The sequence below is a fragment of the Adiantum capillus-veneris genome, chromosome 7 (genome assembly GCF_014529385.1).
Source record: "Adiantum capillus-veneris isolate H3 chromosome 7, ASM1452938v2, whole genome shotgun sequence".
Lineage (NCBI taxonomy): Eukaryota > Viridiplantae > Streptophyta > Polypodiopsida > Polypodiales > Pteridaceae > Adiantum > Adiantum capillus-veneris.
The window spans coordinates 6,252,566-6,395,681 of NC_140937.1; the positions used below are offsets into that span (position 1 = coordinate 6,252,566).

The 143,116-nt window shown below is 43.1% G+C and overlaps 1 protein-coding gene across 1 annotated transcript; it reads left to right on the forward strand.

Moving 5' to 3' along the window:
• Window positions 1-30,541: 30,541 nt before the first annotated feature.
• Window positions 30,542-98,150, forward strand: LOC147453387 (inorganic phosphate transporter 2-1, chloroplastic-like). The gene is made up of 3 exons (XM_086515579.1): window positions 30,542-31,749; window positions 96,818-97,009; window positions 97,101-98,150. The coding sequence occupies exons 1-3, from the start codon at window positions 30,943-30,945 to the stop codon at window positions 97,929-97,931; spliced, it is 1,830 nt and encodes a 609-aa protein (XP_086371705.1). The 5' UTR covers window positions 30,542-30,942; the 3' UTR covers window positions 97,932-98,150.
• The last annotated feature ends 44,966 nt before the right edge of the window (window positions 98,151-143,116 follow it).

Sequence of the window (143,116 nt, forward strand, 5' to 3'; positions counted from 1 at the left end):
CATGAGCCAATGCCAGTCAACAAGGTAGGGGATTATTGTGAAGGTGAAGAAGGAAATACTATCCTACCTGTAAAGTACAAGGATGTAAAATCGATAGCGATATTGGATAGTGGAGCCGGAATTGCCATAGCCACCAAAGCAATGTGGAAAAAATAGGGAAAACCTGCTCTAAGGAAGACGAGAATGAAACTTCAACTAGCAGATGGGTACTTGGAGAGACCTATTGGCATCTTGGAGCAGATTGTAGTAACCTCTTGTGGAATTGAATACAAACACACCTTTGCTATCATGAATTTCGATGAGAGCAACAATTTCAACATCATTCTGGGCAGACCATTCATGCATCAGCTCAAAATGTTCCAAGATTGGGGTTACGACTATATCTATCTGAGGAACAAGGATGTCACTACGAAAATTAGTGTCACCGATCATAGCTATAAAGATGTAGACAGAGCCCTAGGAGAAGACCTGCATTCCACAACTAACCAGGAAGGAGGAATACCGGCCTGGCTCCAGAACAAAGCTTACCAATGGACAAGAGAAGCTTCGGATTTGGGAAGTCTAAAAAAGGAAGACTGCATTCTTGATAGGACTGCACAAGATGAAGCATACATACCAGAGCCTTTTCCAGAAAAAAAGTTCGAACCGTTTGGATGGCAACAAATACTAGCTACGCTTGATGTTTGTGTCAACGAAGTGACCCTCACAAAATTTTGTGACGAGGAAGGGTACGATATCATTCCATTCCAGATGATGAATGTTCGCCTAACTCCGAAGACTGAGGAAGACGTACCTGACAAGGAAGGGATGGCCGAGTACCGACGCATAGTGGACGAACTCTCTATAAGGGACCTTGTCCAAACGAATGACGGAGAAGAGTTTCAAGATTCGACTGATAGGGCACTAGAGGATAACGTTGATGATGAGCTATCCAGTGGCTCGGGCCAGAGCATCAAACAGAAGGATCGCCGAGTAATCTACTATGGTTTCCCAAACCCAAACCCTCGAAGACAACGCAAGTATCGAGATAAACGCAGAAACAACCACAACAAGCACCACGAGGACTTGTACCTCTGTTAACTAAAAAAACGTAGTACTTGAGATTAGTCAAAGCGACTGACTGCCTCAAGGACAGGATATCAAGGTGATACATGAAACATGACTCAACCAAAACATCATCAAAACATAAACCAAAAAAGAGAAAAATATACCGAAAAAGAGTCTAAGTAGTCCAAAATGGAACGCAAAGTCAAATACAATGATTTAAAATGGGCATTGAAAGAAGTTTGGACAACCGAAATGGAAACTAACGAGGAATCACATGATGATAAAATCGATGCACCATCCCACTATAAGAAGTATACCATTCAGGATAGGAAGATAGTGGTGCAAAAACCCAAACGAGATCCCAAAGAACCAGGAACTTCATATGATGGGCCTGAAAACACGAAACGCATCAACTTAGCAAAACCTGGAGAGGAGCCTCAACCGGCCTATATTGCCACGGACCTTACTGAAGAGGAAGAGCAACTTCTAGTCGCTATGCTCAGGCAATATAAAGATGTTTTCGCATGGTCTTACAAAGATCTTAAGGGGATAGATCCTGAGATATGTCAGCACACGATTCCCCTTAAGAGAGATTGCAGACCACGTAGACAACGTCCTTACACGTACAATGAAACTTTTGCATAGAAAAACAAGGAGGAAATAGACAAATTAAAGGACGCCGAGTTTATGTACGAGATTGAGCACACAGAGTGGGTGTCCCCGATTGTGGTGGTACCCAAAAAGAATAGCAAACTGCGGGTCTGTGTAAATCTCAAGTAAGTAAATAGCCACCATTAGGGATAACTATCCACTGCCAATAGCTGATCATGTTATTGAGAGGGTAGCAAGGAAAGAGGCCTATAGTTTCTTGGATGGGTTTTGAGGCTACAGCCAATTGATGATTAAGGCGGAAGATCAGCATAAGACAGCTTTTGCGACAAAGTGGGGTATATTTGCATATAGGGTAATGCCCTTTGGCTTGACCAATGCCCAGCCACATTTCAAAGACTAATGACCCACGCATTCAAAGAATATCTAAGACAATTTTTGGAGATCTACATGGATGATCTTTGTGTTTATTCCCAGCAACGAAGTGACCACATCACTCATCTGGGTAAAGTCTTTGAAAAATGCAGAACGTATCGTATTTGCTTAAACCCGGAAAAACGTGCCTTCATGGTGAGACAGGGTAGAATTCTGGGCCACATAGTGTTAAAAAACGGCAGTTCAACTGATCAAGAAAAGGTGAAGACAATTGCTGCACTACCGAGACCAATGAAGATAAAAGAAGTGCAAGCATATATGGGGCATTGCGGATATTACCTACGATTCATATATATGTATGTTGTAATAGCCAAGCCATTGTACGCCCTCATAACTAAGTTTGAGTGGACGGAGGAATGTGAGCAGTCTTGCCAAAAATTGAAGCTCCAATTTTGCAAGCCCCTGACTGGAGCAAAATCTTCCACGTCCATGTGGATGCGTCAACCTATGCCATTGGGTGCATATTAGCCCAGCCAGGGGAGAAGAAAATGGATTTTCCCATTTGCTACTCCAGTCGACAACTAAACAACGCAGAGCAAAATTATACCACTATGAAAAGAGAGGGCCTGGGAATGATCTATGCTGTCAAGAAATTTAGACACTACCTTCTAGCAAACAAGTTTGTCTTCTTCGTGGATCACCAAGCACTGCTATATCTAGTGAACAAACCTTGCAACACTGGAAGAATTGTTTGTTGGTTTATACAGTTGCTTGATTTTGACTTCACAGTGGTTGTAGAAAAGGGGACCACACCCAGAGCAGATCATCTTTCACGACTATTTCATGGGGAAGCACCTGCGGGTGTCAATGATGAACTTCCTTATTCATATCTGTTCAACATAGAAATGGTGCTGCGATGGAGTGAAGAGGTCATGCCACTGATAGAAAGACAACCATCAATGATACACAAAACATAGAATCTCATCCTTTTAGCAGGACGGCTGTACAAACACGATAAGGATGGAATACTGAGACTATGTGTACAACCTGAAGCTACCACCTACTACCTCAAACAAGCTCATATAAAAAACACGGGGTTTCACGCTGGTGAAATACAGACAGGCCAACGGTTACAAAGACTGGGTGTCTACTGGCCAAACATGGAATACAGTGTCCATAAATATGTCAAATCCTGCGATAAATGTATAATACAGCCACCAGTGGAACATGCCACAACATTTCGAGTAGTGCAAGCACCAAAATGGAGTGCTCACATCATTGAGTACTTGAAAAAAAAAACCTTTCCAGAGGAATGGGACAAATCAAGAAGGAAAACTGTTGAGGAAGAGGCCAAACACTATCTTCTCATTGCCAACCAACTGTATAGGCGGGGGAAAGACGAACAATTACGGCTATGTGCTATAGAAAGCGAATATTACGTCATCCTAGATCACGCACACGCGGGACAACCCAGAGGACACTTCTTCGCTGATAAAACGGCAAAGCTAGTGCTAAACTCAGGTATATGGTGGCCGACCCTATTCATGGATGCAACAACATACATCAAACGATGTGACAAATGTCAATGCACGAAACCACCCCTACGGAGAGATGACATGCCACTCAGGCCGATGATGGGAGTTCGCGCTTTTGCCAAATGGGGCATTGACTTCATTGGTCCCATCAACCCTCCAGGATACAGGACACACGCACAATACATTAATGTAGCAACGGATTACATGACGAAGTGGGCGAAAGGCAAAGCAACCCAAGAAAATGATGCAAGGACTACAGCTCAGTTCCTTTTCAAAAACGTCTTTATGTGGTATGGACTACCAATCAAAATAGTAAGTGATAGAGGAGCACACTTTGTGAACGACGTCATTGAGACTCTCCTTGACGAATTCATGGTGGTCCACCGAAAGTCGGTACCCTATCATCTTCAAGCCAACGGATAGGCAGAGAGCACTAACAAAATCCTATGCACCGTGCTCACCAAAATAGTCAGTGACTCAAGAAATGGTTGAGATAAAAAATTACACACCACTTTATGGGCTTACCGTGGAGCTTTTAAAACTTCCATTGGCACGACTCCATTTAACCTGGTCTTCCGAATTAATGCGATACTACCATTGGAATTCCTAGTAAAATCCCTTAGGGTGGCAACACAATTAGGATGGACGGGCCATGAGCTATCGGAGAGACTAGACACTGTAGAACAATTAGATGAAACTAGACTAAAGCGATAGCTGGGATATATGCTAAAAAAAAAGCAAATGAAAGCTTTTCATGATCGACACGTGATTGGTAAGGAGTTCCAGAAAGGGGATTACGTTCTCATGTACACCCTGAAATAGCACTCCAAGAAACTCAAAAAGCGAGGAATGGGGCCTTTTGTGATCCATGATATATCGCAAAGTGGTGCCGTTAAACTTGCAACATTGGCAGGAGAGGAGATGCCTAATTGGACGAGTGGTTGCACGTTAAAGAAATATCTTCTTCCGCTGACACCAGACGAACTCGCAACACTCCATGCAGCAGCTCACCGCGGATGTCAAGCACAGGACATTCGGGAACAAGCACAGCAGGAGGCCAAACTCAGAATATTGAAACGTAGGGAACAATCAAACTTTCAGAGGAAAGAACAATCGGCAATGGCTAATCAGCATGCTCTGATAGCATCCATACAAATGGCGACTACATGGTTAGGAGGAATGGATCTGCGTATTCAATTGCGGCTTGCTGACGGCACCACCGAACGAGCGTTAGTGGATACAAGAGCCAAAGCTAATGTGGTTAACCACTCCACTTTCAAAAAAATCACAGAGGAACCTCTAATGCCAAACACTATGGGGTTCAAGGTCGCCAACAGAGATACTATGGACAGTCCAGACCACATAAATTTGCCAATCAACATTGATGGAACAATGTATCCACATCAATTTCATGTGGACGAAGATCATCATCTCAACGAAGCAGTTATTCTAGGCGTGTCATGGATGTGCACTTATCAGGCAACACCAAACTGGCAAGACAACACATTACGCATCAAACATGAGGGCCAATCTTTAGCCACGCCATTCGTACAAATGGACTATGAATGGGAACCTCTACCTTCGCCACATGCGACAGCTCAGTAATCATCCATAACCAAGGTTACGAAAATATGGGTCAAGAAATCAATCATGGAAACCAAGCTCAGGCAATTATGGATACCTAAACGCCAAATCAATACCCGTAAACCTACATTGCCTACAAAAAATTTAAACCATCACGAATTGCCCACCGCCATTGTCAAATGGCCTAAACCGATGGACCACTCTCTTCGACATCCAACCACACTCAAATGGTTATGGCAACGAAAACAACATCGCCTTCACGATGCCTCTTCTAGTGGATCCCCACCTCGGGAATTTCGATGGCAACCCAAGAAATGCCAACAGCCAACACCATCGGCAACATCAAAACCTTTGCAGTTCACAGTCAAACACAAAGCACGCCTTCTACAATTACTATTGTTTGGGCCACGCAGCTTCCAAGGAACCTCGCCACCAGCAGCCACTGAACATATTGTTCAGCACCTATCTCTTGCACAGTAGTTTTTTTTCCCATGCATATCCTCCATAAGCATCATAGAGCCACACTATACGGCTATGCATAGACACGTGCTTTATTCCCATGCACTCTGACCATGCTCTTCGCAGACGACTCACTTTAAAAAGGGGGGAAAAGCGGTTGGAGTACCACTTGTATATACCATTACTATCATCCTATTTCTTTTCTTTTCTTTTCTTTTCATTTCCTTTCTTTCCCATTTCCTTAAAAACACAAGTTTTCGGAGCCTAACAGACTCTTAGTTGGCATAATCATGAGCCATACCGTCACGATCTAATACCAGAATAAGAGTATGTATATAAGGGAGGTGACACTAATTTTGGCTAATTTTGGCCGACTAATAATCATTGTAAATAATTTTCTTTTACAAAAACGCAAAAAATGACAGGTGATCAACAAAAAATTGATAAGTCAAGCCAGGAAAATCAGAATGGACTTTTGAAATCAAACGCCGAAACTTCAAAGCAAGAACTACAAACATGGCAAATATGGAAAAATTCAACACAAAATGAATTTTGGACCAACTTCTGAAGGATCAAAACTGCAGATCGGACGCCATTTGTAAACCGAGTGTCAAAATGACGAACGGTTCGAACCGCAGGTGATGTACCCAACAAGATATGAGCAATGAAGGTAAGTATAAACGGGGCATTCCGGGTAGACTGGGATCATATTGTCACAAAAGGGAAGCAAGAGCTCATTTGCATTCAGAGAGAGAGAGAGAGAGAGAGAGAGAGAGAGAGAGAGAGAGAGAGAGAGAGAGAGAGAGAGAGAGAGAGAGAGAGAGAGAGAGAGAGAGAGAGAGAGAGCCACAAGAGCATAGGGCGTTCGGATTTGCTTCTGCCTGCTGCGACCACCTCGATGGATCTCACTACACCAGATTTGACAGGTATGATCATTAACCTTGCAAGAGGATGTGTGTGTGACCCATACTGCATCAACAATACCAAAACAACAAATCGAAGCAGTACAAGGTCACAAAATCGGCAAACTCTCAGGGCCAATGTGGGAGTCCAAAACTCATCAAAAACAAGAAAAATTTCATCAGTAGACCCCAAATACCTAGCAGAGTCAGCCAAACTAAGAACAGTGGAAAAAGGTTCTGGAACATGGATCGCTATCCACGTCCCCAAAACCCTAAAATCAAGGAAACCCCTACAGGAGCAACTATAGAGGCCCAGGAACAAAACCCCATGATTGTTTTTGCAAAATGTTTCCCAACATGGATCGCGATCCATTTACCTTTTTGCCAAAATCAGGATAGGTTCACTAGCTAGACAATGTACCAATAGTCCTGGGAGTTGCAAAATGATCACAAACAATGCTCTAAAGCTCATCAGATCCACCTGGATTGCTGCAGTCAATTTGTAAATGGTCTTTTGGTCAAAAATACTGCTAAAGTAATTTGAAAAACTTCAAACTTTCCTCGAAGTCTATCAACAAGCAATGGTAACCTAAGAAGAGTGATGAGATCAAATCCAAGCAATAGTATACTTGCAAAATGGTGAAACTTGCAAGATTCAGTCTGCCTTCCCAAAAGAATTCAAAGTCTGGGGAAACTTGCCAGGGAACCAAGCAAAGCTACGAACTACAGACCTCAACCATCAGAAATCAATGCAAGGAGAGATTTCAGGCAAAGCATGACTCCAAATGTGGTGGCCAGAAACAGATTTGGTCAAAACGGAAAAAATATGGCCAGAAACTAAGAAATGGGGCAAACTATGGAAAAACTTGTCCAAAGTTGAAAAAATTTCACCAGTGTACTAGGAAAACCTATAGGAACCAATGTGCACAAAAATTGTGTTCAAATGCTTCCCAACATGGATCGCGATCCATGTACCTGTTGAGCCAAAAAGTAAAATCCATGCCATTTGATTCAGGATGATCAAGAAAGCCAAGCCATGAAGTGTCAAGCCATTTGAATCTTAAAAATCCACTTCCAAAAGCCAAAATCTCTAAATTTGTACCCGATTTTCAAAATTTAGCCCAAGTGTCAAACCATTGATCCAAATCCCAAATTTTTTGGACCAAGTCATACTCAAGATGAACCTTACCAGATGGTATCAGCAGTTTTCCAAAATCTTGCCCAACATGGATTGCGATCCATGTACCTTTAGCTCTAAATCCAGAGAAAATTGCTCAGTAGCATCCCCTTATGCCCAGGGACAACTTCCCAAAGTTAGAATTTCAAAATGTTTCCCAACGTGGATCGCGATCCATGTTCCTTTTTTCTAAAATCTATCTGTTTCATTACAGTTTTGTGCCTATAGTAATCCTAGGTGCACTAGTGAAATTTGGTCAAATTTGGAGTAGTTTTGATAGAGTTAAGCTTGCTTTTTTATTTTATGGTCAAGTTTACACTTTTTGACAACTTTGATCAATGGCTTAAATATGATTTCACTTGCAAATTGGCAATAGGATGCCTCGAAGGAAAGAACATAAGGAGTGGCATGTGGCACCCTATGAGATAACCGACATCTCATCAAATGAGAAGGCTTATCTCACAGAACAAGTACTTGAAGCAATTCCGGCAAACATTTTCATTGGAAGGTTCCAAGCCACAAATGAAGAAATTGTAAAGGCCACCATCTTTCCCCAGGAAATGTGGACTTTGCACCAGAATCTAGAAGTGCAAGCAGGGGTCAGGTGTTTACATCTCGATAATTTCTTGAGACGTCCTCCTTGGGGAACGGATTTCAGACGGGCTCACGAGCTCATAAGCACACTTCAATACAATGGGGAAGCGACTCTGACAGACAAGGACGGGGCAGCCGTTAAAGTAAAAATTACAGCGGAAATCATAAATGAAGCTCTCCATCTGCTGCAAGGGACGCACAACCTCTTGCAGAAAACAAAGGCAATCGACAATGATAAGGCCTTTTTGAAGCAATGGGGTCACAAGTTGACATATCAGGACCTGATCTACTCAGAAACGGAATTATCGTTGCGTCTTATATCCCAGCATTTCAAGGTACAGAAGCCACCCAGATACACTGAACCCTTGTTGCATATGGCAGTGGTGATGGCGATGGGATTGGCTGAAGGCAGGGTGGTCAGTTGAGACTTTGGCAACTACCTCCTTGACACGATTGTGGAAGAAAACTTAAAGGGCGGCCAACGAAGTAAAGCTTACATGAACGGAGGACCCATGCTCACATGAATAGCCTATCAAGAATTGGGCATGATTGATGATCTACCACCTGCCCAAGAAAAAATTGACCTAATCCACAGTTCTAAAAGAGCCGTGAGACCAGTGGCAGGGCCCTCTACAAGACCGAATCTTGGAGTCAAACAAACCAAGCAAAGTGCACCTTTAAGGGATTTGGACAGTGAGAAAACAGAGTCGGATGCTCACAGCAGCCAAGAGGAGGGATCCAACCCACGGGATACTCCTTCGGAATACCAGTCTTCGGAGGAAGAGAAGGATACCCCTTACACCCTGGGATACACTCGATTAAAGAAAAAGGCTACACATTCGGCAGAAGCTATCCCCATCACTCATGCCAGAAGAACAATGGAAGAGGCACAGGCATTGAGGGAAAAACTTCGCCAACAAAAGAAAGATCATTAGCAAACCTAAGAGACGGAAGCGGATGACGAGAAAGAAGATGATGAAGTCGAGGATGTTCCTCTAATACGCAGGCAGACAGAGGCCTTGGAAAGAATCAAGCAACAAAAGAGAAAGGAAACTGAAGAGAAACGAGAAATTTCCAGTGCCATGCGGCAAAGAATTCACAATGAGCTCAAACGAAAGATGGAACAGAGACAGCAAGAAGAATCAAAGAGGAACACGTCGACGATTTAGAATCATCTGACGAATTTGCAAAAAGCAAAGAGAAGAAAAGTCTCTCGCAAGGTGAGGAACAACACGAGAGACAAGAAGAACAAGACCAAGACCTCAATTCGCCCAAGGATGCTGAGACAATTTCAAAGAGGTCAGAACAAGAAAAAAAGGAAAGTGCAGGACAGTCAGAGCAAAAAGCCGACGAAAAGCAGACGGAACAGCAAGGCAATCAACAAACGGAGTCACGGACGCAGCCTACCACGACCTCTGACGCAAGAGAGGGTTTAAAACAAAAGGAAAAACAAGCTTAAGTGGTCAAGCATTCATATTAGCAGGGGCCAAGAACGCAACACACTCAAGCGGCCATAAAAGAAGGAGCTGAGATGGTTAGCTCCTTTGATATTGACAATCACCTAGAGCATATCAAACTGCAATTTCAATGTCAAAGAGCTCTTTATAACCTCAAGGAGTTGGAATTGGAAGATAACAAAAAGGAGGTAGCTAGAACAACAGCAGAATCCAAGAAATTGACGCAACAAATAGAGGCATTGAAGAACGCGCAAGTCCAGACGCAATCGGAGCTGCAGAGAGAAAGAGAAAATGCAAGCTACTATTATAAAGAAGTGTAGCAATTCAATGAGGTGAACTCGGCTCTACAGATCGAACAACAATGCCTCGAGGAGGAACTAACCAGGGAAAAGGAACAGAATGAGAAGCTACAAGGCTCGTACTCCGTGGTTAGCAGGTCTCTCACTCAACTCTTGGCAATACAGAAAACACCCTCCTCTTCGACTATGCCAGCAGCCTCTACTTCCTTGAGCCAGGAGATCAAGGAGTTAAAAGAAGCCCTAAAACAAGAAAAATATGATAGACAGATCATGACAGCAGGTCATAGGGCCCTGCAAAACAGGCAAAAGATGAGGAAATTGAAGACTTGAAAAAGCAGCTGGCTGAGGCAAGAAAAGAAATAGAGGATCTGAAAGCCAATCAGACATAGGATCAGCCGGACACTGGAGAATTTGAGCAGGGAGAAAGATCAGATCACTTCGAGTTTGAAACTCAACAAACAGAGATAGCAACTACAAGCACTGGAAAAGGCACGTAAGAGTTTGCAGATCCAACCACGACATCCACCTCGGAGTCGGCCAAAGATGAAATTCAGTGTTGGATCTCAAAAGTCAAAGACCCGTCGCACAAGGCATATCTGGAATATGAATTGAAAGTGTTGGAATCAGCTGCCCTCCTCATGATCACTCTAGATGAGGTTGTAAAAAATTTTGGGCACGAAATGATCGCTCTACCGTTGATGCGGAAAGAGGTTCGATTATGGCAGCAAAAGATGCTCCCAAAAATTGAACCAAACAGCAGAGGGGATTACAGAGAGGTCCCAATTACAGGTCTTCAGATTGAAACAGTCCTTGACAATCAACCCCTCTGGAGAAAGAAATGGTTCGATCAGCGACCGACTGATGAAACATATTACAGGAATGCGTCCCAACATTTTAGGATCGACCCCACTTACTGTCCAATCAACAGGCGGCGATCCTGGGATAGTTTTTACAGTTGACAAAGCAAAAGACCGACAGTCTTGAAGTACCCTGTCATAACCAAGCCAATCAATAACAACCCCCCATCAGAGCATTACATGGTGCTAACTCTGAAAGGAGTCATCAATATGATGAAGGAGATCCCAGATCTCACTTGCCAGATGCTGGTAAAGATTGCCAAAATGCTCATCATGTGCATTACAACCTTCAGAGACATTGAAGCGGCAGAGCATCCATGGCAGGTATTTGTCAAGGGCACACGGGGCATCTGCTGGAACATGGAGAGAGAGATCCCCAATAGAAATATCATCATGGGATTATATGCAAGAGTCATGTTTCTGCCATCTCAATACATGCAGACCTTCGAAGAAGCTTTCATGACAGGTTTCTTCGAAGTGGACTCTTCCATATTCAATCCACTAACAAAAGATCTGATAGCTCGTCACATCGCTTATCAGAGCACCATTGCAAATAATCCTTTCAGAGAACTAGCAACCAAAGGCAAGATCGAAGCTAGAGCACAAAAGTTCAGAAATCTCACTGCAACACTAGAAAGAAGGCACTAAAGTGACTTCCCTCAGATGCAGCTTGCACGAGGGCGTGCAAATGAATAGGAAGGGGGGAATGTTTGGTGGATACGAGCGAGCAGGCGTATGCACACCAAACCCGGCGGATAATCTATTTTTTCGACAAAAACCCTGTAATTGTGCCTAAAATGAGTTGTAATCAGAAGAAGATTAGACCATATTCTTTTTTATGTTCTCTGAGTCTACCCCTTGTAAGAGGCCGGTTGGCCATAGGAAAGCCCCCTAACTTTTAAAGTCAAAACCCTTAGTTTTGAAAGGATAATTATCATTAGCTGGGAGAAGAAAATGTGCGCTGCAAAAAGCTTCTTGTGTCTACACTTTGTAATCATCATTTCTCCTGAACGGGTAATCAAAATTCTATTCCGAATAGTACATTGTGTTCCTTGTCTCTTGCTCTTCCATCTAAGTGTAATCATTTCCAATTCTATTGTGGTTCACGACGAGTTGTTTGTGAGCTAAATGCATTGATTTGAGAGTTAAAACGGTTGTTTTTTGATGTTTTGACCTTGGATAAGTGTTTCTATGCTTAAGGAGGATCTTTCCAAGTACTTTTGTTTCAGTTTTCTGCACATTTTTTGTGATGGGTCGTGATTTATGTACCTTCCCAGATGGTGACAAAACTTGGTAGGATTGAGCCCATAAGTGTTGTGATACCTCTCCTTAAGTTTCGTGACATTCCAGATTCGTTTGGATACCAAAACGGCGTGATTATATTGAGTGTTGAGAATGGACGCATACTGATTGTCTGACTAGAAAGTGGTTGATTTGCTTTTGTTGTACGAACGAGTAGTCTTCGAGTTCACTTTGGTGAGATTGACATCCTCATTAAGTCTCCGTGCCCCACCCCGAGTCGCTTCCTTGCATATTGACATTATGTTAGTACAAAAGAGCTATGCTGCAGACGTCCGTCGTCGCGGTGACCCCTTAACACTATCATATGTTGCAGTAATCTCTGTTAGACTACACAGACCACCACAAGATGGTGTCCTATCAGTAGGAAGGGTCCTCCAACATGAGGGAGAGCTAAACGTAGGAGCTTTCTCGTAATCATCCTCCATGATGAAGGAAAGTCAAACAAACGAGTCTACACTATGGTCATCCTCTGAGAAGACTAGTGGATAGACCAAGCTATCTTCACAAGGTTCATCCTTTGAGAAGAAAAAAATCCAAACTAAGTGGTGTGAGTTTTCAAGATCCTTTGAGACAAGGATGTCCGAATGGGTCCCAAACAACATGTCTCAGCTATCATGCATGTATCAATCCTCTAATGTTAACAAAAGCATGAATAATGCCACCAAATTGCACCAACTAATTGTGGCTCTCAATCTGCATGACCTGGGAGAGTCCCTCTTCCCAAGTGGAATGATAAGTCTATTGTGAGGTTACCAAAGGTGAGTGTAAATGATTTTAAGGTAAGAATCCAACCAATCAAGAGGGTAGAAGAGCAATTACAATCCCCAAGGGATTCACTATGTTTTTTTGTACGGTACCACTTGAGTGTACAAGAGGGGAATTTTTTGATTTTTTACATAAGCGTATACAATAGGGGTAGCCCCTCATTATTTCATACTCATACCATATACATAAGGGAAGGGGGGGGGGGGGGGGGGGGGGGGGGGGGGGGGGGGGGGCTACATACAAATACCTGGGCCACCTTAAATACAATGGTTTTATTGAACAAATTGAACTAGTACACCTGTAAATACACTTACTAAACATTTAACACTGTCAAGAACTCTCTTCATCCCCTCCCTATCTTGCCTCCAAACCTCATCCTCTTCCTATCTTATTGTGTTCTTGAGGTTCTCTTGAGCTTGTGTTTTGTAAGTTTTTCTTTGTAAATTCAAATATCATGAATGGTCTTGTTGCTTGGCTACCTTTAGTGGTATCTCCTAATGATAGATCTAAAAAATTTGATCCACTTGTCTCAAAGAATTCCATGCCTTCCAAAGTGGATCTCATGATTTGAGAGTGCTGACAATCCTTTGGCAAGAAAATTCTATTTTTCTACCAATTCTCCTTTAATCCTTTTTAGTTTGAGGTTTATGCATGGATGCAAGTGAGAGCAAGTGAGATGGCTAGGTTGGAGCAAACTCTGAGAGTGGATAAGAAGATGATGATGATGATGTTAACACTTTATACCTTCCTGGTAGGGACCACCAAGCTCCTAGTAACTTAGATGCAAAGGTAGTTTTTGCTAAGCAGCTGCATCCCTACTTGTATAAGATGCTTACAGATCAACTCGAGGGTAATGGCCACATGGCTCCCATCTTCATATTTGTGGTCTTTGGCCACAAAATTGGCATATTTACCGCCTATCTCAATAGCAGCACCCCCTCCTTGTTGAGGATGATATGTATAGATCCACTTAAATGCATTTCCTACTCTTTTGAGGTTAGTCAAAAGATCACCCCTAAGATTTTGACCTCTTGCAAGCAGACAACATTTGGTATGTGCTTAGTGTCCTTGTTGCATATGTAAGGCCTTTGCGGTTGAGGCTGACACCTTTATAAGGGGGACCCTTCATTTTTTAATGTTTTTGGGTGGTTTAGCTAGGGAAATTGAAATTCTTGTAGGGTCTTTTGAGGATTCATTTTTCCTCTTAGGTTCGTTGTAGGTGGAGTGGGAAGCCTTTCCTCCTTTGCCTAGGTCATGACGATATCTATTGACTTAGTGGGATCCTCCAACATTTGAGCTTTAATTTCTTCATCTTGAGCTGCCAACTACTTGGCAAAAGTGTCCCCTTGTATATCCTGGTGGGTTGATAGGTTGAGACATAGGGATGATTTCCACCTCACTGTCAGTTAAGGAGGCCTATAGGGTATCACTCTAAATGTTGTTGGGGCTAGGGGAAGGATCACCCATATTTTCCTTTCCTAAGTGATAGGTTCTTTGGGAAGAGAAATGTATGTACTATTGTGGCAATTGGGCCTCCTTCATTCTTTATCCCTTCTTGCTACAAAGGACTATCATTAAAAAGGGGTCATAAATAGCATCTAACAACTGCCTCATCTAGTTGTGCCCCTTGGCCATGTACACATTGTGGGCAAGGGCTCTTGCCCAATAAGCCTTTGGCACCCATGGCATTACGGGTAGAACAAAGAAAAGAAAACATTAGGGTAGTGAGCAAGTTTTTGCAAGGAAGGAGAATTGCAGGTTTTGCACGTGGAAAACACAGCCACGTGGGCTCATCAGCAGGGGCTCTCAAAAGAATATGGTAGGGTGTAGCCTAAAGGGCTACCTTCATTGCCAGGTTGAGGAGTCTGAGAAACATAGTGCAAGGCATACATGACCTACGTAATAACCAATAGGCACAGATGCACCTAGTAATTTTTCTAAAAATATAGAAAACACACACATATAAGAAAATAGAGTAAAGTGACTTGATTGTAAGTTTTTTACACTTCTCTCTCTCTCTCTCTCTCTCTCTCTCTCTCTCTCTCTCTCTCTCTCTCTCTCTCTGTGTGTGCGTGTGTGTGATTCTCATTGAAGCAGCAGCTTTTGATAACCTCGCTTTCTATCTTGTTTTTAGCACATGCATCGCCACCAAAGCCAACAAGTATCAGACGTAGATGCTAAAGATGAGGAACACTTGGAAGCTGGAGAAGGATCTTTGCAGCACAACAAGCTACAAGAAGGCCTGCACTTCCGGAGTCCTGTCTTGAATCTATCTTTGCTTGCCTTACAATGGGTTTTTTTTGCTTTCGATTAACTTTTTTGTTCCTCTCTTGCGTCTTTTGTAAAGCTGAGTTAGCGCTATTAATATTCTTTCATCAAAATACCGCTCTTTGCCTTTTCAAGAGAAGACACACTACTTTACATCTCCCCGCATTCAAGGTGCGTCAAGGAATCTAACTATGAACCTTCTCTTTTAATCTTTTTTACACCCCCCAAGCGTCAGCAACATGAGGCTCCTGTTTACCTCCTGTTTGTCTAGATTTCTAGAGATGCACCTATGTCGGGGATCATGCTGAATTTCATAAGTACTTAGTTCCGATTGATGCTTACATTGACAATTTCAATAACTTAGATTACATGCATATAGTCCATGTAGTGGATTATTTGAGATTTTCTATAGCTCGTCCATGTTTAATCCAAAACACATGCTCAAAGAAAGTTGGATTTCTCTCTATTGAGCACGTGTGCATGCTTTCTGAGAGGCATCTTAAAGTAGGCTAAGCTAGTCATAGAGGAGTAGCTAATAATGATCAAGTGAGTTGGAGTTTTATGCAAAGTTATGCATCATTTAGCTTCTTTTGCAAAGGTCATGCTTTCAATCGTGCTGAGAAGAGCTCTCATTTCACCTTGGGGGGCCAGGGCCAGTGAGATAGATAGCAGACCAAAAGGGGCACCTGGCTATGGATCATAGAGCAAGCCTAGAACAGACAAAGAAAGATCCTAGTAGGCAGCAAACAGTGTGTTGGAGATGCTTGGCCTCATAGCTCCCATGCTTGTGGTGAGAATTGAAAATTATGACAAATACAATGAAATCATAGTTGCATTAAACATTCCAATGCCCATGCAATTGACTTAAGCTATTCTCAAAATGTGACCCTTCATTTTTACATGTGCAGATGCTCTATTGTATATTGAGCCAGAGTTTAACTTGGATGTACAACCAATTTTGGAAGGTTTTGTTGCAGTTGCATCAATTGTGGGAGGTACTTTAAGTACCACCTTTGTAGGATCAGGAGAAGATTGGTTTGGATGTCTCAGAATGACATGCATTTATGCAATAGTTACTACTTGGGTGCTCTACTCATGTTCTAGTCTCCTAATGTGTTCATGCTAGGGTGCTCTACTCATGTTCTGGTATCCTAATGTGTACATGCTCTTGGTTGCTTTCATTTTAGGTGGTTTTGTGTTGGACTAGCAGAGTGAGAATAGCTCCTCTTTCTATCTCTGAAGTTTCTCTTGCCTTTGACTAACACATGTTGATTGCAAGAGAATTCTTTTAGCTACACTTACAATCCTGGTAATCGATCTTTTGTGATCATCATTTATCTTGAGCTTATAAGTGATGTTCTCTTTGATACAATGTTGATGTTGAATGTTTTTATCTTTGTTACGAGGTTTGGAACCTTTTCCAACATACTTTTGTGCCCCCATAAGATTTAGGGGGTGTTGCACATGAATTTGCCAAGGAGCTATATGGATAACAAATGTCTTGGTGGTGACAGAGCTATTCCCCATACTAGATTCATCACTTGGCATTGCACCAACGTTTGTGTTTTTTGCATTCTTCTGCTTCATAGTATGGATATTTGTGTTTGTTAAATTTCTAGAAACAAAGACATGCCATTGGAGATGATTGTGGAGTTCTTTGGTATGTCTGTTGTCGAGAAGAAACCGGTAGTCGACATTGATGAATTGGGAAATGAAGGTGAAGTTTGAGTGAGTTGATTATCAGCAATGGAAAATTGTCTAAATTTTTGGTGGTGATAAAGCCTTATATTGTTGTTCAAGGGAATGGATTAAAAGATGTAAGCCGAGGGCTTGCCGAGCTTACATCATCCTAGCGGGATTCTTCAATTAATCATTGAGAGATGAGATAACATTGGCTTCAACTTTCTTGATAGGAAGGAGCTTGTGTATGCAGTAATTTTGCTAAGATCTTGTAGCTTGTGGGTATGCTAGGGATAAGAAGAGTAGGGTCCATATGCAAATTGAATGCGACTTCATATTCTTGTAGATCTTTTAGCAATCCTTTTTTGCATGCCATCGGGTACCTTTACATCCTCTACTTGATGCCTAGAATGATATATTTGATGGGGCAATCATCACGTGGGTGTTGTTTTGATTTTTCCTGTCTATGTGAGGAACAAGTTCCATCCACCGATGGGCTTCTAGTGCATGTTGTTTCATCATCACATTCCGTACAAAATTTGTATGAGGGGGGATGGCTCATTGCGAGAACGTACATATCTTGTCCGTATGTAGGGGGTAGGTTAGCAAAAATCGTACATAGGGGGCTTTCTCTAATTTGGATGCATGCATGTGACATCCCCCTATTACTAATAGTGAATCCCCCGTGCTACAATCTCAACCAAGCGGACCTCAAGGGGGCTCTAGAGGTAGCCAAAGAATCCTAGATCTCTTGCATTCACAATTTAACGTTGCAAAGGAGTCAAGAGAGCTGAAGCCACACTTCAATCTAGAAATCCTACGAATGGACCTATCATAGAAGAGATCCAAGATCCTCTCCCTCAATCGTGTGTAGGCTCATCCATAGGCAATGTACCTCTCATACCAAGGTCCATCGACAATTCTAATTCAACCCAAAGTGGTGGTGTCCTCTCTGGGAAAAACATGATACCATATTCCATTAGCATGGCCTATCTCCTATATCCCTTATAAAGAATGCACATATTTGTAAAGAGCAATCCACAAGGTACAACCCCCTTAGGTATACGCAACATCCATTAAGGACTAGAATGAATGAATCTCCCAAAAGTCAATGTCAGGTGGTAGCATCTTCCAATGCACAAAATGTAAGCCAATAAGCCACAGTCCACCCAAAACGCAATTTTGAGGGGCTTAAAATGTGGCTATGATGCTAACCTCAACATGCTTGTATGCTCTCGACATGGTTTAGAGCAATGGCGAAGGTTTGAGGAGGGTAAATCTTTGTGTATGCAATTGTAAAGAGGGCTAAAAACAGAGAAAGAACAACATCGTAATACTTGCAAAAAAAGTGCAAACGTATTGGATTTTGTAATTTTGGCATTGGATGACAACGAAAAGAAGTAGAGGGTAGATCCAACGACCGAAGGTATAACACTATTGCCAGCTATAGAAAACACAAGTTCCACCAAGAAATGTTGTCCATGCAAAAAAATACCAGCAACAAACAAAAAATGCTAGTAGATAGATAGGGTTTCTGGTCAAGAAGGAGCTTTCAAAAGGCTAGTGCTAGCATTTCATGAGCATATTAGATTGTTTTGAACCAAAAACTCCAAGAGGGAGCTAGAAAAATGCTAGGGAGGGAAAACCTATTGCATAGGGGATACACGTCTTGTCCACAATCTTAGAGAGCTTGAAGTGATGATACCATGTGAGAGTGGGTGAGTGTGGAAGGACGAGAGAGAGAGAGAGAGAGAGAGAGAGAGAGAGAGAGAGAGAGGTTCAAAAACACCATAGAATGGGGAAGGGGATAATCCATCATGAGCAATATGCCCTACAGAACACCATATACAAAAGGCCACACAATATGTCCATAGGGTGCCCACAACTCCTGTTATGTCATAGGCTAGGGCACATGGGGACTCTTTGGTTGTCTAAATAGAACTAAAGACTCCTCATGTGCCCCATAATACACCCCTATAGTAGTAGCAACATTTTCTAGCTTTTTAGAAGGCCAAAATTGGCAAGAATATAGCCATAATGGATACTTCCTCTCCCTAAAACTATTCTATCATCTCATTGGTGCATTATAAATAAAAGAATTACCACCTTAATGAGCATCCCTTCGTGATGCATAAACCAATATTCTTTCGTTTTGAATTGTGCCAAAATTGGCAAGGACATAGCCTTTACGTTCAATTGAAAAGGGTTTCTTAGGTACTTCTTCTCCTTAATACGTTTTGTTCATCACATTGCACTTAATATGTTTTGAAAGAATTTTTATTTTTCTGATATTGGGGAGACCCAGTGGCTCACCCTTTATTATATTCATTTAGAGAGGAGATTCCTCCTTCCCATTCCTTAAATTTCAAGGCCAATGTTAGACAATGGAATTCATTCTCTAAAAGTATGAAGGATTCGAACGCGCGGAGTAGCACAGATCATCTCCTTGAGACTATCAGTGTAACCATCGTAGCTTCTGGCTACAACTGATTTGGAACACGAACACACATACAAAAAACTTTGCACTTGCGCCAGCAGAGCAGCCAGCCCCCCTGCGCTTGTTGCTCGCCTATCCTCTGAAGCCTCCGTCCCTCCTCGCCTATCATCTGAAGCCTTCTGCCCCACGCAGCGTGCGTCACCTTGCCTACCCCTTGCGAGCGGATCTCGCTCGATTCCTGTTAATAAAACATTACCAAGAATGGGTACCACCTACTTGCTCAATTTATCAACCAAAAAGGAGTTTTCACCTTAAGGAGCTATGTCCCTTCACAATGCATATATTAATTTTCTTGTCAATTGACTTGTACCATCTTAGCATAGACAATACCATGCTCATCAATCTTGAATGAGAACTTCTCAAATAGAGCAATATACATATGACTTCTCACATAGACCAAGGTCCATCGACAATTCTTCTATGGGAAACATGATCCCATATGCCATTAGCATGGCCATATCTCCTATATCCCCTCATAAAGAATGCACATATTTGTAAAAAGCAATCCACAAGGTACAACCCCCTTGGTGTACACAACGGCCATTAAATACTAGAATTAATGGATCTCCAAAAGTTAAATGTTTGTCGATGCCAGGTGGTAGCATCTTCCAATGCACAAAACGTAAGCCAATAGGCCACAGTCCACCCAAAGCACAACTGAGAGGGGATGAAAATGTGGTTTTAATGCTAATCTCAACATGCTTGTATGCTCTCAGCATGGTTAAGAGGAGTGGAGAGGGTTTGAGGAGGGTAGATCTTTGTGTATGCAATTGTAAGAGGGCTGAAAATAGAGAAAAAACAACACGGTAATACTTGGTAAAAAAGTGCAAACGTATTGGATCTCACAATTTTGACATCGAATGACAAACGGAAGGAAGTAGAGGGGTAGACCCAACAAGATCCAAGGGCCAGAGGTATAGCACTATCGCCAACCATAGAAAACACACGTTCCTCCAATAAATGTTGTCCATGCAAAAAAATATTAGCAACAACAAACAGAAAATGCTAGCAGATGGAGAGTGTTTTTGGTCAAGAAGGGGCCTCAAAAACGCTAGCGCTAGCACTTCATGAGTATATTAGATTGATTTGAACCAAAAACTTCAAGAGCGAGCTAAAAATGCTAGGGAGGGAAAACCGCAGAGGGGATGCATGTCTCGTCCACAATCTTAGAGAGCTTGAAGCACTGATACCATGTGAGAGTGGGCAAGTGTGAAAGGAAGAAAGAAAGAGAGAGAGAGGGAGGGAGGGATTCAAAAACACCAAAGAATGGGAAAGGGGACTATCCATCATGACCAATCAGCCCTATAAAGCACCATATACAAGAGGCTACACATACATCCATAGGGTGGCAAGACACCTACCTATATCATAGGCTAGAGCACATGGGGACTCTTTAGTTGTCTTAAGAGAACTAAAGAGTCCCCATGTGCCCCATAGTACACCCCTATAGTAGTAGTAGCATTTTCTAGCTTTCTAGAAGGCCGAAATTGGCAAGAATATAGCCATAAATGGGTACTTTCTCTCTCTAAAACTTTTCTATCATCGCATTGCTACATTATAAATATAAATAAAAGAATTTCTACCTTAATGAGCCGCATCCCTTCATGATGCATAAACCAATCTTCTTGCCTATTGACTTGGGCCAAAATTGGCAAGGACATAGCCTTTTAGTTCAATCGAAAGGGGGTTTCTTAGGTACTTCTTCTCCCTAATACTTTTTGTCCGTCACATTGCTCAATTTATCTACAAAAAGGGGGTTTTCACCTTAAGGAGCTATGTCCCTTCATTATGCATATATTAATTTTCTTGTCAATTGACTTGTACCATCTTAACAAAGACAACACCGTGCTCATCAATCTTGAATGAAAACTTCTCAAATAGAGCAAGCATGTCCCTCTAATTTTGGGAAGCAAGTGAATTAACTAGAATATGGGTGGATGCTTTGCTGGTTGAAGGAAAAAATGAAAAGGATGTGGGAGGGCCTGTCCCTCTAATTTTGGGAAGCAAGTGAATTAACTAGAATCTCGGTGGATGCTTTGTTGGTTGAAGAAAAAAATGAAAAGGATGTGGGAGGTGTTGGGGCACGTGGAGGGCAAGGAGAGGACTCAAGAGGGAGAGGGAGAAGAAGAAGAAGAGAGTTTTAACGTCGTAGGAAACTGTCCCAAGAGACCTTAAAGATCTTGCCGACGAGGAGACAGTTGCCGCGCGTCTCACACACACACGCACACACGAGAGAGAGAGAGAGAGAGAGAGAGAGAGAGAGAGAGAGAGAGAGAGAGAGAATTTTCTGCTTTAGTGTTGCGACGATCCAGCGAGGTGTTGCGGTTTTGCTGAGGATGGGCTGCTCGAATGAGGATTGAGTGGAGGATCCTCCTATCAATGAGTACAAGCGTATGCGAGGAGGTGCACGGGATGGCAATCTGTGTGTGTCACAGTAGTGCACATCTGACTCTCTTATTCTCACCAAAACAAGTCAGCGACAACCGAGCAGAGGGGTTGCCTACTACGCAGCTAACCAGGTGTGGCATGTTGATGTAGAGCAGAAGGCAAACTTTGTACCAGAAGGCAAATTTTGTTGCTGCAAAGAGAAGTGGCAATGTTCAAAATGCAGCTAAACCGCTTGAATGCTATAGCATGCAGGTTTTCAAGCCTTCTTGGTAGGATCAATATGTGGTCCTCCTTCTGCTTGTTCTCAATGACAGACCCACACCAGTCTCTCTATGTGTCTCTCTTTCTCAGTCTCTCTGTTGCTCTCTGTCTCTGATCATGCCTTGCGGACAAATCATGCAAATATCTAACGGCGTATATCATCGCAGAACGTGGACAGCACCATGCACTGCGTCCACTTGGATTTACCTCCATATGAGATGTCCGTTGTCCAGTGTCTGCAGACATGACAAGGGCGCATGGGACGGGACTCCAGCGATAAGGCACATCACGTGCACACCGTGGGAACCAACGACCAGCAAAGTTTTCCTTTTGTGAAACCCAACCGGAAAGAATCTTCGAGGTTAATTAACTAATGAGATAGTGAATATACACATGAGATCCATACTCATTTGCTCCAAGATTATATTAAATAACAAGCTAGAGCTTCTACTACCTTGAGACATGGTTATTCTAAAAGCCATTTCTGAGCTTGATTCAGAGTAAGTTTGTACTATTGCCTTGTAGATGGTCTATAACTTAGTATTTTGATTTATGGCCTCTTTCATCATCTCTCACGTTGATAGCTCACGTTATGTACCCTATGAGACCTAAGGTTCATCAAATTTCAAGATGCTAAATAAAAACTGACCCTATCTCAACTACATGCAAGTACAGAAATCGTGCTTTTTTGGCCTTAACACTTTTGCACCTTTTGAACTTGTGGCAATGTTCCAACTCTTGTACATGCCTTATATTCAAGTTTTCCTTCCAAAAGGTTATTGTACACATGTGTTAGATCTGGGTCTCACTATGCACTAGTGAGATTAGCAAAATTAACTTCTTATGCTTAAATAATGGTCACACTTCCTTTTCCTCAATTTAAGAAGATGAATGAAGCTACCAAAATCATGTTTTTTCCCTGTATTTGGAGAGTTCAATGAATACTAACTAATGAAAACTCACATCCTTTTTCGACAAGAGTCGATGCACGTTCTCTCCTTTACCTTTGGGGTATGTAGCGTTTTTTCTTTAAAGAGACTTCTATTTTCAATTCTTCTTTGCATATATGAGCGAGAGTGCTACTTTGTGCTTCATCTCACTAATTTTCTTAGTCATAGGGGGACTCGGCTCTTATTTTCTCGTCACAAATGTACCAAAAGTCTCACTTTACCTAGTACAAGACAATTATGAGGTCAAAAAGTGTGCTTCTATGTGAGACTCCAAAAATTGCAAGCTTTAGGTTACCAACAACCTTGACTTTTGATGTACACCTAGCTTTGTGCAAAGTGCTCCAATGATTCTAGAGGAGGATGAGGATTTGGAAGTCAACTTCTGTCACCTTTAGTCCAATTTTCCAAAATCAACAACAATTTTCCACTTTGTGGTCTAGGTTTTGAGTGTCAAGGATCCAAATTATCACCAGCTTACCAAAAATTCCCCAACCCAATGTTGTCCTTTAAAACACCACTGGTAAGGCCTCTCATTTGCATGACAAAAAAGCTAATCCAATGGTCACAAGGGTGCTTAATTTATCATCAAGTATCTAAAAAAATTTGTCACCATGAAGGCACAGACCTCTAAACCAAATGCACAAACTTGAGCCATGCAATCATTACTTGTTCAATTCTTGGGATGCATTAATCTCATTACATATATGAAGCTGCATACCAACCAGTACTATTAGTACTTACTCCTTTCAAACAATCAAAATAGCTTTGTTTATAGTTTGTACTATAGTTTGGTTCCCAATCCTCTGCTTTGATGTTCACATCGTCTCCCCCTTTCCTTAATTTGATCAGATCTATGGTTTTGGTGTATTTTTCAAATGAAGTCCAACAATTTAGCTAGCATTTTTGCACCAAGTGTAAGATGAAAAATTGAATCATGTACATCTTGTTGAAAATGGGGAGCCTCATATTCTCTAGCTACACACCTTTAATGCAACCATAAAGACTTTTGACCACATAGCTAGTAATTTGAAAGCTACTTTCTAAATTTTATATATAATTATACCCTTTTTCTTTCCAGCTTTTTCTAGCTTGTGGTTGCCTTTCCCTTCCTATTTTGGTTCTCCTTTGAACTTTACCTCCTCTCCACATATAAAGTCTGTAGCATGTCTCTCTACCTTTTGTTCCCTATCACTCACTCTATAACTTTGCTTCCTAGCACTAGTTTGTCCTTTTTCAAGCAAAGGATGAAATAGCTCTTTTCTTTAATGCTTTAAATTCAAAAAGTAGTACTCCTTTGTTTGTGTAGTGTACTTTACCTTCTCTCTTTGCTTACTTGCTTGCTTGCTTCTTCAATGCTCATACAGACTCATACTTCTTTCCTTCCAAAAGGAGGAGAGATCTCATGATTTCTACTAATTAATAAGAGAACTTGTAAGGTATCACTTGTTGGATCCATAAGAACAAACTTGGAATAATGCACACACAGGCATATGTGCGCATTTGATTTTGTACTAATAAGAGAGCTTGTAAGTTGGAATAACGGACACATAGGCATATGTGTGCATTATCTTTTATATAGAAAATATCAATGTATGAAGGCATATTATGTTTTATATAAAAAATATCAATGTATGAAGGGACACACACACACGCAGGCGCACGTGTGTGTGTGTACGGTTTTGCACACACATAGAATATCAAGAAGCTTTTTTTTTTTCTTTGCAAAACCCACAATATGTGGGTGGTATATTAGCAAAACCAAGAAATTACATCAACTTCCGTGCTCAACACGAGCCACGGAATCAAACAGACACGACCAACATCACCATAGAATATCAATAAGCTTAAGAAAGAGTGCATTGAGTAGATGTAATAATATATTTGGTTTACTTTTGTCCAACCTATTGGAACAATTGTTGTGCTCCCTTTTGGCTCAAAAAACAAAGTATCTTTAATTGAAATGAGCTTTGATTTCACAATTATATGCACTTGAATTTGAGTCCAACCAAAAAGGTATGTGTTCAAGTCTCATCGCTAACATATGTTATAGAGGGTGGGAGTAGCCAATCCTCAAGGAGCCCAATGTAGTAGGAAGTAACATTTGTCAAAAGGAACTTAACTATTTTTAAAGGGGGCGTGACTTTATGGCTATATGAGCTTGGATTCAAATCCAACACAAAAGGCTATGGATCCAAATCTTTCTGTGTGCTAGCTTGGATCGGAATATGAGGGGTAGCCAATCCTCTAAGGTGCACAATCAAGGTGGAAGTTATAGTTCTTAAAAGGGACTTGACGTTACCAAAATTGGCTTTGCCATTACCTTAAAGATGATACGAACTTAATTTCCATTCATTAACAAGGTGAGAAGACACAAAGGCCTGCTAAGCTAAGGGGAGATGAAGGAGAGCAAGTTTAAATACATGCCCATAATCACATGGAATTTTTGTTGTGATTTACTATAAAATTGTATGATCTATTATACATATATAATCCCAAGTAGTTTATATATTACAAAGAGTCCCACTTAAATACTGTGAAAGGTGCGCATTGCATATCAACAGTTTGACATAAGATAAAATGAAAAGAAGTAAAATAACAACAGTAAAATTTAAACTCAAAACATAAAAAATATTTTAGCGTTTTTTTCATAAGAAAATATAAATTTAATAAACATAATAAAACAAGATAGTAAAATGATTTTTATGAAGTTTTTAAATGAAACAACTTTTATCAATACCTAATATCATGGGATCAAACTCTTATGAATACACTTTTTAGTCCAAAAAGGTGAATGCAACTTTGAAAAATAGCATTTAAAAGAATATCATGTCTTTCTATCCACAAGACTTTCAAGGAGCCTTGGGACGCTTGTCAAGCAATGAAAATTGAACTACCTTCATCCATAGTGCATTAAGGCCTTTAACATGTGAAAAGGCTCAATGATTTTATGGGCATCTATATCTATCTATCTATACTATATATGAAGCAGCTTAAAATTTTCAAGGAAAGAGAGACCCTCCATGTGTCACATTCTGCTTCATTTCAAAAAGAACCTTAAAAAACCATTTAATTGAAAATGCAAAAGTGAAGGGTAAGTACTAGTACTAGGATGGTAGAAAATGAAAAGCGTTTTGAGGGAGTCTTGGCACTGAAAAGTCAAGAAGACCTTAGTACTCTATCTAAATTTATAATACTTACCGGTCCTCAATTTCAGAGCTGACCCACTAGCTACTTTTATTTTTGAAAATCATTTGAAGGGTGGCTTTCCTTTTAATTTGGAAGGCCATAAATAAATTTTCTCCATGTGTTGCTCAATGAACCTCCTTTCGGAGGTTTGCAAGGACCTTCTATGTCGTAAATGATCTTTGACCTCGATGCTCAAAGTTCAAAAGCTAGATGTATGTATTCGTATGTGTGTGTGTGTGTGTGTGTGTGTGAGAGAGAGAGAGAGAGAGAGAGAGAGAGAGATACCTATTCTCTCGATGTATGTGAATATAAGAGACAAAGCGATGTGCCATTCCCCGAGGTGTTGGCACATTGCACAAAAGCTTTTCACATTTGCATTGCAATAATGAAGTACATTAAGCTCGACAATTTAGTGATAGGACTCCAACAGTTTGTTACAGAAGTCCTCCACGCATTATGTGTGTGTGTGTGTGTGTGTGTGTGTGTGTGTGTGAGAGAGAGAGAGAGAGAGAGAGAGAGAGAGAGAGGGAGAGGGTGAGGGCACTCACACCGGCACTAGAGAGAGGGGAGGGAGAATAAGCATTGTTTTTACAATCAACAATTGACAAGGCAATAATCAACAAAATCGACAATCGAGAATCAAAATAAAAAAATCAACATTGACATCTATGAATTTGAGAATTGACAAAATTGAGAGTTGTCGCAATTTACGAAGTTCAATTCGACAAATTTAAGGCAGAAGATGTGCAAGCCCAAGGTAGGAGCAGACCTCAACAAACGGCAAATGTGGATGACAGGAGGGAACTCCAACAATTCTCGGGTATTTTTAAAGGTTTTTACGCTAGATTTCTTTGAGCTTTGTAAGTGCTCTCGCCTTTGGGTTGACTTGGAATTCAAAGGTGAATCTCAAATTTTATAAGTGGAATTGAGGTTTTCTCAAGCATATAAAGACAAATTAGAATTTTTGAAGCAAATCTCAAAATTTTATAAAGGGGGTTACACTAAATCGAGTTGAAGCATAGTGCTTTCTCCTAGAAACTTAGAAAAGTTGCATATGAAAAATTTTAGTACTATGTGGGTTTTCTCACCTTCAAATCTATATTTTAGGGATAAATTTCAAAATCTTCAGGTGAGATAACACTAAATTGAGGATTTTTCAAGCACTTGGCTATACTATATCTTTTCTCAAACATTTTAGAGGTAAATTTACTATATTTGAAGTTTTTTGCACTAAACTTCTCTACACTTTGTAGATTCTCTAAACATTAATTTATGTTCTCTAACCTTTGTATTTTTCTTAAAAATGCTCTTAAGAGCTTGATTTGAATTAACTCAAAATAAATACACACAGACCTTGGCATATTCTTTGCATAGGGGTCTCCAACCAATACAACATATGCACACTGTGACCCAAAATATACTTGAACATTTTTGCAAGTACACTATATTTCTATTAAGGATCTAACTTCTTCTTCTTGCCAAGACGCTTCCTCTTGCTTGATAAAAGCCATTCACAATTAGAGATAAGTCTCAAAAAAAAAAGATGGAATTCTACTAAACTTAAGTTTTTTCCTCCAATTGTTGTGGGTGTCCTAACATTCAAACTAAATCTTACGAGTGTGTGGCCCTTCCTATGGAGAGAGAGAGAGAGAGAGAGAGAGAGAGAGAGAGAGCCCTTTCTTGGCACCCAATCCACTATTTTTCTTTCTTTTCCTTGGTCTCTCCCCCCCTCTTCCAAGCCCTTTCCTTATGTCACATGGAAAGGGCCTCCAAAGTGCATTAGATATAGTTGAGAAAATTTGTAGGTGGGATTATACTAAACCTAGGGTTTTCTTGAGCACTGGGGTACACAATAGTTTTTTTCTATTATTCAATAGTCTATTATCTATACTCTTTATAATGGAGTTTGGAAAATTAGAGGAAGGAGAGGGTCTCCACATGTTGCTTTTTTGTTGATTTGCATAGCCTATTGGATCAACACCACAATTGAGTTGTTGAGTCCCTATTGGGTCCTCCTCTTACCATGGACACATTATAGAGCCTTTGAAAATTGAGTGAAGTAGTTCAAATTCTATGCGATTCCATCCTTTTCAATGACCTACAATAGTCAAACTTGTACGCCTAACAACTTGCTCTGTGTGTGTGTGTGTGTGTGTGTGTGTGTGTGTGTGTGTGTGAGAGTGAGAGAGAGAGAGAGAGAGAGAGAGAGAGAGAGAGAGAGCGCTCTCGCCACTAGCATGTAGACCGAGAAAGAGAAAGACTGAGGTGGGTCATCGGGACCAAGATCAAGACCTTGATTAGGATAGTTACTAATGATCATGTAGAGGTGAACAGGGGACAAGCATTGTCCATCGGTAGGGAGTGCTTGGTAGTAGAAGATGGGTGCTAAACTTGTACGCCTAACAACTTGCTCTGTGTGTGTGTGTGTGTGTGTGTGTGAGAGAGAGAGAGAGAGAGAGAGAGAGAGAGAGAGAGAGAGAGAGAGAGAGAGAGAGAGAGCTCTCGCCACTAGCATGTAGACGGAGAAAGAGAAAGACTGAGGTGGGTCATCGGGACCAAGATCAAGACCTTGATTAGGATAGCTACTAATGATCATGTAGAGGTGAACAGGGGACAAGCATTGTCTATCGGTAGGGAGTGCTTGGTAGTAGAAGATGGGTGCTCAAGGCACTAAGTGTGCATGGGTTTGCTTGAGCTACTAAGAGTTTGTTCTGGTAACAAAAGAGTAAAGAGCTAATGGCTTAGGTGGGAGTAGTTGTAGCCACAACTCGTACAGACTGTGTGTGTGTGTGTGTGTGTGTGTGAGAGAGAGAGAGAGAGAGAGAGAGAGAGAGAGATGTAGGAGCTCATTCCATTGTCCAAACTTAAGGGATGCATTCTTCTCCATGCTCTCTCTCACCTCCCCATCAACGATGGCACTTCCCTGTACATTAGAGTACTATGGGCCCAAGTTGATGTATTGAGAGATATTTATTTGCAGGTTATGATGGTGATGTAGTAATTGAAGCAAAAAGTTAAAATGAGTCCTTTTCTTGCAATGGTGAATAAAAAAAGACCTTCATTGGGGATGTAGAATGCATAGCATCTTAGCATTAGATGCATTTGGGCTTCTTCTATGGCTAGCAATGTTGTTTTAGCTTCTAGGAGCCATTTATGCCGACTACTTTAGCTTCACATATTTGGAGAATTTTTAGATGTTTTACATCTATCCCAAGACATGTGTGTGTGAGAGTGTGTACGTGCATGAAAGATAGAGAGAGAGAACATATTTTAAACAAAATAGGAACAATCCAAAAAGGGACACTGGAGTGTGTGTGTGTGTGTGTGTGTGTGTGTGAGAGAGAGAGAGAGAGAGAGAGAGAGAGAGAGAGAGAGAGAGCCATGTTATCTTCGTAAAGTGATTCCAAGGACTACAATTTCATTCTCCTCACACGTGGACACACAAATACACACACACCTACCTATATATGACTTCGTGTGTGTGTGTGTGTGTGTGTGTGTGAGAGAGAGAGAGAGAGAGAGAGAGAGAGAGAGAGATCCAATAACCATGCTTTTCTTGACCGCAACAACGCGCGGGTCATATACTAGTCCCCTTTCATAGGCCAAAAGCAAATCAAACACATGTGAGAATCTAATGAGATGAGAGAACCAACCTTTCATCGCACTTTGGGTCCCCTTTGTGGTGGCCATTGGACATTATCAATGTGTAGTCACCACAAGGTCATAGGAAAGGGGTACATTTTCAAAGATAATGCGATTTAGATTGACAAGCTCAACCTTGGCCTTATGTGCCAAGCCTACACAATGAAGAGAGCACTCTCCTAGTGCGCAACTAAGCGGTCACAGTCATTGTGATGTAAATCAAGTTGTGGGTTTGAGTTGCCTTGGCTATGCCTCAATTGTACTTAGTCTTAATAACAAGCACCATTGTAAGGTGAGACACACATTTCCCGAACTGTGGTACAAACTTATAAAATTTTACTGTTTTCTTCAAGGGAAGCTCGATATTTTGCAAATTCTGCCGATTAAGGAGACACGAAAGGTCAATTGTCTACAAACATTGGTTCCACATTCTTGGCCTATGAGCAGCTTACACCTTCATGGTGTTGTGTGCTCACCAGGGCTCGATTTTTTTTTTCCAAAAACTTGGCAAACCTACATATGTGAAACAATAGAGGTAAGTTGACAAAATTTGAAGGTTTTTACACCAAACTACACTAATTTTTTCAAAATTTTGTAGGTTTTCTCACCTTCTAATATAAAATTTAGAGGTAAATTTCAAAATTTGTAGGTGGGATTACACTAAACCTAGGTTTTTTTTAGAGCACTGCCGCGGCGGCCACTGCTCAATGCTAGGCCATAGTTGTACGATGCAAAGAAGAAGATAACGCAAAGCCTCAATTTGACATTTGGGTCATGCAATCATTCTTTGTTAGCATTCCAATCCAGTTTCCATTTTCCAGCAGAGTTGTCGTCTTCCGGATAGATAGAGCGAGTGTGGCAGTCCCTCGTCATTATTGAAGGTCCGTCATTGGTTAACATGTGAGGGAGTCTCAGAAGCTGAGACTACCACTTGATGGGTTGCCGATCTGCATGCAGAAAGGCAAGCACTTGCAGAGCTCTCTCCTCTCACGCTTCGGCATCGTCTCCTCAAAGAGAGGGAAACTCTCTCTAACAGCTCAGAGTGGCTTCTCTGCCATCTTGTAGCACCCTTCAGCAGAGAGTTATCTGCGCGATCATCTACTAAGGCATGTCAAGTGGGCTCCTCTCTGGGAAGCTCAGTTTTTCTCCCCCCCGCCCTCAGGGGCATGCGAGTGCAAGACATGACTCAAGAGACGTGCAGAGTTATCAATGCATTGGCAACATCCATGCGCTTGCTAGTATCATTCGCTGCAGTGGGGAGGCACGTGTTGCTGAGAGTCCCATAACGTACATGAGCTTTGCAAGGTCATTTCGTGTCTCCTGGAATCACAATGTTGGCCTGCATTCTGATCGAGTTCTCTTGCGTGCACTCTCTTCCTACACGGACTCAGAAGGAGAAGAGTACACTGGCAGTTCACAAGCAGGGGTACACGCTTCACAGAAAGCTGAAGATTCTCTTTCGAGATCTGATGGCAGTGCTCTATCTGACAGAATGCGAGGCATGGCAGATGCTTTTGGCATCTCTTCTCGAACTGCTTTTAGTATAACAACTCTGATTTCTTTAGCAGCTTTAGTAATGCCCCTCTTCATGCACTCATTAGGGGCTGGAATGCCCTTCAAGACCAAAGCTTTGTCCTATGTAACACTGCTGTTTGGATTTTACATGGCGTGGAACATTGGTGCAAATGATGTTGCTAATGCGATGGGCACTTCAGTTGGGTCGGGGGCCTTGACACTTCGCCAGGCAGTGATGGCAGCAGCTGTGCTAGAGTTTGGAGGTGCTTTTTTGATCGGTTCTCATGTTAGCCACACGATGCAAAAGGGTATTTTGATGGCAAGTGTCTTCGAAGGCAGAAGCTCATTGCTGTTTACAGGCATGTTATCATCTCTTGCAGCTGCCGGTACATGGCTACAGGTAATACTCATTTGCAATTAGTTGCCTCCTATCTCACTTACACAATTCTACACGCTACAAACACGTTAAATTACTGAGCATGGACAGTAGGTTATACATTTTAAACAGCTAATAAAACATGGGTTGGTTAGACTTCAATGACCTTTGTGTCGTGCAACACTTGTGTGAATGGGGATGTGTGAGAGGCAATGAGTTGCTCTTGTGTCAAAAAGTTGTGGAGGGATTGCGCATAGAAGTCTAATTATAAATCTTATTATTTTGATTTCTTTGGTGGTCTATGGTATTGTACTATTGTACGAAAGCCTTGAACTTCATAGTTTATGGCATTTTGCTAATCTTTGTGTGTGGCATTAACATTTTGGAGTGATGGATCTCTTCTACCAACGTTGTTGACGCGGCATGTGCGGACGCTATTGGCACAGCAGGTTGGACATGGTAGAGCTTTGGACATGGGAGAGCTTTTCGGTGTTAGTTATGGAAAGCATTGACTTTCTTAGCTTTTGGGTGCCAGTTTTGATTGCAAGTGCTTTCAGATGCCTTGTGAAAGAAGCAGGTGTAGCATGCATCTCTCTCTCTCTCTCCTTCTCTCCCTCTCCTCTCTCTCTAGGAGGAGCCATCATTTGTGCTAAGTAGCACACATTCAAGCAAGGAAAGAAGCTAAGGTTTGTGGAAGTGTAAAGTTTAGATCTTGTCACCAATTCAATTCCGTTGTACCTAACAGCTTATGGAAGTGGAACTGCGCCACTCTGTGTCTCTTGTTTATAGTGTGATGTTCTCTCTTTCAAGTTCAAGTGCTTGCTGTTTTGGTTTAGTTCGGTGATTGTTCGATTGCCTCACGAGTGGCTTGCCCGTTACTGCGTTCACAAGCCACTTAAAAGCACCTTCCATCAAAACTAGCGTCCAAAAGCTAAGAAAGTCAATGCTTTATAGACAATGAACTTTGAAACACATCCTGTCCATAAGCCGGCCAACAATAATGGTTTGGTGCACTCATCCATAGTGTTTTAGATACGTTTGATCGGTTCCTTGCGAGATGCATGTGCCTTGAAGTGCGACCCACGGGTTCAAACACCGATAACTTGATCTCCAACACAAGCGTCCAAATTATCTGTAGAGAGCTTCATTTTGCCCCTCTTTGCCGCTCACAAGGCTCTCTCTGGCTGAAGCTGGTTGGGGTAACGGCCAACTGACTAGGAATTTGGCGTCGTGGCCATTGTGGCCGCCACCACGTGTGCCATGCCGATCTCCTCTGTCAATTCTTTATCACCGTTATCTCTGTCCAGCTTGCCTTTGCCTTTGTCCTACTGTGAGTTTTTACTTTTGCCTTTGGCTTTGCATTCCCGAGCCAAACAAAGCATCGTGTCACATTTATAACAATGATTGTCGGACCTCGTGGGTATGGAGGCAGCTGAGGACTGGTTTTATCATCCTTGTCAAGCTTGCCTTTGCCTCTGTCCTCTAGCGAACTCATGCATTTGCTTTTGGCTTCAAAATCCCGAGCCAAACAAATTGACGGCTTCCTTGAGAACTTTCCTCGTGTACAAACAGCTAACTAGATGTTGGACGATCTACTTTCCATAGCCATTTGTTCATATTGGTCTTGGTTCATCTTCATTGATGCCATGGCTTCGTGGGAACATCCCCTTTTTATGCCTTTAATGCTAAAAACATTACTCCTTGGGCCTCTCTTGTCCATGCCTTTCAAAATGCCATTGTAAATTCTAGACTGCCAAATCGGTTCTTGTCTTAGCAAGTCAAAAACGCAACTTGGAACTGAAACCGGAAACTTGCTTGTGGCTCAACGTTTAAAAACTCAAGGAGAAAAAATTTCCTTATGGTGGTTGTCTTTTAAGACCTTGAAGCTTGAGCAAGGAGAGTTGGCTGTCGCCAATGCGTCTCAAAACGCTACCCTTGGAACCCGCGTTGTTGGCAAATCAAAACACGACCCTTGCTTCTTGAGGCGTTTCGGAACGCCCTCCGAAAATGCAGGCAATCATCCGATGTATTTCAAAACGCAACAACTCTAGGCCATGTGGGATAGTGTTTTACAACGCTGCTGCCTCCCAAGCCCGCCTGCAGGACACACCTAGACATTTATCCATAGCGTTTTAAAAAGCAAGAGAAAAACGCTAGCAAGAGTTCTTTGATGCCATCTTCTTCAGCTCCTTTAACTCAACGCGTGCTCCTCTCGACAATCAAGGAGCATGAGGCTTTGGTACAATGTCAAAGTCGACGATGCGGAAGCTTAAAACAATGGGGAGAATACACGAGAGAGAGAGAGAGAGAGAGAGAGAGAGAGAGAGAGAGAGAGAGAGAGAGAGAGAGAGAGAGAGAGAGAGAGAGAGAGAGAGAGAGAGAGAGAGAGTTGAACTGTAACAATGTCAGACTTTGTAAATAATTAATTTATTTACAAGAAAATAATTATCTAATTAGTTGTGTGCACATCAGAATAGAACTAGCAATTCTAGGGCCTCAGATGCCCCCAAATTTGGGCCAGAGCACCTCAGGGAGATCCTAGTAGAAAATACCCTGAAGCCCTAGTGGTTGGGAAATCGGTCTTCAATGAAGGGGTAGATAGTAGCCTCAAATTTCAGGCTCAAAAAATGACACGCGCCAGTGCAAGCACAAGAATGAGATGGGGTCCTTAGAACAGTAACCCTAAGATTATTTTACGGCCTTAGGATAAGTCAGTTAAACTATTTTAAAATTGTTTATGCTGGACCAAATGGCCAGGCAAATGTGAATAGGTAATGCCAGAGCGGTGCCGGTACGACATTGTGCTGGGGAGTAGCTACATTTCATTGGTTGCATCCATGTGTGCAGTTGTGGTTCAATTTGCACATTTCATTAATAGTTTATGAACTTTTAAGTGTGAAAGATGAAAGGTTTTTAAGTTATTAAGTGTGCCAAGTGGCACACTTACCAATGAAAACTAGCTCTCTCACTCACTCTCACCCTCTCTCTCTTCGTAGCGTCTCCTTGTCTGGCTGGCTATTTAGGAGCACCCCCTCCCCCTCTTCACAGGTTGGCAGTGCACCTACCCCCCAAAATGTGAGCGTTCTTTACGCATCGGAGCTCTCCGTTGAAGCTAGAGAATCAGCCCTTGTGGTGCGTGTGGAGTCTTGGAGCTCCCATCACCTAGAACAAGGTTTCTCTTGATCATAGGCTCCTGTGGGGGAGAAGATTCATCGCGAAAAAGTAGAAGAAAACTCTCTTTCTTTCATGCCTAGCTGCTTCAAATTCTCTGTTTTCAGCCCCTAATCACCTCCATTAGGGTGAATTTAAGCAAAGCACTCATAAGATCTAGTTCTTCTCTACCTACACTACGCTTACACTAAGTTTGGGCGATTCCATCGCGAAAAAGGTCTCTATTTCGGAATTGGAACATGCTCAGTTAACATTTTGAGGTTATGTGTAGAAAATTACAACAAGCATGTGTGCGTGCATTTTGCGTGTTTCTTCCTTGTTTTTATTGCAGGAACGATTATGCATAAAGGGACACAGTTAGCGGAAGGTAGACTCTCATTTTCGAGAGCTTCTGTTGTGTTTTGTGGAAGATAGACTCGTTTTTGAGAGCTTCTCAAAATCTCATAGAAGAGGGAAAATCCTCGTAATATTCAGAGAGTAGCTTTTGCACTCTCAGTTATATGCAGAAAAGAAAGAATAGAGGACGGGCTTTTGCAACGTTCTTGTGCTTGTAAAGATTCTCCCTTTGTAATAAAGATAATCTCTTTATGGGGGGGACTAGCCCATCTTCTAGTCGCCAATGAAGTGTCAAGCTCTCTCTCTCTCCAATTCTCTTGAGTATTGAAAGCAAACAATTGGTATCCCTATGGGCACCAATTGTGCTGTTTTTCTTGCTAATTTCTATCTTTTTACTTATGAGTTTGATTTTATGGAGCGTCTTGTCCTTGCTAACACTTGCCCAATATTTTTGCACAAGTTATGCAATGTAAGACGCTTTGTAGATGATCTTTTTGTCCCTGGCGTTCCTTCTTTTTAAGATTTTATATACTTGAATTCGAGTTCTGTAGGCGGAGGAATTTATCCCAAGGAGTTTTGTGAACTTACCTGTACCACAAATAGTGATTGTTGTGCCTTTTTAGACCTTAAGATTTTTCAGACTCCCTTGGGATTAGAAGTAGATATCTATGATAAGCGCCTTGAACCAGAATATGTCAATTTAAAAATCATCTGCATGCCTCACTTTTCTTCGAACATTTCTCTTTTAGCTAAGTACGGTGTCATTTGCTCTCAACTATTTAGATTTTCTCGTCTTTGTTCTAGTAAATCTTGTCACAAAGTGATGACGTGGCGGACAGCAGAAACCCTAAAATTCCTACAAACCCTAATTTTTGCCAAAAACCCTAAATTCCGGAAATCGCGAGGCGGATTATTAATTTTTTTTTTTTTTTTTGGAAAATGATGAGCGACGCGAATTTTGCTTTTGTTTTTTTTTATAAAAAAGAAAGAGAAAAGACTCTCTAAGAGAGAGAGAGAACTGATGCTTTTGATTTTAAAAGCTTTTGGGGCTCTGCTTTTGGGCATCCCTTGTAACCTTTAAATTAGTGGTGAGGGCCTCACTTCTCAGAGCATCTGGACGCAGAGTCTGAGAGTGAAACCCTAACCGCTCTCTTGTACTTTGATGATTGATTAATACAAAAAGAAATACCGAAAGGGGCGCCAGTCTTTGGGGCCAATATCTCTAGGTACGGAATTCCGCCGGGCCAGTGCAAATCTATTGTGATCTGTGAATTGTTTTGAAGTGGTTATTTGGTGCTGTCGCGGTTGATTCTTGACTTGGAGTGTCCAAGTCTGTTACAGTGGTATCAGAGCACGGCCGATTTCTCTTCTACGGGAAATCCGATCCCCGAAATTTTTTTTCCGCGGCACCTATGGCTTCAGGCAATGATCAGTCGACTCCCTCTGCATCTGGAGATGCGGGCTGGGATCACAACGAAGATTCAGACAGAGAGTATGGCCCGCCTCGGCCTACTTAGGCGGAGCAAACAGAGATGGAGCGTCGTCAATTGATTGGCGATGCAACAAAGATGATGCTCAATTTTGCCAAGGACCCGAAGATGGTAAAATATATGAACCAGACCTCTTTGAAAGAGGTACAGATGGAGTGGCAGAGAACCACAACACCACTCCCGAAACCCGCTCTCAAGAAACCTTCTACCTCCAAGAAATATACGGAGAAGGAACTGGAGAACGTGGTTGATGCACGGATTGCTCAGCTTTTCGACGTGCAAAAGAAAGGCAAAAAGCACGGCAAAAAGCAGAACAAAGGTACTGACTTCCCGGGATATTTGGGTCGTCAGTCGACATTCGACAAAGCAAAGAAACGGAAGAAGCGTGTTCGATTTGAAGGAGTACCCAGTTCTTCTTCTTCTTCTTCTGACAGTTCTTCTAGCTCCTCGGATTAGAGCGAAGAAGACAGAAAAAAAGCAAAAAGCGAAGCAAGACACAAAGCTTCGGAACGGGCAAGAAAAAGGCAAAGAAGGCTACATCTCGCCCAGAGACTGACAGTTCTACTGAGGACTCGTCTACAGACAGCTCAGATTCCGATGACGGAAAGTTTTATGCGAACAAGAAGAATTTTTACAAAGCCAACCAGTATGACTTTCTCGAAGATAACAGCAAGAAAGTCCGAGAGTTTAAGGAAGGTGGCCACTCAATCAAGTTTGATACTTTTCAGGATACTCAGATGCTTCGAAGGCTTTGTCTCTTATACAGCAGTTTGACATCGCTTTCGCGGGAGGACGCTATTCAGAGCACTCCAAGATTCGGAGAGCTGCCTCTTACTCTGAGGGGAATGCTCGTACTTGGTGGTCCACGCTTCTATTAAGCAAGACTGTGCCAGTTACATGGCTGAAATTCAAGAGGCTTTTTATTTCTTCTTGGTTGACTCAAGAGTTTGAGCGAGATATACGAGCTGCTTGGAACCATCTCCGGATGACCAAGAGCGATACAGTGAATTCTTATTGTGAAAGATTCTGGAGCTCTTTTCTACCCGCCTCTTCATTCAAGAAGATCTCGTTCAGAGAACAAATTGAGCGGTTTACCTTGGGTCTACCTACAGAGATCCGAGATCACTGCTTGGAACAGAAGTCAGCTTCTATTCAGGAGTTGATGAGTCATGCGAAGCGGGGCTTTGCCATTCACTCTGGCAGTCTGACCTACCCCACAGATGAGGCCATGACACAACGAGCCAAACAGACTTCTGGGAATGAAAGTAGAATGAAAAAGAGCAACCCAGAGAAAAAAAAAGGATGCACGACCCAAGCTTACTCCTGAGGAGAGAGCTCGCTTCATCAGAGAGGGGAAGTGCTTTGGATGCGGGAAACATGGACATATTTCCGCAAAGTGCCCTGATAAGGCACAGAAAGAACAGAATGATAAAGACGACGACAGGTCTGAGAGTTCGAGAGCAGCTGAGGAATGTGGCAGAAAAGGCAGATAGAAAAGCAGAACTGGTACCACATGGCGTGGGACTTGCACCGAATCAAATGAATGAAAGTACAAACTTTGGCGTTTTTTTTTTGGGGCAAAGTGAAGGATCAAGAAGCTCTTTTGAAGGAGCCAAGGCCAACTTCTTTTCACTTGGAATTGGCGGCTCGATTTAGAACTGCGCCCGACAGACTGACGCCACTGGCGGAGGTAGTTCGATTGGCACCCGGATGGGATGTTGCCATTACACCGAGCATTGGCAAACTTCGTTTGCAATGACAGGGGTGTTCAGGGCACGTGAGTGACGTTCTACTCGGGATCCCTTGGTACCACAAGAACTACGCCGTGGTTGACTACCGGGCCGAGAAAGCGACTTTGATAAATGAAGGGCTTAGAGATTGTACTTGATGAACTTCAGTTTTCTTACTCATTCTTTTGGGAGAACTGAACCATGGATAAAAGTTGAATATGTTTTGACCTGAAGAAAAGAACGCCAAGATTTTTTTCTCCACGCTCATGCCGATTGCTTTTGAGAGGGCCTGAAGATCATACCATTGATTTGATATCTGGAAGCACACCACCGAATCGGCCACCTTATTGTGTGAGCCGAGTACAGAATGAAAAGATTATGAACTCAGTGAAAGACCTCTTGGAAAAGGGTCTTGTCCAGCTTAGTACTTCACCGTATTGCTCTCCAGTGTTGTTGATTTTGAAGAAAGACAGATCTTGGAGAATGTGCATCGATTATAGCACTCTCAACGAAATCACCATCAAGAACAGATTTCCGATTCCTAGGATCGATGATATACTCGACAGGTTACAGGGATCCTCGTGCTTTAGCAGGATTGACTTGAAGAGTGGATATCATCAGATCAGGATAGCGCCAGGAGATGTCTACAAGACAGCTTTTCGGACGACTTTTGGGTTATTTGAGTTTTTGGTGATGCCTTTTGGCTTAACCAATGCTCCTGCGACATTTAACCGGATGATGGACAGGATTTTTCGAGAGTACAGGCTATTTGTTGGCACTTTCTTTGACGACATCATTGTTTTCTCGAAGAATGAGGCAGAACACAGAGATCATCTGCTTCAAGTCTTTTAGGCATTACGAGATCACACGCTAGTGATTAATGCAAAGAAAAGTGAATTTTTTCCTACCATGGATACACTTTTTGGGACACATTGTGTCAGCAACACAACAGGAGTGCAAATGGACCCGGCCAAGATAGAGACTATCCGTGATTGGCCCGATTTGAGGAATGTCCATGAAGTTAGAAGCTTCTTGGGACTATGTTCATACTACAGGCGGTTCATACGAAAGTTTGCAGAGGTTGCTTCCCCTTTGCATATCTTGACACAGAAAGGAGTACCTTTTTCGTGGGGACCCACAGAGGTGACTGCCTTTCAGACATTAAAAGAGAAATTGACTACGGGACCTATTTTGACTTTGCCGGACTTGCAGAAGTCATTCGAAGTATATTGTGATGCTTGTGGTCGTAGTCTGGGTGCGGTCTTGATGCAAGAAGGCCATGTCATAGCTTACGAGAGCCGTTTGTTCTCTAGGCCGGAGATGACAGCACAGATTTATAAGAAAGAGCTTTTGGCGGTTATCCATGCTCTTACTCAGTGGCGGCATTACCTACTCGGAGCGGATTTTATTGTCTTTACAGACCATCAGAGTTTGCGCTACTTCTTGTCACAGAAGCAGCTTTCGGAAAAGCAGATGCGGTGGGCGAACATCTTGTCACAGTTTCACTTCCAGATTGTCCATGTGCAGGGACAGAAGAATGTGGTGGCAGATGCTTTGTCTCGGAAACCGTTGGTTCTGGCTATTTCCGCGATACATCATAGGAGCTTCGAGGATATGGTCGATCAGTGTGCCACAGATACAGATTTTGCAGATATTTTCACACGGATACGGGATGGGGAGACAGTAGCTGGATACTCCCTTCGGGAAGGCTACTTGATGAAAAAGACTATGTTGTGCGTTACACAGCCGTTGAGGGAAAAGGTTATGACTGATTGCCACTGTCCACCTTTTACGGGTCACCGCAGCATTGCTACCACCATGAAAGGGGTAGAGAGAGATTTCTTTTGGCGGAGACTGAAGAAGGATGTGGAAGAGTTTGTGCGCAGTTGCTTGGTATGCTAGAAGGTCAAGTTTGACAGGCATAAGGCACAGGGATTGTTACAGCCTTTACCCATACCCACCCACCCGCCCCTGGGAAAATATTGAAATGGATTTCATTTTTTTTATCTCCCGAGAATACAGAATGATCACGATGATTTTCCGATTACATGGCACGCCTGAGACGATTGTCTCCGACAGAGACCCCAGATTTATGAGTTTGTTTTGGAAGGCAATTTGGGAGAACATTGGGACGCGGTTGCAGTTCTCGTCATCGTTCCACTTGCAGACTGACGGGCAATTTGAGATTGCCAATTCAGAGATTTTAGATTTATTGAAGTCTTGTATCTCGCATCAGAAGACTCAATGGGAAAAGAACTTACCTTTGGTGGAATTTGCCTACAATAACACGATACACTCTTCGACGGGGAAGACGCCATGAGAGATTGTTGAAACTGCTGCGAAGGTTCCATCCTTCCTGAGCACGAAAGATTAGAAATTTGAAGCGGATGAATATTCGCGAGATTTGGATACGGCTTTTGCCAAGGTTCACGAGACTTTACAGAAGTCTCAAGAACGACAGAAAAAGGCAGCGGATCGCCATCGTCGCGACTGGAAACTGAAGGAGGATGATTGGGTGCTCTTACTTTTGAGAAGGCACGCCTAAGAAAAAAAAAAGAGAAAGGAGAGGCTTTTTCCAAAGTTTAGTATGTGATACTACGGACCTTTCCAGATTACTGACAAGATAAATGATGTCTCCTTCCGATTGGACCTGCCAGATACTTGGAGGATTCATAATGCATTGCATGTGAGTCTCTTGAACCCTGTTAAGGGTGATGTGCCTGATGATGGGGAGCCTGATGAGCAACCCGAAGTGGAAGAAAACGAGGAGATCCTTGTTCCTGAACAGATTTTGGCACATAATGATACGAAGAATAATGGTAAAGTTCGAAGGCGGTTCTTGGTTAAGTTCAAGAATTATCCTGCACTTGATGCGAAGTGGATGGAGGAGGAGGACCTAGCAGATACTCCTCAGATTGTGAAACTTTACCTCGATGCTTTTGGTTTAGCATAGTCTACTCCAAATGGAACCCAGAATTCAGCTTGGCCGAAGATCTGGTGCAGTGGGATGCACAAGAGGGGAGTTACTCCACTCCTTTGTCAACAGATGCCTCGATTTTGATACTAAAGTCACTGATGTCTCTTTGAGCTTCAGGGATACTGAGAGCTGACAGTATTCTGCTGGATGACTTTATGAAATGGAATTCCTGATTATGATACTGATTTGTTCTTGACTTCTTGTGAGTGCAGGAACTGGTAGCCGAAATGACTGCAGCATTTTGGTCTGATTGATCTCGAATAGACATGGTTGCAATAGGGGTTAGTCAATCGGACATCGATGAGGTCCCGATTGGACCTAGATGTGATTGCTAGCTACATTGCCGATAAATCATGGTCTAAGATCCGAATGAATGTTGAATGTCATGTGATGTCCTGTGATGTCTGGTGATGTCCTGTGATGTCGTGTGATGTGACTGTCGATTTTGTACATGTGCTAGATGTGTGTTCCTAGTACGTAGGTACTAACAGTCAGTGTCTGCTAAGACGGTTTATGGCTTTTGTCGGTTTTGCAGGCGTAATCGCGGTCGATTACAATGCTTTCAAGAGGGGGGTATGTCACAAAGTGATGACGTGGCGGACAGCAGAAACCCTAATTTCTGCCAGAAACCCTAAAATTCCTACAAACCCTAATTTTTGCCAAAAACCCTAAATTCCGGAAATCGCGGAGGCGGATTATTAAATTTTTTTTATTTTTTTTTTTGGAAAATGATGAGCGACGCGAATTTTGCTTTTGCTTTTTTTTAATAAAAAAAAAAGAGAAAAGACTCTCTAAGAGAGAGAGAGAACTGATGCTTTTGATTTTAAAAGCTTTTGGGGCTCTGCTTTTGGGCATCCCTTGTAACCTTTAAATTAGTGGTGAGGGCCTCACTTCTCAGAGCATCTGGACGCAGAGTCTGAGAGTGAAACCCTAACCGCTCTCTTGTACTTTGATGATTGATTAATACAAAAAGAAATACCGAAAGGGGCGCCAGTCTTTGGGGCCAATATCTCTAGGCACGGAACTCCGCCGGGCCAGTGCAAATCTATTGTGATCTGTGAATTGTTTTGAAGTGGTTATTTGGTGCTGTCGCGGTTGATTCTTGACTTGGAGTGTCCAAGTCTGTTACAAATCTACTTTTGTTGTTCAATCTTGCCATCTTATTTCTTTACTAGTTGAAAAAGGATACTCATTCAAAAAAAGTTCGTTCATTTTTACATCGTAGTAAGTTTATTTTTAGTGTTTCTTCCTTTGGAATGTTCAAGATAATCAGTAGTAAATTCAATAGAAGTGGGGAGCTAAAAAGCCCACTTATTGTTTGACTTAATAACACCTTATGTTGTTGTTTTGATCTTTAGCGCTTCTAGTATTTTCACTATAGCTTGACAATTGCTAACCTTTATCATGGTTGAGTATGTCCATCACCTCCATAGGGTGATAGAATCTCAGCTCGTTGGTTTTGTAGAGTACGTTCAAAGCATGAATGGCCTCTATATAAACCTGCACCTACTCTTGGGCACTGACGACGTGAGTAGGGATGTCATAGCTGTTGTCCAAGCTATGCATGATAAATGTGATAATCTTATTCTTCCTGTTTGGACAAGTAGTGAAGTTGAGATCACATATTGTCAAGTTTGGTTCTTTGCTCTTCGTAGGTTTGTAGTAGTATTCATTTTTCGATTTCATATTTAGCTTACCTGAGGACTTAAGAATGTGTTCCGTTACAAGGGCGGCTACACATGGCTGTCTCTCATAAGAGAGGGCAGCCCTTTTGGCCTATAGAAGGAGGCCATTTCTACACACATTTTATAGTGTGAAGTTGATGCAACAAGGTGAGTGTGAGGTGGTGAGAGTGAAGCAAGGCGGGAGCTCCATTAAGGGTATAATCCCTTTGTAAACTACTTCTTGTTTTGAAGTACTAAAGCCATTGAGTGGCTGCTTTCCCGTGGACGTAGCCCACATTGGGTGAACCACGTATATCGTGTGTACTCTCTCTCTCTCTTTACTCTATAATCTCGTGTATATAAATCTGTTTCTCTCCATTAAGTAATCTACTCAATTATCTATTTAGCTACGTCTTATTTCCTAACAACTGGTATCAGAGCAAGGTTTGCTCGTAGCTAAATTATCTCAAGGAAAGGATTCCTTGAATTGAGTGGGAGTTATGGCGGAGGAAGGGAAGCTCAAGATTGAGAAGTTCAACGGCAAAAACTACCAACATTGGAAGATGCAGATTGAAGACTATCTCTACCAGAAGGACCTCTATTTGCCACTAGGCGGTCTTGCGAAGAAGCCCGCAACAATGGCAGATGAAGCATGGATTGTCCTTGATCGAAAGGCACTGGGAACAATCCGATTAAGCTTGGCGTCAACGGTGGCCTTCAATGTTTCGGAGATGAAGACCACGGAGGACTTGATGAAGTCACTTGACGACTTCTACGAGAAACCATCGGCATCCAATAAGGTATTTCTTATGAAGCGCTTGTTCAATCTAAAGATGGCAGAGAATGGTTCAGTTGCAGAACACCTAAATGACTTTAACACAAACATAAGTCAACTTCGATCAGTGAAAATCAATTTCGATGACGAAGTGCAAGCTCTCTACCGGATAGTTGGGACAGCCTTGTGATGGCTGTAAGTAATTCTATCTCTGGCACAAATACTGTTAAGTTTGATGATGTTGTGGGTGTTCTCCTAAGCGAGGAAATGCGAAGGAGAAGCACAAGAGAATCATCAAGTGCTGCACTGTCAGTGGAAACAAGAGGAAGGCTTAAGGAGATGTTCAAAAACCAAAAGGGTCATGATCGCTCAAGGCGGAGCAAGTCACGCACAAAGTCAGTTCTTGAATGTTGGAACTGCGGCAAGAAGGGCTACGTCAAGAAGGATTGCTGGTCCAAGAAGAAGAAGGAGACAGAGTCTCAAGACAACAAGCCAACATCGGAGGCCAATGTGGCAGGTAAAGTAGAGCAAGATGCTCTAATTCTCTCATTAGACAATGTGTCTAATTCCTGGATAGTAGATTCCGGGGCTTCATTCCATGCGACACCACACAAGCAACATTTCCAAGACTACACCAAAGGTAATTTTGGGTATGTATACTTGGGAGATGATGAAGCTTGTGAGATTGTCGGCAAAGGTACAGTTTCTGTCAAAACTGCTAACGGAAATGAATGGAAGCTTAAAGATGTTAGGCATGTTCCTTCTCTTCGCAAAAATTTGATCTCTACAGGACAATTGGACGATGAAGGTCACAACATTGCATTCGGAAACAAACGGTGGAAGATCTCAAAGGGATCTTTGGTGGTTGCCAAGGGAGAAAAAGTCGGTACACTTTACTTGTGTATTGTTAGCATGCAACCTTCAGCTTGTGCAGCAACTACAGAAGTTGACAGTGCGGTGTGGCACTACCGACTTGGGCATATGAGTGCCAAAGGAATGCAAATCCTTCAAACAAAGAAGCTTCTACCAGGTTTGAAAGAAGTGGACTTAGAGTTCTGTGAAAATTGTGTTTATGGTAAACAAAAGAGGGTAAAATTTCAAAAATCAGGAAATGAAAGAAAAAATAAAAAACTTGAGTTGGTTCATTCTGATGTTTGGGGTTCTGCAAGTACACCATCACTTGGTGGCTCATTGTACTATGTAACATTCATAGACGATGCGACTAGAAAAACATGGGTTTATGTCATGAAGAATAAATCCGATGTATTTTCCATATTTCAAAGGTGGAAAGCCTTTGTGGAGAATGAAACAGGTACCAAGGTTAAATGCTTCAGATCCGACAATGGAGGCGAATATTGCAGCCAAGCTTTTGAAAGCTTTTGTGCTAGCAATGGCATTCGGAGGCAAAGGACAACCCTAAGGACACCTCAACAAAATGGGATTTCGGAAAGGATGAACAGGACAATCATGGAACGAGCACGAAGCATGCGGCTACATGCAGGCCTACCGCTTGAGCTTTGGGCGGAAGCTGTAAGTACGTCTGTGTACTTAATCAATCGGTCACCCTCAACGGCATTGGATGGGGGAGTTCCAGAAGAGGCATGGACAGGTAAACTGGTGAATTATGCATTTCTCAAAGTGTTTGGGTATGAGGCTTTCATGCACATAGATAGAAGCCTAAGATCAAAGCTAGATGCAAAGTCCAAAAAGTGTTGCTTCATTGGCTATGGAGAAGGAGACTTTGGGTATCGCCTATGGAATCCTGAAGATGGTAAAATCTTAAGAAGTAGGGATGTAATTTTTAACGAACAAAATATGTACAAAGATTACTTGGAAAGAAAACAAACAAAAGAAACAGGTGATGAGTACATGGAGCTTGAGGACGGTGAAGACTCAAGGACTGCAAACGGTGACAATGTGCAACAACGTCAACCAAATGAGGAGCCTCAACCTATTCCCCGAAGATCTACAAGAGCAAGTAGACCTCCAGAAAGGTTTGTTCCTTCCTTCAACCATCTCTTGATCTCAGATTCTGGAGAGCCGGAATCATACGAAGAAGCTATGCAACATGAATCCAAAGAACAATGGATGAAGAGCATGCAAGTGGAGATGGACTCACTACATCGCAACCAAACATGGGAGTTGGTTGAGTTGCCTAAAGGTAAGCGGGCACTTCAAAACAAATGGGTGTACAAGCTGAAGGAAGAAGAAGGTGGGAAGAAAAGGTACAAGTCTAGGCTTGTGGTAAAAGGTTTTTCTCAAAAGAAAGGTATTGACTTCAATGAAATATTTTCTCTTGTTGTAAAAATGAACTCAATTAGGCTTGTCTTAAGCCTTGTGGCTGCTCATGATCTAAATCTCGAGCAAATGGATGTAAATACGGCATTCCCTCACGGTGACTTAGAGGAGGAAATCTACATGCTTCAACCAAAGGGGTATGAAGTAAAAGGTAAGGAGAAAATTGTTTGCAGATTAAAGAAGAGCTTGTATGGTTTAAAGCAAGCATCAAGACAATGGTACTTGAAGTTTGATCGATGGATGTTGGATCATGGATTCACAAGATGCAACTCGGATCACTACGTCTACACGAAGAATTTGGGAGATGGGAAATTCATCATCCTAATGTTGTATGTTGATGACATGTTGATTGCAAGTGCTAACATGCAGGACATCAAAGACCTAAAAGAGGAGCTGTCCAAATCTTTTTCAATGAAAGATTTAGGTGCTGCAAAGAGGATACTTGGTATGAAAATATCAAGGGACAGGACGAAGAAGACAATAAAGCTATCTCAAGAAGATTACATCAAGAAGGTACTAGAAAGGTTTGCAATGCAAAATGCAAAACCAGTTTCTACACCTTTGGCTGGTCATTTTAAACTAACGAAGGATATGTGTCCGAAGACACAAGAGAAGATAGCCTATATGTCTAAAGTTCCATATGCTGCAGCGGTAGGTTCTCTAATGTATGCTATGGTCTGGACAAGGCCAGACATTGCACATGCAGTGGGAGTTGTGAGTAGGTTCATGGACAACCCAGGTAAAGAGCATTGGCAAGCTGTGAAGTGGATACTTAGGTATCTAAAAGGGACAACAACAAATGCTTTGTATTTTGGAGGAACTGATATTTTTCTAGAAGGGTATGCTGATGCAGATATGGCAGGTGACAAAGATACTCGAAGGAGCACTACTGGCTATGTGTTCACGGTTGGAGGCACAGCAGTAAGCTGGGCTTCAAAGCTGCATATAGTGGTTTCACTTTCTACCACGGAAGCAGAGTATGTAGCAATGACGGAGGCAAGCAAAGAAATTCTGTGGCTTCACAGATTCTTAGAAGAGCTTGGATTCAAACAAGACAATTGTGTCTTGTATAGTGATAGCCAAAGCGCTATCCATCTTGCGAAGAACTCAGCCTTTCATTCAAGAACAAAGTACATTGAGGTGAGATATCACTTCATACGCACTCTTTTGGAAGAGGGACAGCTAAAGCTAGGAAAGGTGTATACAAGTGAAAATCTTGCAGACATGTTTACAAAGGTGGTCAACAAGGAGAAGTTGAGCTTTTGCTCATCTTCAATCGGCATTCAAGGATAAGAAGCCAGAATGGAAAGCAGTCACAGGTTTGGTTTGGAGATCAGTCTCCAAGTGGGAGATTATTAAGTATGGAGCCTGATTTACCCTTGTAATTTTCTGTGGTAAAAGCGCACATTTGTAAGGCCCCCATTATGAGGAGAAGCTATCGTGCGTGAAGGAAAATCACTCACCGGAAACCAAAATTTTCACGGACAAGAATCAGGGGCAACTTTAACTTTTTTTTTCGCCGGAATATTCTCTTTCGCCGGAATATTATGGCCGGAAAGTGGTCGGTGGTCGGTGTCCGAATTCAAAAGCGGACTTGTCTTCTCAAGGGCGGCCACACATGGGCAGATTGGAGGGTTTGATTTGGACTTATTCGCACAAGGACGGCTACACATGGTTGTCTCTCATAAGAGAGGGCAGCCCTTTTGGCCTATAAAAGGAGGCCATTTCTACACACATTTTATAGTGTGAAGTTGATGCAACAAGGTGAGTGAGAGGTGGTGAGAGTGAAGCAAGGCGGGAGCTCCATTAAGGGTATAATCCCTTTGTAAACTACTTCTTGTTTTGAAGTACTAAAGCCCACATTGGGTGAACCACGTATACCGTGTGTACTCTCTCTCTCTCTCTCTCTCTCTACTCTATAATCTTGTGTATATAAATCTGTCTCTCTCCATTAAGTAATCTACTCAATTATCTATTTAGCTACGTCTTATTTCCTAACAGTTTTATGAGTGCTTTATTCCCTCTTATAATTCGTGAGTTCAGACTATTCTGAACTTATGAAGGTATATAATTAAAAGTCAGTTTACGCTTCCGTGTTTTTGTGACAGTGGTATCAGAGCAAGGTCCTCTCTCCCTTTCTTAAGGGATCGACGACTCTTGGCAGACTGTAGAAATGGAAGGATGTGAGATAGAGTTCTCTATCCTTCAACAACAGGTGGTAGAGTTACAAAAAGCTCTCCCCCATCCAGAAGTCTAGAAGAAGCAGATCGGGTCGGGAGAAATCCCGCAGAACCCAAAGACGCAAGAACCAAAAAAAGATCCTTCAATTAGGACCTGCTGCATGCACGAGAGACAAGAACGTCATGTGCGGTTTAATCCAAAGGTTCAAGAGCAGGATCCTCCTGATTCTCCTCAGTTTTCTTTCATGAAGGATCTGGATGACATAGTCGCTCCAGAAGACACGTTTCTTGATGATCCGACGCAGCAAGAAGTGCATTCAAGGGAAAGGACTCATGTCCACAAGGAGTTTAAGCATAGAAAGAAGGAGCACCGTAAGAGGGAACACCACAAGCAGAAAACATTCAAGTCAGGTGACAAAGATGTAAAATTTGACACCTACAACGGACGGTGTGATAATGACAGCTTTGGATTTCATCCGCCAATTTGAAGTTGCATTTGCAGAAGGGGACTTTAAAGAAAGGTCCAAGCTTCGCCATGTCAGCATGTTCCTTAAAGGCACCGCCAGCAGTTAGTGGTTAACTCTGATCCTAGAAAAACGCAAACCCCAAGATTGGACTGCTTTCAAGAAGGAATTCTACGCGTAGTTCCTTCCTCCAACTATGAGGAAGAAGTAAAGAAAGAATAGGATCGACTCTCACAGTCAGAGAACGAAACTGTTCCACGCTATGTGGATAGGTTTTGGGACGTTCTCTTGAAAGTTACTCCATTCAAGAAAACTGAAGATTCGGAGAAGATGCGCAAGTTTGAAGCAGGATTGCATGAAGCCTTGCAAAAGGCTATGAAGCTTTACCCTCAAGGTAATTTGCAGATACTTATGGAATCAGCTCGCATAGCTGATGGAATACATGACAAGGGTACTCCCAAGAAGATGGAGCAAAGCACCTATCATGCCAAGCAGAAGGCTCTCCATGAACAACCTACCTCTACTTTTTCTTCTCAAAAGAAGAAAAGAACCGTCTCCGATACAGAAGCAAAGCCAAATCAGCCCAAGAAAGGGAAATATCTCTCGCTGAATTGAGAACCTACATCAGCGAAGAAAGATGCTTTTAAGTGTCGACAAATTGGACGTATGAAGGGTGATTGCCCTACCAAAACCCCGCAACCACCTTCTAATGCAGTCCCAGATGTACAGGGAAATACAACCAAGGATGGAAAAGAAAGAGCTCTTCTCAAAGCATGGGGTAGCATCCACAACCAACGGGCTCTTTATTTTGTTTGATCCTGGCAGTACAGACAATTTCATATCTACAAAGCTAGCCAATGACCTGAATTTACAGCCCAACCGTTTTGGAGTTTCTATTCAAGCACAATCTGCTTTCAAAGGGCAGAACTCCATTTCTACTCCAATCATATGGAAGCTGAATTTAAAGGTCGACAACTACAAAGATCAAGAGTCTTTCTTACTAGCTTCACTTGAAGGGTGTGATGTCATCTTGGGAATGCCTTGGCACTACAAGATGTATCCCATTCCTGACTATGTTCAAAAAACTTTATCCTTCGATCGTAAAGGAAAGCAATATCTTGTACTTGCGGATACAAGTGATTGGCGTATCCCCATTGCCAATCACATTGCAATCAAGAAAATAATGAAAAAGTGTGTTTCAACGTACTTAATTTTTGCAAGAGAGAGAGATGTGTCTGCTTCACAACTTTCTTCCTCTCTAAAGCAAAAAAGAATTAAGTTATTAGAAAGTTTTGAAGATTGTTTTGCAGATGAACTTCCAAATGAACTCCCACCTTCTCGACCTGAGGATCATACAATTGATTTGATCCCATGAAGTTCTCCTCCAAATCAATCCGCTTATCGAGTTAGTCTAATTGCAGCAAGAGGAAATCCTCAAGCAGATTAACGAACTTTTGGAGAAGGGCTTAATAAGGCCTAATACTTCTCCATATTGTTCGCCTGTCTTGCTAGTACAGAAAAAGGATGACACATTCCGTATGTGCATAGACTATAGATCTTTAAACAAGATCACAATCAAGAATCGATTCCGAATCCCTCGGATTGATGACATTCTTGATAAGTTACAAGGAGCAAGTGTCTTTAGTCGTATAGACTTGAAGAGCGGGTATCACCGAATCCGCATAGCTCCTCAGGATGTGCATAAGACTTCATTTAGAACAACCTTCGGGTTGTATGAATTCTTAGTGATGCCTTTTGGACTCACTAATGCACTAGTCACATTCAATAGAATGATGGATAGAATCTTTCACTCATATAGAAATTTACAGGAGTTTTCTTCGATGATGTCTTAATCTTCTGAGAGACGGAAGAAGAACACTATAAGCATCTCGCATTAGTGTTTGAAGAATTATGCAAACACAAATTGTTTGTGAATGCTAAGAAGAGTGAGTTCTTTCTAAAAGAAATTCTCTACTTGGGCCATATAGTATCTCACAATCAGGTGAGAATGGACCCTGATAAGATTCAAGCAGTTGTAGAATGGCCTACTGTCATGTGACACATCCAACTCTATGTGTCCGTGGACAAACAGCATAACAGGGTTCAGTCAGTCCAGTGGTCTAGATTAGAAGTGATCTGGCACTTTTGTGAGTCTATTCATAGACCGTGCATGCCCAATCGCTTAGCATAGATGCATATCCTCTGGTTGCACACAACATGATCATCAAAATTCCCATCAGAATCCATTAGATTCAATCAGGGGAATTTTCCAATGCATTTAGCCTATTTTCCCTATTTTTGACATTTTTCACTTATTATTTTTAAGTGACTTTCCAACAAAAGTAGGGAGGGCAATTTTGCTAAGTTAATATATAAGCAAACCCAAGTTAGCACTTTTTGGCAGAAGAGGCAGCAGGAGCTTCCCGCTCAACATGCACCTTCTCAACAGGAACCCCTATCAGCACCCTTGGCGTTTTTGGTCTCCATCCTCGCCACAAATACCCCAACGTTTTTGCATATCCTCAGCATCTCCCACAGTGCCCTAGCGTTTTTAGCTTGCATCACTGCCACAGTCCCAGAATTGACCAGCGTTTTACTAACGCTACCACAGTCATCAGCGTTTTTGTTTTTCAGCCCTTACCGCATCAGATGGTCAACGTTTTCAAGCCTATTGGACAGTAGCAGATTCAGCCCTAGTTGGTTGCAGAAGATCTCCATTTTCAGCCCATAAAAACGCAGCCAAAACAGTCATTTTCAGCCACCCAAAACAGCCCAAAGATTTGCGCAGATTTTCAGCAGAGCTAGAAGACCACAGACTTCAGCCCTAAAGTCATCGTCGTCACCGACATAGTCACAGGTTGCATCAGTCCATTGCATCGTCATTGTACCACTTTGTGCAATCATAAGTAGACCACTCTCACGGACGAGAGTGGGGCCTTCGGAGGAGGGTTTTACGTCTCTGGTGTCGTATCTCTCTTCTCTCTCTATCTCTTAGTCTCATACACTTGCACGCACATTGTCCATTCACTTTGTTCGTGATCATAGCACTTTCCATTAAGAAACGGAAGGCTCTCCCTTCTATAAGAACTAAAAGGAACCTTGAGTACAGTTCGGAGCACTCATCTTGAGCAAAGCGCAAACAATCATTCCGCTGCACCTAACATTGGTATCAGAGCTTTGGCAGTGTTCTGTATCACTCAAGGAAAGAACCACAAGAACCACAATTTTTTTTAAAAAAATACTTGTTGAGGTTGCACGAACCCAAGTTCGCTTGGGCGTGTCGATTCCTAATCGTGTTTTGTTGAAGAGTCACAGGAATCCCAAGAAAGAAGGGCTTGTCCAGCCTCCCCTTGTGTCTCTTTTTCACTCATTGAGAGCGGACCGTGCACTTAGCGGCCGGCCAATCGACGTGAGGTGGGAAAAAGCAACCTTGGTGTGAGCGCAAGGCCGCCAAGGGGTGTGCCCGCAGAAAGGAGTAGAACTCGGGTGAAGAGAAGATCCTTCTCAAACGCGATTTGCAAGCGAAAGACAACCTCAAGGACCCCAAGAACCCACAAGAACCCACGACTTCAGAATGGTCATCACTCGAAGCGGAATGGATACTTCGCTTGGAGGTGATGAGCATGAGAGAGGCGAAGAAGAATTTTCCCCACCAGAAGGTTTTTCCGACCCTCCCCCTTCACCATCTACGACAAGGATTGCACTAACTCCCATGGAGGCTTTCGACAAGAGGATGATGGACAGGAAGTTAGAAAGGGAAGAAAGAATCGCAGCCATAGAGCGTAAGTACCAAGAAAGAATGGCAGCCATAGCGCGTGAGAGCGAGCAAGTATGCTTGGAAGCCAAAGCAAGAGAAGCAGAATTTGTTCGCGAGAACAAAGCAAGAATGCAAGAGATGTTGCGACTCTTTTCTCAACTGCAGGCACCGATGCAAGAGATTCATGAAAAGGAGACTCTCTCAGTCTCTTCTTCTCCCATGCATGATACACAGGATTTGAATGACAATGATTTGCATGATGATAAGCATGATGTTTTGGATGATTATAAGAAGAATGATGATGATTTGATCGATAATGATGAGCATGATGATTTGGATGACACTGACAAGCATGATGATTTGCATGATCAAGATGTGATTTCTCACAAGCATAATGATTTGCATGAAGATAATGTGATTGTTCACAAGGATGATGTGTTAGTGGATGCTTTTCCTAGCGAAGCTAACCTCGTTGTAGATTCAGCCAATCACGAAGAACCGATCTTGGCTTTCGAGTCGAGGTCCAAAGAACCCCCACAGGACGATTCGATCATTCAGGAAGAAGCGATGTTGGCTCTCGAGCCTAGATCCAAAGAACCCTCATAGGAAGTATTATGTGTTCGCATGATTGATACGCACGCATTGTTCGAGTGTTTCATTCGTGATCATTTCCTGTATTTTAGTCAGCGTCTTTATGTGATCCCTTTTACTAGGCATGACATATTGTACGTTGAGCACGTTTCACTCATGAATGAGCACAAATGTATGCGGATTTTTCATGAAAAGCTGAAAAGTATGTATATAAGGAAGTCACATTCTCTGTCTCTTCCTTGGCATGACACAGTTTCCGAACGAGCACATGGAAGTATGAGCACCAAGCATGGGCATTTCCATTGTGAATTGCCACAGTTGATTGCTCTAGATCATAAGAGAGAGATTCGATCTCATTGTTTGCGTGTATGTGGTGAACTGTTTGGCACTCCGTCTATTTGTTCATCCATATTGCATGTACAGTCTTTGAGAAAGCCAAGATTTTTTCCACTCACTTTACATGGAATAGGTATGTTCATGGTTTTGTGTTGGAAATGGTTTCAGGAATTTTCAGCCATGGAGATTCTTGAAGACGAAAGAAGCAGGTCTCTCGACGAAGTTGAAGCATCGAAGGAGCCATAGAAGACTTTGTGTCGTTTCAGCGTGGCCCACAGAAGAAAGCGTTGCAGACCTTTATGAAGTTCAAGTACCGCACGACCCACACATCAGAGTGGACTGGCGAAGAGTCCCTTTTTGGATTCCGGATGCTATTGACGATCTCCCTCGACGCCATACAGTTTGGTATCAGTACCTCACTTGGAAAAGGAGGGGATGTCATGTGACACATTCAGCCCTATGTGTTCATGGACAAGCTACAACATAACATGGTTCAGTCAGTCCAGTCGGTCTAGATTAGAAGTGATCTGGCACTTTTGTGAGTCTATTCGTAGACCGTGCATGCCCAGTCACTTAGCATAGATGCATATTCTTTGGTTGCACACAACATGATCATCATAATTCCCATCAGAATCCATTAGATTCAGTCAGGGGAATTTTCTAGTGCATTTAGCCATTTTCCCTATTTTTGACATTTTTCACTTATTATTTTTAAGTGACTTTCCAACAAAAGTAGGTAGGGCAATTTTGCTAAGTTAATATATAAGCCCAAGCTAGCATTTTCTGGCAGAAGAGGCAGCAGGAGCTTCCCGCTCAACAAGCACCTTCTCAGCAGGAACCTCCATTAGCACCCTTGGCGTTTTTGGTCTCCATCCTTACCACATATACCCCAGTGTTTTTGCATATCCTGAGCATCTCCCACAGTGCCCTAGCGTTTTCAGCTTGCATCACCGCCACAGTCCCTGAATTGACCAGCTGTTTTACTAACGCTACCACAGCCATCAACGTTTTTGGTTTTCAGCCCTTACCGCATCAGATGGTCAGCGTTTTCAAGCCTATTGGACAGCAGCAGATTCAGCCCTAGTTGGTTGCAAAAGATCTCCATTTTCAGCCCATAAAAACGCAGCCAAAACAGTCATTTTCAGCCACCCAAAACAGCCCAAAGATTTAGAGATTTTCAGTAGCTAGAAGACCACAGACTTCAGCCCTAAAGTCGTCGTCGTCATCACCGTCGTCGTCACCGACATAGTCACAGGTTGCATCAGTCCATTGCATCGTCATTGTACCACTTTGTGCAATCATAAGTAGACCACTCTCGCCGACGAGAGTGGGGCCTTCGGAGGAGGGTTTTACAATGTCTCTAGTGTCGTATCTCTCTTCTCTCTCTATCTCTCAGTCTCATACACTTGCACGCACATTGTCCATTCACTTTGTTCGTGATTATAGCACTTTCCATTGAGAAATGGAAGGCTCTCCCTTCCATAAGAACTAAAAGGAACCTTGAGCACAGTTCGGAGCACTCATCTTGAGCAAAGCGCAAACAATCATTCCGCTACACCTAACACCTACGCCAACTACAGTACATGATGTACGAAGTTTTATCGGCCTCTGTTCCTATTATCGGGGTTTCATTCGAGCCTTTGCCGCCATAGCGGGTCCTCTCCATGATCTGACAAAGAAGCGGATTCCCATCTATTGGAGGCCTGGACAAAAACAAGCTTTTGAAAAGCTTAAGTATCTACTAAGTCATGGACTTGTTCTCACCGTCCCTGATCTTCGCAAACCTTTCGAGGTGTACTGCGATGCATCTGGAAATTGTGTAGGAGCAGTTTTGAACCAAGAGGGTCACGCCATAGCCTACGAAAGTCGACACCTTAAAGATGCAGAGTTGCATGCTTCCATTATGAGAAAGAGCTAATGGCTATAATTCATGCTCTTTCCATCTAGAAACATTATCTCTTAGGAGCTGATTTTATAATCAAGACAGATCATCAGAGCCTTCGCTACTTTCTCACACAGAGAAAGTTATCAGAAAAGCAGATGAGATGGGCAAACTTTCTTTCAATGTTCCATTTTCAGACTTTACACACTTCAGGAACAAAGAATGCGGTTGCAGATGCTCTCTCCAGGTGTCCAAAGATCAATGCAATGAGAACAATTTATCATGAGGAACTAGAATCTGTGAGTGAGATGTATCCTCAAGATACAGACTTCGCTACAGTTTGGGTAGATGTTCAAGCTGGTCACTCAAGGCCACCTTACTCCATTAGGGATAGTGCACTATATCGTCAACTAGCAATATGCATAGCTCAACCCTTACGACAGAAGGTGATGGATGAAGCAGATAATTCTCCTTATGCCGGGCATTGGGGAATTGCTGCTACCACTAGTACCCTTGAAAATATGTCTTTTGGCCATCACTCCGTGCGGACATTGAAAAATATGTACGCGAGTGTGTCAAAAAGTGAAATACGAGGGACATAAAGTTTATGGCAAACTTTAGCCACTCCCTGTGCCTAACACGCCATGGGAAAGTATTGCCATGGATTTTATTACGGATCTTCCTAGATCCAAGAATGGAAATGATGCAATCCGGACTATAGTAGACAGATTCAGTAAGCAAGCACATTTCCTTCTAGTTAAGAAGACAATCAAGGCTGATCACATGGCTATAATATTTCTAGCCCAGATTTTTAAACACCATGGATTGCCAAAGACTATTGTCAGCGATAGAGATCCTCCCATGACTAGTCTATTTTGGTAGGCATTGTTCGTGAACTTGGGAACTAAGCTTGAATTTTCATCATATTTTATGATCCTCAAACAGATGGTCAAAGCGAAATTGTCAATGCCACTTTTTTAGACCTCCTCAGTGCTATGTTTCGGAAAGACAATCCGAATGGTAACAGTACTTACCATTAGTTGAGTTTGCGTATAATAATACCATACATTCCTCAACTCGTAAAGTGCCCTTCGAAATTATTTATGGGAAGCCACTCTTACTTCCTATTATGGTTAGCAAAGAAAACATCTTTGCCGCAGATGAATTTGTGCGCAATATTGATACTGTCCACCAACAAGTAAAGCAAGCGATTCTTCGTACTCAATAGCAACAGAAGAGAAAAGCAGACAAGCACAGAAGGAATCTCAATCTTGAGAAAGGACAATATGTCCTACTTAAGTTTGAGAAAGCTAGATTGAAAAAGCGGGTCGAAAAAGGGAAAGTTGTTAAATTTTCCCATAGATTTTACGGCCCTTTCAAGATTACAGATAAAGTCAATGAAGTGACTTTTCAATTGGATTTGCCTTCTCATTGGCACATCCATAATGCTTTTCATGTAAGTCTCCTCCGACCATATGTTGATACACCACTCTGAGAGACAACTAAAGTCCGGGAGCCTACATCGAAAGTATTTAGTCAAGTTCAAGAATTACACCCTTTAGAGCAGAGTGGATGACCGAGTCCGATCTCAAGGACTACCCAGACATATTGCACAGTTATGTTGAGGCTCTACAGTTGAGGTCAACTGTTTAGAACCAAGCGGGATATAACAATGTCAAACTTTGTAAATAATTAATTTATTTACGAGAAAATAAGTATCTAATTAGTTGTGTGCACATAAGAATAGAACTAGCAGTTCTAGGGCCTCAGGTGCACCCAAATCTAGGCCAGGGCATCTCAGGAAGATCCTAGCAGAAAATACCCTGAAGCCCTAGTGATTAAGAAATCGGGTCTTCAATGAAGGGGTAGATAGTAGCCTTAGATTTCAGGCTTAGAAAATGACGCGCTCCGGTGCAAGCGGTTAGCCTAGGAAGTGTTTTGGCACCCTTGTGAGTGTGTGTGTGTGCAGGCCGTGCATGTCCAGGCACTTAAAGTAGTTGCATACCCTCTGATTGCACAACCCAATAGTACCCAACACTAGCATTTTCCACTTCATGAACCCAATTGAGCAGTGCAAACTTGCCTGGCATTTTTATTTAATTTATTAAAGCTTTCATCAAAATCGTGGGGCTGTTGGGAGCCTTGCTCGACCTAGTGGTTGGGACCTATATAAGTAGCAGAGGGGCGCCACCTACAAGCATAAGAGGCAGTAGAAGAAGTTCTCCAACTTGCAGATTCTCTTCTTGGCAGACCGACAGGCGACCTAGCGTTTTCAGCCAGCAGTTCTCCCAGTGTTTTTTTTGGCATCATCCAGATTAGCCAGCGTTTTCCAGATTTCCCTTAGCACCTGGCGTTTCTTGCAACATCTAGATCAGCCTTGCGTTTTCAGTCCTCAGCACTTTCCGCTATCCAGTCAGATCATCGTTTCCAGTTTTCAGCCTTCAGCCCTTGCAGATCAGCTTTTAGCCTCGCAGACCTCACATCCCATATAGCAGATCCTCTCCGTCTCAATCAGATAAGGTAGCGTTTTCAGATTCAGCCCACAGTTTTCAGTTTTCAGCATCATCGTTTAGTGGAGTTGGAGAAGAAGAAGTTTCTACACCAGGAGGATTGTTCCCCGATCCTCCCCCATCTTTATCTACGCCATGGATTGCACCAAATCCTATGGAGGCTTTGGTCAAGTCGATGATGGAGATGATGCTACAACAGGAGGTGCAACATGCCGCCTTTGAAGACAGAAGGGAAGCCATGGAGCGTGAGCTTGAGCAAGCGCGCTTGGCGGTCGAAGACCTAAGGGCAACTATGAAGCTCGAGCGCGAGTGCGAGCACGGGCACAAAGCTCAATGGATAGTGGTCGAAGAAAAGCGAGCAACTATGGAGTTAGAGTGTGAGACGCAGAGAGAGAACGCATGTAAGAGTTGGTCCTACAGATACTCACCTCGAAATCCGAGCCAATCAAGGACGTTGGCACTTCATCAGGTAGCACAGGTAGAGATGCAGATTCCAACAACCTAAGCACTGAGAAGTTGACGTTCAGTAAGTATGACGGTAAGATGGATGCTAATGTTATTCATTCTTGGTTGCATCAATTTAATGCTTACTTTGCGACAACTAAGAAATTAGGTAATAGCAAAGTTTTGACGGGAGCCATGTATCTTGCCGGTGATGCCATTAATTTGTATCACGCATGGCAAGAGGCACAATTGGCCACGCACCTAGAGGAAGCCGAGGAAGGCGTGCCCCTTTCTTTCAATTGGGCCGACTTCCAAGACAACCTCAAGACGCGGTTCATGCCGCCTTAGTACCTAGCCCGGTTAAAAGAAGGTTGGCGTAACCTTAAGCAAAATGGTACTCCAGTTATGTCTTTTTCTAATCGTGTTATGCAACTCGGCACCCAATTACGCAAATCTGATGCGGAACGCAAAGAGGCCTTTCTATTCGGGTTGGACGAATATATCAAGTTCGACGTCGAAGTCCTCTGCCCAATAGATCTCAACAAGGCGGTAGCGATTGCTCTCACGTAGGAGATGAAGCACAACAATGTTAGGTGCAGCGGAATGAATGTTGTATTTTCTCAAGATTAGTGATCCATATTTGCTCAAGGTGGAGAGTGCTATGATCACGAACAAAATGAGTGGATATTATGCGTGCAAGTGTATGAGAGTGAGAGGAAGAGAGAAGAGAGATACGACACCAGAGACGTAAAACCCTCCTCCGAAGGCCCCACTCTCGTCGGCGAGAGTGGTCTACTTATGTTTGCATAAAGAGGTACAAATGGTATGCATGGACTGATGCAAGTCTAGGGACTATGTCGGTGGCGACGACGGGGACGACGACTTAAGGGCTGAAATCTGCGGTCTTCTATCTGCTGTCCTTAAAAACGCTATGGCTGAAAATCTGGGACTGTTTTGGGGTGGCTGAAAACTTTGTTTTGGCTGCGTTTTTGAAGGCTGAAAATGGGGATCTTCTGCAAGGTCTAAGGCTGAATTTGCAGGTTTTCCTAATGGCTGAAAATGCTGGTTCATCTGCTTCCCATTCGGCTGAAAATGAAAAACGCTGCTGTTCCTTGTAGCGTTAGTGAAAACGCTAGGCCTCTGGGGAGGTTGGAAAATGCCAATGCTTGAAGGTCTTGATGGCTCTTGCTGAGAAGATGCCTGATCAGCGGGGAGCTCCTGCTGCATCTTCTGCCATTTTGTGCTAACTTGGGCTTGCTTATATACAAACTTAGCAAAATTGCCCGCATACGAATCCTGGAAGGGACTCTTCGCCGGCCCACTCTGATGTGTGGGACGTGCGGTACTTGAACTTCATAAAGGTCTGCAACGCTTGGTTCTTTGGGCTGCGCCGAAAGCGACACACAGTCTTCTGTGGCTCCTTCGATGCTTCAACTTCGTCGGGAGTCATGCTTCTTTCTTCTTCAAGAATCTCCATGGCTGAAAATTCTTGAAACCATTTCCAACACAAAACCATGAACATACCTATGCCATGTAAAGTGAGTGGAAAAAATCTTATCTTCCTCAAAGACTGTGCATGCAATGTAGATGAACAAATAGACGGAGTGCCAAATGGTTCACCACACACACGCAAACAATGAGATCGAATCTTTCTCTTATGATCTAGAGCAATCAACTGTGGCAATTCACAACGGAAATGCCCATGCTTGGTGCTCATACTTTCATGTGCTCGTTCGGAAACTGTGTCATGCCAAGGAAGAGACATGGAATGTGACTTCCTTGGATGCATACTTTTCAGCTTTTCATGAACAATCCACATACATTGGTGCTCATCCGTGAATGAAACGTGTTCAACGTACAATATGTCATGCCGAATAAAAGGGATCACATAAAGACGCTGACTAAAATACAGGAAATGATCACGAATCAAACACTTGAACAATGCGTGCCTATCAATCATGCGAACACATAATACTTCCTGTGAGGGTTCTTTGGACCTAGGCTCGAGAGCCAAGATCGATCCTTCGTGATTGATTGAATCTGCAACGAGGTTAGCTTTGCTAGAAAAAGCATCCACTAACACATCATCCTTGTGAACAATCACATCTTCTTTATTCTAATCATCATGCTTGTGAGAAATCACATCTTGATCATGAGAAATCACATCTTGATCATGCAAATCATCATGCTTTTCATCATGCTCATCATTATCATCCAAATCATCATGCTGATCACAATCATGCAAATCCTGTGTGTCATGCTTTGGGGAAAAAGAGACTGAGAGAGTCTCCTTCTCCTGAATCCTTCCAATATTGTCCTGTATATTAGCATTGAGAGATGGAGAATGAACAATGTCTTCCCCATGAATGACAATGGGAGAATCACTCTTGGCATTGAGAGTGAAGGTATTAGCCTCCCAATCAATGAGAGGGTAATTATCACGAAACCATCGAATGCCCAAAATCATATCACATCCTGAGAGAGAAGAAACAACAAATCTTCTAGTGAAGGCAGCTTGTTGAATTGCAAACAACACATCAAGGCACTCCTCCGTGATGAGAGCGTCCATACCGGGAAGAAAGCCAGAGACCTCCATAGGAGATCTCGAACTAACTTCGAGGCGGGCTCTCTCAACAAGAGAGGGACTGATCATATCATGCATACTACGTGGGTCAAACAATATGACAAAACGCTGCCCCGTCATACGACCATAACATTTAATAAGAGAATCATCAATGGGAGGGTCATGAGAAACTTGGGGCACACTCGTGTTATCTGTAATTGCATTGATAGAGGAAGTGGGTTCTGTGGATTCTTTAGATTCATTCGATTCAAGCTTAGGACATGTTCTTTTTATGTGACCCTTAATGTGACAATGAAAACAACGACCTTCCTTAGAATAAGTGCTTTGCTCTTCCGACGTGATGTATCCTCCTACAATTCCTTGTGCTACCTTTTCATCTGGAGTAAGCTTAGGTTTAGCAATTGTGTTAGCCTTACCCTTAGATTCATTGGAAGAATTCTTTTGTGAGAACTGTTGGAAGACTGGCTAGAAGAGTTACCATTCTTACCGTTCTTACCGTTCTGATGGTTCTGAGAAGTCTGCGAGGTACTTGTGGAAGTCTTGTTCTCCTTAGGCTTTCCCTTGTTGTGCTTCATTTCCTGTGGGAGAGCAATCGCTACCGCCTTGTTGAGATCGATTGGGTCGAAGACTTCTACATCAAACTTGATATAGTCGTCTAATCCGAAAAGGAATGCCTCTTTGCGTTCATCATCCGACTTGCGTAATTGGGTACCTAGCTGCAAAACACGATTACAAAAAGACATAACCGGCATACCATTTTGCTTGAGAGCGCGCCAATCGTCCTTCAATCGTGCGAGGTACTGAGGTGGCATAAACCGCGCCTTGAGCTTGTCTTGGAAATCAGTCCAAGTGAAGGAAAGGGGCGTGAATTCGTCGGCTTCCTCTAGGTGCGCGGCTAGCTGTGCCTCTTGCGATGCGTGGTACCAATTAATGGCATCACCGGCAAGGTACATGGCTGCCTCAAAACTTTGCTATTTCCTGTCTTCTTAGTTGTCGCAAAATAAACATTAAATTGATGCAACCAAGAATGAATAACCGTAGCATCCATCTTACCATCATTCTTACTGAAAGTCAACTTCTCTGTGACTAGGTTGTTGGAATCCGCATCGTGGCTTGCGCCACTTAAGTAACTTCCACGATCTTTGGGTGGTTCGGATTTCGAGGCAAGTACTTGTCGAATCAATTGTTGAGTGCGTAGTTCTTGTTGAGCCTCACGCTCGATCTCCAAGGCCACTCTTTGAGCTGCACGCTCGGCCTCAAAGGCCGCGCTTCGTGCTGCCTCTTCCGCCTTTCTTTGTTGTTTTCTTTCTTTGCGTTCGTCGTGCTCGCGTTCTAAAGCAAGGCGATTGTCTTCTTGTTGTGCGGCAAGTCTAGCGTTTCTTTCGTCGCGCTCACGGTCCTTAGTTGTGCCAATGCCTCCATAGACGTGGGTGCAACTTGTAGCGTAGATGGGGAAGGGGGAGGGTTGGAAAAATCTCCTGGTGGGGAGAATCCTTCGTCGCCCCTCTCATGCTCATCACCTGTATGTGAAGTATCCATTCCGCTTCGGGTGACGACCATGCACTATGATCTTTGGTTCTTAAGTTCACGAGGAACTTGGGTTCTTGAGAGTCTTGGGTGCTTGGGTTCTTGAGGATCTTGAGGTTCTTGAGGTTTTCCTTTTGCTTGCAAATCGCGTTTGAGAAGGATCTTCTCTTCACTCGAGTTCTACTCTTTTCCGCGGGTGCACCCCTTGGCGGCCTTGCGCTCACACCAAGGTTGCTTTTTCCCACCTCACGTCGATTTGCCGGCCGCTAAGTGCACGGTCCGCTCTCAATGAGTGAAAAGACACACAAGGGGAGGCTGGACAAGCCCTTCTTTCTTGGGATTCCAGTCACTCTTCAAAAACACGATTAGGAATCGACGCGCCCAAGCGAACCTGGGTACGTGCGACCGCAACAAGCAAAAAAAATAAAAAATTCTTGTGATTTTTTGTGGTTCTTTCCTTGAGTGATACAGAACACTGCCAAAGCTCTGATACCAATGTTAGGTGCAGCGGAATGAATGTTGTATTTTCTCAAGATTAGTGATCCATATTTGCTCAAGGTTCCTTTTAGTTCTTATGGAAGGGAGAGCCTTCCGTTCTTTCTGGATAGTGCTGATCACGAACAAAGTGAGTGGATATTATGCGTGCAAGTGTATGAGACTGAGAGGAAGAAAGAAGAGAGATACGACACCAGAGACGTTGTAAAACCCTCCTCTGAAGGCCCCACTCTCGTCGGCGAGAGTGGTCTACTTATGATTGCACAAAGAGGTACAAATGGTATGCATGGACTGATGCAAGTCTAGGGACTATGTCGGTGGCGACGACGACGACTACTTAAGGGCTGAAATCTGTGGTCTTCTATCTGGTGCCCATAAAAACGCTATGGCTGAAAATCTGGGACTGTTTCGGGGTGGCTGAAAACTCTGTTTTGGTTGCGTTTTTGAAGGCTGAAAATGGGGATCTTCTGCAATGTCTAAGGCTGAATTTGCAGGTTTTCCTAATGGCTGAAAACGTTGGTTCATCTGCTTCTCATTCGGCTGAAAATGAAAAACGTTGCTGTTTCTTGTAGCGTTAGTGAAAACGCTAGGGCTCTGGGGAGGTTGGAAAACGCCAATGCTTGAAGGTCTTGATGGTTCTTGCTGAGAAGATACCTGATGAGCGGGGAGCTCCTGTTGCCTCTTCTGCCATTTAGTGCTAACTTAGGTTTGCTTATATACAAACTTAGCAAAATTGCCCTACCTACTTTTGTTGGGAAGTCACTTAAATTAATAAGTGAAAAATGTCAAAAATAGGGAAAATAGGCTAAAATCACTGAAAAAATCCCCTAACTGATTCTAATGGATTTTGATGGGAATACTGATGATCATGCTGTGTGCAACGAGAGGATATGCAGCTAAGTGACTGGGCATGCACGGTCTACGAATAGACTCACAAAAGTGCTAGATCGCTTCTAATCTAGACGACTGGACTGACTGAACTCCGATCATGTTGTAGCTTGTCCACGGACACATAGGGTTGGATGTCTCACGTGACTGTAGCCTGTCCACGGACACATAGGGTTAGATGTGTAACGTGACAAACAAAGGGGAAAGCCTAAGGAGAACAAGTCTTCTCTCAGTACCTCTCAGATTCCTCAGATTCCATAGAACGGTAAGAATGGCAATTCTTCTGCCCCATCTTCCTCTAATCCTACAAAAAAGAACTCAAAATGAATCTAAGGGTAAGGCAAAAATACCTGCTAAACCTAAGCTAACCCCAGATGAAAAAGTTGCACAAGGCATTATAGGAGGATATAGGACACCCAAAGAACAAATCATTTATGTGAAGGAAGGTCGATGTTTTCAGTGTCACATTAAGGGTAATATGAAAAAGGCATGTCCTAAGATAGCACCACCTAGAGAGCCCAAAGCACCCACAGCTACGACAAGCACTTTAGTGAAACACAAAGATTCTCGAATCTCCACATGTCTCTGACACACATATTGATGAGTCTCTCTTTAAATGTTATGATCATGACTCATGTGAAGGGTCAGTGTCTTGTCAACTTGTTTGATTTAGGCAGTATGCATGATGTGATTAGTGACTCTCTTGTAGAAAGAATCCGCTTGGAGGTTAGCCCGACAACTCCTCTCGAGGTGTCTGGCTTCGCTCCCGGTATGGACTCTCTAATTACACAAGAGTGCCTTGATGTGTTATTTACTGTTCAACAAGCTTCCTTCCGTAGAAGATTTGTTGTGTCTCTCCTCTCAGGATGTGATATGATTTTGGGCATTCGATGGTTTCATGAACATAACCCTCTCATTGATTGGGCAGACAATACGCTCACTCTAAATGCCAAAAGTGACTCCATCCTTGCCTCTTGGGACAACCCCTTTGAGGTATGGACGGATGCGAGCAATGTCGCCATAGGTGCTGTGCTTTAGCAGCATGGCCGTCCAATTGCATTTCTCAATCGGAAGGTAAATCGTGTCGAAAAGAACTATTCAGTTTATGACAAAGAACTTCTGTCTGTTATTCACTCTCTTAAGCATTGGAATTTTTTTGTATGGTAGAGAGTTCCAATCGCACAGATCATCAAGACCTCAAGTGGCTCTAGTCTATGCCTAGTGCACATTGGAGTGATCGCCAAGCACGGTGGGTCACAGTTTTTTGAGCAATTTGGTGATTTGATCGAGTATGTGCGTAGTAAAGATAACCTTGTTGCAGATGCGTTAAGTCGCAAAGGAGAGATCTTGGCTCTTGAGTCAAGATCCACAGTTTCTATTCAGGGTGTCTCTTTCGACAGCATGAAGAATCAGTATGCAGATTTTGAGTTTGGTAAGCAATGGTTGCAGGCTCTTGCTTCCGAAGGGCAACAACTATCTCATTCGTGAAGGTTTGTTGTATTTTCGTCACCGTCTATGTGTGTTGCCCTCTCTCAAGACAACCATATTGCACGATGTCATGACTCTCTCGGGCGGGCATAGGGAAATGAACACCACTTTGGAAAAAAATAGAAAGATTCTTTTATTGGCTTAAAATGCAAAAAGACGAGTTTCGTTATGTTACACAATGCACCATTTGTCAAAAAGTAAAAGTCCTTAGGGGTAGGCAGCAGGGTTCCTTGATACTGTTGCCTATTCTTGAAGGACCTTTTCAAGATATCTCTATGGATTTTGTGACTAATCTTCCACTTAGTTTTCATGCAAGGAACACACAATGCTTGACAATCATTGATCGTTTCAACAAATTTTGCATGTTAATTCCTTGTAAGGTCACAATCACTACACAAGATGTAGCACGGTTGTTCATTAAGCTTTGGTACCTCCTCTGTGGTTTGCCAAAGTCAATTGTTTCAGATAGGAATGTTAAGTTTACGTCAAATTTTTGGCGAGCTCTCTTTGAAATTTTTTGCATAGAGTTAAATTTTTCATATGCTTTTCATCCACAGTCAGATGGTCAAAGAGAAATTTACAATCAGTTAGCTTTTGATTTTTTAAAGTCTTATGTGCATGATCAATAGTCTCATTGGGAGCTCTATATCCCATTGGTCCAAGCAATTTTGAACGTCTCTTATTGCTCTGTCATTGGTAGAACTTCGTATGAGGCAACATTTGGCTGTCCGTTCCAATCTCTTTTGACTCGTTTGGTCAGTCAATTGCTTGATGCCAATGCGTCATTGGATGAGATTATTGAGAGTGTGAAGCTTCGGCTAAGCAAGGCTAAGGAGTTTTATTCATGGCAGGCTAATAAGCATCGTCAGGGTGATACTATCAAGGAAGGGGATTGGGTCTATTTGAGAATCATGAAGCAACGTCTTAAGCAAGTCGAGAAGAAGTGTCCTAAGTTGTCTTTCAGAATGCATGGTCCATTTCCTGTCATTAAAAAGATCAATGAGGTTTCTATGAAATTGTAGTTGCCTAACTCATGGTCCATACACAACGTTTTTTATGTTTCTTGGTTGAAAGTGTTTCAAGATACACCTCCATAGGACATCTCTGAAGAAGAGGAACCAGACATCATAGATGAAGCCAAACTCCAAAGTTATGGAGCCGGAGCAAGTCTTGTTGCATCGATTTCGCCATGGCTCAAAGAAACAAGTGCCACAATATTTTTGGAAGTTCAAGGATCGAGGAACCCACGAAGCCGTGTAGGGTGGATGAAGACTTTTTCAAAGATTACCCGGAGTTGTTGGCAGACTACAAGGAAATCATGCAGCTCGGTACCAGTACCTCACCTTAAAAAGGAGGGGATGTCACGTGCACATCTAACCCTGTGTGCATGTGGACAAGCTATCCCAGTTCTAGGGTTCAGGTTAGCCTAGGAAGTGTTCTGGCACCCTTATGCAGGCCGTGCATGTCCAGGCACTTAGAGTAGTTGCATACCCTCTGATTGCACAACCCAGTAGTACCCAACACTAGCATTTTCCACTTCATGAACCCAATTGAGCAATGCAAACTTGCAATGCAAACTTGCCTGGCATTTTTATTAATTCACTAAAGCTTTTATCAGAATCGTGGGACTGTTGGGAGCCTTGCTCGACCCCAGTGGTTGGGACCTATATAAGCAGAAGGGGGGCGCCACCTACAAGCAAAAGGGGCAGCAGAAGAAGTTCTCCAACTTGCAGAGTCTCTCCTCAGCAGACTGGCAGGCCACCTAGCGTTTCAAGCTAGCAGCTCTCCTAGCGTTTTTGGCATCATCCAAATCAGCCAGGTTTTCCAGATTTCCATTAGCACCTCGCGTTTCTTGCAACATCCAGACCAGCCTTGCCTTTTCAGTCCGCAGCACTTTCCGCCAGCCAGTCAGATCAACGTTTCCAGTTTTCAGCCTTCAGCCCTTGCAGATCAGCCCTTAGCTGCCTCACTAGACTCACAAGCCTCTCTCTGGCTGAAGCTAGTGATGACACCGATCTGCATGTGGCTAGAAGGCGGGAGTCCGTGTGTTAGGTGCAGCGGAATGCGCTTTGCTCAAGATGAGTGCTCCAAACTGTGCTCAAGGTTCCTTTTGTTCTTATCGAAGGTAGAGCCTTCCGTTCTTAATGAGAGAATGCTATGATCACAAACAAAGTGAATGGACATTGTGCGTGCAAGTGTATGAGACTGAGAGAAGAGAGATATGACACCAGAGACGTTGTAAAACCGTCCTCCGAAGGCCCCACTCTCGTCGGTGAGAGTGGTCTACTTATGATTGCACAATCTGGTACAAATGGTATGCATGAGACTGATGCAAGTCTAGGCTATGTCGACGATGATGACGAGGTCGACCTAAGGGCTGAAATCTGCAATCTTTTTACTGCTGTCCAAAAACACTATGGGCTGAAATCTGCTGTGGGTCCAAAAACGCTGATTTTTGGGGCTGTTTCTGTGGGTCTTTGGCGCTGAAATTCTGCAGGTTTAGGGCTGAAAACTGAGGTTCTTACCGGCTGAATTTGCTACTCTTCTATTGCTGAAAATCGGCGAAGGCTGAAATCTGCAAATGCGGAGATCTTAAAAAACGCTAGGGTTGCTGATGTCAAAAGCGCTAGCTTGTCTGCTTCTTCTGGCGATGGATGATGATGCAAAACGCTAGTGGCTGGGAGGTCTGGCGATGATTGCTGATGCACAAAACGCAAGGCAATGGGTCTTCAAAAACGCTAGGGGAGGTTCTGCTTCTTGCTTGGAGGGAATCCACCAAGTGGTCTTGTTGAGGAGTTGCCTGCTGACTTGGCTCCTGTTGCCTCTTTTGCCATTTAGTGCTAGCTCTAGTTTGCTTATATACAAACTTACTCAATTTTCCGTACCTACTTTCCAACAAAAGTCACTTAAAAATAATAAGTGAAAAATGTCAAAAATAGGTAAAATAGGCTAAATGCACTGGAAAATTCCCCTGAAGGATTCTGATGGGAATGCTTATGATCATGCTGTGTGCAACGAGAGGATATGCATCTACACTAAGTGACTGGGTATGCACGGTCTACGAATAGACTCACAAAAGTGCCAGATCACTTCTAATCTAGATTGACTGGATTGACTGAACCCTGATCATGCTGTAGCTTGTCCACGGACACATAGGGCTGGATGTGTCACGTGACACCGTGCCAGTGTGGTTGTCACCACATCAGCAGCCTCTCTGCTGTCCTTCCTTGAGTCATTGTCACTGCTGTCCTCATGTCGCTTGCTTTTACCTTTGTCCTTTGCAGAAACTTTGTCTTTGCCTTTGGATCTGCAATCCTTGGCCAAATGACCTCGCTTTCGCACTTGTAACAACGGTACTTTGTCCTTTTTCTGGAATCCGAAGCACCATGTGCCTCGCCATGTGTGTGCACCGTCTCAGAAATCCGAATTTTGCCTTGAGTAACCAACACGGCTTCCTCCTCAATGAGAAAAGAGCTGAGATCATCAAATTCCAGCTTTTCCTTTGTGACTTGTAGCCGTAGGGTTCTAGCCACCGTTTCATACTTTGTAAGCAACTTCGTAAGGACCAAAGCAGCTAATTGGGTACTGGTAAGTGCACTCTTTATTGTTGTTAGTTAATCATGCACAACTTTAATCTTCATAACAAATGATTGTATGGAACTTCCTCGGGGGAAATGGATTTCAAATAACTGTCCAAGAAGGGTGATTGCTCGCATCGTGTAATCTCAATCAAACATTCCGACAAGCTTGAACCACATTTCGCTGGCAGTCTTCAAGATTTGAATGACTGGAGATAAGTCCTTCGTAAGAGATTCCGCAATGGCCGACATCGCCTTCGCATTGGACGCATCCCAATCGACACACAATTTGGTGTGCTCGTCATCCTAAAGGCGGGTGTACCTGTTGTGGGGATCCGTCGTGGGACGAGGCTCCGAGCCGTCGACAATATCCCATAACCCTTTGCAAGTAAACCAAAGCCGCATAATCAAATTCCAATGAGCGTAGTTGCTGTCGTTCAATTTGTCGTTGGCGCTTAAGCAAGGGGGAGCCATCGTGAAGCTGCGAACTTCTGGTGTGTTCCGTCTCGCTCTTCAAAATCTGGCCGCACAAATCCCAAGCCGCACAAGTTCTTCCCTTCTTTGCTGCTCCCACGCCGCTCTAGCAGATCCCTCTTTGCCGCACCAAAACTGCCGCAAAAGGGCCACGCCATGAACCCTTACCGATCCCCACAGGCCAGAACCGGGCCACCTCTCTCAAAAGGCAGGGCAGCAAGGTGAGCAGGCGGGCAGAACAGGCCAAAAAACTTGCCAAATGGGGCTGCAGGTTGCCTCTCAAAACGCTGGACAGCAGGTTGGTGAACTGGGCGAACAGGTTGCGTTTTCAAAACATTGGACTGCAAGCATTTCCACGCAGGGAATAGGGCAGGGCAGGGCGGGCTGTTTGGCGGCAGGTGGAAAAACGCGAGGGCCAGCAGGGTGTGTAGGCGGGCTTGTTTTTTTTTTTTTTTTGCTCTGAGAAGAGGGCAGGTGAAAACTCCAGGCACTGTTGGCTAGAAATCAGCGTTGGGCAGCATATGGAAAAAAAAAACGCCAGGTGATAAAAAACGCAGGCAGCCAACAGGGCATGAATCTGTGGGCGAGTACTTCTTCGTCTTCTCCTTTGGGACGTCTCGTTCCGCCAATGTCTATGCCGTATGACGCTCTGATACCATGTCAAAGTCGGCGATGCGGAAGCGTGTAGACCAAGGGGAGAGAGAGAGAGAGAGAGAGAGAGAGAGAGAGAGAGAGAGAGAGAGAGAGAGAGAGAGAGAGAGAGAGAGAGAGATGCATTGAACCAATCAACCAAGGCAATGAGATAACAAATGATAATACAATGGGGGTTGAGGGTTTCTTATATAGAAACCTCAGTAAATTGCCCTACCTAGACTTTGACAAATAAGTGAAATAAATCCCTAAAAGCCAAAATAAATACTGGGTTCACACTGGCAATTCACTTGAGATCCCTAAACTTTAACATCCCCACGACCTGGGAAATGGGAGAAAAATAGGAAAATGACATTAGAGGCCTGGTGGGTTGTAGAAAAAAATACTGGCAAGGTTGGGAAAAATACCCCCAGCCTGCAGGAGCCTAATGGCCATGGAGCTGAGCCAAAACCCAAGGCTTAACATGGCTAGACACGACCCGACATGAGAAACCTACCTCACATTGGCCGGGCGCAGCCACAAAACAACCCTCACTCCCTAGCACTTGTCCCTAGGAGAAACTGGGACCGACTGGACGAATCCGGAGAGATGCGTGAATTCTAACACCCCCTCTCAACTCCTGGGAAGGAAGTCGGACCAGGGAGCTGGAGTGAGCAATTTGCAACTGTAAAGAGAGGGTTTCGTGGACGAGGATATCTGCTACAAACTCCGCAGTGGGAAAGTATCCTGCAGTAAATACAATCCAACTGCTACCTCTGAAAGACGTTTGGGAAGCATAATGCTATCCGCTGAAAGTAAATCTAGCTCTATCATGAATCTCCTCAAGCCAACCGACTCACAAGTCGCACAACCAAGATCTGTAGAAGGTGCTCACAAGTCGCATTTGTAGAAGGTACTACTGCTGACCGCTCCAAGAGTATGCATCCAAATTGAGGGTAAAGGCATGAAAGATTCGTATCCGGATCATTTCCCAACTCTAAAATATCCACCTTCGAGGAAAGAGTCAGAAATGTGCACCTCCGGTCATATACCACACGCCAAAAACTTCAAGCTGCTACGGAAGTCCAAGGAAAGGGACAACCGAGGCTACTAAGGAACTATATGTCCGATGACGAAGAACCAAACAATCACCATATAGAATGATGAACTACAAACTGTATCTAAAGGAAGAGCATCATACCTGAGAGTGAAACTGCAACTGATTTCATCTGTCTGGAACACCACCCGAGAGAATATCACCCCACTCTCAAAGTGAATCGGGAATAAACATCTAGCAGAAATAAACACACACCATTATTGAGACTACAGCTAACACTTTAAGATCAAGAGACCCTGCACCCAAGCTCTGCAAGAGAAGAACAAGGTGGTGTAGAAAGCCACCAACTAGACTATCAATCCTGTCCGCTGCACATGGAGCCACAAGAACGGCATGGAAGTAGTTTGCGCAAATTGACTCCCAAGCTGGCTCCACATCCCCCACTCAAGAGAGAACACCTGAACCATGGATAACTGTCATAACTCTCCAACAATCTCTACGTGTGTAACTGGATTACCAAAGGGAGGTGAATCGTAAAGGAAAATAATAATGTACCTGTGGAGCCTGGAACCAAATTTGGGAGAACCAAGAAGACTGTCTCCCCACTGAGAAGAATGCTCGAACTAACTGTAACTGGTTCCTAGTCCAAGAAGGACCACTATCCACCTGTACGAATAACATGCGTGTCTAAGGATAAGGGAAGTAGGTGTGCCCTGAGTGGCACAGCCACCAGGGGCCAATCTGGAAGACAAAACATAGGAATGATTGCTCGGATGGATTGGGAAGAGCAACCGTCACACAACGAATCGAAAAGACGAAGCAAGCACCATCGTAATGGAAAAAAGAAGAACATCCGCGTGGATATGAATTGCACTGTGAGCTCAAGTACACCATCCAAAGCCGCAAGAATGGGCAAGGGAAACCAAAGACTGAAAGACACCATGCATGGTACTCCGCTGAATGGAGCACCGGAAGTTGACCGAAGATAACAACCTGAAAGCCTCCTCTAAAAGAGAAGTATCCTCAAAAGTACGCTGTGAGGTAACAACTGACTCAACCCACGTCGGGACTCGGAACAGATCAAACACTGTCCTTGAAAGCTCTAGAGCTAAAGCTGAGAACTCCCCCAAAGATAGGAAGTCCCCCTCTCGCTCAATCATAGGAAAAGAGAATAAGTACCAACAGAAAGAAATCTGAGACAACTTGGAGTAAAACTGCTTCCTCTGTAGCTGAATAGCAAAGCCTGAATCTCATGGAACTTGAGACTCAAAGAGAATCACACCATCGGTAAACTCGGACTGCTAAGAATAGAAAGACTTGAAAAGTCGTCACCTGAGGATCATGTTTACCAAAGAAGTCGTCGGGGTCCAAAGAGAACCTAGCTACTCAAGCAAAACTCCCTGAACCAAATGTCCGCCACTTCTCTGCGTCTGCCAAGATCAAACCTGTAGTAGGTACAATCCATTACAATATGCCAAACTGCATACAGGCTCGGAAGAGCACATATACTCCCACTATTGTAACTTGCTTCCAGAAACTCTTCATCAAAATTGTCCTTTGTACTCGTGCTGAGGAGAACATATCCACTACTGAGCTGTGCAATCAATATCCTACACCCAACATAACTCCAATACTCAATGGGAGAGCAAAGGAACCGACTCGAGGAACAAGCCCATGAGGAACGTTGGGGCTGATTTGTAGCATGCCAGAAAACTGGGCAAAAGACTGCAAGAGAAGAACCTGCTATACTAGCCAGCCGTGGCCAAATTCAGCCTTGAGTCAATAGCGTTCTCAGTTTCAAGCTTTGGCCTCACAGTACCAAGCATCTACTGCCAGTTCCCATTAGCATCTCAGCATCTAGGATCATTATAACACCATTGTGCAAGTAAATAAAGCAAGTACTTGCTCTAGCAATAGAGCAAGGGGGCCCTTGAGGGTGGTTGGGACCCGCGTTAGACTTATACCACTGTGCTGCTTCACAGGTCTAGGGCATGCATATACAGCTAGTGTGCCTCCAGGCTGGCTACCACCCCTGCATATGCATTTAGATTGCATTGTCCGTTCGCCCATTTTGGGGTCGGCCGCCCACCTTGGGGGGATTTTATCTGGCATTGCCCTATCTCCCCTTGGGCACCTATTTATGGGGCCAGGAGGGTACCCACTTCCATCATCTGATCATTGTGTATTGGGTCTTCATCTCATGGTAGTCATGGGGGGCTGATCGCCCCCTCTTCACCATATCTTGCGTTTGTGGTCTACTGTCTCTCCCTCTCTCCTCGCTCATGCTTCCGCACACGCGCTCTCACAACCGGACATGCAGTATCGTCTCTCTTTTCTCCTCTCTCTCTCTCTCTCCTCGCTCATGCTTCCGCACACGCGCTCTCACAACCGGACATGCAGTATCGTCTCTCTTTTCTCCTCTCTCTCTCTCTCTCTCTCTCTCTCTCTCTCTCTCTCTCTCTCTCTCTCTCTCGTTCAGTGTGTTCAGTTCAGTTTCTCTTTTCAAGTAAAGTTAAGTAACGTTGTGTTTGTGTGGAGTACTAGATCCGAGCTAAATTCTCAATCACTTCCGTTGCACTTGACACTCTTGGGGTGGAATTTCGCCATTGTGTGTCGTGTGTTGTGCATCTCTTTCAGTTCAATTGTTATTGAAGTCCTTAAAAGTTTGTTCCGTCTGTGGCGTTCATGAATTCATCATTGTATGGAGTATTTGCAGTTTCTTCTCGACGAGCTTCGCGACGTACGTTTGCGGCATCCTCAGTAAAATCTCCCAATGCTGCAAAGTTTTCAACAGTTTCTAAACTACATGTTACCCCCTCGGATGCCCTAGGTGGTATCCCCTCCTCCGGCACGAGAAAGTGCAAGAGCCTCTAACCGGCAACCTTGTCAACCGTCTGTTCCGATTGGGAGAGATTTTAGGAACATGGTGCAACCATCTGATCCAGTGTAACCGCCTTTGCCACCACCTCCCCCACCACCACCGCCACTTGGGTACAATGGTTAGAGCCCCTATGGATATCCCTACTATCCATATCTAGGGTTTGTGCCTAACCAACCAAAGGGTCTCAAAGGATTGCGGCATGACAGTCAATTTTTTTTCCTTTTCTGGAGTGAAAGATTGGAAGAAAGCTTCAGTTCCTCTAACAATTCGACAACATCTATGGTTTGAAAAACTATACAGAAGAATCAAAGTTTTTTCGAGCTGTGGGATTTCTCAAGGATAATGCTATGCAATGGTGGAGTTCAATTGCGACCCAACCGCATACTTCAAGGACTTTGTCACAAACTGGTGACGTGGCTGTCCAGTACACACACACACACACACACACACACACACACACACACACACACACACACACACACCCCTTTGGCATGGAGAATACTTGGCAGAAATGTTGACGTGGCAGCAACGTACGGAAAAGTTGGGAAGATTTTGGGCCAGCTTTTTGGCTACGCAATTTGCAAGAGAAAGAGAGCTTTTGCTTTATTTTCCTAAGAGGCCTTGTGAGAAGAATGGCTATGCTTTATTTTTGGGATAGCTTTTGATTTTTAAAGTTTTTGGGCTCTGCTTTTAGCATCCCTTGTAAACCTTTAAATAAGTGGGCAGGCTTCTCACTTGTCAGAGCATCTGGACGCAGAGTCTGAGAGTGAGAGCCTCCCACTCACTTGTACTTTTGCAACAGATTAATTCAAAATGAAATATGGAAAGGGGCGCCAGTCTTTGGGGCCAATATCTCTAGGAACGGAACTCCATCTGTCGAATCATTTGTGAACTGTGAATTGTTTTGAAGTGAATTCTTGAGGTGTCGCTGTAGAATATCGACTTGGAGTGTCCAAGTCTGTTACAGTGGTATTAGAGCATGGCCTATTTCTCTTCTACGGGAAATCCGATCCTTTTTACGCGGCACCTATGGCTTTAGACAGAGATCAGTCTACTTTCTCTGCATCCGGAGATGCGGGAAGAGATCACAACGAGGATTCACGCAAGGAGTACGGCCCACCTCGGCCTACTCAGGCGGAGATCGAAGAGATGGAGCGTCGACGATTGTTTCCTCTGCATCCGGAGATGCGGGAAGAGATCACAAAGGATTCAGGCGAGGAGTACGGCCCGCCTCGGCCTACTCAGGCGGAGATCGAAGAGATGGAGCGTCGACGATTGATCTGCGATGCAACAAAGATGATGCTAAATTTTGCGAAGGACCCGAAATTTGCAAAATTTATGAGCTAGACCTCTTTTGATGAGGTGCATGCACAGTGGCGGCAGACCACAAAACCACCCCTCAAACCGGCACTGAAGAAACCTCCTACTCCAAGGATGTATACAGAGCAAGAATTAGAAGAGGTGGTTGATGCACGAATTGCTTAGCTTTTTGACGCGCAGAACAAAGTAGAAAAGCACGACTAAAAGCAGAAGAAAGGTGTTGACTTCCCGGGTTATTTGGGTCGTCAGTCTACATTTGCATCGGCAAGAAAGCAGAAGAAGCGTGTTCGATTTGAAGGAGTACCCAGTTCTCTTCTTCTTCTGAGAGTTCTTCTAGCTCCTCTGACTCGAGCGAAGAAGACAAAAAGGGCAAAAAGCGGTTCTTAGTTAAATTCAAGAACTATTTTGCATTGGATGCGAAGTGGATGGAGGACGAGAACCTAGCAGATACTCCTCAGATTGTGAAACTTTACCTTGAAGCTTTTGGTTTAGCATAGTCTATTTTAAATGGAACCCCGAATTCAGCTTGGCCGGATATCTGGTGCAGTGCGTATGCACAAGAGGGGAGTTACTTTGCTTCTTTGTCAACAGATGCCTCGATTTTTTTTTGGTACTAGTCATTGATGTCTCTTTGGCTGTCTAGTACACAAACACACACACCCCACCCCCCTTTGGCATGGAGAAAACCTGGCAGAAATGGTGACGTGGCAGCAATGTACGGAAAAGCAGGGCAGATTTTGGGCCAGCTTTTTGGCTACGCAATTTGCAAGAGAAAGAGAGCTTTTGCTTTATTTCCTAAGTGATCTTGTGAGAAGAATGGCTATGCTTTATTTTTGGGATAGCTTTTGATTTTTAAAGCTTTTGGGCTCTACTTTTAGCATCCCTTGTAAACCTTTAAATAAGTGGGCAGGCTTCCCACCTCTTAGAGCATCTGGATGCAGAGTCTGAGAGTGAGCCTCCCACTCACTTGTACTTTTGCAACAGATTAATACAAAAAGAAATACCAAAAGGAGCGCCAGTCTTTGGGGCCAATATCTCTAGGCACGGAACTCCGTCGGGCCAGTGTCGAATCATTTGTGAACTATGAATTGTTTTGAAGTGAATTCTTGAGGTGTCGCAGTAGAATCTCGACTTGGAGTGTCCAAGTCGTTACAGACTTGGCAAGCTTTCAAGACAATTCTTGTACAAAGTTATATGACCTTATTGTTTGAAGTCTATATTTTGTGAGAATGGGGCAACTTAAGGATGCTTGTCACAGAGACCATGGAAGACTACAACCAAAGGTTTCTCGATGTCTACCTTCAGGTGGCTTTCTTCAAGTTGATTACCTTGGAGGACCAATGCGACCGATACACCATTGCACTGTCATCGCCTTTACATGTATACTGGTTGTCTAAACAAGTATCGATAATGCAAGAGCTTATGGACCATACCGCGGTCGACTACAACCTTATGAAAGGGAAGCTCAACTTTACTGCAGAACAAACTCCAACAAACAATCAAAATTCTTGGTAGCAATGAACAAATCTCCGAGAATCTCATAAAAGTCAACCTCAAAGACCTCATTTGACACAGTGTCAACGCGAAACCCTGTTACAAGAAGGCCGGTGCTTTGAATGTTTTCGGACAAGGCATACTTGCAATTCTTGTCCTCAACGAGCCAAGACATCCTCAGAGCAACGTCCAGCTCCAAGATCAGATAGATCTGGGAGGCCACCTCCGGTTAAGAGAGCAGACTTGCCATTGGACTTGTACTTGATATTTATGGCATTAATCTTGAAAGTTCAAATGAATTGTGTAGAGCTTGGATTGTGCGGCTTGGATTTGCAACCGCCGAGTCGCACTAATGCTGAAATGCAAAAACGATGGTTGATCTGGCTGAATTCTGAAAACATTGGCCCATCTGCTGAATTCTGAAAACGCTAGGCTGATTTGGTACTAGATGGGGAATCTGGCGAGGATCTGCAACCAGAGGATGCTTCTTGCGAGGCTAAGGTTGAAAACTGAAAACGCCAGGCTGATCAGAGCCTTCTTCTTCTTAAGAAAAACGCTAGGGCTCCTACTTAGGTTTTGCCCGTCTCCTTGTGTCCCTGCTTCTTCTGCTTCTACTAAGTGCCTAATGGGTTTCTTTTATAGATCTTTAGCAAATTGCCCTACTTACTTTTCCAACAAAAGTCACTTATTAATAAATAAGTGAAAAATGTGTACTTTGGCAAAAAGGGTTCTATGCTCTGGAAAATGCTCAGGCTGAAATTGTGAGAGTTAGCAGCGGAAAGAGTGTGAGCCACGTGCGCCGAAAACGTTGGAGAGAGAGAGAGACCGTGCACTTAGCGGCCGGCCAATTGACATGAGGTGGGGAAAAGCAACCTTGGTGTGAGCGCAAGGCCGCCAAGGGGTGAAGGGAAGATCCTTCTCTAACTTAGATTGCAAGCGAAAGAAGAACCGCAAGAACCTCAAGATCCTCAAGAACCGCAAGAACCTCAAGAACCCCAAGAACCAAGACCCCCAAGAACCCAAGTTCCTTGTGAACTTAAGAACTCAAGACCACAAGAACCTCCAAGACCCCACGACTTCAGTGGATGGCCATTACTCGAAGCGACATGGATACTTCGCTTGGAGGTGATGAGCATGAGAGAGGCGAAGAAAAATTTCCTCACCATGGAGGTTTTCTTGACCCTCCCCCTTCGCTATCTACGCCACGGATTGCACGGAATCCTATGGAGGCTTTGGTCAAGACGATGATGGACATGATGACAACGTGGCACGAAGCAAGAATGACAACCATGGAGCGTGAGCGCGAGCAATTACGCTTGGAGGCCAAAGAATTTGATCGCAAGTACTCAAAAAGAAAAACAGAATTGGATCGCAAGAACGTTGTTCATTCTTCCTCTCTCATTTCTAATGTGCAGGCGAAGATTGAAGAGATTCGGGAGAAGGAGACTCTCTCAGTCTCTTCTTCTGCAAAGCATGACACACATGATTTGCATGATAGTTTGAATGACACACATGATGAATTGAATGACAAGCATGATGATCAAGATGTGATTTCTTACGAGCATGATGATTTGCATGAAGATGATGTGATTGTTCACAAGAATGATGGTTTAGTTGATACTTCCTCTAGCGAAGCTTACCTCGTTGCAGATTCGATCAATCACGAAGAATCGATCTTGGCTTTCGAGTCGAGATCCACAGCACCCCCCCCAAGCAGATTCGATCAAACACGATGAACCGATCTTAGCTCTCGAGTCTAGGTCCAAAGAACCCTTACTGGAAGTATTATGTGTTTGAATGATTCGTCAGCACGCATTGTTCGAGTGTTTCATTCGTGATCGTTTCCTGTATTTTAGTCAGCGTCTTTATGTGATCCCTTTTTCTAGGCATGACATATTGTACGTTGAGCACGTTTCACTCATGAATGAGCACGGATGTATTCATGAAAAGCTGAAAAGTATGCATTCAAGGAAGTCACATTCCCTGTCTCTTCCTTTGTACGACACATTCGTAGAAAGAGCACAAGAAAGTATGAGCACCAAGCATGGGCATTTCCGTTGTGAATTGCCACAATTGATTGATTTAGATCAGGAAGACAAGATTCGATCTCATTGTTTGCGTGTGTGTGGTGAACGGTTTGACACTCCGTCTATTTGTTCATCTACATTGCATGCACAGTCTTTTAAGAAGACGAGATTTTTTTCAGTCACTTTACATGGAATAGGTATATTCATGTTTTTGTGTTGGAAGTGGTTTCAGGAATTTTCAGCTTTGGAGATTCTTGAAGAAGATGGACCTCCGTCCATAGACAAAGTTGAAGCATTGAAGGAGCTATAGAAGCCTTTGTGTCGCTTTCGGCGCGGCCCAAAGAAGCAAGCGTTACAGACCTTTATGAAGTTCAAGTATCGCATGACCCACGCATCAGAGTGGGTCAGCGAAGAGTCCTTTCGAGGATTCCGGATGTTGTTGGCGATCACCCTCGACGCCATACAGTTTGGTACCAGTACCTCACTTTGAAAAGGAGGGGATGTCACGTGACACATCCAACCCTATGTGTCTGTGGACAAGCTACAGCATGACCAGGATTCGGTTCAGTCAAGTCAGTCTAGAATAGGAAGTGAGCTGGCACTTTTGTGAGTCTGTTCGCAGACCATGCATGTCCAGACACTTAGAGTAGATGCATATCCTCTGGTTGCACACAGCAGGATCATCAGCATTAGCATCAGAATCCATCGAAATCCATCAGGAGCATTTTCCAGTGCATTAAACCTATTTTTGACATTTTTCACTTATTATTTTTAAGTGACTTTTGTTGGGAACTAGGTAGGGCAATTTTGCTAAGATAATATATAAACAAAACCTAGCGCTACCACTTTCTAGCAGAAGAGGCAGCAAGAGTACTTGCTCAATAGGCAACTTCTCAGCAGAACCCCCAAGATATCCTAGCGTTTTTGTATCACAGCAAAAGGCTAGCGTTTTTGGACCAGATCAGCCAGCGTTTTTGCTCTTGTAGATTCCTGGCGACAGCAGACCAAGCAGAAGCCCCAACATTAGCAGATTCTCCACAGCTAGACCATTTTCAGCCCTAGCGTTTTTGCATCTGCAAGACACTTCAACGTTTTTGTAGATCTTTCGCGACAGGACCGATACAAGCATCAGCGTTTTCAGTTTTCAGCATCAAGACTCCACAGAAGAAACCCAAACCTCACAGATCTCACCTTCCCGCAACAGATCCTCGCCGCACGGTCAGATCCTGCGTAGTTTGCAGATTCAGCCTGGAAAACGCAGATTTCAGCATCAGCGTTTTCAGGGCGTCGTCGTCGCATCGTCGCCACCGACATCGTCACCATCATAGAGTCAGAATTCAGCAGATAAAGATTTGCAGATTTCAGCCATTAGCGTTTTCAGATTTCAGCCCGTCTTGTCGTCGTCCTCATCGTCGGCAAGTCCAAAGCATTGTAGAGATTTATGCAATCAATAGTAGACCGCTGTCGCCATAGAGAGTGGGGCCTTCGGAGGAGGATTTGACAACATTCTGGTGTCGTATTCTTCTCTCTCTATCTCTCAGTCTCATGCACCTTCATTCACAATGTCCATTCACTTTGTTTGTATCCATTGCACTCTCTCACTAAAGGCACGGAAGGCTCTCCCTTCCGTAAGTAAAAGGAACCTTGAGCAAAGTTCAACATTCATTCCGCTGCACCTTACAACTAGATGGGGAATTTGGCGAGGATACGAGATAGTGCTGACTCTGCTTGTTGTAGCAAGAGTTGTTACCCGAACACTGACTCTGGTGAAAACATTACCGGTGCTGATGGACTATGGTTTGGTTTTGGAGTCCTTTCCAAAGGTTCAATGACGAGAGAAATTGATGCATGCAAATGCGAACGCAGAAGAGGTTAGGGATCGCGTCTGCCAACTCCTGTCATATCCGCATACAAGGCTAGGAGATCTTGGTACTCAAGATATAGAAATACGGGATTGGGGGAGGCGGCCCTAAACTGCCAGGACGTGACGAGGGATGCCGGGACGGGGACGTGACGCGTTACAAGGCAGTATGGGATGCGGGCAAGGGACAGGACAGACGTGGGCGGCAGAGTTTGAATTTCAAACTCAAATTTCAAACAGCAGTTTTTTGAAGGGGAGGGGGGACTTCCTATTTAAGGGCACCCAAGCCTTGGCACCCACTCAAGTGGCTTTGTGGCAACTTGGGGAGTCTTGGGTCTTGGAAGTTGGCAAGCCTACCCTTCTCCCATGGGCCATCTCTCTCTCTCTCTCTCTCTCTCTCTCTCTCTCTCTCTCTCTCTCTCTCTCTCCTCCACCAGGCTCATCCGTCAAGACTTGACTCAGCTAGACACGAGGAGGACATGGATACAGCCAGCACATGAGTTGGGCACAAAGATGGCTTTCTACAAAGAGCATCTTCTCCAGCTTACAGAGGATGGTTTTGTGATGATGCCCAGATACATGGACACCCGCCTGTCTCATGGGATACGATGTGCTATTGCACCAGCTACGGATTGAGACTGAGAGATACAACGGAGTACCAATAGAAGCCAGGACATGCCCCTTGTGTGGTATGGAGCTTGAGACAGAGTTGCACTACACATGCCGCTTCCCCGTCTACTACGAGATACGAGGCCGCTTCCATTGCTTGTTTAAAGAAGGTTTTGGACCACTCTCCAAAGTCATGGGGTACGAGGATCAGAGATGCTTGGGTTTGTTCTTGCTCGAGCTGCGCAGACACAGAGATAGCCTGACGAGAGGAGAGGCCAGCCAGTCTCAGAGACAGATCACAGATTTCTTTAGAGCAAACACTGGGCAGCCGGAGGAGCCACTCCCACAGCAGAGCTCACATTTGTTTCGCACCAGAGGCACATTGATCGACCGAACGATTGAGTTGGGGAGATCCAAACGCCCTCGATTGCGGAAGACTACATAGCATCGACGGAGGCTGCATCAGAAGATTCGGATCACTTTGGCCAGATATGCACGACGCCCGGTCAGACTACTGACCATGGAGGAGATTGATGAGATTTGCCAGCGATCGATGCCGGATGTCACGTGATACATCCAACCCTATGTGTCCGTGGACAATTTACAGTATGACAAGGGTTCATTCAGTCCAGTCAGTCTAGATTTAGAAGTGATCTGGCACTTTTGTGAGTCTATTCGTAGACCGTGTATGCCCAGTCACTTGGTATAGATGCATATTCTCTGGTTGCACACAGCATGATTATCAGTATTTCCATCAGAATCCATTAGAATCAGTTAAGGGATTTTTCCAGTGCATTTAGCTTATTTTCCCTATTTTTGACATTTTTCACTTATTAATTTAAGTGACTTTCCAACAAAAGTAGGTAGGGCAATTTTGCTAAGTTTGTATGTAAGCAAACCCAAGTTAGCACTCAATGGCAGAAGAGGCAGCAGAGGCTCCCCGCTCAATAGGCACATTCTCAGCAAGAACCCCTCAGCACCCACAAGCACTTGGCGTTTTCAGCTTTGCCGTCCTCGCCAACATCAAGACTAGCGTTTTGTCATCGCCATAGTTCCCTAGCCCTGGCGTTTTCAGTTCCTTCATCGCCAACATACCCACAGACCCAGCGTTTTTACTAACGCTACCGCCAGCCAGCGTTTTCTATTTTCAGCCCATTTCTGCAGCAAATAGTCAGTGTTTTCAGCATTCATGGATAGCAGCAGATTCAACCCTAGACATTGCAGAAGATCGCCATTTTCAGCCTTCAAAAACACAGCCAAAACCAGCGTTTTCAGCAGCCCGAATCAGTCCCATATTTTCAGCCATAGCGTTTTTATGGACAACAGATAGAAGGTCGCAGATTTCAGCCCTTAAGTCGTCGTCGCCGACATAGCCTAGACTTGCATCAGTCACATGCATTCAGTTTGTACCAGTTTGTGCAATCAATAGTACACCACTCTCGCCGACGAGAGTGGGGCCTTTGGAGGAGGGTTTTACAACGTCTCTGGTGTCGTATCTCTCTTCTCTATCTATCTCTCAGTCTCCTTCACTTGCACGCGCAGTGTCCATTCACTTTGTTTGTGATCATAGCACTTTCCATTAAGGACGGAAGGCTCTCCCTTCCAAAAGAACTAAAAGGAACCTTGAGCACAGTTCGGAGCACTCATCTTGAACAAAGCGCAAACATTCATTCCGCGGCACCTAACATTGGTATCAGAGCTTTGGCAGTGTTCTGTATCACTCAAGGAAAGAACCACAAGAATCACAAGAATTTTTTTTGCTTGTTGCAGTCGCACGACCCAAGTTTGCTTGGGCGTGTCGATTCCTAATCGTGTTTTTGAAGAGTGAGACAGGAATCCCAGGAAAGAAAAGCTTGTCCAGTCTCCCCTTGTGTCTCTTTTCACTCATTGAGAGTGGACCGTGCACTTAGCGGCCGGCCAATCGACCTGAGGTGGGGAAAAGCAACCTTGGTGTAAGCGCAAGGCCGCCAAGGGGTGCGCCTGTAGAAAGGAGTAGAACTCGGGTGACGAGAAGATCCTTCTCAAACACGGTTTGCAAGCGAAAGAAAACCTCACGAACCTCAAGAACCTCAAGACCCCCAAGACCCCCAAGAACCCAAGTTCCTCGTGAACTTAAGAACCCAAGACCACAAGAACCCACACGAACCCATGACTTCAGTGGATGGTCATTACTCGAAGCGGAATGGATACTTCGCTTGGAGGTGATGAGCATGAGAGATGCGAAGGAGAATTTTCCCCACTAGGAGGTTTTTCCGACTCTCCCCCTTTCCCATCTACGACAAGGATTGCATTAACTCCTATGGAGGCCCTAGAGTTGATGTTTATGGAAAGGAATTTAGAATGCAAAGCAAGGAATGCCGAAAGAACGACAGAAATGGAACGCAGACACGCAGAAAGAAAAGCAGAAATGGATCGCAGGCATGCAGAAGACAAAGCAGAAAGGGAAGCAGAAAGAAAGGCACAAGTAGTAGAAAGAGAAGCAAAAAGAAAGCAAGCCAAGAACAGAGAGACCGACACATGCAGGAGTTCTTGCGACTCTTGTCTCACGTGCCGGCACAGATGCAAGAGATTTAGGAGACGGAGACTTTCTCAGTCTCTTCTTTTCCCAAGCATGACACACAGGATTTGCATGATTATGAGAAGCATGATGAATTGAATGACACTAATTTGCATGATGATTTGAATGATAATGATGAGTGTGATGATTTGGATGACACTGACAAGCATGATGATTTGCATGATCAAGATGTGATTTCTCACAAGCATGATGATTTGCATGATCAAGATGTGATTTCTCACAAGCATGATGAGTTGCATGAAGATGATGTGATTGTTCACAAGGATGATGTGCTCGTGGATGCTTTTTCTAGCGAAGCTAACCTCGTTGTAGATTCGATCAATCACGAAGAACCGATCTTGGCTTTCGAGTCGAGGTCCAAAGAACCCCCACAGGACGATTGGATCATTCAGAAAGAACCGATCTTGGCTCTCGAGCCTAGGTCCAAAGAACCATCACAAGAAGTATTATGTGTTCGCATGATTGATACGCACGCATTGTTCGAATGTTTCATTCGTAACCGTTTTCTGTATTTTAGTTAGCGTCGTTATGTGATCCCTTTTCCTAGGCATGACATATTGTATGTTGAGCACGTTTCACTCATGAATGAGCACGAATGTATGCGGATTTTTCATGAAAAGCTGAAAACTATATATGTAAGAAGTCACATTCCATGTCTCTTCCTTGGCATGACACATTCATAGAACGAGCACATGAAAGTATGAGCACCAAGCATGGGTATTGCTGTTGTGAATTGCCATAGTTGATTGCTCTAGATCGTAAGAGAAAGATTCGATCTCATTGTTTGCGTGTATGTGGTGAACGGTTTAGCACTCTGTCTATTGGTTCATCTACATTGCATGCACAGTCTTTGAGGAAGACACGATTTTTTTCAGTCACTTTACATGGAATGGGTATGTTCATGGTTTTGTGTTGGAAATGGTTTCAGGAATTTTCAGCCGTGGAGATTCTTGAAGAAGAAAGATACACGACTCTCGACGAAGTTGAAGCATTGAAGGAGCCACACAAGACTTTGTGTCGCTTTCGGCGCGGCCAAAAGAAGCAAGCGTTGCAGACCTTTATGAAGTTCAAGTACCGCATGACCCACACATCAGAGTGGGCCGGCGAAGAGTCCCTTTTTGGATTCCGGATGCTATTGGCGATCTCCCTCGACGCCATACAGTTCGGTACCAGTACCTCACTTTGAAAAGGAGGGGATGTCACGTGACACATCCAACTCTATGTGTCCGTGGACAAGCTACAGCATGATAAGGGTTCACTCAGTCCAGTCAGTCTAGATTTAGAAGTGATATGGCACTTTTGTGAGTCTATTCGTAGACCATGCATGCCCAGTCGCTTGGTATAGATGCATATCCTTTGGTTGCACACAACACGATCATCATTATTTCCATCAGAATCCATTAGAATCAGTTAAGGGATTTTTCCAGTGCATTTAGCCTATTTTCCCTATTTTTGCATTTTTCACTTATTATTTTTAAGTGACTCCCCAACAAAAGTAGGTAGAGCAATTTTGCTAAGTTTGTATATAAGCAAACCCAAGTTAGCACTCAATGGCAGAAGAGGCAGCAGGAGCTCCCCGCTCAACAGGCACCTTCTCAGTAAGAACCCTTCAGCACCCACAAGCACTTGGCGTTTTCAGCTTTGCCATCCTCGCCAACATCAAGCCTAGCTTTTTGTCACCGCCACAGTTCCCTAGCTCTGGCGTTTTCAGTTCCTTCATCGCCAGCATACCCACAGACCCAGCGTTTTTACTAACGCTACCAGCCAGCCAACGTTTTCTATTGTGAGCCCATTTTTGCAGCAGATAGTCAGCTTTTTTAGCATTCATGGATAGCAGCAAATTCAGCCCTAGACATTGCAGAAGATCCTCATTTTCAGCCTTCAAAAACGCAGCCAAAACCAGCGTTTTCAGCAGCCCGAATCAGTCCCAGATTTTCAGCCATAGCGTTTTTATGGACAGCAGATAGAAGGTCGCAGATTTCAGCCCTTAAGTCGTCATCGCCATCCCCGTTGTCGTCGCCGACATAGGCTAGAGTTGCATCAGTCACATGCATTCAGTTTGTACCAGTTTGTGCAATCAATAGTAGACCACTCTCGCTGTAACAGACTTGGACACTCCAAGTCAAGAATCAATCGTGACAACACCAAATAACCACTTCAAAACAATTCACAGATCACAATAGATTTGCACTGGCCCGACGAAGTTCCGTGCCTAGAGATATTGGCCCCAAAGACTGGCGCTCCTTTCGGTATTTCTTTTTGTATTAATCAATTCAAAGTACAAGAGAGTGGCTCGGGATTCACTCTCAGACTCTGCGTCGAGATGCTCTGAGAAGTGAGGCCCTCACCACTAATTTAAAGGTTACAAGGGATACCCGAAAGTAGAGCCCCAAAAGCTTCAAATCAAAAGCAATTGCTCTCTCTCTCTCTCACAGAGAGTCAAAACTCGAAAGCAAAAGCATTCTCTCTCTCGTTTCAAGAGACTCACATGCAATGCATTGTGAATCCTCCAAGTATCTGGCAGTTCAATCGGAAGGAGACATCATTTATCTTTTCAGTAATCTGGAAAGGTCCGTAGTATCGCATACTAAGCTTTGGAAAAAGCCTCTCCTTTCCCTTTTTCTTTCTTAGACGTGCATTCTCAAAACGTAAGAGCACCCAATCATCTTCCTTCAATATCAAGTCGCTACGATGGCGATCCGCTGCCTTTTTCTGTCGTTCTTGAGACTTCTGCAAAGTCTCACGAACCTTGGCGAAAGCCGTATCCAAATCTCGCGAATATTCATCCGCTTCAAATATCTAATCTTTCGTGCTCAGGAAGGATGGAACCTTCGTAGCACTTTCAACAATCTCAAATGGCGTCTTCCCCGACGAAGAGTGTATCTTGTTGTTGTGGGCAAATTCCACCAAAGGTAAGTTCTTTTCCCATTGAGTCTTCTGATCCGAGATACAAGACTTCAATAAATCTAAAACCACTGAATTGGCAATCTCAGATTGCCTGTCAGTCTGCAAGTGGAACGATGACAGGAACTGCAACCGCGTGCCAATGTTCTCTCAAATTGCCTTCCAAAACAAACTCATAAATCTGGGGTCTCTGTCAGAGACAATCGTCTCAGACGTGCCATGTAATCGGAAAATCATCGTGATCATTCTGTGTTCTCGGGAGATCAAAAATGAAATCCGTTCCAATATTTTCCCAGGGGCGGGTGGGTATGGGTAAAGGCTGTAACAATTCCTGTGCCTTATGCCTGTCAAACTTGACCTTCTGGCATGCTGCGCACAAACTCTTCCACATTCTTTTTGAGTCTTGACCAAAAGAAGTATCTCTCTACCCCTTCATGGTGGTAGCAATGCCGCGGTGACTTGTAAAAGGTGGACATTGTTATTCAGTCATAACCTTTTCTTGCAACGGGTGTGTAACGCACAACATAGTCTTTCTCATCAAGTAGCCTTCCCAAAGGGAGTATCCAGCTACTATCTCCCCATCCCGTATCCGTGTGAAAATATCTGCAAAATCTGTATCTGTGGCATACTAATCGACCATATCCTCGAAGCTCCTATGATGTATCGCGGAAATAGCCAGAACCAACGGCTTCCGAGACAAAGCATCTGCCACCACATTCTTTTGTCCCTGCACATGGACAATCTGGAAGTGAAACTGTGACAAGATGTTCGCCCATCGCATCTGCTTTTCCAAAAGCTGCTTCTATGGCAAGAAGTAGCGCAAACTCTGATGGTCTGTAAAGACAGTAAAATCCGCTCCGAGTAGGTAATGCCGCCACTTAGTAAGAGCATGGATAACCACCAAAAGCTCTTTCTCATAAATCTGTGTTGTCATCTCCGGCCCAGAGAACAATCGGCTCTCGTAAGCAACGACATGGCCTTCTTGCATCAAGGCCGCACCCAGACTACGACCATAAGCATCACAAAATACTTCAAATGACTTCTGCAAGTCCGACAAAGTCAAATCTGGTCCTGTAGTCAATTTCTCTTTCAATGTATGAAAGGTAGTCACCTCTGTGGATCCCCACAGAAAGGGACTCCTTTCTGTATCAAGATATGCAAAGGGGAAGCAACCTTTGCAAACTTTCGAATGAACCGTCTGTAGTACGAACACTGTCCCAAGAAGCTTTCAACTTCATGGACATTCTTCAAATCGGGCCAATCACGGATAGTCTCTAGCTTGGCCGGGTCCATTTGCACTCCTGTTGCAGAGACAAAGTGTCCCAAAAAAATGTATCTCTGAAGTATATGATCTCTGTGTTCTGCCTCATTCTTGGAGAAACAATGATATCATCAAAGAAAGTGCCAACAAATAGCCTGTACTCTCGAAAAATCCTGTCCATCATCCGGTTAAATGTCGCAGGAGCATTGGTTAAGCCAAAAGGCATCACCAAAAACTCAAATAACCCAAAAGTCATCCGAAAGGCTGTCTTGTAGACGTCTCCCATTGCGATTCGGATCTGATGATATCCACTCTTCAAGTCAATCCTGCTAAAGCACGAGGATCCTTGTAACCTGTCGAGTATATCATCGATCCTAGGAATTGAAAATCTGTTCTTGATGGTGATTTCGTTGAGAGCGCTATAATCGATACACATTCTCCAAGATCTGTCTTTCTTCAAATCCAACAAAGTGGAGAGCAATACGGTGAAGTACTACGCTGGAGAATACTCTTTTCCAAGAGGTCTTTCACTGGGTTCATAATCTCTTCATTCTGTGCTCGACTCACACGGTAAGGTGGCCAGTTCGATGACGTGCTTCCAAGTATCAGATCAATGGTTTGATCTTCAGGCCCTCTAAAAAGCAATCTGCATGAGTGTGGAGAAAAATCTTGGCGTTCTTTTGTTCAGGTCAAAACATATTCAACCTTTAGCCATCGTTCAGTGTTCTCCCAAATGAGGTAAGAAACTGAAGTTCATCAAGTACAATCTCTGAGCCCTTCATTTGTCAAAGTCGCTTTCTCGGCCCGGTAGTCAACCACGGCGTAGTTCTTGTGGTACCAAGGGATCCCGAGTAGAACGTCACTCGCGTGCCCTTAACACTCTTGTCATTGCAAACGAAGTTTGCTAATGCTCGGTGTTATGGCAACATCCCATCCGGGTGCCAGTCGAACTACCTCCGCCCGTGGCATCAGTCTGTCGGGCGTAATTCTAAATCGTACCGCCAATTCCAAGTGAAAAGAAGTTGGCCTTGGCTCCTTCAAAAGAGCTTCCCGATCCTTCACTTTGCTCCAAAAGCGGCAAAGTTTGTACCTTCATTCATTAGATTCCGTGCAGGTCCCACGCCATGTGGTACCAATTCTGCTTTTCTATCTGCCTTTTCTGCCACGTTCCTCAGCTGCTCTCGAACTCTCAGGCCTGTCGTCGTCTTTATCATTTTGTTCTTTCTGTGCCTTTTTAGGGCACTTCGCGGAGATATGTCCATGTTCCCCGCATCCAAAGCACTTCCCCTCTCTGATGAAGCGAGCTCTCTCCTCAGGAGTAAGCTTGGGTCGTGCATCCTTTTTCTCTGGGTTGCTCTTTTTCTTTCTACTTTCATTCCCAGAAGTCTGTTCAGCTTGTTGTGTCATGTTCTCATCTGTGGGGTAAGTCAGACTATAACTGGCCTCTACAACGTAGAGGGCGGTACTATTTCAATTACCTGTTAACTTTACACAGAGCACTGAGAAGGGAAGAGAACACAGTTGCGTCCAACGACTAGAATGTCACTGCGCACACGAGACCGACACCCTGTAGGCCCCAAAGACTGGCACCCCTTTCGGTATTTCTTTATTCAAATTAAGGTAGACGATCCAACCACTTTGCACAAGCTTTCACAAAGCTGTCCAAACCTGGCGAGGGCTGAAAACGCAGGTTTTCGACCTGATTTTGGCAGCATAACGGCGCAAAAACCCCTGTAGGTCAAAAGCACCTGTCTAGGACGGATTCCCTCGCTATCTGGAAGCTTTCTGGTGAGCTGTCACAGAAATTCAGTGGGCTGTAATTCCCTGTTTTTCACTGCCGGGTGCCCAAAAGCTTGTACACACATCCCAAGGCTCTCACGAGGCTCCCCCGGTGTTCCCTTGTAGTTTAGGTGCGAAACCCTAAACCTGCAGAAAAACACAGCAGGCTGTAATTCGCTGTTTCGGATCGTTTTTAGCAGAGCGAACACGCCTATGCGTGTCCCAAGGCCTCCCGCACGCAATGGGACAGTTCCCCTGTGAATTGGACGAGTTTACACGCGAGAAAACTCTCCGAACTCGCAATCTTTCGCGATGGAACTGTGCGTACCTGTGGGTATTAGCAATTAGCTAATCCGGTTCCTGTTCAGAAGGCTCTTGCCTTGGCAAATGCGCATAAACCCCCAGAACTGTACATGTTCAATTGAGTAGCCCAACTAGTGGGGCATTACCATATGTGCCAAAGGGGGGAGAGATGCACAAGAGCAAACCATCGCGCTACATGAGACAGAGGAGAAGGCAAGCTTTCCATTAAAGCTGTAGACCTGCACCCACTACTCACACACACACACACACACACACTGTAGGTCACTTATGAGTCAAATCAGCCTCCTCTCTCAAATTGGGCGTCCCCTCTTCAGCTGGAAGTAGCAAACTCCCCAGAAGCTGCCATGTGTCCAGTTTACACTTTTGAGTTAATTTTCTAGTTCCCACTGACTTATAAAGTTATAAGTGACTTTCCGAGTGGCCCAGACTTCATTTGGCGCACTCAGGCTTCCATACTCATCAGAATTCAGTGCTAACTGGCCCGACCAGTCCCAGACTGACCGACCCAGACTCCCACTGTGAGAAACCTATTCGGCCACAGCCGTTTCACACTGGCCATGCAATGTCCACTTACACCTTTTCAAGGGTTCCGGGGAAAACAAGTAAAAATAAAAATAAATAAAAATATATAGTACTTATTTACGGAAGGCAACAGGAAAAATACACCTCCTGGTGACACAGACTGCCAGAGTGAAAGGCAAAGCCCCGCATCGCATGACTCATCAACTCCTGAATAGAAGCTGACTTTTGTTCCAAGCAGTGATCTCGGATCTCTGTAGGTAGACCCAAGGTGAAAATACAAGTTCACGACGGTGACGATCAGCAGCTTTAACCTGGCCTTTCAAAGCGCAAAAGCACCCAATCACCAAGTGAAAATACAAGTTCACGACGGTGACGATCAGCAGCTTTCTTTTGCTTAGCCTGAGTCTTCTCAAGAGTAATCTTTATCTTCATGTTTGTTTCATCCATATCTTGCACATACTTGTCTGCCTCAAAAATCTTGTCCTTAGTCTGCAAAATGGGCGGGACCTTCTTTCCTCCTTCCACTATCTCAAATGGTGCCTTACCTGTTGACGTATGCACAGTGTTATTGTAAGCATATTCAACCAACGGAAGGTGGTGTTCCCAAGTTGCCTTATGCTCTGACACATAACATTTGAGCAGGTCCAGGACAATAGAATTTGCCTCTTCTGACTGCCCATCAGTTTGCGGATGAAACGAAGAAGAGAACTTTAGCATAGTGCCCATGTTCTCAAACAATGCCTTCCAGAAAAGACTCGTCATACGTGGATCCCTGTCATTGACAATTGACTGAGGCATCCCGTGATATTTAAAGATATTGCTCATGAATATCTTGACCATGTGTTCTGGCTTTATCTTCTTCCTCACAGGAATGAAATGGGCCTGCTTACTGAACCTACAAATGATAGTCCAAATCCCATCATTGCTTCTTTGCGTCCTAGGAAGATCAAAGATAAAGCCCATTGCTATGCTTTCCCATGGCCTATCAGGGATAGGCAATGGCTGCAACAATCTCGGTTGCTTTTGTCTGTCAAATTTGACTTTTTGGCATACTAAGCATGATCTTACAAATGTGTCAACATCTTGACGCAAAGCTGGCCAATAGAAGAATGCCTCAACCCCTTTTACTGTTGCATCAATTCCACGATGCCCAGCATAAGGTGGAGCGTGACTTTCCATCAAAATCTTTGGCCGTAACTGTTTAGTAACGCATAACTTTCCATGCATCATGAGAAAGTCATTCTTAAGCATATAGTGCTCATGATGTTGCCCATCAACAAGCTGGTCATAGATCCTTGCAAAATCTGAATCTTCAGCATATTGTGTCTTCATTTCGTCTAGTTCACAATGGTACGGAATTGACACTGCTGAAATTTGGGGCTTTCGTGACAACGCATCAGCCACCACATTCTTTTTCCCTTGCACAGGCACAATCTGAAAATGGAACATTGACAAGATGTTTGCCCATCGCATGTGCTTCTCAGACAACTTCGTCTGTGTGAGAAAATATCTCAAGGTTTGATGATCCGTTTGGACAACAAAATCAGCCCCTAGCAGATAGTGTTTCCAACTAGTGAGAGCATGAATTACTGCCAGCAATTCTTTCTCATAGACTTGCAAGTTCCTTTCAGTCTTCAAAAGAATTCTGCTCTCATATGCGACTACTCAGCCATCCTGCATTAGAACTGCACCAAGACTATGGCCACACGCATCACACTGAACCACAAAAGGTTTTGAAAGATCTGGCAAAATGATTACCGGATCTGAAGTCAGCTTCTCTTTCAAGTGTTTGAACGCTAAAATTTCCTTGGCTGTCCACTTGAAAGTAACTCCTTTTCCTTGTAGTGCATGGAGTGGAGAAGCAATCTCAGCAAAATTTCGGATGAACCTTCTGTAGTAGGAACATAAGCCTAGAAAGCTTCGAATGTCATGTACGGACTTCAAGTCTGGCCATGACCTAATTGCTTCCACTTTAGCGAGATCCATGCGTACCCTATCCTTTGAAACAATGTGCCCAAGGAAGTGAATCTCTTGCAAAAAGAATTCACTCTTCTTCGCATTAATGAGTAGCCTGTTCTTACGTAACTCATTGAAAACTGCACTCAAGTGATCCCTATGCTCCTCTTCAGACTTCGAATAGACAATCATGTCATCAAAGAAGGTACCCACAAAGTTTCTATGTGGTCTAAAAATTCTGTCCATCATTCTATTAAACGTGGGAGGAGCATTTGTGAGACCAAATGGCATGACAAGAAACTCATAGAGACCAAATGTTATCCTGAACGCAGTCTTATGGACATCTTTTTGCCTAATGCGTATCTGATGGTAGCCACTCTTTAGGTCTATCCTTGTAAACAATGACGCTTCCTCAAGCCGATCAAGAATGTCATCTATCCTCGGTATGAGGATGAATCTGTTCTTGATGGTATTCTTATTCAAGGCGCGATAGTCAATGCACATGCGCCATGAACCATCCTTGTTCTGTACTAAGAGTACAGGCGAAGGAAAAGGGGATGAACTGGGCTGAATCAGCCCCTTCTCTAAAAGCTCATTGACCTGACTCATAATCTCTTTCTGCTGGGCTGCACTGACCCTGTATGGTGGTCTATTCGGTGGACTAGAACCTGGCACAAGATCTATGGTATGATCCTCGGGTCTCTCAGGAGGTAACTCCCCTGGTAAAGAGTCCGAAAAACAATCACTAAAACCACTCAAAAAAGTTGACGTGTCTTTATCTAAGGTAGACAAATTAGATACAACTTGAGGTACTTCTTTGCCAAAGATCAAGTACGCAGATAGATGATTCTTTATTACAGATGAAATAGCAGAAGCAAAAACAATTGCAACAGACTCGCCTTTAAGCTTTACATCAAGGACATGAGTCTTTCCTCTATGTACAAGGGTAATCTTTTTGTTGTAAGTATCCATTGTAGCATGCAACCTGTAACACCATGGGATACCCAGTAACACATCACAGCTCTCAAGTGGCATAATATGAAACTCTTCCGCATCCACATAACTCTGAATGTGCATACGAAGCTTCCCCAAAATGGGAGTAACGGGCTCCTAACGACCTGGGCATGCCAATCCTGCTTCCCCTGTCATATTTCTCCTTTGCACGAATGCCCAACTCTGATGCCAATTTTGGTGATACGGGCTCCTGGATCAAAGAAAACCAGCACTGTCTGGTCTCTAACTTTGCCCCAAGCTCTGCACAGCTCCGTGGCATCTGTGTTTGGCTGGTCTCCAACCAAATGTGAAACAAGTCCTGCACTTGGCTTTGGCTTCTTCCCTTTATGGTCTGACTTATCATCCTTATCCTGTGACTTCTTCTGTGGGCATTCATTTGCAAAATGTACTTCCTGTTCACAAATGTAGCATTTCTTGGCCTCCCTAAGAGCTTTCCTTTCTTCAAAAGTTTTGCCTGAAAAATGCCTTTTTTGTCCTTGTCCTCGTCTCGAAGAAGACTTAGACTGCTTCTTGGACGTATCACCTTATTCAGTGGAGGGCTTCTTTGTGGGAGGCTCAGAAGGCTTTGCTGCAACATTGCCCTTGGCTGAAAACTGTTTGCCCTGGGACCCTTTCTTGTGGCTATTAAATCCATCGGAATCTCCCTTCGACAGATTGCTGGCCACTCTTGCATTCTCTATCAACTGAAACATATTCATGACAGTAGTCTTTGTGCAGTAGTCCCTGATTTTCTTGGGCAATCCGCAACAATACTTCTCAATCTGTTCTGACAATGGCACAAACCTGTAAGAGGTGATTGGCAACAGTGCGGCCCAAAATTGTTTATTGTACTCTTCCAGATTCGCACACTGTTTATCATTCAACTCGTGCCATTCTGTCATCACATCCACTTCAAAAGTGTTTGTCAACCATGCAGGCGCAAAAAGCTGTTTGAATTGGACCCACGTTGTTGGGGCTTGACCCTAGTTCAACAATGCGGTCCACCAATGAAGCGCATTCCCTTTCAAGAAAGTGGCAGCCTTGCGTATCTTTGAAGATTCCGTGAAGTTTCCTCTAGCATAAGCTGCATCGAACTGTTGTATGAAGGTCAAAGCCTTCAATTCATCCTCAGTTCCTCTGAAAGTTTCAAACTTCACTCCCTGCCCACCTTCCTTGTAATCCTTAAGCTGACTCAAAGGAGCCACATTATCATAAACAGGTGCCTGTAACAGTGGTGCTCCATGATTGTTCATTCCAGCACTTGCATCAACTGTTTTACTTGTTATATCTGCATTTTGTACGTATGGCTGCGAAAAACCAGCCATACCAAATTGTGTTCCAGGCACTTGAAATTAGCCGTAGGCACCCTGAAAACCTGGTTGGACACCCATGTTCGCATACATACGGTTACCCATGCCTGTTTGCATTGTCCCGAACACATTCCCTGGCATATAACCTATGGAAGGTCCAGCCATAGCTTGAAACACTGAACCACCTCCAAAATAACGAGGATAAGTATTAGGTAATGGAAGGGTCTGACGCATAGCGTGTTCATTACTCCCTTGACCATTCACAAACGGTTCTTGTCCAGCTAAAGCAAGTTGCTTTGGATCATTGGACACGGCTAGTTGCTCAACCACATGGGCTTTCCCTCGAGCATCATGAGTCCTCTGCGCATTGGAAATCTCCTTTTCCTGCAACGGCTCAGTCATGCCCTGTGTAGGAGGGTGAAAACCTTGTGTCGGAGCTTGTAAGAACTCCTGCATCCTTGGGTTGTTAGCGAACTGCTGAAACATGTCCATGCAACAACGCACTTGAGTTCTAAACAACCTGTCCTCTTCTTGAAGAGTTGAAGGAACTTTCTCCTTGCCATGTGAGGAAGATCCCTCTTCAGGAACTTGGTCTCTCTTCTCTGCCATATCGACAAGCTCTGTGTTGCTTTCACCCACAACAATCCACGCTGCACTTTTTGAAGAAAAAGTGACTGTCCCGTCGATGGAACCATATAACCGGCCTCTACAACGTAGAGGGCGGTACTATTTCAATTACCTGTTAACTTTACACAGAGCACTGAGAAGGGAAGAGAACACAGTTGCGTCCAGCGACTAGAATGTCACTGCGCACACGAGACCGACACCCTGTAGGCCCCAAAGACTGGCGCCCCTTTCGGTATTTCTTTATTCAAATTAAGGTAGATGATCCGACCACTTCGCACAAGATTTCACAAAGGTGTCCAAACCTGGCGAGGGCTGAAAACGCAGGTTTTCAACCTGATTTTGGCAGCATAACGGCGCAAAAACCCCTGTAGGTCAAAAGCACCTTTCTAGGACGGATTCCCTCGCTATCTGGAAGCTATCTGGAAGCTTTCTGGTGAGCTGTCACAGAAATTCAGCGGGCTGTAATTCCCTGTTTTTCACTGAAGGGTGCCCAAAAGCTTGTTCACGCATCCCAAGGCTCTCACGAGGCTCCCCCGGTGTTCCCTTGCAGTTTAGGTGCAAAACCCTAAACCTGCAGAAAAACACAGCAGGCTGTAATTCGCTGTTTCGGATCGCTTTTAGCGAAGCGAACACGCCTACGCGTGTCCCAAGGGCTCCCACACGCAATGGGACAGTTCCCCTGTGAATTGGACGAGTTTTCACGCGAGAAAACTCTCCGAACTCGCAATCTTTCGCGATGGAACTGTGCGTACCTATGGGGGATTAGCAATTAGCTAATCCGGTTCCTGTTCAGAAGGCTCTTTTAGGTTCCTTATGCAGCTTTTTTTTTTTTGAACCTGTAGATGTGTGTTGTGGTTGAATGGGCCGTTGTGTACTTTGTCAATTCTTGTAAAATAGCTTGCCAGCAGCTTGCAACCTTTGTTTCAAGTCCATTTGATGTAGGCAGGGGTTTTATAATTTAGCTTAACTCTTTACACTTTAAAGTCCTTGCATTGTAAATGCTGTCTAAAAGCTTGTTCTCCCCCAAAGCTCTTTTGAAAAGTTGGAATTAATAATATTGGAAGATTTTTCTGATGTCTAGTACATTGGAAAACATATGTTTCGCATGTATGGCGCAAGAGCAAGCCTACTATTCTGGCATATGTCAATCCTGGTTAAAGGCTCCTGTTGGTAGCAACCTCCTTCAAGTTGTTGGATTGTGACTGTCTGTATTGGCATTGTAGGGATTGCAATGTAGTTCGGGACTTGTTTGTAAGGTTTATGAGTGTTCAGACTCAGGTTCAGAATTTGGACTCATCTTAACATTATCATTATGTCCAGGTGGCTTCATATTATGGTTGGCCTGTCTCCACGACGCACTGTATAATTGGGGCAATGGTTGGTTTTGGCCTGGTATTTGGCGGTGTCGAGGCGGTGTTTTGGAAGTCACTGGCTAGGGTGGTTTCGTCATGGGTAATATCGCCCTTTATTGGAGCAGCAGTGGCATTCGTGGTTTACAAGTGCATCAGGGTGGTAAGATCATAAATAAACGTTACCTTCATTCCAGATGCTGCTTTGCATGCAAAAAAATAGAAAGCAGAAGTGAATATTCTTCATTTTGCAGTTTGTTTACAGTGCTGCAAATCCTGGACGTGCGGCCGCTACTGCAGCACCTATATTAGTACTACTGGGATTCACGAGTTTCACCTATGCAGCCTTTCCATTGAGCAGCAGTCCCTTCTTAGCGATGGTGGAGGCACTTGGATGTGGCATCGTTGCAGCAGTTTCGGTGAATATCATTATTCAGAGGCAACTCGGCAAACTTCTGAAAGACTCAACTGCTTGCTCCTCTCCAATGCCATCAGAGGGCGGCAGGCCTCGCCTGTTGGGGTTCAATCTGATGTCAAACGTTGAGGGGCCTAGGGGTGCAAACTTAACAATTGTCTACAGCGTCTTCGGCTACTTGCAAGTCCTGTCAGCTTGCTTCATGTCCTTCGCGCACGGTGCCAATGATGTGGCAAATGCTATCGGACCCATATCAGCTGCTCTGGCCATTCTTCAAGGAGTAGGCCTGAGTGGTGATGTGGCCATGCCTGTGGATGTTCTTGCTTGGGGAGGCTTTGGCATTGTTGCTGGCTTGCTTGTATGGGGTTACAGAGTGATTGCGACGATTGGCAAGAAGATCACAGAATTAACGCCAACAAGAGGTTTTGCGGCAGAGTTTGCAGCTGCAACTGTGGTGATTCTTGCTTCAAGATTAGGCCTGCCAATATCTGCAACTCACACACTGGTTGGTGCTGTGATGGGAGTCGGATTTGCGCGAGGTCTGAATAGTGTGCGCGTGGATACGGTCAAAGAAATTGTGGCATCATGGATAGTGACAATTCCTGTAGGGGCTCTTTTGTCTGTTATATATACGGCAATTTTGAGTTTCCTCATCCCATCGATAACTTGAGTGCACAGCATCTTGAAGCTCTCCATATCTGAAACTTTCTCAGGAGCGGGTGGAATGGGATGATTTCAGAGCAAATGAAGATAACCGCATTGGTGCAGCCCACATGTATTTTTAGGCTACCTTCCTTGTCTTTGTACAGCATTGAGCAGCCAGTCATTGCCTTGGCCCAGCGCTGTCTTTTTATGCTGTCCATGCTAATGAGGATCACTCTTTTTCTTTTGTGCTTTTCCAATTTTTTATAGTTTTGTTTGGTTGAAAACAACTGTAGCGTGCTGAGAAAATTGACATCTGGAACAATGTTAATCTTGGTTTACTTCTTGTAAACACCACTGTAATAATAGCATTAAGTCATGCTAGAAAGATTGATTGCTGACTTCTCAAGAAAATGCTTTGTCTGATAATCGGGAAGGGCAGGCTTGTCCATTAATCAAGCAGGCCTTTGCCTTCTTATTCTTCTTTACTTGTGCTTCTACAATGGGATCATCCTATTTATTATGGGACCAATCCACTCATATATTGCACCAGAAAATTGGGTAATCCTAGGTTCCTATTACTCTGTAAAGGGATATTTCTGTTTTTTGCATGGTGTGAAAATTCATAGGTTGTCAAGTTCCACAGGTAGACTTAATTGCCCATGAAAGGGGACTTGCTTGGCAACGGACATGCAGCCTGGTCGAATCTAGTAAAGGGAACCCCTGTACTTTGTGGAATTTCCCAAGCTCAAATTTCCAAAAATTGCAAAATTCCCTTGTACCAATTTTTGATGCCTTATCCTTTTCTGATGCTCCAATATTCACATGCCTTATCCTTCTCTGATAATACATATCTATTTTAAGTGACTCATTAAAGAATTTTCACTGATAAGCTGGCAAATAGTGTCATTTTTGTCTAAAAATAGTGAACTATTTGATCTCCGATGATCACAAATCATACTTACATTATCTAACGATGGAGAATCAATATTCCTATGAAAAGTTCCAAAACTTAATGTCTTGAGAGATGCTTGTTGATTAAGGAGGGGTATTTTGGGAATTTTGACAATTTTCAGGGGGCATTTTGGTAACTTTCCCTAAACTATATTGTGACAGTAATCATTTATTCTTGTGATGGAGAAGTTCCTTCACCAGTTAAGAGGGTGTGAAATGGATTCGTATTGAAGAGATTTTTCCATCTCTTTCTTTGTTAGACTTACATCACTTTGCTGCTTCATAGGTTTAGGGCATGCATGTACGGCTAGTTTGCCTCTAGGTTGGCCACCCTTTGCATATGCATTTAGATTGCACCGTTCGGCCACTCACTTTTGGGCCGGCCGCCCACTTTGTATGGGTACACTCATATTTCATTTATTTCTTGTTAGGTTGTTGGGGATTTTTCGTGGCTTTGCCCTACCTCCCCTTGGGAACCTATTTATGGGGGCAGGGGGGTACCCACTTCTATCATTTGATCATTGTACGGGTCTTTTGCTCTGATAGTCAGTGGGGGATGATTGCCCCCTCTGCACCATATCTTGCGTTTGTGGTCTCTCTCTCTCTCTCTCTCTCTCTCTCTCTCTCTCTCTTCCGCACACGTGCACTCTCCAATGGTATCAAAGCATCAGGTGCTGATAGGAGATGTTAAGACTCACACCACTCTATTGCTTCACAAGTCTAGGGCATGCATGTACGGCTAGTGTGCCTCCGGGCTGGCCACCCTTTGCATATGCATTTAGACTACACCGCCTGGCCGCCCACTTTTGGGCTAGTCGCCTACTTTGTTCGGGCGCCCTCATATTTCATTTATTTCTTGTTGGGTCTTGGGGGATTTTTCCAAGCTTTGCCCTACCTCCCCTTGGGCACATATTTATGGGGGTACCCAATTCTATCATCTGATCATTGCACGGGTCTTCTGCTCTTGTAGTCAGTGGGGGGCTGATCGTCCCCCTCTTCACCATATCTTGTGTTTGTGGCCTACTCTCTCTCTCTCTCTCTCTCTCTCTCTCTCTCTTCCACACACGAGCACTCTCACATTCTTGTTAGTTCCCAGGTTCCTTTTGTCTTATCCTCTTTTTTCAAGTGTAGCCTAATCTCTTTGTTTATTCTCATACACATCAATCTTGCTTAAATGGAAGCACTAACTAGCATGTCATGTCCCCCAAAAGAATCCCAAACCTCGAGCAAGATTTTTCGAGTGATATATTAACCGAGCAGACAGATGCAAGATAAAAATCTCAAGCAGAACAACAAGATGGATGTTCTAGTAGCGATCAAGGGAGAGTGCAAGAAACATTTATAGTGTGCGGGTGGTGAGGGATTGCTAGAACAAAGGAGACATTCTGGTCCTTTGTGATGTGTGCATTCTTATTACACTCTTTGTCAAGGTTGGGAGTTGGGGGGATGAGTATCTCAGCCGTCCATCCCCACCCCATTCCCTGCCGTAATAATCATGAGCATTGTTGGATGCACACCAGATCAGTAGTCGTAATTCAGCTGTGATTATCCAATCACAACAGCTTGCAAATTCACGCGGCTTCTGACAGGTCAGCATATGGAATAACCACACAAAATTCAGGTGCTGACAAGTCAGCGCTCCGAATGGTTGAGAGCGATTTTTGCATGAGTGACAAGCCTCCACAATAACCCTTGGAATGGTTGATGGCGACCTTTGGATGAGGAGAAGACCTCCACGCAGCCTGCAATCACGATACAATGCAGCTATCAGTTGAACGATTGCAGACCCCTCCTCTAGTGCACAGGCCTCGTCTGCGAGTCATCTGCTCTCAATGGACTTGGGTTTCACTGCAGTTCCCCCTTACACTCGACGATCGGGAATGGTCTGTTAGTGACCATTCCCTCCTTAATTTGTGCTCCCCCCCATTGGCTCCCAGCCTCCGCTGTGGTCGCCAAGGGGTCGCACGAATTATGAGGAATGGTCACTAACGGACCATTCCCTACCCCGTAATACCCAAGGCGAATATATGTGTGGAGTTACAATGGTGGTCGTAGTACATTGTGTTGATGCATGTGAAAAATCTTATTGCGATATAATTTCTAGCTCAAGAGAAATTTGTACCTACAAGAACCGTATACAAAGAAGAATAGGGAAAACATCGAGCTAGATACACCATCTTCAAAATTGGAGCAAGATTGATAGACCTAGATAGATCATTCTCAAAGTTGTAGGATAATACTTTGCATTCGCTCTATATTAAACTCCTTTAGATAAATCAAGACCAGGTCATCGCACAGGTCCGTTGCCACGTTAACATTATTGTTAGCATGATGCCCAACCAACTCCAGCAGCTGCTACAACCGAGGGCTCGAAAAACGTAGGCTCACTTTATTCAAAAGATGTGTAAGTTAGAATTTGGCCGCCTCAAATGTTTGAGACAATGGCTTAATTTTCAACATTTTTAGTTGAAAGTTCAATTCTATATAGTGTGGTTCGAATGGAGCAATGGAAGGAAGAAAAATATGATGGGATGCAACATGGCTTGCCATGAGTGGAGGCAGAACCTCTACTCGCCCCAACTTCTTCATGACCACCCCCTTGGAAATTACAAGGCTTCGTTCAAAAAGCTTACTGTAACTTGTCAACAGGGATTCGAACGCTCCCCCGCCCATAGCTGCAAATATATAGTCTGTGTGACCATATGAGCGCGTTAAAGCTTCTTATACCGTGATGTGTGAACCTCACAAGTTGCCGATAAAAAATTGGAGCCTATTTTCCTTTGCCATATGTGAACCTGGATAGAGAAATTTCCTTTTCAAATGTGGTTCTCATCTTCTCAAAACGGGGTGAAAGGGATCTAAATCCGGGTTAATTGGTGACCAACACATGTATGTGGTAGCAATGTGGTTCCTGATTCGTCCCTCATGCAGGCTATGGCTCAAACAAAGAATGTGGATGTGGAGGAGTTGAAGGAACAGGAGTGACGTTCCAAGAACATTGTTATTCGTGGAATTTCCGAAGAGAAGTTAGAGACATCTCCTTCTCTTGCCATTGTTATTGAAGATTTCTTCAAGACCCACTTTGACATGTCCAGAGTTATGGTCTATGGAACACATAGAGTGGGTAATCAAGGAACTCCTCGCTCAGGAGAATGGCTAATTGTATGCACCATGTCAGATGACACCAAACGAAAGATTATCCTTGATAATAGTTGGATCTATTTGAGGGATACAAAATGTTTTGTATGTGAAGATCGCACTATCAAGCAACAAAATTTGCGTCGCAAGGCATATGAGGAAAAGAATAAGAAAAACAAGGAGATCTCTCACGAAGAAAATGTGTCCAAGGAGAAGGCTAGACCCTCGAGCAAATAGGGATGCGTGACCTATGAGGTCAAGTTACAATTGAAAATATTCTTTTGAAATTGCAATGGATACCGATGGAATACGGGGGTTGGCATTGATGAACTAATAAGCAAAGCCGATGTTGTACTTCTTGTTGAAACTCGGGAGCATGATACACAAAAGATTAACAGCTTGGAGGATTACAATGTACATTCATTGATGTGGTCAAAGAATCTCAAGCAATGAAGAGGGCAAGGAGAGGTAGCATGTATGTTTAAAAAAGGATTGGAAGATTTTGTATCAACTGCGAAAGATGACAAGTACAAGCATTATGTATGGTTGAAAATTATGACACCAAAAAGAGCACCTATTTTTGTAGTTGATTGCTACATTCCTCATCATGATTCTCCCTTTTAGGATTGCATGGATAGAGATCATCCATTTTTTGATTTAGAAGAGGACATTGCTTATTTCAAAGACGAAGGTGATGTTATTGTATTTGGAGATATAAATGCTCGCACAAAAACATTGCAACATGATACTCAACCATTTGATATGCCATACATTTCAAGGGAGTTGGAGGAAGTTCAGTTGTATGATAGTACTTCAATGGATAAGAAAGAGCCAGATCACTATGCAAAGTTACTTTTACACATGTGTAATAGTAAGGGTATGCTTATTGCTAATGGTGTATCTTTGTGGAGTGAAACCAATGGACTTACATGTAAAAAACATAATGGGGATAGTGTGATTGACTATATAGTACTCTCCGAAGCCATCATGTGTTACATAAAGAGATGTTTGGCCAATGGACCCCGGAATCAGACCATCGGACTTTATGTATTGACCTTGCATGTGGAGAAGCAATTAAGCATGATAATCTCAGCCAAAGAGAAGAGAAGTTATCACTATGTATGGATTTCAAACGGGCACCAATGTACATTGAAATGGTTGAGCAAAAGTTATAGATGACAAAGTTCAATAAAGTCTTGTTTCCGTTGAACAAATGGCTGATCAAAACATGCAAGTTACATTACGTGAAAAGTTGCTTGGAAGAGGCAAGAAAGTTGGTTGGTTGTGTACGCCAAATGTACGTAATCTTCTAATGAAAATATGTATATAAGGGCTGCACATAATGATGAGAATGTGGAGTTATGGCATAAGAGAATGGGGTATGTAAACTTAAGAAAGTTGGAAATGATGTAAAAGCATTAGATTGTAAGAGGATTGTCATGTTTTGGCCACTTGGATTTTAACCATGTATGTGAAGCATGTTACCATATACATATGGTAGTAATGTGTGTGAACACACTAGGACCGCCGGGGCATTTTTTCCCTCTTTAGGAGGTTTTTTCTCTTGTGTATTGTACATACGCCCATCACTCTAGGGCTATCTATCTTCCATTGCACACTAAGTAACACACTCTCTATTGTGTGCCTTGAGCTTCCTTCGTCTTCTCCAAGCTGTGTTTGTTTCTCTGCAACCCTAATTCCAACAATTGGTATCAGAGCAGGTCACGTCGTCCCGGGCTTAGTCGCCAGCTGCTCCAATACACGCCTGCTCACTTTCTCCGATTTCAGTGAGCTTTGGAAAGCGTTCGCAGGTTGACAAATATTTTGGGCTAGCTCATAGAGCTTGGTCTACTCAGAATTTTGATTTGGGCTCATTTCGGCCTTCGTTTCCACCACAGGCAGTACTGCACAAGCTATTTCGTCATTTTGTGCAAAATTTCTGTCAGTGCCGTTTTTTGCATAACAGGTGCCTTATAGTCTTCTACGGTTTGTGCTATATAGCACAGGTTGTTCCTGCTCCGTTTCTCCTATTTTCGGGTAGTTTTCACATCAGGTGCAGCATTTACCATGGCTGACAACAACAACAGAGATGTGTTCAAGATGTTTGCTGCTGAGGACAAGTTGGATGGGGACAACTACCCTATGTGGGCTTATATGATGTAACATGTTCTTGTGTCAAAGGGTGTCTGGAATGTTAACCCTCACGGCTCACGGACACCCTATTACCTACAACGGACATTGTAACCTACGACAGACATTGTATTATTTATTTGGTAGAGTTAGGTACCGGGCTTGTCGGTCCAATAGGAAAAGGGTAAGAGTGATCGCCAATGAGAGGCGCACTCTAACTGGAACATTCAAGGGATTAGTTGGCTAAGCATGGGCGCCCAAGTGTGAATGGGGTGAGCTCATATAAAAGTCAACTAAACCTAAAATTCACTCATTCTCTCATTTGTGCAATTGAAGAGTGCTCTTGCTCCATCTCCTTCTTCTTCTTCTTCATCTCTTTGTGTGTGTGTGAGAGAGAGAGAGTGAGAGAGGGAGAGAGAGGGAGTGTGTGGGCGATCGAGCATTACAAAGGCACGACGGCGGTGAAGCGGTTGAGCGTGGCGTAGCGGCGTCTCCTTTTTCTTCGCGGCGAGGAATCCTCCACGAAGCAAGCGTAGAGCGGTGAGTGACACACCATCGCCTTCTTTGAGCTTACTAGTTTAGGTTTGTTGTGTGCTTGGAGCCATTTGTGGCTCGCACACGGTGTATTGGCAAGTTCCTTGCATTGACACGTGCGACATACGCGCACATTTTTGGCGCCGCTGCCGGGGAGTGCCATACATGAAGCTCGAGTAGCACTCTGTGCTTCTCCGTGGTGCAATTTCTATTGTAGGAAAGGTAAGGAAGGAGTGTGTGTGTGTGTGTGTTGAGAAGAGGGATTTGGTGTTATACTGTGTGTTTTTTTAATTAATGGAGTTTTCAAAGGTTCTGTGTTTATTCTCTGTGTATTAAGGTAGTTAGTTTTCTTTGTTAATAGAGATTTCAAAGGTTCTGTGTTTATTCTCTGTGTATTAAGGTAGTTAGTTTTCTGTGTACAGTAAGTAGGAAGGAGATTAGTGAGAGTTAATAGAGTGTGTTAGTGTGTAAGAGTAGGTGTATTAGTTAGAAGTAGGTAGAGAGAGTGTGTGTGTGCTCTCGCGCAGGCCGCGGCGGCCTTATCCTTATAAAAATTTAAAAAAATAAAAAAAATAAAAAAATTTAAAGGTAGGACCAAGATCGGGAATATCTCCCAGATCCAAGCCCAGACCTAAGCCTAAGCTCACGCTCAAGCCTCGGCCTCAGTCGCCTTTTAAAAAAAACGAATTTTATCTTCACACGTAGCTAAAAATTGATTTTTGAGGACCAACGGAACGTCAGATGCCCGAAAATTGTGTTGTAAAGCACACAACGACCCTTTAAGTGATACGCTCGTTTCGAGCTATCACACACTTCAATTAAAAAAAAAATCAAACGTTAAAAAAACATCAAAAACAAGAAAAAATCAAGTAGAAAACGGGGTTCAAAACACCCACAAAACAAAGCAAGTAACCTTTGAGGGTACCTGCCGACACTTGTAGGGCACCCAAAGCACACGTATCTACGCTCTGGTTGTTTTCTAGAGTCCGAACAACTAGCTAGTGCTTCGATTTACGGGGGTACTCACTCTCCTTCCACGCTAGGGTCTACGCCCTCGACGGGGACCCAAGGTAGTGCAACCCAAGACCCAAATATAGCGGCTAGTGACTCTTCCTCTGACTACGATATTATGGAAGAGCATCTTACACAAAGCCCCGAGGGAACAAATGAAACCGTACCTAGATGGGCCCAGCAACCTGGAACTAGTGTTTTTAGCCGTTTGATGGAAACTTTTAGAAGAGCTACGCGCTCTGAACCTACTGCTAGTGAAGTAAACGAAGGGGGTGGGGAAGTAGAATCACCATTCACATCTCCTATAGACCCCACACTCCCTCAGAGTGTCCACGTGGACATTCTACCTACCTCATTTAATGAGGGCCCTACCGAGCTACCACCTTCCAAAGTCGCCTCTAAGGTAGCGATGACTAAAAGTCAAAACACGGGAAGCAACAATGCATCCACCTCACGGCAACCCTCTAGTACACCAAGTTTGGACGGGGTATTTCTCAATGAAAATTGGGAATATGACCTACACACGGAGACTTTGACCGACCTATACATGGGCTACACATACCATGTGGGTTGGTTAGAAGTTGTACAATCCACATCTAGTGCCAGTAGTCTGGAGGAACAACAACACATGATCTGCAATGTCATCCATAGGATTATCCAGTCCGAGAGGCAAAATCGAGGAATAAACATACCTTCGACGGGTCCTATGCAATTTTTAGACACGGGCAAAGGGAAACAACCCACTCTATCACAAATGGAGACTCCCCCAGTGAGTCCCATCGATCCCCCATATGTTGTTTCGCCAAGGGTCTCAATGCAATCTGAGCCCACAAGTGATAGCTTCACCTTTCTAAGTCTAGATCATCTTTCCCTTGATGACACCACGGCTACCATGCCTACCCCAATGATGGGCATGCTAAGAAACACACCATGGACCTCGTTTGTTAGTAAAGCACCGCTACATGGTAGCTCAATGCCTGCAATAGTACCTACAAGTGCGTACCAATCGAATGCACCTATGGGTCATCACACTCATGTAGTCCCTACCCCTCCCATTGTTTCAACTACCTATGCTCCACAACCACAACACCCAAGTTCTTATTTCCATGGGGCTATACCGGCTAGCATTAGCATGTCACATACATCGTAGGGCCACCACATGAACTATGGACCACCACATGGCACAACATCGTACCCAACGTGGAACCCAAGGGCTTCCTATGCGCCAAGCCCAATGCCAATACCTACTCCACATGTAGTCTCTGGAGCGCCTTCACCCATAGTACCTGCTCACTTAGGTGACTTGGCAACATTTGCTCAAGCTATTGGTCGATCTATTGCTGAGAATATGCGTAACACGCCTGATAGAGAGCTTAGAAGTAAGGCAGTACAAATAGCCAAGCTTCCACAAAAATTTAGTGGAGACGGGGATGTGCGAAAGCATATCGAAGTGTTTGAACAAATATGCAATTCTCTAGGAGAACACAATGACCTACATAAGAGCAATGCTTTAAGCCTAACCTTAAGTGGAAAGGCAGGGGATTGGTATAGAACCCTAAGGGTGGAAGAAAAAACGATTTACCCTACTCTTAGGAGACTGTTCTTAAAAGAATACATACAAGAGGGAGTGCTTTGGGGTGTAGCCTCTCAGCTCCAGAAAGCCCAACGAGAGGAAGGAGAGTCGGTGAGAGAATTTATAAGTCGCTTGAAGCATTTGAACTCTCGTTGTAATCCAAATGAGCGCTTCAACAATAACCAATTGCTTGATAGATTCATTAGGGGATTACAACATGAGGATATCTACAATGGCCTAGTCATTAGAGGTATCACCACTTGGGAAGCAGTCACCACCAATGCGATCCAATTGGAGGATAATTTAATGATTCAAGGAGAAAGAGTGTCTATTGAGCCTAAATCTATTAGCTCGCAAGCAGCAGCGCATCAGCCAATGACCCTAAAGCCTATTGCTAAGGAGCCAAAGATATCTGAGATGACTTTAGCAGATCTCACCAAGGCTATTCAAGAGAGTCTTAGAGACAATCGTGCTCCGCAAAACAATCATATGTATCCAAGAAGGGAGCAGCAATGGTGCTCAGTATGCTATGGACCGCATAGTACCAGTGAATGCCCTACTTTTAGAGTAAAATTCAATGGGAATGCAATGCATGTCGAAGGTATGGTCATCAAGGTAAGGATTGCATAGTATTTAAGCGCGCGATGGCCAATAGACCAACCTTAGCATGGACAGACACACCTCGAGTGCCTGCATTGATGTCGGTCCCACCTCTTGAACAAACAGCACAACACATGGTCCCTAGGGCCCAAAATGTTGTTCAAACAACACCCTTACCACCTCCAGTGCTAGGACCGCAACCACCACATCCGAGAGTCACTTCTGTGAATCAAGTGGGTTGTGAGTCATCTATTTCTTGTTTGGAAGGCTATGAGGAAGATATAGATCCTAATATCGTCTATGGGATGGATGTGCTTGAAGAAAGTCCACAATACTACATGGAGGACTATTGGGGACAAGTCAAACCTGTATATCAAGTAGCTGCTCTTGCGGCAAGAGGCCAAAATATCAACTACACTGCTAACAGACCACCTCTTCAATGCTATGAGTGTGGAGGTCCACATCCTGTAGCCGAGTGTCCTATTAGGCTACAAAAGAACGCCACACTTATGCAAACCAATCAAGCGAGCACGTCTACAATGCCGATACTCATGTGTAATCGATGTGGCATAGATCATTTGATTGCCCAATGTCCAAATAATCCAAATGCACCGAAGATCATGCCATTAAACTTGATTGAAGTTACCGAGGAGCCATCACCAAGTACACCCGTGGTACCAGTAAACGTACTCACACGATCGATGCTCCAAAAACAAAATTATATTCTTGAGGAAAGAGACACGGCATCAATTGCCCAATCTCAGAAAAAGAAGAAAACACGAAGAAAGAGATCGCAAAAAGCAGCGAAGTCAGACCCCAGTTCAAAGACCAACATAGGGACTGGTGATGACCCCGTATATATGAACGACGCTGAAGAAGATTCTGATTCAGGTGAAGCCATGGAGACCAAAACGACCACTAACATAGAAACCAACAAGGAAGATGTTCATGAGCCACAATGGCCAGGATCCAAAAAGAAGATAGGAACTTACCCAAACCCTACAGAGGAGATTGAGCGAGTCAAGCAATTAAGGAGTTTGGTAGAAGATACCCAAAGGGATCTAGAACCAGCACCTAGGAAGATCCAGATTACAGACACCGTGTTCCCTACGCAACAACAACCTCACCAAGTCCATAGACCCTTGGACATACCTAGTGTCATCCAAGAAGAAAGTGATTTAAAGTCATGGGAAAGTGGGTGTACTCACTTCTTGATGGAAAGAATGTTTACAGAGGGACTACCTGATCCTATCGAAGAAATGGAGATCCCATCTTCCCCACGTCAAGGGACTCAAGGCCGAAAGGTGCCGTTAAACAATACCAATTTGATGGATTTTATGTCTTCAGAAGTTAGAACCACCATCATGTCCAAACTATATAAAGACCCCGAGCTAGTCTTAGCCCTTCGAGCCTTCCTCAATGGAGAACTGAAGTTTGGGCTACCACAATTTGCACAGATGGATGGAGCTGGGGAGATGCCAATAGAGGAGGAATACATAGATCCACAACCGAACCTAGATGAGAACCTTGTTATAGAAATACCTGTTAACAAGTTGGGACAATACTTTGAGGGTGATGAATCTAATGCGACTATACCAATCACTACTAAGGGATTAACTGTGAAGGGAATCCTTGATGGTGGTGTTGGGGTTAGCATTGTGACTAAAAATTGCTGGGAAACTATGGGAAGACCTCACCTTGCGACCACAACCATAGTAGTGAAGATGGCCAATGGGTCTATTGTTAAACCTATTGGGATGCTAGAAGATCTCAAGATCAAGGTCTTTGGACATAAAATAAGGATTACCTTTATTGTTATGGATTTCTCCAAACACACTATGGCATCGGAGATGATCTTAGGACGTCCTTTTATGAGGGAAGCAAAAATGGTGCATGACTGGTCTAAAAACCATGTCTACTTGCAGTTCGAAGATTCTGTCATTTGAGTGGATCTTGTGACGGGTCGAGCGCATCCTCTAGGAAAAAGGTTTATAATTGATCATAGATCTGACACCCCAGTTCACTCGGCCCCATTGCAATATTGTTACACATGTAAAGCGGACACTGATGTTGGGGAAGATTCTCCTTATATGGATGTACTACCTGGGATGACTGAGTCGTACAATGTGGATTGGGTCCACCTAGCAACAACCATAGACACTTGGGGAAATAGGGGGACGACCTGGGTAACACCTGAGGGGGATGAAATACCACCACTTGTATCCTTAAACATGCTAGAAGCAATGCATATAGCTTCTGATGATCTACAAGATGAAAGTTTGACTGGCATTGAAACCAGTAGCGCCTCACAAGACTATAGCCCCCACGATTTGGGTTCAGAATCATCAGTTGAAATTGACTCTGAGGACAAAGAATCTGAGTTAAATCTTAGTGCAAATGTGGGGACAAACCATTCAGGACCCAGTGGTAACCTAGATGATAATCTATCCAAGGGAGCAGAAGACACAAGTAGTGATTCATCTAGTGAGTCTTCACTAGAAATTGACCGTAATTGAGAATTAAACAAGAAGAGTAAGAGATATAAGAGGCGACGATATCGAGCAAATGTGCGTGCTAGAATAAATGAAAAGAAATCTACCGCAGAATGGCTTAATTATATAGGGGCATGTGATGCTCATCGAAAGTTGGTAGATAACTGGGGTGAATACCTTCAAAGCATTATGTGGTGTAGTCCACAACCCATTGACATCGCACAACTAGAGGCTACAGAGAAGCCAAAGTTGAGCCGTACCGTAAGGAGACGACAAAATCGAGAGTTAGCTCAACAACAAAAGGAATCAGAAGTTAAATCACAGTCCACAGAACAACAGGACCCCACAGACTTACACCCTGCACCTGAACATTTCAAATCCTATACCACAGAGGAACGTAAGGTTGTGTATACAAAGGCTCAAAGAAAACCTATCGATGGGAGAAATGGAGTCTATGATGGTCCAGCGATAGTTAAGGAAATAGAGTTAGCAGACCCAGAAGAAGAGTCTAAACCTATTTTCACTGCCCAAGATCTGACCGAGACTGAGGAGTGTGTACTTAAAGAACTTCTCAAGGAATTCAAGGATATATTTGGGTGGACTTATCATGATATGAAAGGTGTTCCACCTTCCGTGGTGCAGCACACAATCCCCATGAATAGCATGGCTAGACCAGTTCAGCAACGACCCTACCCAATGAATCCTAAATATGCAAAGATCGTTCAAGAAGAGATTGAAAAGCTTGTGGAATGCGGATTCGTATACCCTATTGAGCACTCAGAATGGGTGTCTCCAATAGTGATTGTGCCAAAAAAGAATGAGAAACTCAGAGTGTGCGTGGATCTCAAGAAGGTCAATGCCGCCACTAGGAGGGACCATTATCCCTTGCCATATTCAGAACATGTGCTTGAAAGAGTTGCAGGGAAGGAAGCTTATAGCTTTTTGGATGGGTACTCTGGCTACAATCAAATCACAATTGCGCTGGAGGACCAAGCTAAAACAACCTTTATAACCGAATTTGGAGTGTTCACATTTCGTGTTATGGCTTTTGGCTTAACCAATGCCCCGGCTACCTTTCAAAGATTAATAAACACTGCTTTTAGAGAATATTTGAGGGAGTTTTGTGAAGCTTTCTTAGATGACCTTTGTGTTTATTCCTCTTGGACAGAACATCTATCATGCTTACGAAAAGTGTTTGAGAAGTGTAGATTGTATCGCATCTCCTTAAACCCTTTCAAATGCCAATTTTGGATTAAACATGGAGTCATTTTAGGGCATATAGTGTCCAAAAATGGGATTTCCACAGATGAGAGCAAAATTAAAGCCATTGCAGAATTGCCACCACCTACAAACTATAAAGGAGTTCAAAGGTTCATGGGCCATGTTGGTTATTACCGACGGTTTATTTTAAACTTTGCCGAGATAGCTCGTCCTTTGTACAAGCTTCTTATTGAGTTCCAATGGACTACGGAGTGTGACCATGCTTATGAGTCATTGAAAAAGACCTTGACTAGCGCTCCTATTCTACGAGTGCCCGATTGGAATATAATTTTTCATGTGCATATTGATGCATCAAACTTTGCTATTGGGTGTGTTCTAGCTCAACCAGGAGAACATAAACTGGACTACCCCATTAGCTTTGCAAGTCGTCAGTTGAATGATGCCGAAAGAAACTACGCCACTACAGAGCGAGAAGGTTTAGGTATGATTTATGCAGTGAAGAAATTTCGCTACTACCTTCTGGCCAACAAGTTTGTGTTCTATGTTGATCATCAAGCCTTGTTGTATCTAGTAAATAAACCTTGTTCCACGGGAAGAATTACAAGATGGTTGTTAATTCTCCTTGAGTTTGATTTTACCATTGTGGTGAGACCTGGTAAAAGACATGTCATGGCTGATCATTTGTCTCGCATACCCAATGGTGAAGCCCCGACTGGAGTCGATGATGAATTGCCTGATACTTCTCTATTTCTAGTCGAAACCATACCTGAATGGAGTGAGAAGATTGTGAACTTTCTAGTTAATGGTTTTCCACCCAAAGAGCTTCGTAAAGACAGAGCTCGAAAACTGTTAAAAGAATGTGAACCTTACTCTCTCATTGCGGGAACTCTCTACAGGCTAGGGAAGGACGATATTCTGAGACGTTGTGCCCGTGAGGATGAGTATTTGTACATACTGCAAGAAGCCCACATGGGTATAGCCGGAGGACATTTCTCAGGGGAACTAACAGCTAGAAAGGTGTTGCAATCAGGCTATTGGTGGCCAACCTTATTTAAGGATGCATCACTTTTTGCAAAAGGATGTGATGAATGCCAGAGTTACAAGATCACACAACAAAAGGATAGGATGCCCTTACATCCGGTTAAAGTGACTCAACCATTTGAAAAATGGGGTTTGGACTTTGTAGGCCCAGTTAGTCCGGCAGCTCGTAGCACTCAATCTCGATATATTATCGTTGCCACTGACTATGTGACAAAGTGGGCGGAAGCCAGGGCGACACGTAAGGCCGATGCAAGGTCAACTGCCAAGTTTCTCTTTGAGAACATTGTTACAAGATTTGGTTGTCCCTTTGAGATTGTGAGTGACAATGGTACTCATTTTATAAATGGAGTAAGAAAAGAACTCACTACCAACTTTATGATAGCTCACCATAAATCCACACCTTATTATCCACAAGCAAATGGCCAAGCTGAGAGCACCAATAAGACCTTAATCTCTATCTTAACCAAAACGGTGGAAGCTCATCGCACAGATTGGGATTTAAAGCTTACATAAGCTCTATGGGCTTATCGTACTGTGTATAAAGTTGCCATTAACTGCACACCATTCAAGATGGTGTATGGCCAAGAAGCGGTTATGCCATGGGAGTTTGTCATTCCTAGTCTTCGAGTAGCTTCTCAAGAAGGTTGGGATGGTAACCCCTTAGTTGAGCGATTATATATCCTTGAAAGGCTAGATGAAGAGAGGCAATTAGCTATGCAAAATGCACTTGTGGAGAAAGATAGGAGGAAGAAATGGTTTGACCGTCATCTAAAGAACAAAGATATCAATGTTGGTGATAAAGTCCTTATCTATGGAGTGCGTAACGAAAAGAAAAAGTTGAAATATGCAGGAAAAGGATCATATAGAGTATGTGAGATCACCCCACAAGGAACCATTCATGTGGAGACTCTTGATGGAGTTGAAACCATTGGATTCTTCAATGGGAGCAAATTTAAAAGATACTATGATCCTTTAAGCCAAGAGGAGTTGCGTGCCATCCATACAAAAAAGGCAGCCAAGACACAAATAGAATTGAAGAAGATACAAGCTAAAGCTGAGGCTAAGGAGCGACAACAACGTATAAGACAACAACGAGAGGCTAACCTTGGAGTCACACATGCATTCCACGTTGAAATCAACGAGGATTGGTTGGACTCTGACACACCTCTACGATACCCTATTGAGCTAAATAACACCTATGGAAAAGTGATATATAACGCCTTATTGGACACGGGTGCTAAATATAATCTGCTATCATATGGGGTGTGGTGTCAGTTAGGGAAGCCACCTCTATCTGAGAGTATTATCCAAGTCAAGGGTGTCAACAAGAAAAAAACTACGATTTTTGGAATCTGACACACTTCTGTCAGTTATGACAATGAGGTTGTAGCTCAAGACTTTTTGGTCATGCCTGTTGGAACTATGGAGGGTAATATAAACCTAGGACGCACGTGGATGATAGCCACCAAATGCACTATTGATTGGGGGACTGGGGGTGTCACAATGCAAAAACCAACTCTTATCCCTACCACTCAATCCATAGTCCCTGAGATATTGCCTAAGGAAATAAAACCCAAGACATTGCATATCCAAGAGATTGAACCATACGTCCCCATAGCCTAACTCTCTAGAGTTTCAACTGATGTAGTTGAAAGAAAGCTTGAGACACACAAGAACCATCCTAATATAACAAAGAAAACATACAAGTGGGTCCCTAAAGCTTCTTTGGCGACCATAGCTAGTGCTAGAAAACAGAAGCCTTGTAAGAAACGTCCCACTCGCTCCAAGAAATGTAAGGAAACGTGGCGGTGGATTCCTAAAAAACTATTGAAAGCCCAAGGCTACTATAAAGGAAATGATCAAATCTGGGTGCCAAAACATAAATTGTGCTCTTACTTGTCACCGGGCCCATGTGAGCTCAATCCTGTGGCTCCAAAACAAATTGAAGATCGTGGAAAGGAAAAAATCACAAAATGCGACACACCTGCTCCAGAGTTAGTTTGGGTACCAAAGAAAGAACGATTTGTTCCACATAGCTCAGGAACAGGGAAAGCAAATGAAGCTTCTTGCTCTTCATGTAGTTCCTATACGAAAATAGAAGCTTCGATACAACCTCCACCTACCATTGTACATATCCATACAAGCGAGAAAGAGTTTACACCTCCCGTTATAAGTTCACCGCCTACAACGATGTTGCAAATAAAATCATGGGAGAGTACCTTACCACCCTTGCAACTAGATGAAACGCATAGAGCGATCGAAAACTATTGGTTAAAGCCTTCACCTCTAACAACTTGGAACAACTGGTTTCAAAGGGTGACGACATCATTTCAAACGGTATGATCTACCCAAGGAAGGGGGGAGTGTTTGTTGACATCCATCATTCACTTGCTTCCCTCTCAACCTTTCTCCCTGACCTCTTAATCTCCAATCTTAGGGAATATATATATAAAGCCTTATACTCACAAAAACAAGATAAAAAAGTAAAAGAGCAAGAGCGACTAGCAACGAGAGAGCACCCTATCAGATCCTACACATAAGTCTAAATTCACCATGTCACATCAAGCAACACACAAAAACAACTCATGTTTTAAAGACCTAACCAAATCTATTTGTATTATCAGAGATGGCTAGTTCACCAGAGGCATGCGCTTCTATTTTTTATGAAAGGTACCCGTTTTCTTTTTCTCGAGTGTTTCACATCTGCTACCCTGTACTTTCTTGCGAATGGGATTTGGTAGAGAGACTTGCACGTGAGAGAAATTTTGAGGAGTTAGAATGGCTGATAAGTCTATGGATAACTAGTGATCCCTACCCAGTAGTGAATGTTTCTCCGGTGGCACATGCTTATTCTTTTGCACAGGATGAGTATCCACGCATCGCGAGGTTCTTGATTAACACACTTGCGCAAGAGGATGATGAAGAAGAAATAATAGAGACCGAGGAAGACTATGGCCTCAGGATAAATGATTTCGTTTATCTAGATGATGAGGATAGAGGCCTAGCCTTAGAGTGGCCACCCGGTTTATATAATATCCTCTTTCCTTGATTCTAAAAGGGATGACAGATAGGTAGGTTAGGGGTCTGGATTGTGTTTTGAGTTTGTTTTCTAGGAGTTTTAATTTTTTCACACTGACATGCCTCCTAGAGGTATAGTGCTTGTTTTTTGGATGTGTTAGGTAGGACTTATATGGATCTCCATCCACATGGCTGAGGACATTTGCTTCAACGAAATGAGAAACTCCATACCTCCAGGTATACTACTTTCCATGATTCATGTTGGGGGATATGTATAATTGCTAATAATGATTTTTCATGGTTTGTTTGAGTGCAATAGTTATGTTTGTTATCTGCCATTATAGATGTATAAATATGTCTTTGCTTAAGTTGATGGAACTAGAGTTTAATCTTATGGATGAGCCTTGAGATTAGGAGACTGTGACTTTAGGTTAACTCATTTACTTGACCACTAGGCCTAGCTGATAAAATTATATGAGTATTTGAGACCTTAGGAATGTTTAAGGCATAGAGAAGCTTGCTCACTTAAACAACAAAAACACTAGTGAGAATACAAAGGAAATGGAAGCAAAAAACATAAGTGCCACAAATGAAAAATCTAATGCTGGAAGAGAAATCCTGGCTTGATTTGGTACTTCACTCACATGTATTGTCTATGGTACTAGAGCCCTAGAGGTTCCTAGTGTGGGCGCTTTTCCTTGAGAAGCAAAAAGCCCCGGACATACAAAATAAGCACACACGTCAAATGATTGTGAACCAAAGAAAAAAAGAGAAAAAGAAAAAAATGACTGACATTTAAAAGACTTCCATCGAGTTTACAGTTAACATTTCAAGCTTTTGTTTGCAGTTGTGAGAGCTAGTTGGCTAATCAAAGCTGAAAAGCACAATTAGGGAATCTTGCATTTAGATAATCTTCTTAGCTTAGCTAGTACTAGAGTAGTTGTTTTAACCTTAGTCATAGCTAACTAATTGATAGACTCATCCATAAGCCCAAAACTCTTGATTAATTAATTTACTCAAAGTGAGATTTATTTGTCCTTAATGGCAGTCTAACATTTCATAAATCTTGCATTTACTCATTTCCACATGTACTTTACATTCCCCTCATGATTTATGGAAATATAATTCCGCTTGCTGAAACAGTGACTTTGCCTTGCAGATTCAAATCTAGATGCTCTACAAGATGGACATAACAAGCTTCAACTCAATAGCTTCCGAGGACGGAATCTACATGAGGAAGGGGGGGATGTTAACCCTCACAGCTCACAGACACCCTATTACCTACGACGGACGTTGTAACCTACGGCTGACATTGTATTATTTATTTGGTAGAGTCAGGTACCGGGCTTGTCGATCCAATAGGAAAAGGGTAAGAGTGATCGCCGATGAGAGACGCACTCTAACTGGAACATTCAAGGGATTAGTTGGCTAAGCATGGACGCCCAAGTGTGAATGGGGCGAGCTCATATAAAAGTCAACTAAACCTAAAATTCACTCATTCTCTCATTTGTGCAATTGAAGAGTGCTCTTGCTCCATCTCCTTCTTCTTCTTCTTCATCTCTTTGTGTGTGTGTGAGAGAGAGAGAGAGTGAGAGAGGGAGAGAGAGGGAGTGTGTGGGCGATCAAGCATTAGGAAGGCACGACGGCGGTGAAGCGGTTAAGCGCGGCGTAGCGGCGTCTCCTTCTTCTTCGCAGCGAGGAATCCTCCACGAAGCAAGCGTAGAGCGGTGAGTGACACACAATCGCCTTCTTTGAGCTTACTAGTTTAGGCTTGTTGTGTGCTTGGAGCCATTTGTGGCTCGCACACGGTGTATCGAAAAGTTCCTTGTATTGACACATGCGACATATGCGCACATGGAACATTGTGCAGGGCATTGATGTACGTCCTGGTTCTGAGGATGTAGGCGATGTTGAGGATAATGCAGGTCTTGCTGCAAGGATTGCCGCTATTAGAGTTGTTTTGCCTACGGCAGAACAAGCTCGTTGGGATGTTAAGGATGCGCAGGCTCATGCATTGATTGTGTTGTCTGTGAAGCGACCATTGTTCCTCACATCCGTTCAGCAAAATCTGCAAAACAGGCTTGGGATATTCTAGTAGGTCTTTATGCAAGCCGCAATGAGGCTAAAATTGCTTTGCTGCATAAAGAGCTGGAGTTGAAGATTATGCATGAGGAAGATGATATGGACACTTTCCTTGCTAGTGTCAAGGATATCAATGAGAAACTTATTTCTGCAGGTGAAGTCATTTCAAACAGTTCCCTTGTGCAGACTCTTCTTGATGCCTTACCAGATTCCTACCAGACTTTTGCTAGTACTTGGAGACTGATGACCCAAGGAAATCCTGAAGTTGTCAAGTTTGATGCATTATGCACATTGCTGTTGCAAGAGTCACTTTCTAGAAAAAACAAGACTAGGCAGCGTGCAGTTGAATAGGCTTTTATTGCTTCTCAAAGAAAGGGTGGTAACAGTAATGCAGCCACTTCTTATGGTTCTGCTGCGAGTGGCAAAAATTCTGTTCCTAATGCTTTTGCTGGTAGCACTTCGTCTAGCAATTCTGGTGATAAGGGCAAAAAGAAGATGTGTTTCCATTATTGTAAAGCCAATGATCACTTGATCAAGTCATGTCCTAAGTTGAAGGCCAAAGAGGCTAAGAAGAAAGAGGGTGGTTCCACTGCAAATGCTGGTCCCACTACAAATGCAGCCATTGTTGAGTCTTCTGTGAAAGGAGACTGTGTTGCTGATGTTCATGCAGAATGGGCTTTTAGTGCAGAGTGCACTTACAATCCTGCTGACCATGATGCATGCTTGTCAGTTGCTGCAGTTTCCCATGTGTGGTATTTCAACAGTGGTGCTACAAAGCACATTACCTCACATCGTGAATTGTTTACCTCTCTCGAGTCTGTCCCTCGTGGGAATTCAGTCACTTGTGCCAACAATGCCTATTATCCAGTTCAGGGAGTTGGAAAGATTGTGCTCACTGCTGCTAATGCAAGTTCCTTCACACTTGTTGATGCACTTTATGTACCTGGGATCAAGAAGAATCTCTTGTATGTATCCGCACTTGCTAGACTTGGACTTGTAGTCAAATTTGTGGATGACAGATGTACAGTTCATGATCACAGTTTTGGTGATGAAATTGTTGCATCTGGGCTTTTGTGCCGTGGGCTGTATAAGCTCACTTTGTATGACAAGTGTGGACAAAATTTTACAAATGCTGTTGTAGATTCAGAGGCTATTTCAGATGCAAAACTTTGGCATGCACTTTTTATTCATCTGAATTTTGCCAGTTTGCTGCGTTTGCAAAAATCTGATATGGTTGCTTCTTTGCCGCCTCTTGAAGCACCTGTCAAACATGTTTGTGAAGGCTCTATTTTGGGTAAGATGCAGCGTTTTAAATTTCCAAAGGATGGTTCAGTTCGGGCCACATGCACGTTGCAGCTTGTGCATAGTGATGTTTGAGGGCCCATGCAAACTCCGTCCTTGGGCAATTACCTGTACTTCGTGACTTTCATTGATGATTACTCCAGGCATGCATGGGTATTTTCGCTTAAAGCGAAGTCTGAAGTTTTTATGTGCTTCAAACAATTTCTGGCTATGGCTGAAAATGTCTCGAAATGTACTATGGGCACCCTCCCTTCAGATCGAGGGGGGGAGTATATGTCTCATGAATTTAATGCATTTCTGGCTAGTCGTGGGATAAGACACCAATGTACAATGCCTTATACACCTCAGCAAAATGGTGGTGCTAAGAGGAAAAACAAGTCACTTACGGAAATGGCACGATGTACGGTCAAAATTCAAGCTTTGCCGCATTCTTTTTGGCTTGAGGCCATCATGTGTGCCACTTATGTACTTAACATGTATCCTACAAAAGCTTTGCAGTCTATTACTCCATATGAAGCATGGCATGATAGAAAGCCTTCTATTGAGCACATGCGTGTTTATGGCTGTTTGGCATATGCTTTGGTGACACAAGTGCAGCGCAGAAAATTGGATGATAAGGCTATCAAATGTATTTTTGTTGGTTATAGTGCTGAAAGCAAAGGTTACAGGTTGTATCATCCGCAAACAAAACGTATTCTGGTTTCACGGGATGTAGTGTTTGTGGAAGATTGTGTCCAGCCCTTGCTGTTATGTACTAGAGACAGTAATGTAAGCTCACAAGACATTTATGACACTTTGTTGCCTCTTTTCAGTGGTGGAAATACGGATGTAAGTTCCAATGAGGCAAATGTATAGCCTATGGGGGTTTTTGAAAATGTTTAAGATCAGCCTATTAATGATGCAGATGTACATGATGTACTTGATGAGGAAAGGGTTGAAAATGAGCAGGCTAGAGGTATGCCAAAATGGCTGGTGCACACTTTACGTGACATTAAATTGGATGCACCTTTGTCTAGTCGTACTTGTTCAGACTCTCGCCATGCATCTTATGCACCAGATTATTATGCTTTGGCTGTGTCTAGTTTACATGATGTTGATTAGCCTCTGTCTTTTGATAAAGCACAGAATTCAGAAAATTGGATGACTGCCATGCAATCAGAGTATGATGCACTTATAAAGAATGACACATGGACTTTATGTGATTTGCCTCCTGGCAAAAAGGCCATTGGTACGAAGTGGGTTTACAAGTTGAAACGCAAGCTGGATGGTGAGATCGATCGTCATAAGGCTCGACTTGTTGCAAAGGGTTATGCACAGCAAAAAAGCATAGATTATGAAGAGACTTTTGCTCCCACTTGTTGTATGACTACTGTGCATTTTCTATGTGCATTGGCAACTCATTTTGGTTGGGATGTACATCAATCAGACATTGTTACTGCTTTCGGAATGGTGACATATTTGAGGAAGTTTATGTAACGCAGCCTTGCGGTTTTGTCATAAAAGGACAAGAGGACAAAGTATGCAGATGTAAGAAAACTTTGTATGGGTTGAAGCAATCTCCTCGTGCTTGGTATGAGAAAGCTGACACTCATTTGGTTAAACGAGGATTTCGTAACAGTCCAAGAGAAAGCACATTGTATGTAAAGCGTGAGGGTGATGTACTTCTCATTGTGGTTCTTTATGTTGATGATTTGCTGATCACTGGACCAAATGAGAGACATATTGTTAAATTTAAGGCTGATTTGAATGCTACTTTCAAGATGAAAGATTTGGGGCTGTTGCATCATTACTTGGGTATACAATTTAAGCAGTGTGATGGTGGTATTGCCTTGTGTCAGAAAAGTTACATAGAGACATTGCTATGTAAGTTTGGACTTGAGGATTGCAAACCTATTGCCACTCCCATGGAAATAGGTTTGAAGTTGAGTCTACATGATGCTGGTGATCCTGCTGATGTCACTCTTTACCAAACTGTTGTTGGTTGCCTCATTTATGTATGCAACATGAGGCCGGATATTCAGTTTGCAGTTTCACAGGTCAGCAGATTTATGCATAGATCAGGGTCTAAGCATTGGCAGGCTGTCAAGAGGATTTTCCGCTACCTTAGTAACACTTTACACTTGGCTTGTTTTATCCCAAGGGGGGATCATTGCCGCCAGACTTACATGCTTTTTCGGACTCAGATTGGGCAGGTTGTTCTGACAGGCGAGTGTCCACAAGTGGTTTTTGTTTCATGCTTGGCAGTTCATGTATATCATGGTTGAGCAAGAAGCAACCTACTGTGGCCACTTCGAGTTGTGAGGCTGAGTACAGGGCAGTCTTCACAGCTACGGTTGAGTGTGTATGGCTGAGACGCCTTATGGTTGATTTGGGTGTTGGATAGGACATTGCCAACACTATCTACACTGACAGTCAGAGCGCATTGGCAGTTGCGAGGAACCCAGTTTTTCATGCTCGCACAAAGCACATTGAGGTGCATTACCATTATGTCAAGGAGAGGCTCTCAGTAGGAGAGATCAGCTTGGCTTATGTGCCAACACATGACAACCTTGCAGATCTTTTCACAAAGGCATTGTCTCGTGAGAAGCTTGAAGCTTTCCGCAAAGCTTTGGGCTTACTCCCCTTTGTGGACCAATCCTGTCCTGAGGGCATGGCACTTCCCTTTACTCATGTGCCAGCTCTCGTTCACAGCATCACTCCAGGGGGGATTTGTTACCATATACATGTGGTAATGATGTGTGTGAACACACTAGGACCGTCGGGGCATTTTTTCCCTCTTTAGGAGGTTTTTCCGCCCGTGCATTGTGCATACGCCCATCACTCTAGGGCTATCTATCTTTCCATTGCACACTAAGTAACACAATCTCTATTGTGTGCCTTGAGCTTTCTTCGTCTTCTCCAAGCTGTGTTTGTTTCTCTGCAACCCTAATTCCAACAAAGCATGCCAATTTGGAAAGCAAATAAGATTGCCATCTTGTGTAGAGAGCAAGTTAGTGCGCATCCATTTGACTTGATTCATAGCAATGTATGGGGTTCTTGCGATCATACTTCACTTAGAAATATATCTTATTCTCTAATTTTCATTGATGTATACTTGGATTTACTTTATGATGCATAAACATCAAGTGTTCGATAAGTTTGTAGAGTTTAATAATATGGCTAAAAAGCAAGTTGGAAGATATATTAAATGATGGAGGTCCGATGGTGGTGGTGAGTATATCTCACGACTTTGATATATACCTACATAAGCATTGTATTTGAAGGCAAGGTACATGTCGGTATACCCCGCAACAATATGGTGTGGTCATGTCATAAAATCTAATATCTAACTAATCCAAACAATTTTTTCATATTAAACTGATCATTTAATGTGGGAGAATAAATGGGAACAAGAGTTAGAATATAGACATGTGCTTATGGATGTAGCTCAACACGATGCCAAAGTCAGTGGGTTCAAATGAGAGATGGTCTGTCAAAGAGCAATGCTAGCTAATGGATCTTGAAAGACCTTAGGGTTAGCTTCATTAAAGACCGCCAAAGGTTAGTCTTAAAAGTCCCTAGACCTAAGACCTTAGGCAAACTAGGGTTGTGCTTGAGGTGGGAACCGGCCCAAACTTGAGGTGCTTGTCATGCTTGTTGACTAAGGTGCTTGTCGTACTTGCTCTGACTAAGGTACTTGAGGTGCTTAATGACTAAGGTGCTTCATGACTAAGGTGCTTGAGGGGCTTACGGTGTTTCAAAATTCAACAAGCATCTCTGCACATGGGGGGGTGAGCCCTGCTTGTAGGAGCATGAGAGAGAACACACACACCCTCACTCAAGGCAAGCCTAGTCTAAAGAGGCAACAAGGACACATGTCAAGCTCCTCTCCATGTTGCCCTCATAAGGTGCCTAAAGCCTATTGGTTGACCTCTAGAGGGCTCCAATGAGAATTTCGTTATTTAATGAATTCTTTATGTATTTGTCAAGTCCTCTCTCTCAAAGGGGGAATGAGGACTCTTGTCCTAATGTTAGTATGGTTGCTTGATATGCACTATGCATGTGATTGGCTAGGCTTGTAGGGGTCCAATCAAATGCAAGCATGAACTACAAGGAGGGTCGACTAAAGCAAGCTGGGGGTGTGCTTGGGGGGTATACTCTCTCACACACACACACTCACATGTGTATTCTCACTTGGTGAAAGTGCAAGAATTCCATCTCCTTCTTCAAGCTTGTTGAGAAGTTGAGAGCCTACACCAACACTCTTGGCTATGGAATGCAAATCCAACCAAGAGCCATGCTTCAATGCTTAAGCTTGCCATCTTCTCCATCTTTAGTACTATGCTATCATGCTATGCCAAGCAAGAAGAGTGATGATAAGTGAGAAACTATTTCTTTCTCATATGAATGTTTCTTCTTCCTCTTCCCTACCCTCATTCCGTGCTAGCTCTCTCCACCTTCAAAGGTGTTTGAGGTCTTGGGACTCAGACCGGGGATAAGTTAATGCTTTCAATTAGCTAAGTTACAGGCATAATTGGGGTGCATGAAGCTCTCTATCTTCATTGCACCATCAAGGTCTTAAGGAACATAAAGATTGTATTGTATCAAGTCTCTCTTCATGGGAGAAATTATAATACAAAAGCGTTTAGAGGGGCGACTGATTCCACATAAATCTAGTCCTCAACTATTGTCAAGTTCTCTAATTCTCTCTCTTGCAAAATTATTATTCATGCCAAGTTAATTAAGTATAATGGTTATGTTGCTACCGCTAATTAAGTTCAACCTCTATGTTCTCAAAGTAGTCTCAAGAAAATGCTCTCTTGACCACCCAACCGTGCTATCTTATAGCCTCCCCCTAGCGTACACACTGTTCGACCGTGCTGGTGGCCTTGCCCATAGGACCCACCTTCAAAGGTGTTTGAGGTCTTGGGACTCAGACCGGGGATAAGTTAATGCTTTCAATTAGCTAAGTTACAGGCATAATTGGGGTGCATGAAGCTCTCTATCTTCATTGCACCATCAAGGTCTTAAGGAACATAAAGATTGTATTGTATCGAGTCTCTCTTTATGGGAGAAATTATAATACAAAAGCGTTTAGAGGGGCGACTGATTCCACATAAATCTGGTCCTCAACTATTGTCAAGTTCTCTAATTCTCTCTCTTGCAAAATTATTATTCATGCCAAGTTAATTAAGTATAATGGTTATGTTGCTACCGCTAATTAAGTTCAACCTCTATGTTCTCAAAGTAGTCTCAAGAAAATGCTCTCTTGACCACCCAACCGTGCTATCTTATAGCCTCCCCCTAGCGTACACACTATTCGACCGTGCTGGTGGCCTTGCCCATAGGACCCATGTCATTACATTACCCCCCCCCCCCCCCCTTGGAGAATCGTTTTCATTCTCGAAAACGAACGTAGGAAAACGTTTCTTAAGTGCAGAGACATTCTCCCATGTAGAACCTTCTTCATGTCTATCTAGCCATTTTACCAACACCTGTCGTCTGACATGATGTCTGGTGCGAAGCTGAGAATCCAAAATCTTTTTGGGCTCATGAGGAATGCTTGGCGGTTCGATAAGGTCAACTAACACACCTGTGTCAATGACATTATCATTTTGTCCTAGCTGTTTTCGTAAACGACTAACATGAAAAACAAGATGAACTCGTGAGTGCTCTGGGAGAGCTAACTTATAGGCCACTTGACCTATACGTTTGAGAATGTAAACGGTCCACAATAGCGTGGTGAAAGTTTAGCAACTTTTCCCGTCTTTAGACCCCTTCTTCGAAAGTAGCAAGACGATGATGCTCATCTGCGTACTTCTTATATCGATCTTGAGCTTGCTTAACATTCTGTGGAGCAACTCGAAGCATATCCTCTAGAACTTGATTCACCCTTTCTGTTTGACCATCCGTTTTTGGATGATCAGCCGTACTTAGATTAAGTTTAGTTTCCAACTTTTGGAACACAGCTCTCCAGAAGTGATTATTGAACTTTCAATCTCTGTCACTAATGATACTAGCTGGAAGACCGTAGAGTTTATATATGTGCTCTACAAATAGACGTACTAATTCCGGTGTCTTAATCGTAGTCTTAATGGAAATGAATCGACCCATCTTTGTGAGACGGTCTACAATTACCCAAATCGTATCATGGCCACGATTTGTAGTAGATAGTCCTACTACAAAATCCATAGAGATACTCTCCCACTTACCTTGTGGAATCTCTAAAGGATGTAGAAGGCCACCTACCTTGAGGCGCTCTGTCTTATTAACTTGGCACTGTTGGCAGTTTAGTACGTACTCTTGAACATCATGATGTAAGCCCCGGCCAATAAAATTACCGTCGAACTAAGGCATACGTCTTACGAATACCTGGATGATCACACTTGGACTATCGTGACACTCACATAAGATTCGGCGTCTAGTGTCTGAGTCCTTTGGAACACATACTCTACCTTTGTGGAGTAAGTAGCCATCATCAATGGAAAAAATCTTCCATCGCTTAAGCTCTTCTTGAGTAGGGGTGGAGCTCTGTGTGTTGGAGTTTCTATCTGCGCGTGCAGAGACATGTTGATCTAGTTGTTCAAAGACATGTGAGTGTGAGGGATTCCTTTTTAAAACTGCACTCCACACTTTAGCATATGATTGATTGTGTGCTCACTTGCCACGTAATGACCTCAAAAATCCAGTCTTTAGTTCCGTGGAAGCAAGTGAATTAATCTGAGGCATCCGACTTAGTGCATCCGCTACTACATTATATCTACATTATATCGCCCCTTGCGGTATCGTAGCTTACAATCATAATCTTGAAGGATTTCTGCCCATCTTGCTTTACAGTCCTTCAAGTTTGTTTGAGTAGTAAACCATTTGATACTCTCATGGTCAAAAACTACTTCAAACTCAGTACCATATAAATAGTGTCGCCACTTTCGTAAAGCGTGAATTATGGCATAGAGCTTTCTCTCATAAACAGAATAATTCTGTTGAGCTCTATCTAACTTTTTACTTTCAAAGGCTATAGGTCTTCCCTCCTGGAAAAGTACCGCACCAATGGCTTTATCACTAGCATCAATCTCTACCACAAACGGCTTAAGTGGGTCGACGATTGCTAGGATGAGACCAGTGGCTATAGCTATCTTGAGCTGTTCGAAACTGCGTTTTTGGGCTTCTTCCCAAGAAAAGGTCTTACCTTTTGCTTTAAGTTATAAGTAGTGCTTTTGGCATAGTCACGGATATACTTGATAAAATCCAGCCTTCCTAAAAATATTTGAAGCTCCTCAACCGTGTTGGGATGTGGCCATCGAAGAATGGCAGCGACCTTGTTAGTGTCCATCTTGATGCCAGAATAAGAGATCACATGACCGAGGTAATGTATCTCTGTTTTAAAGAAATTGCACTTGCTTTGCTTAGCATACAGCGCGTGAGCTTGTAGCTATTCAAACACTAATCGTAAGTGTTCTATGTGTTGTGTTCATCTTCAGTCTTACTGTAAATGAGAATTTCATCAAGGAAAACCACAACAAATTTTCCAAGATAGGGACGTAAGACACTATCCATATGTGTCATAAATGTAGTTGGAGCATTGGTTAGACCAAAAGGCATAACCAAAGATTCAAAATGCCCGAACCGTGTTCTAAAGGCAGTTTTGGAGATATCTTGCAGTAGGATACGTACTTGGTGGTATCCTGAACGAAGATCTATCTTTGTATAGTATCTTGTCTCGTGGAGTTGATCAAACAAGTCATCCACCCGAGGCAGAGGATACTTGTTCTTGATGGTTATCGCATTTAATCTGTGATAATCTACGCACATGCGCATAGCAACATCTTTCTTTTTTACCAATAGAATTGGTGATGCCCAAGGCAAAGTGCTAGGTCTAATGAAACCACGAGCGAGGTAGTCAGCCAACTGACTCTCAACCTCCTTGGCTTCTTTAGCAAGACATCTATGCCATGCTGCATATCATGTGTAGGGGGTAAACCCGGTGGTAAATCACTTGAGAACATATCACTATATCCGTGAGTAAGTGAGTCAGCTTTTGCCGTGCAAAAGGAGAAAGTAAACTAGAGTTATGTTGGGATGGAGAATCTTGTAATTCATGTAATGTTTGTTTTACAACAGTTGCACGTTGCTCTATAGAATTAAGATTGCGAGCACTTTGCTCATTAAATTTGTTAGCACTTTGTTTATCAGTAGAATTCATTGCACTTTGCATACCATTAAAATTCATTGCACTTTGCTCTTGAGAATTCACAAGACTTGGAGACAAGCAGTAACACAAAAAGACTTCATCTATTAAATCTGCTTTCTGCAAAATAGAAAGCTCGGCTGTACATATAAGAGGTGCAGATGGTATATTTTTCTCACCAAGCAAAAGCACATGTTTACCATTGGCCATAAAGGATAAGGAGTTGTGTTCATAACTCGTATGCAATGTGTCTCCTGAACCATGCAGCCACTCCCGCCCTAAAACTATATCAGCACGGTCCATGTTCATAACTTGGAAGTCAAGGGTCATCGTATGATCTTGAACAATAAGCTCAACCCCTTGAACTACCGTGTCCCATACTTCTTTATCATTCCCAGACATCTCCTCCACCACATACTTGTGAGAGGAGGTAGTCCGTGCAAGCTTCAATTTCTTGACTAGCTTAAAGTTCAAGAAGTTATGAGTTGCACCATCATCCACTAAAATACGAACACTTTGTCCGTTAATAGTGCCATGCATGTGAATCAAATCATGGGGGCCAAAGGTGGGTTGCCACATTGAAGCAAGCACATAACACTTGTGCTTTTCTTCCATATGAAGAACCTCTACAGCACAATATTTAGGAGATGAATCTAATGTGAGGCGTTGCATCATGTGCATGGCCTTTTCTTTGCCTTGCAAAAGAGGAAAATATTTCTTGTTATGTTGGTCCGAAAGACATCTAAAAGACAAATTGTGTTTCTTTGCACGCTCAAAATCAGCAGTGTTGAGAGACCCACGTGGAGTATCTCGTGATTGCTTAGGCTTCTTAGCCTCTTGTGGGCGTGGAGAGGTAGATTGTCTCTTATTCCTCTTGGAACGTGTGGGAGATCTACCTTGCCATTGGCTCTTAGCCACATTGCTCTTAGCAAAAGTATTCTTAGGACAGGGAACATTTCCTTTCCTCTCTTGGTCATCATCATATCTTTGCGCATGACTGATGGCTTCTTCCAAAGTTTTTGGATGTCGGATCGTGACATAAAGACGATAGTCTTTGTCAAGACCCCTATTAAAACCCCGTATCTTTTGGAATTCATCTAGAACTTCTAGTTTTAATATGATTTCCCGATACTTTGAAAGGTACTGTGTGAGAGAGAGGCCAGACATGCGGCATGCATCCCATGCTAACCAATTCTTATCTTCTTCATTAAAGTCCAAAAACTCTTTGAAGAAAGAAGCTTGAAACGCAGCCCAAGACGGAGGACGAGCATCTATTGAAAATGCCATCCACCACTTATAGGCCTTGCCTTTAAGAGATAGACTTGTTTCCACAACCCTCTTTATATCCGGGGTGTGTCTCAATCTATGAATATCACTCCATTTGTGTAAGAACGTATTGACCGCATCCTTGTTGCGATCACGCTCTTCCCCGTGAAACTCAGGAATGGTGATATTCTTAAGTAATGCATTACTACCTTCTGCATCTTCTACAACACTTGTCTCTTGGACTCCTTGAGTCGTGCGAGCTTGGTTCCCTTGAACTGTGCCACTTGTGGCTCCTTGAGTCGTCTGTGAATTCATGAATTTCACAAGTAACTCCGTAAGATTGGTAACATTTGCATTGAGTGCAGAGAGGTTACTTTCAAGTACGCTTTGGTGATGTTCCAAAATCTTGAAAGAAGCCATATCTACAAGCCCATGATTTCCTAGATCATCATCATCATGCATTTTAGTGTCAGTAGTACCCGTGGTGCCTTGATTTTGATCTACGTGCTCAAAATCAAACGTGTGTGTAGATGGGATATCCTCACTGGGCATGGTAAACACACACTAATGCAAAGAGAGAGAAAAAAACGACAACCCGTACCTTGAGAAATTGAAGTCTTTGTGTTTTGTATGCTCTGCGATTTGCGTTGCATACAAACCTCGCCTTGCGAGAACTTGAGCGCTTCACTTGTTGTTCGTTGTAAGAACACCTTTGTTGATTCTTCACAAAAACCCGTCGTTTTTTTGAAGGCTTTTGTTCACTTTGAAGCTACCTCCTTGAGGAAAAAGAATTTCTGGAGGAAAACTTGACTTCCTCCAAGAAGTGAAAAGGAAGGGTGAAGCTACTTCCTTGAAGTTTGAAGCTTTCCCTTTCCTTTTAGTTTTCCTTTCAACACAAGTAGGCTATCTTTCCTTGTTATACACAACAAAGGTCAATAGCTTAATTGTAAAGTGTTGGCCTCTTACTCTCATGGGGTCGGTTCAACCCTCCTTCATGCAAGGGTTAAGTGGGCCTTCCTACGCGCACAGCCAACGGCGCCAATAGAAGCCTTCGGAGCCTCGGTGTCGGTCGCGTTTGCCTCAGTCGCCTACCTTAAGTCGTGCACTGTGGGGGACGTAGATGGGGCTGTCACTGTCTGTCCACGCATTGCGCATAGGAAAGTGCGTTTATCTTCTTTTGCTGCACAACGGAGACGTCGCTATCTGTGGAACGTGGGAGGGAAGCAGCACGTCACATGCACATGCAACCCACTTTTCCTCTGCTCCAAAAATAGCTCGGATACCAGTGAAAGGGTGGTGGTAATGCGTGTGCTAGTCTACACCCAACCGTGCTATCTTATAGCCTCCCCCTAGCGTACACACTGTGCGGCTATGCCAGTGGCCTTGCCCATAGGAGTCATGTCCGTACAGCTCTATAGTTCTCTTAATTTCTCTATCCTCAAAGTTCATAGGCCATTTCCATTACAAGTTAAGGGGAAGAATAGAGTGATTGAGGAGGTTGCATGGGCTATGATGAAGGAACAACATATGTCATTGTATTATTGGTCCGAAGCATGTCATATGATTGTGCATATTCTTAATAGAACACCTACGATAAATGTTTATGATGTATCTTCTTATGAGAGACTTTGGGGGAGAAAGCCTACTGTAACATATTTTTGTGTATTTGGAAGCATTTTCCATGTACATGTACCCCATGAGGTGAGAAGTAAAATGGATGCAAGATCAATCAAATTTATGTTTCTTGGCTATTTGGATGAGAAGAAAGGATATAAGTGCTATGATCCAACAACAAGAAAGGTGTATGTAAGTAAACATGTAGTCTTTTGTGAGGATGATTCTTGGTACCAAAGAATGTTTAGGTTGTTGATGAATATAAAATGGTGATCATAATATACATAGAAATCATATGGAAGAGAAACATATAAGTAGAAGTATGTCTAGAACACAAGAGTCACATGATGTAGTACATTGGAGAACCCATGGATTGGTAGATTGCATTACACAACTCAAGAGAAGGGTAAATAAAAGATAGATGAGCATGATGTATATGGACATGTTTCGGATAGTAGATAGTGAGAATGCTTTTTCAAAAAGGGGCAAACTCCAAGTGTCTTGAGAAGTAGTGGATGGTATGTACCACCGCATGAAATGCAAGTGCAAAGTGAGTCAGTCTTGTGAAGATGACAAAGAGTGAAATACCTTATTAATAGATTGACATATAATAGCTATATGAGGATGCATTATGCTTATATGATGGAAAAAGTTCAACATGTAGAGCCTACTTGCTATGAATAAGCAATCCAAAGTCAAGAATGGAAAGATGATTTGTATGAGGAGATGGAAGCTCTTGAGAAGAACAAGACATGGGATTTGGTACCAATACCTCGAGGGAAAAAAGCTTTTGATTGTAAATGGGTTTATAAAGTCAGATACAAGGATGATGGAAAGGAAGAAAGATATAAAGCAAGGATATTTGCAAAGTCATATGCACAAACTTATGGCTTGTACTATGATGAAACATTTAATCCAATTACAAAAATGTCTATCATGTGGAGTGTGATAGCATTGGCAGCAATGAATGGCTGAAAATTGAAAAAAAAAGATGTAAAAAATGCATTTTTGAATGGAGATTTATATGAGGAGGTGTACATATGTCAACCTCAAGGGTTTGTGTATCCAAAGTATTGAAACTATGTATATAGATTGAGGAAATCTCTCTATGGTTTGAAACAAGCATCACAAGCATGGTGTGAGAAGTTTAGCAAGTTTTTAAAGAGACTTGGATCCATGCAATCAAAGATGGATTACTCACTTTATGTATTGCATGACAATGATGGTAATCATTGCCTGTCATTATGGTGATTTATGTAGATGACTTGATCATTTCGATGCTGATTGGACTGGAAATGTAAGTGATAGAAGGTCTACAAGTGGTTATGCATTCACATTTGGAAGTGTCGTTGCTAGTTGAAGTAGTAAGAAACAACCTACAATCGCATTATCGAGCACGGAAGCTGAGTATAGAGGAGCAACCATAGCTACATATGAAGTAATAGGGTTGAAGCATTTGTTTATGACTTGGGAGTTGAAGTGAATGGGAAGGTGGTGATTTATTGTGATAATATCAATAACATTATGGGATAATATGAGTAGCATTATGTTGGAAAGAAATACGGTTTATCATGTAGAAACTATTATGTCTTTTTCTCTTATGTGTGATTCTTATCATGATGGAGTCAAATTTTCATTTTTTTTCTTGGGTTGTATATATGCCCATACCTATAGAGCATCAATTATCGTTGTACTTATATGTCAAGGAGTACTACTTCATTTGTTAAGCACTCTTGAACTTCTTCATCTTCTCCAAGCTTTATGTGTGAATTCTTGCAACCCTAAATCCAACACCTCCGTGGAAATAAATTTGTTAGAACAAGGGTCTTGTGGGACAAGGTCGTAGGCAAGAGACAAGGCCAAAGCTAAAATAATGCTAGAGTCAAGGGCTCTTGAATATAAACTCTAGGGACTCTTATAAATGGAGATGGTTGGGTGGAGAGTAGCACGTTTTGGATTATAGCCTTACATTAGTATCATAGAATTAACAATTCTCTCTGACCTTCTTCTATGTGGGACATGCTATGGTGCTTTATGGGGGCACCAATGCCATATCGCCTACACTCACAATGAAGTAGGATATTGCCCTTGCGAGTATGTTAAGGTGGAGTTGACCCTCATTGTTTGTAGCATGTCATGTTTCAAACCTGGTCACCCCAAGATGATGAGGATTTCTTGATTTACATCAAGGGCCAAAAGTGCATAGTAGTGTATCGCTCTCACTTTGTGTTGCCTACTCACTACCACTTACATGTGAAGCTTGGACTTCATACTTTTAGTAGTGGGCCTTTAATTTGGGCATCTCCCCCAACATAAGAGGGCTTTCTCATGTATTTTAGGGAAAAACTACTCCCCTGTTCATGCTCACAAGCACGACACAGACAACATACTTATCATCCGATGACACGACTAACCCGTAGCTGCACGTAGGCAATCTCGTTAGCTTGTCAGGCTGAGACCAATCTACACATACACACTTTTATGATGCATCAATCACTAACCCTGGTAGAATGCAACCCACTCTATCCCTAAACGCTCACAACACCGTTTACACTTCCAATGAACTCGGAATCGCATCAAACTTACTAGGCACCATCCTCTCACTAGGATATACTTACCTATAAGTCTAATCTCACCAGATTTGAACCCTAGTTATCTCGAATACAGTCGTGATAGACTAACAGGTCATAATCCAAAAGTGGGCGAAACTTAAGTTTATGAGTATCTATGTGTAGCTAATCTCTTTCTCATTCCATAAAGCACTTGATTGTTGAAAACAAACACTGTTTGTGCTACTTACAAACAAAACAAGCTCAAGGAAGGATCGATCGCGAATAGCTCAAAAATGTGAATGCGTGGCGTGGGCGCCTAGCTCCCAGAGAGACTGTCGCGATGGTGTAGTCACGTCGTGAATCCGGTGAGGGAGAAGCGCGTAGCGAAGAGGATAAGACTCTCTCTCTCTCTCTCTCTCTCTCTCTCTCTCTCTCTCTCTCTCTCTCTCTCTCAGACTCGTACGACACATGATTAATGTTCAAAAATAATGTTTTTTTAAAAATGGTTCTAAGGTGACTTTTATACTTTAGTCACCTTAGCTCAAAAATGTACATGGGGTTCTCTTACTCATTATTACAAAGTGGGAACAAATCTGAGTCCTGACTAACTGATTAATCTTTACATAACCCAGATGAATGGATAAATGATAAGACGTCTTTGACATAAATGGGACTTTGATATGCTTTACAAGATGGGCTCATTACAACAGTTGGACAAATGGGGCTCCAACATCATGGCAACATTTTTTTTTGGGATATTGCTTTAGTGAGTTGTTAACATCTACTCACATCCTTTAAAAAGGATTCTTTTGAAGGGCACATACTCATAGTTTGCAGTATTTTTGTATACAAAGTTCTTGAATTTTTGGCATTGGAGATTTTACATGTCTTGGGTTTACAAAGCCAATGATTGTTGGAATTAGGGTTGCAGAGAAACACACACAGCTTGGAGAAGACGAAGGAAGCTCAAGGCACACAATAGAGAGTGTATTCCTTAGTGTGCAATGGAAAGATAGATAGCCCTAGAGTGATGGGCGTATATACAATGCACGGGGGAAAAAACCTCCTAAAGAGGGAAAAAATGCCCCGGCGGTCCTAGTGTGTTCACACACATCACTACCACATGTATATGGTAACAAATCCCCCCTGGAGTGATGCGGTGAACGAGAGCTGGCACATGAGTAAAGGGAAGTGCCATGCCCTGAGGACAGGATCAGTCCACAAAGGGGAGTAAGCCCAAAGCTTTGCGGAAAGCTTCAAGCTTCTCACGAGACAATGCCTTTGTGAAAAGATCTGCAAGGTTGTCCTGTGTTGGCACATAAGCCAAGCTGATCTCTCCTACTGAGAGCCTCTCCCTGACATAGTGGTAACGCACCTCAATGTGCTTTGTGCGAGCATGAAAAACTGGGTTCCTCGCAACTGCCAATGCGCTCTGACTGTCAGTGTAGATAGTGTTGGCAGTGTCCTGTCCAACACCCAAGTCAGCCATAAGGCGTCTAAGCCATACACACTCAACCGTAGCTGTGAAGACTGCCCTGTACTCAGCCTCACAACTCGAAGTGGCCACAGTAGGTTGCTTCTTGCTCAACCATGATATACATGAACTGCCAAGCATGAAACAAAAACCACTTGTGGACACTCGCGTGTCAAAACAACCAGCCCAATCTGAGTCCGAAAAAGCATGTAAGTCTGGCGGCAATGATCCCCCCTTGGGATAAAACAAGCCAAGATGTAAAGTGCCACTAAGGTAGCGGAAAATCCTCTTGACAGCCTGCCAATGCTTAGACCCTGGGCTATGCATAAATCTGCTGACGTGCGAGACTGCAAACTGAATATCTGGCCTCGTGTTGCATACATAAATGAGGCAGCCAACAGCAGTTTGGTAAAGAGTGACATCAGCAGGATCGCCAGCATCATGTAGACTCAACTTCAAACCTGTTTCCATGGGAGTGGCAATAGGTTTGCAATCCTCAAGTCCAAACTTACATAGCAATGTCTCTATGTAACTTTTCTGACACAAGGCAATACCACCATCACACTGCTTAAACTGTATACCCAAGTAATGATGCAACAGCCCCAAATCTTTCATCTTGAAAGTAGCATTCAAATCAGCCTTAAATTCAGCAATATGTCTCTCATTTGGTCCAGTGATCAGCAAATCATCAACATAAAGAACCACAATGAGAAATACATCATCCTCACGCTTTACATACAATGTGCTTTCTGTTGGACTGTTACGAAAGCCTTGTTTAACCAAATGAGTGTCAGCTTTCTCATACCAAGCACGAGGAGATTGCTTCAACCCATACAAAGCCTTCTTACATTTGCACACTTTGTCCTCTTGTCCTTTTATGACAAAACCGCGAGGCTGCGTTACATAAACTTCCTCAAATATGTCACCATTCAAGAAAGCAGTAACAATGTCTGATTGATGTACATCCCAACCAAAATGAGTTGCCAATGCACATAGAAAACGCACAGTAGTCATACGACAAGTGGGAGCAAAAGTCTCTTCATAATCTATGCCTTTTTGTTGTGCATAACCCTTTGCAACAAGTCGAGCCTTATGGCGATCGATCTCACCATCCGGCTTGCGTTTCAACTTGTAAACCCACTTCGTACCAATGGCCTTTTTGCCAGGAGGCAAATCACATAAAGTCCATGTGTCATTCTCTATAAGTGCATCATATTCTGATTTCATGGCAGCAATCCAATTTTCTGAATTCTGTGCTTCATCAAAAGACAGAGGCTCCTCAACATCATGTAAACTAGACACAGCCAAAGCATAACAATCTGATGCATAAGATGCATGGCGAGAGCCTGAACGAGTACGACTAGATAAAGGTGCATCCAATTTACTGTCACGCAAAGTGTGCACCAGCCATTTTGGCATACCTCTAGCCTGCTCATTTTCAGCCCTTTCCTCATCAAGTACATCATGTACATCTGCATCAGTAATAGGCTGTTCTAAAACATTTTCAGAAACCCCCATAGGCTGTACATTTGCCTCATTGGAACTTACATTCGTATTTCCACCACTGAAAAGAGGCAACAAAGTGTCATAAATGTCCTGTGAGCTTACATTACTGTCTCTAGTACATGACAGCAAGGGTTGAACAGAATCTTCCACAAACACTACATCCCGTGAAACCAAAATACGTTTTGTTTGCGGATGATACAACCTGTAACCTTTGCTTTCAGCACTATAACCAACAAAATTACATTTGACAGCCTTATCATCCAATTTTCTGCGCTGCACTTGTGGCACCAAAGCATATGCCAAACAGCCAAAAACACGCATGTGCTCAATAGAAGGTTTTCTATCATGCCATGCTTCATATGGAGTAATAGACTGCAAAGCTTTCGTAGGACACCTGTTAAGTACATAAGTGGCACACATGATGGCCTCAAGCCAAAAAGAATGCGGCAAAGCTTGACTTTTGACCATACATCGTGCCATTTCCGTTAGTGACCTGTTTTTCCTCTCAGCAACACCATTTTGCTGAGGTGTATAAGGCACTGTACATTGGTGTTTTATCCCACGACTAGCCAGAAATGCATTAAATTCATGAGACATATACTCCCCCCCTCGATCGGAACGGAGGGTGCCCATAGTACATTTTGAGACATTTTCAGCCATAGCCAAAAATTGTTTGAAGCACATAAAAACTTCGGACTTTGCTTTAAGCGGAAATACCCATGCATGCCTGGAGTAATCATCAATGAAAGTCACGAAGTACAGGTAATTGCCCAAGGACGGAGTTTGCATGGGCCCACAAACGTCACTATGCACAAGCTGCAACCTGCATGTGGCCCTAACTGAACCATCCTTTGGAAACTTAGAACGCTGCATTTTACCCAGAATACAGCCTTCACAAACATGTTTGATAGGTGCTTCAAGAGGCGGCAAAGAAGCAACCATATCAGATTTCTGCAAACGCAGCAAACTGGCAAAATTCAGATGACCAAAACGTGCATGCCAAAGTTTTGCATCTGAAATAGCCCTTGAATCTGCAACAGCATTTGCAAAATTTTGTCCACACTTGTCATACAAAGTGAGCTTATACAGCCCACGGCACAAAAGCCCAGATGCAACAATTTCATCACCAAAACTGAGATCATGAACTGTACATCTGTCATCCACAAATTTGACTACAAGTCCAAGTCTAGCAAGTGCGGATACAGACAATAGATTCTTCTTGATCCCAGGTACATAAAGTGCATCAACAAGTGTGAAGGAACTGCCATTAGCAGCAGTGAGCACAATCTTTCCAACTCCCTGAACTGGATAAGAGGCGTTGTTGGCACAAGTGACTGAATTCCCATGAGGGACAGACTCGAGAGAGGTAAACAATTCACGATGTGAGGTAATGTGCTTTGTAGCACCACTGTCGAAATACCACACATGTGAATCTGCAGCAACTGACAAGCATGCATCATGGACAGCAGGATTGTAAGTGGACTCTGCGCTAAAAGCCCATTCTACATCAACATCAGCATCACAATCTCCTTTCACAGAAGACTCAACAATGGCTGCATTTGTAGTGGAACCAGCATTTGCAGTGGAACCACCCTCTTTCTTTTTAGCCTCTTTGGCCTTCAACTTAGGACACGACTTGATCAAGTGATCATTGGCTTTACAATAATGGCAACGCATCTTCTTTTTGCCCTTATCACCAGAATTGCCAGACGAAGTGCTGCCAGTAGAAGCATTAGGAACAGAATTTTTGCCACTCGCAGCAGAACCATAAGAAGTGGCTGCATTACTGTTACCACCCTTTCTTTGAGAAGCAATAAAAGCTTGTTCAACTGCACGCTGCCTAGTCCTGTTTTTTCTAGAAAGTGACTCTTGCAACAGCAATGTGCATAATGCATCAAACTTGACAACTTCAGGATTTCCTTGGGTCATCAGTCTCCAAGTACTAGCAAAAGTCTGGTAGGAATCTGGTAAGGCATCAAGAACAGTCTGCACAAGGGAACTGTCAGAAATGACTTCACCTGCAGAAATGAGTTGCTCATTTATATCCTTGACACTAGCAAGGAAAGTGTCCATATCATCTTCCTCATGCATAATCTTCGACTCTAGCTCTTTACGCAGCAAAGCAATTTTAGCCTCATTGCGGCTTGCATAAAGACCTGCTAGAATATCCCAAGCCTGTTTTGCAGATTTTGCTGAACGGATGTGAGGAATAATGGTGCGCTTCACAGACAATGCAATCAATGTATGAGCCTGCGCATCCTTAACATCCCAACGAGCTTGTTCTGCTGTAGGTAAAACAACTCTAACAGCTGCAATCCTTGCAGCAAGACCTGCAACATCCTCAATATCGCCTACATCTTCAGAACCAGGACGTACATCAATGCCCTGCACAATGTTCCAGACACCTTTTGACACAAGAACGTGTTGCATCATATAAGCCCACATAGGGTAGTTGTCCCCATCCAACCTGTCCTCAGCAGCAAACATCTTGAACACATCTGTGTTGTTGTTGTCAGCCATGGTAAATGCTGCACCTGATGTGAAAACTGCCCGAAAATAGGAGAAATGGAGCGGGAACAACTTGTGCTATATAGCACAAACCGTAGAAGACTATAAGGCACCTGTTATGCAGAAAACGGCACTGACAGAAAATCTGCACAAAATGACGAAATAACCTGTGCAGTACTGCCCGTAGTGGAAACGGAGGCCGAAATGAGCCCAAATCAAAATTCTGAGCAGACCAAGCTCTTTGAGCTCTCCCAAAATATTTGTCGACCTGCGAACGCTTGCCAAAGCTCACTGAAATCGGAGAAAGTGAGCAGGCGTGTGCTGGAGCAGCTGGCGACTAAGCCCAGGAGGACGTGACCTGCTCTGATACCAATTGTTGGAATTAGGGTTGCAGAGAAACACACACAGCTTGGAGAAGACGAAGGAAGCTCAAGGCACACAATAGAGAGTGTATTCCTTAGTGTGCAATGGAAAGATAGATAGCCCTAGAGTGATGGGCGTATATACAATGCACGGGGGAAAAAACCTCCTAAAGAGGGAAAAAATGCCCCGGCGGTCCTAGTGTGTTCACACACATCACTACCACATGTATATGGTAACAATGATAATATCCAAAGGCAACAATAACATGGAAATAGAAAATTGCCTAGGAGCCGATTGTCAGAGTGTGTATTCAAACACCCTCCTTTGTGTGTGCATCTTGGGTGGTAGAATCTAGTACATCACAACATTGACACGGTCGATACAAGATTTTTGTTCATCTCAAGTTCATAATTTTCTTAATTGATTCCCACCAATTGTTATCAGCAGATCACCAATGTGATTTTGAGGAGCCACATCCATACATGATGTTGGATGCTCCCATGACAGACATTCTTGAGGTGGCTATTGAACAAATGTCAAAACAATCATGGATTTGTCAATATCCAAAAATCCAATGCATTAATGATGTTTACTCAATAGATTGGTGCAAGTTTAGCTTTGTTCAATTTGACTCCGTTTAATACCTTAATCGATAATGTCATGAGTTGTTGGTGACTAACAACACATAGCCTCCTTCCCATTGCCATACTAGTTTAGATGAGATTCTTCCATTAGGTTCCCTTGTAGCACAAGGTGCTAATACTTTTGATGTTAAAAAAACTTCATCATGGATGAAGGATCTTAAGCCTCGGGTTTGTAGAGAAGAAGACCGAGAAAGTAACAAGGATGCCGTCAATACTTTTCTTCATAGGTGGATAAATGTGCATTATCTATGAGCTATACCGGATGCATTTTGGCCTTTGTGCCAATAACCCTGGAAAGCAAGGCCTAAAAGTGGTGAATGTCTCTTTCACCAACACAAAAACCCAAGATGTTAGCACAATTTAAGATTATGTTCCACAATAAATTTCTACCTAGTATTGAAGGAGAGAAATATTTGAAGGCCTAAGACAATTGTTACATACACAAGCTATCACTTATTGTGTGACCCTTTATAGGGTGGGTTCTCACTAGTTATGTACACTGGAGCCATATCGGTTTATTGAAAAAATAACTACAATACTATGTAAAAATAATTGTTGAGAAGTATTATTTTATTGTTGGCACCTTCCCAGAGTTCCAATCTACACAGCGCATTGTTTGGAAAAAAATGTGTCTCAGCTTAATATCGTGCCATTTTCAATTTCAAAAATGTCGATTGAGGGCAAGGGGAAAAGGAAAAATTCCTCCTCAAAATAGAGAAAAATATTGTAAAAAATAAAAAAATAACCTAATTTCCTAAAAATTTGTCTTGACAAAATCAAGAAAAGGAATTTTCTATGTTTGGAAAAATGATTTTTCCCGAACACTCACACAACATCAACTCAGTATTAGTGAAAAATAAAGACAACACAATAATTAACCATTACATGCAAGCTATCCCAATTGTAATGCTAACCACATATAAGAGGAGGGTGCCCAATATCATAACAGTGCCAAGTAAGTTCAGGTGCTAATCATTCACTTAACTAATCTACACTAGTATGTAAGAATTCCCTGTTTTTGGAAGGAATTGCTATAAGAATAGAATCAAGAAATTTTTCTCAGTCAAGACACCTCGTTGAGGTAGGATCTTCTCTTAGTTGAGATCTCTTTTGGCCAAAGGGATAATTTCTTTAGCGTTTAATTAGTTCACAGTCTAATTGCAATAGCACAATTTTACAATGTTCACCTTTGCTATGAGCAAATAGTTAGACAAACATCAGCTTCTTAGGAAGATATTGGTGCCTCTAGGAAAACGTTTGTCATTGATGTTTTTGAGGACAAAAACTCTCTTTCAAAGGGGAAGTAATGTCAGGACAAGAGTCATGTGGAAAAATGCCCTAGTCCAGAGATAAGGCCAAAGCTAAAATGATGCTAGAGTTAAGGGGCTCCTAAAGATGGAGTCCAGGGGCTCCTTCGAAGGAAGACGGTTGGGTGGAGAGTTGCACATTCTAGCTTATGGCCTCACAATATTACTCTAGGACTACTTTGTACCTAGCACAAGTAGAAGTTAGACCTTCATGGTTGTGTGGTCTTGAGCTTGTTTCTCTCTCTTCTTCTTCTTGTTGACATAAGTGTGATCTTGCAACCAAAAACCGCTTTAGAATTGCATTACTCTAGGGCTTACTTATCTTTGAACATCTCACACATATAAGAGGTACCTTCATTATCATGTTCTCTAGAGCTTCTCCTTCTTCTTCTTCAAATAGTCTAAATGCAAGAATTCTTAGAATCTCCTCAATAGTTACACAGTATACACTTTCCAATTATCATCCTCCCAAAATGGTATCCTACTTGTAGATGCATAGCCTTGTGTCATATAGATATTCATGCACAAAAAAAGAATGGCCAAAAAACTAAGTTTTTTTATTTTGCAACACAAGAGCAATGCACGATTGTTGCCAAAAACTAAGTTTTATTGTTAGAATCACAGATATATGCCATTAACAAGGAAAAGAAAAATTGATTGTTAGTTCCACTAAATGCAAACAATATATTAAGAGAACCTTTGTGTTGAGAAGTGCTTGTAGACACAACTATATTGCCCTTGTTTACATGGATCTACCCTTGTTAACATAGATTTATCTAAGCCCCAAGCCTAGTGTCCTTTGCACAACTTTGTCAATAAAGAGCTTTATTTGTAAGCTATAATCTGAAGTGGTAAGGAAATTGGTTTATGAAAATTGGTGCCTTGCAGGAATTTGTTTAATTTGATGGGATTTTCTTCATGTAATAAAGGTAAGCATTACCAAGCCTAGTGTTCGCGTCAAGATTGCGACCTTGTTTTCAATTTGGATTGGGGATTGCTTGTTCTTCGTAATTATCTAACACATGGTATAAGCATCCTAAAGTAAATCAACCGAAGAAGAATTATTTCTTGTATGAGATTTGTTACTAAATAGGATTTGCAGTAGAAGCTCATAGGCAGGGTTTGAAGGATGACATAAAAAATTTCTCCAAAGCCAGTCCTTCTCATATGAGATTGCAATCTCTTCTTCAAAGGACAAATGTAGAAATTTTGATGCATCAAAGCTCCACATATAGGTATATAGTGCAACACCTCAGCCCTCTCACAAAAAAAATGAGGGGATCGAATCCTAAGAGTACCTTAGTGAGTAGGATCCCAGATTTTAAGGTTTGTATCTGGCATCTCAACTAATAATACATATTGTGATGTACCCGTCACGAGGAGAGAGAGAGAGAGAGAGAGAGAGAGAGAGAGAGAGAGAGAGAGAGAGAGAGAGACTACACCAAACTGAGCATACCTTCCTCCAGTGAGGCAGCTCCTTATATTGAGTACCAGAAAGGTTACATGCCAAGAACACAACGTCCTCGTCCTCCCACACTAGGTGGTCGGAATCGAGCTACATGACCACACACCACACCTCCGCCCTTAGGGAGAAAAAAGATGGACATCTTTTTTGCAAATTTGGACTGAGATGGGACTCGACAGGACTGAAGGGACTGTATCAACTCCAACGCCTCATGTGGGGGAGTGATCTTACAAGAGCTTAGGGACTAGGGGACTGAACTCGGGGGCTAGACTCGTCATCATGCCGAACATCATCAAGGCATGGAACTCATACATCTCGCTTATGCAAACATTAGGTCTCTATCCCAATGTAATGGACAAGACGAGGAAGGAAAAACTGTGGGCTGGGTGCGATAATTTTTGCGACATACATCCATCTCCATAAGGGGGTTCGGTGTGATCTAGTAAGACAAAGACTAGGGAAAAACTACTACAGAGAAATAGACCTTAAAACTTAAAGTGAATCATGGAGCTTGACGGCTACTTTTGCAAATGAAAAGACTAGGCACCTCTGCACCAAAGATGCAACAACTCCTGTCTCGTCAAACATGTTGGAAATTGGAACCTTTGAAAAACCATTTGTAAACCAAGAAAACATAATATCCAAAAGAATGGGAAGCACGCGGTTGAGTGTAGGCTACTGTAAGAAACAGTCAGAAAAATCCAGATGTGATAACCAGCTACTAGCGAGTTCTTGCAACTCTTTGCTGATTGATAAACTTACTTCTACTTGCCGGGACGAGCTCGTCTCGTTGGAACAGCTGCATGTTTGCTGGGAATCGTTAAAACTGATCTGGATGGTGCAAGCAACTCAATCAATAAGACCATGTAAGGAGGTAGTTGCAAGCAAGAAAAACATGTCAAGAGCATGTAATGTTCTATAATGCATTTGGACCTCATGAGATTATCAAGCTTAAGTGGGGTCGTGAACAGTGGACTAGGACAACAAGAAAGTAAAGCTGTAGACGTTGGGCTCGTGAGATGCAATAAGGCCTCGATGCCAACAATATCTGGGCCAAAGAAGAGGTATGCAGGCACATTCTGATGATGTCGGACCATGATAGAGAAGCGCATCACGTGGTAGCTACTACCTCTGCTATACAAGTGAAATAGTAGCAGCACATGGTAATTGATGTAGACCCGTCGAAAGAAGCAAACTCCTCAAGATGCCACAGAAACTGATAAAAAAGAAGCAAGGCACCTTTCAGACTGA

Bases quoted from the DNA above. Each gene is read 5' to 3' on its own strand.
- LOC147453387 (XM_086515579.1), top strand. From the start codon at position 30,943: ATGTCAAGTGGGCTCCTCTCTGGGAAGCTCAGTTTTTCTCCCCCCCGC. The intron at 31,750-96,817 runs GTAATACTCATT...CATTATGTCCAG, and splicing joins CTGCCGGTACATGGCTACAG to GTGGCTTCATATTATGGTTG. The intron at 97,010-97,100 runs GTAAGATCATAA...TTCATTTTGCAG, and splicing joins TTTACAAGTGCATCAGGGTG to TTTGTTTACAGTGCTGCAAA.